Genomic DNA, 106450 nt, shown 5'->3' with positions numbered 1-106450 from the left:
AGGTTTTTGGGCAGGTATCCTGAAGACTGGACTCCCAGCTCCGGCCGCATCCAGCAACAACAACATCTACAAACAGCCTATTTTCTGATCATCATGGCCGGCAGACACTATTGTGATGAGTATCTCTACTTTAATTGTAAATTTCCAGATAAGAAATATTTAACATTACCAATACTGTTACCGGTAATGCTTTTTGAAACATCGGTATGGGGGTATTCAGCTGTTTATGAAAGAGTAATGAAGGGAACCAATGTTATAGCGGTAAACAAAAGAATGTAATCCAGGGACAAAGACCACACATGGAAAACAGACATACACAACAAAGAACATGAAGTAACTAAAATCATACATACAAAGTAACAAAAGCAAATGAGCAACTCGGACTCCACTAAAAACCGGGAGCACGTACCAGGTGCACCGGTAGGGTAAGCGTCCTCTGTACATGCCTTGACAATCAAAGAAGTGTATTAATTTTTGCCGTATTATGTCTTCAAAAATCTGAACTGGAACATCTTATGTTTTCTGGTTTCGCAATATAAACATTTGTCAAATTTGTTCATGTATATAATTCAATTCATTCAACTCCAACTCTTAAATTTTGTTTTTCGTTCTTAAACTTATACCACCCGTAGAACAGGTCATATATGGCAAAACGATAATGATGTATTTTAATACTTTAATTCATTTATAAACAATTGGACCGTTAAAATTGATTTATTACTACCGAGTTGTTTTGGTGTTTGGCTATAAGTAGAATTTGCTATATTGTGTAAGCCTTAAAGGAAATAAAAAGCATTTGATGAAACATTATTACGGAAGCCTGAAAGGGACATACAGAAAAAAAAATATATTGTGCGCACATTATATCTGTATCTTAGAGAGAGAGAGAGTCTAAACGAATCTACAAACTAATGAGCTTAATAGGTATTGTACGTCAACAACAATGTATAAGTCTAAGGATATTTGCAAACAGTACCGATGAAAACATGTTTCAAGGTGATTGACAAATATTTCGACCAACATTTCGCCTTCTTTAGTGTCAAATATCGAGTGTATGGTCATGAAAAAATACTATCACATAGGTCATTATGATCGATGATTGACGCGCTATAATATTGATTTTACAATGTACAAAGTTATGACTATTTAGCTTAGTGAAAATTAGAGAAACTTTGGTTACATTGAAAATACAAATAAGCACAGATAAGCGACATGTTGTAATACGCAGAGTGCAAAAATGATACCATTATAATTTTTTGTTGATTCCATCTTAGTCGTTAACTTTTAAAATTATTTTATCCCAAACTTTACCCGTTCCTCCCGTTGTACAGTGGTCCATTGACCAATAATGATGATCTTTGTATTAAAATCCTCGATATTGTGATCAGTAAGCTTGAAGTGATAGCTATTAGAGAGAACGGGTTACTTACTCAGGTTGCTCCTGTGACCATTTAGTCGTTTCTGATAGGGTTTTACTGATTATCCCACTTACTATAGACCACAGATTTGACCTTCATGAGATATACCACGTTTTAGATCATGCAAGTAGAACACGAACAGATCTTGTATTTTTTGCCTGTGGTTCTACTGGTAAATGATAAAGAGACCTATATGCTGTTTCGCCTGTTTAAAAGTCAGTACTGGAGGCTCGGGAAAGATCTTGGACAGTTTCGGGCTTTTCTCAATTAATTTCCAATGTGTGCGGATAATGCCAGATCTGTTCCTTAGTGTTGAGAACACAAGAGCCTTTCTTCGATTTTCCTATCTTTTTGTAGTATAGTAATCTGCTTCGAGGAATAGACTCTGCTTTCAGAGAGCCATTTTTTATATTTTTTTTCTTTGTTTATCCCTCCTCTTTAAATGGCCTCCGTGCGGGTCCGGGTGTCAAAACAATAAACCCGCTGCAGCGCTGAGCTTGGAAAAAGGAGACTAAATAGTACCCAGAACCCTGGTCGGGGCTGGGGCGCTTTGTCGACTGAGCAACCCTGCTGTGATATTCAATAAAAGTAGGAACCTTCGCGTTCCGCCGCAGGAGGCTAAATTGCCCGACCTTACATACTTTCCATGTTTCTAGTGGCAATCAAAATTTATTATCCGTGTGTCCAATTCTATTTTCATTTCATCATCATATCATGTTCATTCTATCGTCCTTTTCATGTTCATCGCCCGGATATAGCAATGATATTGCTGCTTTGGCGTTAAACACCAATCAATCAATCAATCTCTGTAAATGACCTTCCAGGACACCTAATGGTTGTTTCACGGTGTGTTGTTGGAGCAGATCCTCCTTATACGAAGAGCCTGGCTGTATGGAATGCTTCTGGTGATCATTAGCTTTGTACATTGTCAAATCAATATATCATAATGAAATGTGTAGTGAGTAGTTTTCAGGATCATACATTCACTTGTTATTTGATACTGAAGAAGGTTATATGTTGGTCGAAATATTTGTCAATCATCTTAAAACACCTTTTCAACTGAACTGTTTTGCAAATATTCTTAGACTTATTGCCGATTGCCAATATATATCAATGATTACTTTTTAAAATTGACTCTACAACACTGAACGCTAAACGCTAAATAACACTATAAAAAAAAAGTTGAAAACGATAGCATTTTCCGTATATCCGTTACACCCTTCATTTCATGCATTATAAAACTGGAACATCGTTGCTTCGATTAGATTATTCGACTGTCTTTGTGGATATAACCACTTAAATCTCGAAAAATCTTTCGTAACATAATGTTAGCCAAATCATTTGCACGATATGAGTGACGCTGACCATTAGCTGACTGTTCTTATAATTGGTTTAAATTTTGTTTACGTGCTAACATGTATACTCAATACTGTTAGACCCGGTTTGCTCTTTTATATGGTATGGTATTTATATTGCACGATGGACTGAGGAGTTTCTTAACGCCCTTGGCTGTCATTTGGGTCGCTCATGGACGGTGTAAAGCATCGAAGTGTTTATGTAGTCCCTCGGCATAGTCATATCCTTGAATGTGGGTAATGCACAGGGGCTTGGTGAAATGTTTTTAAGTAACATATATGCTCGCTAGGCAATGGGAACCTCGAAAAAAATCAACCACGTCCATTCATTAAATACATTATCACGTGATTTAATGTTGATCTGTGGCCTAGTGATCCAATTTGTGAACTGCATGATACACATTGTACAGCCTACAGCATTTGCTGAATCTTTGATCCAGCCAAATACTTTTGGGATGAAATCAACGCTTTCCAATGCATGTAAGACATATCTTATCGGTGCGTGCCAGTCAATTGATGAGAAATATCCAAGGTCGAAAAAAAATGTTATGTTTCCGATCACCATTCTAAAATTTTGTAGGGTCGATAGGTAGGGTCTTATTGTCAATTAAAATTTTTGAAATGAAATAAGTCATAGTGACACAAACGATTTATATATATTTAACTCCTTGGTGACACCAAACTCCGAGTACAATGAAAACCAAATATGCAAAGACTAAACATGTAATAGACTTACTTAGTCCAAGGCATAATTCCTTTTTGGGATTCCGCGCTTGAGATATTTTTTTTGTTTTGACAGTGGTGCTCAAAACAAAAATATCTCAAATGCCGAATCGCAAAATGGATTATCCACGATAATAAGCACACTCACGGCATGTGTGTTTGCAATCGATTCTCAGTATTTCTTACTATGATTGATTGATTGATTGTTTGGGTTTAACGTCCGAGCAGCAATATCTCAGCTACATTCAGGCGATGAACATGAAATGGATGATAAAATGAACATGAAATGATGATGAAATGAAAAAGGGATGGGACACAAGGATAATGGGGTCGAGAAATTTTGATTGCCACTGGAAATAGGGAGTGGTGGGTAGGGTCGGGCAATTTAGCCTCCTGTAGCAGAGCCCTATGGTTCCTACTCCGGGAGAATACCACAGTAGGGTTCTTTAACGTGCGAGGAACGTGGCATCTTTCCCAACACGGTGCACCACTATGGTTTGCGGTCAGGTTAGAAAAAAAATCTTAGGCATTTTTTTCCTGAATGACCGTAAACATTTTTTTAGGCATAAACTGATGGTCTATTTATTACTCCAGCGGTGGTAGAGGTTGTCTGGCTTGGGTTGGGTTCAAAAGCGGTTTTGAAATAGATTTTTTTCAAATCGTTAAATATATTTTCAATGAAAAAAATGCTCATAAAGCAGTCTAGGAGATAGGCAGATTCTTCAAACTGCAACTTATTAAGAACACAAGTTGAATTAGGCCGAAATATCTTCACGTTTTGCTGGGGTCCAAGTATAAATATGACCTTTCTTTTACATATATTTTAGGAGTTTATATTCCATACACGTACGTGTATATCATGTTTATGAACTTTTCGACGTTTAGTTGCAAACATATGGCATTGATTTGATGAATCTGTTAAGTAGTAGTTCAATTAGCTGTCCATTACTATAATATGAAGTTTCGGGGAAATAATACATATAGAGGTTTCATTGTGTATGTACATGTAAAAGTACAGTATATATGTAAGTACATTACAGAGGCTCAAATGATTTTTAACTATATATGTATATATCAGACTGCATGTACTGATAACTCTTAATATGATTTTGAATTTAACCATTTTTTATGACTTCGTGCCAATAAACTAAAGTTTGTACATGTACATAAGATATACTTTTATATACAACAATATAATAAAAACAACATTTTTGATAATTTTTGTTAAGTATCGAAATTAATATCTACTATTTTTCTTATATTTGTACATGATATGGATGAATCGCTTCTCTGTTAAAAGTATCAGAGTTTTATTAAGTATCAAGACATTAATACTACACACGTGAAATAACTAAATTTTCTTAAATTGTGAAGAAGATATACAGGATTTAAAGAAATAGAGTTTAAAAAAGTTAATGACAGTGTTGTGAAGTTCTGAATGTACATACATGTTATGTTGGTTCTGAAACCAAATAATACTGGCAATGACTCCGGATTTAGGGAATTGAAAATGGAGCATGTCCAAATCCCGAATTTTCCTATATAAAAAATATTGTATATATTTAATATAATAGTGTCGCAGCAAAAAAAAAATGCGGTTGTATATTGGTTTGGCGATGAAAGCGGCGTCATCGTCGGAGGCTTCCGTGTCGTCGTCCGTATTCACTTGGTGATCCTCCGATGACGTTATAATTATGGTTGATCAATCAATATTATGGTTGATCAACTGTTATGAAATTATGATATCATTTTACTATCTACTACAGGAATGCCCCTATTTACTTTTGAGGTTATGGCCCCTACCATTTTAAAATTAGGGCCATCCATGTAACCGACAGATGGCTTCTGTTAATTCCCCCCCCCCCCCAAAAAAAAAAAGAAAAAAAAGAAACTGAGAGTCCAGAACTTTACCAAGCTAACCTACATAAAGTGAACTGGTTAATTAATAACATAACGTAGCAAGTTGAAGACATCCATACAAGAACACCTTCAAGGTAGAAGCATTGTAATATGTATATCAATTATCTAATTGTTATGGTAAGACATTGTCGAATTAGTTCCATATTTCTTGGTGTCAGTAGATATTTAGTAACATATATGTTAATGGGTATTTATCAACATGTACATAATTCAGTTATTGATATCAATAAATAGAGGAGTTTTCTAGACAATGCAAAAGCGTTCACCTTACCGGTGCACCTGGTCCCTGCTCCCAGTTGCTCATTTATTTTTATTACGTTGTATGTATTGTCGAAGTTACTTTATGGTCTATGTTGTGTTTGTCTATTTTCCATGTTTGGTCTTTGTCCCTGGATTACAATCTTTCGCTAGAATCTTGGTTCCCTTGATTACTCTTTCAAGACAAAACGAATTTATGTTCAAATTTGCTCTCCAGGGAATACCAGTCTGTGTCCACGCTTGTTTTCACATAAGATAAAACATTTGCTTCCTTACATTGTACCTTGCATGTGACTTATGAATATGTTTTACTGATGGTTAACTATTATATAGATAATTTATACAGTTTTGAAGCAATTTTTGTCGATGTCACTCACGCTAGAATACGGTTCCAAGCTTCTTCAGTAAGAACCGTACTGAATTCATACACGTGTCGCGATATCCTTCCAAATCACATCCAGTACTCAAGTCATCACGTAAAAGTAAAAAAAAAAAAAAAAACAGCTTAAATGAGATTGTTTGTTGTAAGAAACCAATAGAAACGTATATTTATTTCCATGTGATGTCAATATATCTTCGTATATAAACGCCGACTTAATCAAATCTCTGATCCGCACGAGATTTGATCACAAATAAATGCTCATGTACACCATGCAAGGGTTACTTTTGTAGATCGGCATAACAAATGAGTACTACATATCGTATATATACTACTCATACATTATGTTACATTTGTTACAGTCTTACCGACCTCGTTTCCGGATTTAAAACAAAATTAAAACATCTGGTAGGTATTTAAAGTACAAATATCGTATTAACTGTGCTCTTTTACTAATATTACAAAGAATCAGACAAAAACAAAAACAATAAAATATTTCTATAGAGTCTAAATTACCAATATTTCTATAGAGTCTAAATTACCAAATGGTAATTTACACTCTATTGTCAAATCTTTTGCTGTGTTGTGCAGTCCGTATTCTACGTGTAGTCAGTGGCGGAGCCAGGGGTTCCAGAGCTTGGACCCCTTTTTGTTAAAAACGTGTTATTTTTTTTTTTGTTTTTTTGTTTTTTTTTTTGTGTGCAAAATTTGGAGAGAAAAAAAAACAACAAATAGCATGGACACTCTGTCTAAAACTGATTTGTTCTACATGTCATAGTTTTCCTTTCCACTTTCGTCTACCCTGGTTTTGACTTTTTATGAGCAACTCGGCGGGTGTTTGTAGAAAAGCTGAGGGCACTTACCCTACCGCTGCTCCTGGTCCATGCTCCCAGTTTTTAGTGGAGTCCGAGTTGCTCATTCACATTTGTTACTTTGTATGCGTTATTTTAGTTACTTTATGTTCTTTGTTGTGTGTGTCTGTTCTCCATGTCTGGTCTTTGTCCCTGGATTATATTATTTTGATTTCCGCTAGAATCTTGGTTACCTTGATTACTCCGTTCTTTTTCTATTAAAGTATTTTAGTATTGTTTTATAAAGAACGAATCACTGTGTGTATTCGCGCATGGAAACTTATGTTTATTTTTTTGTTAATTGCTCCTTCAATTCCAGATCTTTATTTCATTTAATAAAGTCGATGTCACCAAGTCAAACGTGATTTTCTTCATAATGAATAAGATCAATGTTTGTGAATTTGTACAATCATTTCCGAATATGACAACCCAAGGCGCAAATTGATATCACGCCATACATCAACATTTTCTGTTTTATTTACATATCGATAAATTTGATATTGTTTAAATCGTCATGTACTGTTTTCAATATTTAACACTGTTTTCTAACTTGATCAATTATGTTATTTAAAAATCATTTTCAGACCGCACTTATGATTTTTGACACTAAAACAGCTAATACGCTGGCGATTATACTGGTTCTATAGATCTTTAAGTTGACGAAAGAATTTCCACTATTATCTGGCGTCGACGTTTTGGCACTCGAATGAGAGGGTGTTGTATTATTTGTACTAGAAACGTGTGTTCCTGTGATGCCTGGATTTTGGTTCGTTGTCTGACCGTCTGCAGTTACGACACTTGGCTCTGTGGTTTGTGGTTTTAAAGATGATGCTTGTTCCGACGTCTGTTGTGAAGTTTTCGAGCTCGTAGTCGCTTGGTTAGAATGCGACACTAAATAATAAAACATTGATCAGCTAAATATCTCTAAAAATAATGACTGGACAAATATATATAAACATGTCATGTTATTTGAATTTAAAATAAATGATACCAGATTAAGATCTTTGAGATCCGGGTCAAATGCCTACCCCCTTATGTAGTACCAAAAATACACTGAACCTAGACCTATGCATTTTAAGTGCATTATTTGTGTGTATTCTGATCAAAAGTAGCCGAAATAAAGCTGATAATGTGTACTTTAATCTGTAATTTACTACAAAAGTGTATGAATATTATTTACATGTGTGAGTAATTTGCCTCCATGCTGTCAGTTAGCAAATGTAAAAATGTGGATTTTCAGTATTATTTATTCAAGTAAATTTTGTGAAGAATTTCTACAATCATCGTACCATTAGCATAATAATTTTGGAACCTAATTTTCCAAGCTTCGCAATGGTATGCAACTTTAAGATGTCCTTTGTCCTGGGAATTCACAGTGAAACTTAGAAAATTACTTTTTAACATGTAAAGTAATGGAAACGTTAGGAGTGGTTAGCGAGACCTTACGCATTGCATAAACTTGCTTTTCATTTGTTTGTTGAAAAAGTGAAGGTACATGTATGTCAGAGTATCAACTGATGAGGACAATTCAAAACTTAATAACATAGCAAATATTTTTAACAGGATACAGAGACGATTCACTTACACAAATGTCAACTACAAAATAAAATATAATTACAAAGCAAAACTGAAAATCAGGAAAACAAAACAAGACGCTCGAAAGAAAACTAAAAATACGTGAAATGGCATGGGAAAAATTAAGTAGCAGTCCGCCTAAGAATCATGCAAATTTCACTGAAAGTGATTTATCGATGTCAGATAATTTATACAAATTGACTTTAAATCAGTTGGATATATCAGAAAAACAATGAATAAAATGAAAAAAAATGAAAAATGTTTACACCGTTACCATAGCAACAACCACTCCTTAGCAACCACCAATTTAGGGCCTAATAATCACAAAAATGTCACAATTTGTATGTATTTTTTATATCTAATGGTGGAAATTTACCATACTAAATAATTATATTAATGAAGTGTGTATTATGGAAAACAATTTACAATAAAGTACAAAGCAATTAATCTGATTGGTTAAGATCTGGTTACCATAGCAACCAAAATTCTTAATTTCTGACAATTTGAAATATACGAAAATAGGCTATGTTTAGACCCGTTTTGCTAACTAGAGCAAAAAGATATTATCCAAATGTATGCATGGATGTGTAGTAGATGCTCTCCATTGAAACATATCAAAAATAAAAATATGTAGCATATCTTTGTTTTTTGCTCATTTGGGCCTTAAATCACCCCCATAAAGACTTTTCTTCTTTACGCTTTTTATACAAACTTTGTCCAGATCATAACTTTTTTGTCTTTTGACCTAGACTTCAAATATTTGGTATGTTGGTATATCCTCTCCGGGCAGTGTCGCGTACTAGAGTGGGTGACCTTTGACCTTGACCTTTATATCAAGGTCAAATAACATACAAATTTTGGCAAATACAATACACCATTTTTTCTGTGTCATTACATTTTGGTCTTTTTACTTAGATATCTGACCTGTTCGACAATTAAGTAAATCACATCGTGAACGGGCCATACACATTTTACTCTGCGCAACTGCATTGCGTGGGGTATAATTATTTAAGCTCAGAGTTCTCCTTTGAAATTAAGAGAACCCATATTCCATAACAGATGTAAAAGATTAGTACTGCTACTGGAGTTACGCACAATCAGGTGATAAAGGGCAAGTGATTCTTTACAACTTTACAATTATGACATACTGTGAAGTGAAATATTGCATGAAATCAGTCATGAACTTAAGCCAAATTTGTGTATGTCATTTGACCATAAGGTCAAAGGTCATGTTCAAAAGTCACACACCTTAATTGGTACATGACACTCAACCTTGGCGTGAAATACACACATACCAAATGTCAAAAAGGCAAAAAAGTTATGGCACAGGCGAAACTTTGGTGGTATTTGCCAAAATGTGTATCTTATTTGACCATGAGGTTGACAGGTAAAATTCAGGTAAAATTTCATCTATTCTGGTACGCAACACTCCACCTTGAGAGGATATACCAACATACTAAATATTAGAAGTCTAGGTCAAAAAGACAAAAAGCGTTATGGTATGGACAAATTTTGTATGAATGGCGACAAACTTTGGTATGTTATTTGAACATGAGGTCAAAAGTCAAGTTTTAATGTCAACCACCCTAGTATGTGGTGCCTGGCCTTCAGGTTTTATAATCCCATACCAAATATCAGATGTCTAATTGAAAAGACAAAACAATTTTAGCCCAGACAAATTTTTGTCTGGTATTTGGCCAAAATCTTGTATGTCATTTGATCTTGGAGTCGAAGGCCAAGGTCAAAAGTTCCTATCTTGAACACTACACTCTACCTTAATGTGATTTACTTACATACCGAAAATCAGATATCTTGGTAAAAAGACAAAAAACAATATGGCCAAGACAAAGTTTTTATGGTATTTTGCCAAAACTTTTAAGTTATTTGTCCTCGGGGCCAAAGGTCAAGGTCAAAGGTCACCCACCTAAAACATTAATCCCTACCTTGGTGTGATATACTTAAATGCCAAAGATCATGTATATAAGTAAAAAGACCAAATAATAATGGCAGATAAAATTATATATCGTATTTTGCCAAAATTTGTATGTTATTTGACCTTGAGGTTGAAGGTCAAGGTCAAAAGTCTACCACTCTGGTATGCAACAATCTACCCTGAGAGGATATACCAACATACCAAATATTAGAAGTCTAGGTCAAAAGACAAACAAGTTATGGTCTGTACAAAATTTGTATGAAAAACGTTAAGAAGAAAAGTTCTTATAGGGGGTGATTTTGGGTGCAGATGAGCAAAAAACAAAGATATACTACATATATATATTTTTGTTTATATGTTTCAGTGGAGAGCACCTACTACACATCCATGCATACATTTAATTAATATCTTCTTGCTCTTGTTAGCAAAACGGGTCCGAACATAGCCTATTTTCGTACATTTCAAATTGTCAAAAATTAAGAATTTTGGTTGCTATGGTAACCAGATCTAAACCAATCTGATTGCTTTGTACTTTATTGTAAATTGTTGTCTATAAGACATACTTCATTAATATAATTATGTAGTTTGACAAATTTCCACCATTAGATACAAAAAAAATACATTCAAATTGTGATATGTTTGTGTTTTTTAGGCCCAAAACTTGTGGTTGCTAAGGAATGGTCGTTGCTATGGTTACGGTGAAAACATTTTTCATTTTTTTAATATTAATTATTGTTTTTCCATTAAATCCTACATATTGCAAGTCAATTTGGTTCTAATGTCTGACATCGATAAATCACCCAGTGCATGATTCTTAGTTGGACTGCTACTTAACACTAGACAAATCTAACTAATCTGTTAAAACTAATATTTGTGATAGCCGTGGAACATATCTGGAAAAAAATAAATATAGCTGAATTGGCATTTCATTCTTTCTTTATCAGGATCGAATACTCAGATATTAATTGACCTCAAGTAAAGTTTTCAAAGCAACGCATTACCGGTCACCGATTTTTTTTCATAAAAATTCGAGTACGCACCATTATATATTTATTGTTTAAATACATTTTAGATTTTAAGCATTTGGTAGATTGTACCTCATTAAACACTGGAATTGACTTAGTACCACATATATTATAACCTGATTCGATGCTTTTGAATATATTGAAAGAAATGAAAGGTTCATGCTTACACTTTCACAACTGACAAATGCAAGTAATGCTCCAATATCAGCATACAATAAAAAACAACATCTATGTATATATATCATCCAGGCGCCATTTTGAAATAGGTAGGGGCAGAAAATGGCGGGGTTCTAGGCTATTTTATGTTTTTTTTACCAACATTTTGCAAGAAATTAACATAAAAAATCCTAGAAGAGAGGTTCAAATTCCGGACCCCCTGGATCCGCCAATGCCATCGGTGTTTTAGCTAAAAAGAGCAGCCTACTGAAATGCTACTAAGAGTGCCTTATAAATACAGAGCAGCCAGTTTTTTTTAAACGAAAGTGTATGTGAATACATGAACGATTTAACTTTTAGACTTAATGTCGAAAGCATTTAATGTGCTTACCATTTATAAAAATTACAAGTAGAACCAAAATGCCATACTGCTTCATGGCTGATATCTGTCCAGATTGAAGAAGAAGATGTAAAATGCAATGTGAACTTTGTAATGATAGGCGAGCCAGGTTTGTACTTATATGTACAATAGATAGATATTACCCATAAATTGATAAAGATAACATGTAGAAAAGAACGAGCATGTAAAATGTATCTGAAGGTGGATCTACCAAACTGGGGGATACTGAGTATGTCAAGGTGGATCTACCAAACCGGGGTATACTAAGTGTGTCATTAAAAAAACAATGATCAGATTCAAGAGGCTCTGAACACGTCACGTCGACAAAATGTCACTTTTGAAAGATAGCAATCCCAACTAATACATATATGCAGATATATATTTCAAAAATTTCCTTAAAATGTTAGGTACCAGTCTACATAAAATTCAGATACTGCCAATGGTAAAGTATTCATCCTGAAGAAAAACCTACCAAACAAATGATGCATTTTTTAGTATACATATGCTATACTTTCACAAAACTATAATCATTTATGCATTCAGATCTTCAATTATTAGACAGTCATACATTCATCTCCCATTTAAATCAACCAAATGAAACCAAATCAAGGTAGATAACTCTTGCAAAGTGCCACTTTCATGTACAGTCTATTCATTTTTTTTTCTCAAAAGCGCAACTCCCAAATGAAAAACTAAGATTGTTATGTGACCAGTAACTGTTTCTGAACAAGAAATAAAACTGAAATCAGTAGGTTTTTGACATGCATGAATCACCTTCTGTCTAATTTATAAAAAAAAAATGCTACTAAAACCTGAATAAACCGACTTTCTGTCCAATCCAACATTTTCCTACGAAACCATGGGGTGTCGGATTAGACAAATTTCACTGTATACAGTATGTATGTACGGACTAGTGGTAAGGGTGCAATCTGCAATCATAAATCGAGTCATACCAAATGCTTTGACATTAACTATTAATCACTTTGTATATGCCATATTAATCCAGTGGAACCATAAAACAATATCAACATAAATCAGCGCACCGAATAAGCAATACAGTGGGAATCTGTCTTGACCACAAGGAAAATAAGACCTAATAACTACCAGATTCAACAATTTACACATACTTGTAGTCTCGTCACTATTCGATGAACTATTACTTCTTGCTGTTGCCATTAAAGATGTTAGGTGCTCTGTTGACATAATCCGCGTCTGTCTAGTGAGCGATGAGTCTGTTCTTGCAGTTGTGTTCTTCATATTTGTTGTCATTTCTGTAGATACTGTTGAGTCCACTTTTGTTGGACTTATTTCAATGGTCATGGTAGACTCCACTTTTGTTGGGGTTGTTTCAATGGTTATGGTTGACTTTTGCGTTTGATTTTTTTGTTCATTGGATTCACGTGTCGTTGTACATTGACCCAATTCTTCTGACAAATTTTAAAATTTAGACAGAAACAGTCCCGTTTTGTTTTTACGTTCGGTTCATATTAAAATTTTGAAGAAAACCAGAAGTAAGCGATATAAAAGCACCAAAAACTGAATCAGAAATTGCTATAAACAGCCTATTCAAATTTCCATGATACATGTATCTTTCCATTTAAGCAGAATAAATGGTGAATTTATGTTGCAATGTGAATTGCATTTTTTTGGAGATTGAGACGAAATAGAGGAAAATTTGCTGTCGTTTTTTCAATTACAACAAAGAGCTCTACCAATAACAGTTCCATATCTAGTATACCCTAAAGAAAAAAAAATAATTGCCAAGAGAAAATTCTCTTCGCGTGTTGGTGTATAATGTACTCACGAAATATATTTTTACGGAACTTCAAATTCTAGCGATTTATGTATCGGTACCGATTGGTCCACACCCCATAACACAATATTTAAATTGAAAAAGTTAAAAAGATACATTTTTGTAAAGTTTTTGATGCTCGCAAAATCATAGAGAAATGTTATATACAAATTTAGTCATTACGCCGTTCAGTGTTCTCGAAGTTTGACTTCTGTTAAGGTACTTCATTTCCCTGTCTCAAATAGGGGAATGAGTACTTATAATATCAACCGTATGTAAATTGATTGTAAAAGATTGTAAAATTCATAAATTTATATATCTGAATCAATATATAGAAACATAAAAAATCATACCTTGAAGGATAATTAGAATTATCAACAAGAAATAACCCATCTTCATTTTGTCTCTAAGATTTCGTTCTTAATCTTTTATCACAGAACAGTTGAAAACCCCTTTTTAAAAAAAAAAAAAAAAAAAATTCATTTTAAAGAGCATAAATCTTCAGATTAGCCAGGTATATCAGATAAGTTAAATCATCTGTGATACCAACGACGCGCAAACGTCGCAAGCAAATACAGACAACGACAACTGATAACGATCGAAGTGTACTATTATTATCGACATTTAGCTGCGACCTTTTTTCTTCATATTTCCATGGAAACCTATGACTATTACGTTTTTGATTTTTCTATGCGAAAGAGTGTCATCACAGTCAGACCATTTTCTGTTCAGGGGCCTTGGATTTCTGGTTGAGTTAGATTTTTTTTTTCATTTTTTTATCAGCAGCCAGAGTTAATGTTTATTTAGAAAATCTTCATTGTTAAGTAACGGGAAAAACATTGAAAAATTCATTTTTCTGTCCGTGGCTAGATAAAATATTCTTTTTCTAAAATTTTGAATGGTTAAAAAATTCCCAGCCCTCCCCTTTTCTTCACTAATAAAATAGTTGGTACTTTAATGCAAGATCCAAGGTTAAATGAACATAGTTCACATTGAGTTAGTTTGGTAGAATGCTTCTTTGATACCAAGCGGAAACCTAGAACGATATTTATTTAAAAACTACAAAAAGTGAAACATCAATATATGATCAAGCAGTTATCCTATTGAGTTTTTACAGACTATGTTGTGTGATTATTTTAATGCCATGCACCAAAACGTGACTATCGGACAAACTGGAATAAGGATATACCGACGTTGAAGAAGAATATATAAACCCTGTCAAAAGCAAATAAGATCTTCTTTGGGGTTAAATAACAATTGGAATTGAAGGTCTTTTGTTTACTTAGCATCTTTGTTCCTCGCATACAAAAGCTTACAGAAATGTGTCGTTATGTATTTATAATGAAACTTGAACGACTATTCTCTCGTCACAACCTAGACTTACGTTTGTGTTGGGCGTCAGATTTTGTCTAGGAAATTTCATTCAACGTACATTTTGTTAGCATGGTAAATTATATGACGTGAATTTATTTATCTGTATCATTATTTCAAGGCAACACAAAAAGAAAACTTGATATCAGATCTTTTATTCAGTTTTCAAAATATTGATTGACGGTGAAGATAAGTTGTTTGATAGCCTTTCATATGGCTGACTTCTTCTGAAATATACCATCACTAATATTAATGACAACATAGTTGCAATTATACCAACGCAAATGCCTATACCAAACGATACCCCACTAAAACTTGACTCATGTGGATGCGAGTTCTTTGTTGTCGGATTTTCTTGCACAGTTGTGAACGAGTCTGTAATCGTCGTCAATAGGGAAGTAGTTGGTTTTATCGACGACAATGTCATGGTTGTAGCATCAGACGGAATACTTGCTGTTGATGTTGATATTGAATTGTTTTGTTGTTCAGTTGACACAGTTTGATGATGTTCGGTAGTCGTTGAGTCGGATGTTACTGTTGTTTCAGTTGAATTTGTTGTCATTGGTGTTGTTTCAGTTGAATTTTTTGTCATTGGTGTTGTTTCAGTTCCTTCGGTTGTATCTGTTGACATTATTGTTAATTCATTTAAACTTGTCATCGCCATTCCTGTTGATGAATAAAAAGACCCGAGTAATCTGGAGATTTCTTCAAGACATAATACACATTGACGATAAACGCAGAAAAGTTAACACATTTTTTTCTGAGAGCCATTGGGCTGCTTCTATTAATCCTGACACAATAGGAGTGTTAACTGACCTAGTTTATTTAGACAGTCGTTTTTCAGAAAGTAAGTTGATTATATGTATCCTACTTCTGTGTGAAGTGGTTCAAGTAGGAACATAAAAGTATCAAAGGTTTATCAAAACTTCGATAGTGCAAAACAAAATCAGTAGACGCTTCGTAAGATTATACAAAGCTGCATTAGATTGTTTTGAGAAAAAAATACGTCTTTTGTAAATAGTGATTTTTTTAGAGACACCCTTGCTTTGTTTGTAAAAGTTCCAGTATTGCTTTAATTGTTGAAAAAAGTAACAAATTTGAACTGAAAAACTCCTAATTGGTGGTTCACGATCCTTAACGCCATCCACTACTTGACTTATATTATCGATCTATGCACGTTCATTTCTCTGGCTTGACAATGTGACGGGGTAATATAACACGAGGATAAAAAGATTGTTGAAACCCCGTAGCTTGTAGCCAAAGACTGACACGCATCTTATTGCTTTACAGTTTTGTTTTCGGTGCCCCGATAAACCGTATTAGGGAAGCCATGGAGGAACATTTGGATTTGTTATTTAATGAGTATTTGTTACGACTTATTTATTAGGATTATTTGCTATTCAATATCTATGAATATATATATTTTTGGTTATTTGTTAAAAGTTATTGATTGGTTTAGTGAATATTCGATAAAAATGACTACGGACAAGCCATATTTCTTTTGAAATGAATTCGACTTAGGCAATGTTCGATGAGAACATTTCCGTTCAAATAAATAATGAGTAACTAAATACATTCCAAATTTTAAGTATTCAAGAAAAATGTGTTTACTTATCTTATTGCTAAACGGTTTGTTAAACGACTCTTGACATAAAATGACAAATCATTATTCAAGGAGAGATGAAAAAAATATGTATAAAAAGAAAAAGAAAACTGCATGCATACCTGAATAGACAATGTCTGCAAATACTAATGAACCACACAACGTCATTTTGGTTCAATTAAGTGTAATATATGTGTATTTTATCAAAATTTAATTATATTTACACAAATAATGCACGCTTAGTGCGTACGAAGTTTCAATGAACTTTGAAACGCTAATCAACTTAGATTAGCATTGAACCGATAGGTAAGTTAGTTGTCAAGCTTTTCTTGTGATAACGAAGGCTTTATAATCAATTAAGGTTATGTTTAACTTTTGTTTCATTGCACCGAAATAACTACGTAAAAAAACCTGTTATCTTTACCCCTTGACCTTAAAGACGCTCTTCTTAGGCAACGTAAGTCACCTGATCATAATTCTGTTTCCCGATTGGCTAAATACTGATGACTTAGTGGCGTTAAAAAAAATGTATCAAAATTGTTTGCCATGTGTTATGTTTTTGAAAGAAGTGTAGATCCGTCGAAACGGGATCTGTTGCATGAATTTTCATTATCAACTCGGCGGGTGTTTCTAGAAAAGCAGAGGACGCTTATCCTACCGGTGCACCTGGCCCATGCTCCCGGCTTTTAGTGGAGTCAGAGTTTCTCATTTATTTTTGATCCTTTGTGCGTGTTATTTTGGTTATTTCATGTTTATTGTTGCTTGTGTCTGATTTTCCTACTTAGTCTTATCCCTGGATTGCATTTCTTTGATTTCTGCTAGAATCTTGGTTCCCTTAATTACTCTTCAATGATACTTCTACATATCTTGATATTTTGGCCGTAAATAATTTAAATTTCGAAAAAATATGTTCAAGGAAACTTAGTTGACAAAGTCTAACAATAATACATAGCACTCGTGCACTTTTTTCTGGATTCAGATATTAAGTTAGAAACGGCAATTACAATACTAAAATTTATGACAAAAGACATGATTTAGATTTTCCTGTTGTTAATTTCCCATTCCTAGATGGTGATATTTCCGAAGCACCCTCTTATATACATCTACAACTGGCCCGTTTTGCTCGTATCTGTAACGAAGTGTCAGGTTTAATAACACAATAAATTCCTTACAGAAAAGCTTATGCACCAGGGGTATCGATATCACAAACTTCTAAAAAGTAAGTTTTTCCACCTTTACAAAACTTTAATACAAAAATATAATAATATAATAGCACTTGCAGGTTCTTAATTTAAAATGGTATTGCTCGCCCGTTTTTTTTTCAACGGTAATAGTCTATAAAGCACATTCTTTAAATAAAATCCGATTGGTTTATAGACTGTCCTTAATAGATTTATTGGTAAAGGGTACGATTTCAAATTATTGTCATTCTTTGAAAGAGAGATTTTCGACCCCCTAATTGCATCCCTACGTATTGCACTACATCAAATCTTACCCCTTTAGTACTTGACGTTACTACTCCAAATCCAGTACAATGGAATTGTAGTGACCGATTATATCAATTCTGGTAGTTTTTATGATATTCTCATTCTTTCATATGTTCTGGGCTATAGCTTTCAGTAACTGCGCGCATTCTTTAAATGTATATTGCATTTGGTCTATATGTTTTAAGTTGTGGTATTGCTTGTAGATAATTGGATGCATCATTAAAGGAAGTTTGTGATGTGTTTGTTTTCTCAGTCATTTTTTACCTTACATTAAAAGAGTATGGTTAAGGTCTTATAAAACTAGTTTAACACCACCACAGATGTCATGCGCCTGTCCAATGTCAGGAGTTGTTTGTCATTAATATGCCTTTTTGTTGTTATATTACTTTTTAGGAATTGTTATCGTTTTTATTACTTTAGTTGTCGGGTCCTTCCAGAGATTACTAAGGTGTGTTTACACTTCTTGAAGACCTTTTGGTGATCTCTAAAAGTATTGACTATTTTGTATTATGTTATACGCTGGTGAATTTGTAATTTTCACCATATCTGTTCTTTTTCTATATGTGTAGGATTTGTTCCTGAAATACAGAGGAAATTCATATGTGACTATTTTATGATGATAGTATCTCTAGGCACTTGTTTACAAGTTGACTTTAATGAATGAACGTCGCTTTGAAAGAAGTAAGCCGTATGGTATCCTGTGAATGTGATTAATACATGGACCACTTATTGTGGTGTCTTATATGGATGGAAGGTTAAAATGTCTATGCCAATTGACAGTATGTCTTTATTGTAACCCTACCAACCTTCAAAAGTTCGATGGCCACATTTGGTCATATTTGATTCACATGTACTTATATCTTGTTCAGTTGTTTCCATTTTCCCTACTGTTGTGTCATGGCTTTTTTTCTGTTTAACACATTTATAATTGAAAATTTTAACTCCCTCAAATGCTGCATTTCTTTCTTTACACCTTCTAGAAAAAAACAAACGACAAACATACACATAGTGTCTTTATGACACAATGTTCCAACTCCGTTCCATTGATATAAATATGTCTAAGTTTATATACATGTAGGCAGCAAAGAATAATAATCAACAGGAAAGTTCTTATATCAATGTGAAGAAATACGGTCATTAATTAAGTATACAATATTAACTAGATCACTAGTACATAATGACTTTAAAATTAATACTAAAAATCATTTAAGTAGCACTCCGGCTAAGAATCATGCAAAATGTGATTCATGGTTGGAAAGCCTACATATTTTTATTTTTGATATTTTGTTTGAAATGTCATAGTAAACAGAAATATACATGTGGTTTTTCACATAGCCCATGCTCTTAGGAGATAAAAATCATATAGAATGCACTGTAGATTTCTAAATTAAGGGAGAAAACTCTGTGAATGGCGCTCAAATACAATGGAAACTACTGTATTTTCAATGTCGATTATCTCCTAAGAGCAGGTAGATTTGAATGAATAATTACACATTTCATAGTATAGACCCATAAAACAACTTAATTACAAAAATAACAAATATGTAGCCTTTTTTGGGGGTGTATCACATTTTTCAGATATTGCATGATTCTTACAAAGACAGCTACTTAAGTATCGGTCTTTATAAAAACCAGAAAAGACTAGTTGTACGCAAAATTACGGCGAGGGGTCTTGGGGGAGCGGGAGGGGGGGGGGAGTCGCTCAGTGAGTCCGGCAAGGCAAAGCCCTGAGGGAAACTCCTGAATTTTAACGATTTGGAGCCAGTTTTTCAGAGTCTATACTACGTTCATGGTATGCATAAGTGATAAATAACCTTGATTTCATTTTTAAAATGTGTGTTTTTATTTTTGTTACTTTTTTCGAAAGTACGCAACTGCGTATTTCCGTATAGGCAGCTACGCTCCTGCCAGCAGTGCTAATGGTTGTCTGGCTAGGTCGGGGTATAGAGGAACGGAATTCCAACTGCTTACATTGTAAAAGTCACATATCATTACTCCAGCAGTGCTTGTGGTTGTCTGGCTAGGTTAACGTTGGGATATGGAGGAACGGAATTCCAACTGTTTACATTGCAGTAGTAACATAGCATTACTCCAGCAGTGCTAATGGTTGTCTGGCTAGGTTGGGGTATGGAGGAACGGAATTCCAACTGCTTACATTGTAATAGTAACATAGCATATAAAGAATGAAAAAGTAACGTTTGTTCCGTGGTTTTTTTCTGCACCTTGAATCACTTCTACCAAAGGCAATGTTTGAATTTTATATGTACTTGTACTTAAATACATTTCAGGAGATACTTATATTGAACTACCAATGTGCCATAGGCTACATGTGTGTATGCTGTAGCAGCTTTTGTCAAGCATAGTATTTTTCCAATTCATGGCCGTTTCTTTCACGTGTTTGTCTGGAGGCTATTTGTGAATATATATGATCGTTTTGTGAAGTGGGAACCAGCTAGCAAAAATCAAAAGCGCTGTAGGGTTTTAACTTTTGTTTGTATGTAAACAAGGTATTTTTTGTTGCAATAGACATAAATGAAAAGTATTCAAGGTATTTTTGTAGAAAAGAGATAAATGAATGCAATTTGAGTGATCCTTTCTCAATCGCGTTTCAAATCGTATCGGTTTACAACACAGAAATGGATGACTGGAGTTAAGAACTGATGACATCAAGTAAATATATGAAGTATGATGATGAAATAATTCTCACAAGTAACGACAGACAGCAGTAAAATGTAAGAGCATAGAAATAAGTCTAAAACAAAATATTTGTAAGTTTTAATCCCGTATTGAGTAGTGTTGATCTTTCTTTTAGATTTATGACTTAGTCTAATGGTTGTACTTTGAATCATCATTAGTGAGCAAACAAGAAATAACAACAAACAAAACGCATATCCCTACACAAAACACTAACAAGCACACAATATTCAAATAAACAGCCGGTCATTCAAGTATAAGAACAGAAAACAAGCTGTTCAAAACAACAACAAACAAAACAAGCAAAACACAAGCAAAAACACACAAAACATTTTAATTGACTCTTCCATAACTTTTATTTCCTCTCTTTTTCAAATAGTAAATAACGCCAGCAACTATCAGAGTTAAACCTACTCCAAGAACTATTCCACCAACAAAAGTACCACCTTGAAATTTAGATTTTGCTTTTGTTGTTGTTGTTGGTGGTTGAGTTGTTGGTTTTGGAGTGTTTGTTGTTGGTTTGTTGTTAGTTGTCACTGATCCTTGAGTTGTCACTCCACCAGTGGGCATTGTAATATTTTGATTATTTGTATGACTGGAAGTTGTGACTGGAACTTGTGTCATAGTTGAATTTTCTGTTGTCATGTTTGATTCTGTAGTAGATGAATTTGAACCGCTAGTTGACCCTGAAATCATTGTTACCGTTCCCATGGAGACGGAGGATCTACTATTTTCTGTTGTTTCTTGAGCAACGGTTGAAATCATCGTAGTTCCTGAAGCGGTTGTTGCCATGCCCGTTGTTGACTGCATAGTCGTCACAGCTGTTGGTTGCGTACCTGTCATTATTGAATTACTGCTTCCTGTTGATTCCAGTGGTGCATCTATAATAATGCAATAAAATAAGAGGTGGTTAGTAGATTGGTAAGGAACTTTCGATACCAAAAGACCATATAAAATATGTTTAAGAATACGTTATCGTATATAAAGACTTTATAAAGAATGCCATTTTGGGGCGTGAAGTGCGTTTTATTTAGCTAAACTTCTATTAGATATGATAATTCATTTACAACACATTAAAACATTTTGCGCAAGAAACAATTTTGGCCACTTTTGGAACGAAATTAATAGAAAAGGCATAGACTTAACATGGGCAAAAATGAGCAACTGACATAGACAATGCTAAAAGTGTCAGCAATTGACATTGACAATACTAAAAGTGGGGACAATTGACATAGACAATACTAAAGGCTGGGATTGATGACATAGACAATACTATAAGCGTGAACAACTGACAAAGACAATACTAAAAGCGGGAATAACTGACAAAGACAATACTAAAAGCGGGAATAACTGACAAAAACAATACTAAAAGCGGGAATAACTGACAAAGACAATACTATAAGCGTGAACAACTGACATAGACAATACTAAAAGGGGGAATAACTGACAAAGACAATACTAAAAGCGGGAATAACTGACATAGGCAATACAAAAAACGGGAATAACTGACATAGGCAATACTTAAAGCGGGAGCAACTGACATATACAATACTAAAAGCGGGAACAACTGACATAGTGAATATTAAAAGCAGGAACAACTGACATAGACAAAACTAAAAGCGTGAGCAAATGACATAGTCAACACTAAAAGCGGGGACAACTGACATAGACAATACTAAAAGGGAACAACTAACAAGGAAAATACTAAAAGAAAACAACTGACAAAGACAATACTAAATGAGAACAACTGATATTGACAAAAAAACGGCCGTTTTCCCTCTGAAATCTGCGGTAACGAAAACATACATGATATACACGTATGGAATCATCTGATGGGGTTTCAAGATATACCATTGTCCATGAATTTATTATTACTAAGTTCGAAATATTACATTGACTTGGAATCATCACAATTTAAATCCCTCTGAATCAGAGAACTGGGTACTATAAAGAAAAAGAGGATGGATCGAGTTCCAAAAAATATGGCTATTTGACCTTAAAACGTTGGCCATATATAGTAATGCCCAGCCTCACTTGTAAACATAATTGTAAGACTAGTGTGTAACATTTTAAGTCAACAAACATAAATATGATAACCTATAAGTTGTTATCAAAGAATATTTGATAAAAGAATGGAGACTGTTCCATATCACGCATATAGACATGTATGTGACTGTTCACATCATAGCCGAAAATGGGAAATGTTCGTAGAATATTGATTAGTTGTAGTATAACCCCCAAGCAGCAATATTTCAGGCAATGAACATGTAATGGACAATGAAATGAACATAAAATGATGATGAAATGAAAATGGGATGGGACGCAAGAATAATAGGATCGACTAGTTTAGATTGCCGTTTGAAATAGGAAGAGATAGGTTGGGTCGGACAATTTAGCCTCCTGTAACGAACCGAGGTTCCTTCACCTATCCAATACCACAGCAGGGTTCTTTAACGTGCAAGGAACGTGGCAATTTTCCCAACACGGTGCACCACAATGGTTTGCGGTCAGGTTTTTCGTATCCAGAAATGTATAAAATAGGAGCGGGGTTTCCAATTCAGAAGAAATTTAAAAAGAAGGGGGTCCAACTCTATGCTATCATTTTCTCTCTTTTTGTCGAAATTTTTACAAAATTTACCAACAAAATGAGGGAGGGAGGATTCAAGTTATAAGTTAAATCTGTCTTCCTATTATCATGATTTTATATATATAACTAATGAATATATTGCTAAAATGTCCGATATATATCCATTCCACCTGTATTTGTACATATGTTTATTTAAAAAATGTAAAATAAAGAAGGAAATAATTCTATAACTATATAAATATTCCTACCTTGTGTTGGTGCAGAGTATACTAATACCCCCAGCAGTGTTACAAATATACAAATTTTAAGCATGGTTCTGTGTGTCAGATTTTCTACGACCCTCGCTATATATCCGTCGGATTAAAAAGAGACAGAGTGTAGTTTACTATAGGTCAAAGTTAGGGATGTCCTCGTGATTTTGATACAGATCCAATAGATAAATGAGATAAATCTAAATTAATATAGACTTTACATATAGTGATTTTGTAACAGTCCAGAGATATCATACACTTTTATAGGCTTGGGTAAAACCGTATACGGAAAGATGTTGTGAAATGAATTTTAAGCTTATGATTGTTACACGCTCCTATATTGAGACGAAATAAAGAAACTACATGATCATTAGTCTCTTTAAACAATACCAATGTCCATGCTTTTGGATACAGCGTTTTGCATAAAATCCATGATGAACTTGTGTTGCATCAAAAAGGCATTCACTTAATAACTGATCCGCTTAAAAAATATGAGAGGAATTAAGTGCGTTTACTATGATACCCGTCCATATGGGGAATGGCTCTCGTTAACAAAAATAAAGCCCGACAAGTATATGTACAAATGTACATACATGTAGAATGTCTTTTTGTCTGTGCTACTTAATATAATACTAGTTAAAATCTAGAACCACTATTGTCCATTTAGTGTTAATTTCACAAAGTTCAATGTCTTATGGAACTTCCACCTTTAAGTTTAAACCAAAGCAGACTACAACGTACCATAATGCTGTATATACACACTAAATATCTGAAGATAACTTATTAGGCTTACTACTTTTCAGTTTGATCAATATCTTAGAAGTTAATGAGCCAATTTTAAATAGAAATAGAAATAGGGATTCTGCTACATTTCACAATAAAATGCGCAGCTTGATAATACCACACCAGTGAAGTCGAAATTGGAGCAAGTATGGACACCCAATCACGCATGATACAGCTCTGAAATTTGATTGAGGTAATATAATTAAATTATTTGACACAGAATAAGAATTTGACCAGAATCAAAGAGGTCCTTTTTTTACTCTTTATAACCGCGCTGTTCCAGTATGTGGTACAATTTCAAATGCATCCATCCATATAATCTAGACAATAGGAAAGTATTTTTGGTCCCTTATTCTTACAAAGCTCTAGTTACAACCCCTTAAGTTATTCTAGTGTACCATTTGTGTTATGGCTCCTTGTAGTGCAATATCAAAGATATCAATTAAGTCAGGTAATTGTCCGGACATCATGAAAATGTTTATTTCTTGTCGTTTTTTGTCTCTTTTAAATTCCTTAACGGTTTAATTCATAACCCTAGAAATCAATTCCTGGTACTCTTTTGTGATATGGTACCTTGTAGTAAGATTTTAGAAGATCTATTCTTCAGTCAAGTTATTGCCCAGACATCATGTGGTTAATGCTTGTTCTTGGCCACTAAATTGCAAAATGGTTCAGGTCACAACACCAAAATCAAACTCAGCTTTTATGATATGACATCCTGTAGTACAATTTCAAAGAGATCCATGCACTTAAAGTCAAGTAATTGGTCGGACATAAAAAAAATGCTCGTTTATGGCCCCTTATTCCTAAATGGTTCTAGTCACAACTCTCAAAATTCTAGCCTTCATTCTGTGGTATGGCACCTGAGGTACAACTTCATGAAGATTTATGCACTATACTGGAGTTATTTTCCTGACATAAACAACAATGTTGATGTTGATGCCGCTTACAAAAACATGATACCATTTTACAACCATAAATGACATTACAAAGTCTTTAGCTCCCTAATCTTCTACACAGGCCTATAAAAATGCTTCATGATTTATTACATATCACTACACTAGCTTATAGGCTCTGCTATACAGGATGAGAAAAAAGTGTGCTTATAAGCATATAGAGGTAGGGCTTAGTAATGAGTGTGGCAGAGGAATAAAGCTTTGAAATAGCAAATATACCTTCTGTGAAGGAGATTTGAATCTCCCCTGGCAAGGGATAACTTCCTTTAATAACAGCATGATAAGGATATGAAGCGAAATAGTTAAGATTCCATACAATTTATTTCTTAGACAATTACAAAAATAATTAAAACATTATAACTACATTAGTACTTGGGTGACATAACAAATTCATTGCTTTACCCATTTATAATTACAAAAGACAATATCATTTACAAATAACAAAAATGTGTCAGAATTTACACAATGTAAGTAATTGCAATACAATGTGTGAGAAGAGAACAGATACAAATACTTTGTGCTGTCAGGAAAAGTAAGTTTGCTATACATGTATAATGACAATATAATATAAAATTTTGTATAAAGTGCATTTTTTATGAATTCATCACCTACTGTAAATTCAGATATAATTTTAAGCCTCTACATGTAGTCTTGTGATTTGTCAATCAAGACAAAAATTATTTCAAATACTAAGTAGGCTCTTCAATATCACTTAAGCAATATTTTATAATAGCAATAAACCTATTCCAATTATGATAAGTATACCCCTTCAAAAGAATTTCCATGACAACAACATCAATAAGACTAGCAATTCTTGTATATAAGGAATTGTGGCATCTGACTAGATGTCTTCAGTTGTCAAAGATCAGAAAGGGAGATAACTCAATGTTCCCTTTTATATACACTTACTGGATACTGGATAACTTGATATACAATGTATGGAAAATGCAACAATTCAATGTAAAACATGCAAATATAATTAATGCCCTGTGTAAATACTTTATGTGGAGTTGAATCAAGCCTGTACAAATAAATATCTGGAAGGTGCTATTTGACTTCCTAAATACAGTAAGGTTGTTAGTAGCCAATGTAATACACAACAGTTTTTAATGGTTTGCAAACAAAAAAATAGGGATGTACAAGTCCTTTTCAGACACCACCTTCTACATAGCATTTTTACATATGGAAATTACTTTTACATAAAAATCACCTTCACGAGACTGTGTCAATGAAGGAGAATCTCCCACATGGACTGTTCCTAAGGTTAACATGTATGGATGTCACAATGTTACTTTTTGTTATGACTTCCTCACTAAGGATCAATTATGTTTTTTGTTTTTTTACAGATGTATTTCAATTGGAATGTTTATAAAATACACAACCAGATATGTTCCAAGAATATTTGGATAAATATTTCAACAACCAGTAACTTCATTAATGCAAATAAAAAAATGTAACTTATCGAATCAAGTTACAATAATATTTGACAAACTAGAACACACAAAATCTTGTTTACATTGTAATATTACCTTGTTTGAAATCAAAAATATAAAAAAGTATATATAATCTCAAAGTTTTCATATGAAAAATATATAATTTGCATATTTAAAAAAAAAAAAAACCAGATACTTTTATACCAATATATAATGTACAACCATACAATAACAAAAAAGTCTAAATACATTACCATATCTACATGTATTTCATTGACATAAATCACTTAAAAAATAACAACAATTTCTTCTCTTTTTTTTTCAACCTAGACATAATTTGTATAATAAATTGACCACTGCTTCCAAACATGTTATCATTTAATCATGAACATGTTGAACAACAATTATTATTATAAAGATAGTAGTTATTTACTGAATTTTCCAAGTGTAAAATTTTATTTTGATAATTTACACGTAAAATAAATGCTGTAATTTCTCTGTCGAACTTTCTCCCACCAAAACGTCACAACACCAATATCAATCCACCATTCACAAAATTTAAATTTTGTGTTGAAAAAAGCAAGGACTAAAGAGGAAATCAATGTAATAAAAAGGATAACCAAAATATGATCACTCATGTCAAGAACTCAGTAAGATAAAATGTGATCATATCTTGGTTATTCACTATCCCAATTAACTATCCAATTACATGTACTACCTACCAACAGAAACAAAATACTGTGAATTATCAGCCAATGACAAAAAGAAGATGACAAATATAGGTGTGTATGACCATATGTTTGAAATCATTCCAAATACTGTCTGCTCAAAGCAGATCCAAAAACATTCTAATGGAAGTCACATCAGGGACAAACACAAATACATAAGGAACTCTCTTTGAGCTATTTTCAAATCAAAATACATATTGTTATATATAACTGGTACAAGGACCATTTAGACCATATGATTGGTCAGTTTATAATGTATTTGTGTGAACCCTTGATATGACATCCAAAGGGATGTTCTTATAAGGGTTATCCATCTACAAGATGACATAGAGTAAGAGGTAAGAGAGGGGGAGGCCATGTTGAAATTCTAATTTGAAAAAGATTATACTGTCCTTTGACCTAGTGGCTAGAAAGTAGTCCCTCATTTAGTCATGATGGCATGACTAACCCCCTTAGTTAAGGTAAGGTTTAATTTTTTTTTTACTTATTTTCTTAAATTAAAAATAATTCCAAATTCAAATAATACCTTGTTAGTACTAGTCCTACAAAGACAATGCACACATGTATGACATTTAATTGTATAACTCATAAAAATCAGATCTACACAGACTAGAATTCTATCAGGATCAGATCTATAAAGGGTATAAGGAAGGCACTACACAAAATATCAAATATTTACAAAGTATCTAGACATAGAAAATGGAGGTAAAATAGTAGTCTGTAATCTCATAATAGCACCTATAATAATTTCATTATAATCAATACATAACACAATGGAACCTGTTAAATCCAACATACACTGGGGTCAGATTTTTTTTTGAAAATTATTAGAATATAAACAAAGTATCAATTTAAGGATAAAACAAATTATTCCATACTAGGTGAGTGATAAAAAATGTGCACAACTTTTAACAAAAAGGCACTGATTAAAATTTTACAATAGTTTTCCTAGCCCTTTTTCAGATTCTTCTACAAATTTCATGTGAGAAACCAATTTCACATTCAGACTTGATTTAAATAATTTAACCACATTCTCTACGATGAAATTCAAATTTAACATGCTTATAAAAACCACATAGTTAGGCCAGAATCTTAATCTTATAATCTTGAGAGGAAAATTTCAACCACTACTACCAGAGAAAACTGTATGTGTAAGCATCAGATTGAGAGGAAAATTTCAACCACTACTACCAAAGAAAACTGTATGTGTAAGCATCAGATTCTACTGTCTATTTAAGTACCCTGGTGTTGTATTAGAGAGGTTCCATTGTTACATTATAGGCAAGTATATTAGTACATAAACATACAATTAATGCAAAAGATAAAATCTTATTGGCAAAATGACTCCCCTATCATATGGTTTGATGCATATTACTAATTAAGATAATTGTTTTTTACTAATCTAATTTATTTCATCCTTTTCTATCGGTACTTTCTGTTCAGAAGATCTTTTCAGAATTATCTGGTTTTTCCCTCTGAATAATACTTTCATTATGAAGAAACCTGATATCTGATTGGCTGATATAAAAGGCCATTTTAACAAAAACTGAACAGAAAGTAGATTGCAGTTTTGTTAGATCCTACATACAGTGACTGAAAGGAACAATTAGTCTAATTATAATTAGATTTGTTATTGTTTACATAAAAAGTTGAAAGGTTACAACCAAAAGAGTTGTTTTTGATCTTGGAATGTAAATTTAATATTGTTATAACCTATCATAAAAATAAGAGTACCATTATAACATTAAATAAAATAATAGTTTTAATTGATAATTATAAAAATGTTGAAAAAACTGATCTAGTTTGTGAAGTGACTGAACATATAACATCAATTTTTCAATGATTGCTCTAATACAAAAATATTTTAAATCATTTAGTGGAGACCTCTAAAGCAATAAAAGATTTACTCAGACCATCAAATTGTTTGAAAAATTTGCTTTGCACTTAAAATGAAAGCCATAATCCGAAAGCAAAAATAACAGACTTCTTTCAGTTAAAGTACAAAGTATTAAGTAGCATGCCAAAAGAAACAAAAAACAATTATATGATATAATAAAGATTTCATAAATAATCTATGATAAGGTTGCACATGAATGCCTTTCAAATTTGTGTTCTTCCAACAGTCATATACAACTCTTTTATACAAAGGCTTTTTAAAAAAAACATATAGCACATATTCCAATAACTTTCTGAGTACATCTAGTTTCTAATTATGAAGCACTATAGTCGAAAGTGAAGTGACACAACTATGATGTTATCACATTTTTTGCAACACCGACTTTCCCTGATCTCTTTACAATACTATCTAGCAGAAAATCAACCACATCTGAATTCTGGATATTTCCTTAAAAGTTTTCTGTAAGAGAAAAATTTAAAGGCACAATACAATATATCACATAGAACTTAGTGCTGCATCCACTACACAAATACTGGAACACAATATAAGGATTTGTATCTATGGAAACATGGATTGATACATTTGACACATTGGGAGCACAAGATGACTACGTATAGCTTTCATCCACCACGGCTAGTCATGGAACCTCTACATTAATTCCTTCATCATCTGAAAAAAAAAAAAGGAAAAAATGATAAAGAACAAACATCTTCAGTATCAGTATTTTTCTTTAGGAGGTACCATTCGATTCACTATTTGCTGGCATATTTTAACCTTGGGGTCAAAATATAATATGACACAAGTACTCCAATGGTACATCTGGTATGGCATATCAAGTGAATCAAAGGTGGACATAATTAAATTGTCTTTGAACGTATGATGGAAAGCACCAAAAGACAGTATCAAAATATCTTATAATACATCAATTTCATACAAAGGACAAATTTTTTTTGCAACGGTCTACCTTCTACCACTATGTCACCTATAACGTTTGTAAAGAAAAATAACTGTCAAAACATGGGCAATAACTGTAGATAGATCAAATAATCAAGTCACAAAGGTAAGGCAAAGAAAAACAAATAACATTCGGTAACTAAAAACAAAAAAAAACAAAAACAAAAGCCAATTAAATTTTAAGTATGGTTCCGCCTAAAAATCAGGCAGGGGTGATTCATCATATCTTAAGATAATCAATGAAACTGTATAAATACATTGTTAGGTCCTAAAACAACTATTCCTCTGTTCGTGTTCTTGGATCTTCTACTTATTGTGAAATACTTTTTTGACTGGTTATAGTGTACAAATTCTGGTGGGAAGTTTTCCTGTACTTTTTCTGTAGTAGAACATAACCAAAACCTAAGTGTTAATATCCAGTGGGCAACTTTCATATGCACTTTTATTTTTGAATACAGAAGGATTTCCAATAAAAAAAATATTACGGAACTTCTATATATCTTGAAACACATTTTGACAGGCTGTAGTATAAAAAATCTGACAGGAAATTTTCCCATACTTTTTCTGTAGTAGAGCATAACCAAATTTTAAGTTTTAATATCTCTAGTGGACTACTTTTTTACACTTATATATCCTAAATTAGGAATCCTAAAACAGTTTTGATGGAGCCTACAGAAGGATTCAAAATAAAAAAAAATATTTGGGATTAAGAAATGCATGAATAATCCATTATAACCTTCTGCCTGGTTTTTAGGCAGAGCTGTACTAAAATACATGGATTGTGTTGGTTTTGTTAAAAAAGATAAATTTGCAAATGTGCATGACATCTTTCAAAAAGCATATCATACTAAATGTATCATTGCATTCAAATTGATTTTTGGAAACCAAAGAAATGTAATAAGATCCAAACAGCATTGCTTTGATACTTCAATACATGTACCATTTAGTTTAAATCCTATTAATTTTTACTTGGTAGACAAAAAAAGATTTTTTACAAAATTTTGCTAGTGAAAGTTAAAACAGGCAAGCAAGACCATACCACGCTTTAAAAAAACAGTTTAATCTTTTTTTTCTTAATTTTAACTACTTACATAGTTGATGTTTGTCAGATAAGGTTGCATTAACATTTCTGATATTCCTATTTTTTTATAACCACATTCAGATTCAAAAACTAAAATTTAACCCATAAAATAGCCTTCTGAAGCAAAATTTACTATTGCCTGAAAAATTTGAATTGTAATTTTATAACTGTTTCAGAACACAAAAAAACTTTAGAATAAAATTGTATGTCTAATTCATTTCAGTGTACAATGGAGTTGCTTTGCATTTAAGAAGTTGCAGTGAACCAGCATTCAACAATAACATGCCAAAATAGTGTGAAATATAATGCTTTGCAATGCCTTAGGGCATGGGGAATAGATATCATGCAGGCTGCATTAATGCATGCAAAAATTCCAAACTGTATGTAGTAGCATTTTCAAGTTAGTAACAAGACAAATCTCAGTCTATTGTAAAAATTCCAAAATTAAAATAGAAGTTATTCTTTATTGTTTTGTGTATCATTATGCCAATAATATGTTTAGAAATTGATGCATTGCTTGTTTCTGACATCAACATATTAGTTTAATTTGAAATGAATAGAAAAAAGAATAAATATAAAAATTCAAAATAACAATTAAATTGTTAACAAACCTTTTTCACAAACTGAAATCACAATCAAAATTAAACATGAACTTTATCTTGACATATATAACGACCTTAAGTTAAAAATTAGAATCCTTGACACCCACAAGTTTGGACTTATAATTTTTTTGTCTCTTTTTTAAAAACATTCAGTAGCAAAAAAGCATAAATATGTAAAACAATGAATCCTCATCCCACAAATACCTTCCCAGATAAAACCAGTACTCTCAAATTAATGTATTTGACATTTCAGATACATGTTCATCATTCTTATCTATAAAGGATTTTAAAAAGAGAAAATCTAAAAACTAAAATCTAACACTTAAACAACACCAAACCTAATTCTATAAATATACTAAAAAATGACCTTCACAGGTATATCTACTGACCTTCAAATGCCTGGTTGACATTGCCTGTGTTCTCATACACATGTTCTTCTTCTCTACCATCTAACACACACTGTAAACACTGGTGTATACACACATACTGTTGCTAAAAATAGAAAGCAAACATAAATAGTAAAAGTGAAGGGTAAAGGCAATTATTTTTTCAGGAATAAAGTATCAATTATGAACAGGGCATCATTTCCAAAAGCAATCACAAGACTTACATACACTTAAGTACCATTCTGTGTAAGAACCAGGCAATGGGTCGCACATCATATTTCTGCAATTTGGTCTTTTTTGCCTCATTTATATTCAATACATCTAGAAAACAACTGAAAAGCTATTTAAATTTATCTCGAAGCATCTGTGATGTAGATATTATTTTACTGCTTATATAAGGAAGAAGAGTGGGAACATTTTCCAGCCATTTTTCCATAGTGCATTGCAACTAAATTTGACCTATCAATATCTTAAAAAGGCAAATTTTACAAACACTTTGATGGTTATTTCTGGAGGTAATGAGGTAAAAATTCTTAGTTAATGCAATAAAATTCTGCATTTTTATTCTTCATGAGCCACACCTTCTACATATTTTGCCTGATTCTAAAACAGGGAAGTACTTAAATCCTTAACAAACTAAAGGGACTTGCATGCACATAAGTCCTACGTAAGCTTTGTTTAACAATGCTCTGGACATTACAGTACAGCTTTGATAGAAAGAATAAAAAATTATTTATGAATAATATTTGAACAAACTATTAAAAAGTCTCATAGTTTCTTGCACATCATGTATTTGAGGTTATGTTCAGTGATTCTAGTTTTTGAAAATTCATGTTAATATATTAACTTTTACAAATCTGTGCAAGTGCCACATATTGGTGGAAATAAATTTTCCTTCATTAGGAAAAGCAGAAATGTTCATTATACTTGTCAATTCTTGGGAAAGGGCTTTTTCATGGGCTTGTCAAGACAAGGGTAAAATTAGTACTACAAAATACTTGTTAGAATAGAAAAGCATGCAAACAGTCTACCTACCAATACCTCTTTTCCAATTAATGAAAAGCAAATGCTACGTACCTCTGTTTGCACCATCCAAACTCTCTCTCTCCTCATTTCAGCTACTACATTGAATATGTCTATCACATCATGGTCAATAATCTCTTGCAGTAATCTGTCCAGGGCAATAAAAGTTCCTGATCTACCAACTCCCGCACTGAAATATATATAGAAAAGAGCAATGATAAAATACACACATCCAATTTTACTACATTTTACCCCCCTCTTTAACCATTAACAACTCCATCTTAAGAGGTAAACAGTGGTAAAACATTCATTGGAAAAAAGTCATTTCAATCTTCTTGAGAAAAGTGTGAAACCCATTTTATAGCAAAAAAATGTCAAAATACTGTGCTGGGTATCTTAGTGGAATTTGCATAGTTGGGAGAGTTGAAAGAAAACAGACAAAATATACTTTACCTGCAGTGAACAACAGCAGGACCACATTCTCTGAACATCTTCTCTCTGACGATTCGGACAAACCTTATCAAAGTCTGAGGTTTGTCCGGAACACCAAAATCTGGCCAGGCTGTAAAATGGAAATGTCTGACTTGACGAGTCAATTCACCCTGAAATAATCATTCAACATTAGTAACTATTACTTGACAAAGTTCTTAAAGAACCATTTTAAACAGTTTTTGTTTAAATCATTTTTTATTATTATTATCTAAAAAATCTTTTTTTTTACAGTTTTAGCATTAAACACAATAATATATCATGCACACCTGAATATCAGTATCCCTTTTATTTCAATTCATTTAATAACATGGGAGATATAAAGAGACAGGAAGAAAATACATGTTCTCTGTGAAAAAAGTTATCAAACGAAATCTATGCCTAGCACAGATACATACAAGTGCAATTCTAAATTCTGTGATTGTCCAGGATGGGAACTTTGTTTCATTGAGTACTGCTACCTGTATATCTCCATAGAATATGGCATCAGACCCAACTGGCCAATACTGGTCACATTTCTCCTGTAACAGAATATTCAACACTTCACCATTACATGTACTGTATCTTATTACAAGTATTAAAATTGACAAATATTCTAAAAACCTATTTCTAACAGAAATTGGTGTTGAAGATAGGTGAAAAAAAAAACTAAAGTAACAGTCTTAGTAAGAATCATGCAAATTCTGTAATATGCGATACATCACAAAAAAAGGCTATATATTTTTATTTTTTTATAAAGATGTGTTTTAGGTCTATGTGATGAAATGTATAATCATTCATTCCAATCTGTCTGCTCTTAGGAGATAATTCACATTGCAAATCCAACAGTTTCTATTGTATTTCAGGGGCATTTACAGAGTTATCTCCCTTAATTTTGAATTTTATAGTACATTCTATATAATTTATATCTCTTATGAACAAGGGTTATATGGAAAGCCACATGTTACTGTCTGTTGACTTCAGCATTTTAAACAAAATACAAAAATAAAAATATGTAGGCTTTCAAACCATGAATCACATTTTACATGATTCTTAGATGGAGTGTTTCTTAACTTTAAACTCTGGATTTATCAACAATTTATTCAAGCAATATATCCTACAGCAATCATGCATGCATTTCTGACCAAAAATTCCCTCATTATTTTCCCCAAACATTACATAAGATTTTCTGACAGAGTCCTATTTCAAATGTGACGGCTTAAAGAAGCAAAAGTAATAAGACATGACAGCAAAAATCTTAATAAGAAGATGATTTTTATATCTGTGTGCAATACATAATAAATAAGTCATCTTTCACAGGAGCATTATTTAGGGATTAGATTACTGAGACTTACCCTGCCCTTCTCTACACACTTTGTTAACATGACAACATTCCTAGAGTTCTGTTCCCAAATCATTCTCCAGAAATCATCCCTTGTAGAAGGTAAGGGTCCTTGAGTTACAATGTACTCTCTCTTTGAACTAAAACCCTGCCAAAAAAAATCAACATGCATAATAAAATAGACTTCTACTTTGATACTTATCATATTCTTTGGTATCAATTTTCAGGAAAAAAACATAGTAAAGTCTTAGAGCATTCATAATGGGCTCTCAAGTCAACAGATTTAACACAACTATCTTTATTCATTTGGTTTATTGGAGAATCCTTTGTCAGGCTAAAAATGTGTGTACAAAGTTTTAAATAACTTTTATTCAAAATTCAATCCTTTTTTTTAAAACTTGAAACATATTTTTCAGCATTCAATGTCCAAGCAATGATTATTGCAGATACATTTTGTACATTTATAACCCAGTTGCATATTTTTTTTTAAATATTTAAAATATTGCAAAAATATTAATTCACAGATGCTTTCTCGTGGATATTTTCAAATACATTTGCAATGATTTAAAAACATAAGTTTACATTCAGGCATATAACTATTTACGTACAGGCATATAATTTGCATTGATATAATCAGACCCCTCTTCGTCATCAGTGGGCAGTAACTTGACTCGTGAATGGTCGTAGGGTAAGATATTGGTAAACCTATTCTTTCCACGATTGACAGGAAGTTCAGCAGCAGAGCATGCCTGATCTCTCCCTATCTCTTTCAGGTCCTGTCATTACAAAAAAATTATGAATAATTTACCTGTATTAAATACAAATTTTTGATAATGGTAATAATGTATCAAAATACCTGTTGATTGCAACAATAACATTTTAAGTAGTAGTCTTTCTAAAAATCTGACAGAAGGTGATTCATGCATACCAAAAACCCACCGAATTCAGTTTTATTTCTTGTTCTGAAACAGTTACTGATCACATAACCAGTCTAGTTTCATCCCTTCACCATCTGTGTATGGAGTGTTCATATCACAACTCACACGTTATGCCAGAGGTTGCCAAAACTACGCAGACTTTTTGTATCACGCTAGAATTCTAACAAATAGGCTTCTGGAACAGGTGTATGTTGCTACAAGATTGCAGTCATGACTACAAAAGTCTTATGGTCGTCATCATGAACTTGTGGATCGCTATAGTGTATCCATCTGCGCAATGAAAACTGATTTATTCAATGTATCATAATTTTCCTTTCCTCATTTGTCTACCCCGGACTTGACTTTTTATGAGCAACTCGGCAGGCGTCTCTAGAAAAGCAGAGGATGCCTTCCCTACCGGTGCACCTGGTCAATGCTCCCAGTTTTTAGTGGAGTCTGAGTCGCTTATTTGCTTTTGTTACTTTGTATGTATGGTTTTAGTTACTTTATGTTCCTTGTTGTGTATGTCTGTTTTCCATGTCTGGTCTTTGTCCCTGGATTACATTCTTCGGATTACCGCTATAACCTTGGTTCCCTTAATTATTCTTTTATCTCATTGTTTTGCTTTTGAGATAAAAATTACATAGATTGTACATAAAATTGGTACTTTGCAAGAGTTATCGTAATTGATTTGGTTTCATTCAGTTAATTTTAGTGAGAGATGAATGTAAGATTTTCTAAAAATTGAAGATCTGAATGCATAAATGATTGTTGTTATGTGAAGGTACATCATATGTAGACTATTAAAAAAGCATCGTTCGTTTGGTGGGTTTTTCTTCACCATGAATCACTTGACCATTGGCAGTGTCTAAATTTTATATGGACTGGTAATTAATGTCTTGAGAGTATTACTAGTACTTGGGAATTAATGTGTACATTTAAAATTACAGTTGCGCTATAAATTACTGATAATGATTTTAAAATATCGATAAAAATCCTGCTTTAGTAAAACTGAAAATTCCCAATACATGATTATTTTTCAATAGTATCTTATCAAAATGAGTTTTGCTGATGGCTGCTATTAAGAACAATATCAAATCTGACATAAAATGCTTAACTTTTTTTGTAATGTTATTGATATGAAGTATTATTAAAATTCTTATATTCCAGGCACAAATGTAACAAAGAAGCATACACCACCAAATTTAAAGGCCTATACTCACTATACTTGGCCTAATTAACATGTCACACTAAAGATGAGAAAAATACCATTAAACTATCAATAAAAAGGCTTAGTATTGTTGAATGATGACAAATAGACCTACCTCAAATTCTTCAGCATATTTGAAGTCAGAATCTGCTGACATTGACTGTACATGTTCTCTGAAGTTAGCTATATTGACAGTATGTCTGCAATAAAAACAAGATTATATTAAAGCAGAAAAAAATTGCTACATTAATTAACAACCAATGGGCTTTATCAGTTATATAACTTGTTGCATTTAATCTATTTTTAAAGATTTAAAGTAAAGGGAGTACAATTTACTGTATGCATTTAAGAAAATCACATATTTAGACAATGACATAGTGACATAGAGTATATAAGTGGTTAACTTTCAACAATTTTCTACTATAGGAGTTTTCTTTTGAACGATACAAAATTACATCTTGTAATACCCTTTCCATTCTTGTTAAGTAGTTACCTCTTTTTATGACTTCTGAGAGATGACCTTGGGGTCATTCTGTGGTCATGACCCTGTCTGTACATGTTGCTCTTTGACCTGATATTGCGGCGTAGAAATAGGACTCCCAATAAAATTAGAGCTATGATAACCACAGCTGCTATAACCCCACCAATCAATCCTCCATAACTGCTATCTTCTGTCACTGAACCTGATAACATTAAGACATGAGTTATTTCCCTTGAAGTTCTTGATACATAAAAGGTTGGAATGTGTCATCATAAAAATAGGAGTGTTTTAAAATAAGCAGGTTTTATGTAATTAATGGATGGTAAATGATAAGAAGAAATGTTGATGAAATGAACAGAGAGGTTGATATGATAACTGTGAGCTACCTTCGGTCATCATACACTCAGGAATCTAAAATAAATCAAAATAAGAAACAGAATTTTACATTTCATTAAAAATGAATGTTATAGGTCTCATTTATTACATGGTACAAAAATTAGTCAATTAACCATTAAATCTATTAAAGAGATTTGCATTCGTTTCTACCGTTGTTGAATTGAATTTTTATTTTTTATTTCATTATCACATACACCTTAGTTTACTAGGCATGTAATTGTAATCTTTTTCTGAGGGTCCTATTCAGTCTAATCTTGATCTCTATATTTTAGCTTTAACACATGTACACCTTCTGATGCCAGTGACTATCTGGGTAAAGTATTGTTATCTACCACCAACAAATGAAAGGTCATACGAAGGACTCCATTTAACAGACATATGGATGGGTTACAACAGGGCAAATCACACTTACTCTGCATTAAATTAATAAATATAGAAGGTGTGTCAGGCTTCTCTAATCTTTTAATAAAGATGGGTCAAAACAGAAGTGGATCAATTTTGTTAAACAGGAAGGCGATGTGCAACAGTCCTGAAATCTGTTCCCATGATATGGTACATGATATCAAAGGCTGCAAATAGTAGTTGCTGAGAAAAGGGTTACAAAAATAATTTTCCAGCCTGCCATTCACTATACTATAAACCGATTTTCACATGTGAAATTTGGCCAAAAATTAAGTTATTTGATTGAAAAAACTAACTTAAAATTCTAAATTCATGCAAACATTATTTTTGTTTGTTGTTAACCTAAGTGTATAAGCTGGTTACCTGATAATACTAACCTGTTCTGAAAGGCGCTGAGTATTCAGTGTCAGAGTAACCCCCACTTGTATAGGCTCGTAATTTTATAAAATATTCTGTATTCTGCTTTAGTGGCCCATTACAGTAATGCGTATCCTGACATTTTGTCTCGCTACCAATTACAAAAGTCTTAAAGTCAACTTCTCCAGCTGATCTTTTCTGAATTTTCATACGATTACCACATGTTGATTCCAATGAAAAGAAATCAGAACAGTTAGCAATGGCTTGGTAAGCCTTAATTGATGGGTCATTCTTATATGCTTTCCATCCTGGTAGAGTGCTGGTAGTTAGATATTGGTTGTTGTTGCTAGTTGCTACAATGACTGTGTACTGGATTATCTCCCCATAGTCATCTGAGAAAGCATTGACAAATTTAACTGGTATTGTAGATGGTGTGACAGTTGAAGTTTTGTCTTCAGGAGTACTTGGGGCAGCCATGTCTGATGTTACTCCAACTCGTAGTTTGGGGTCTAGATTAGAATATTAGTCATTTAGTAAGAGAACTTAAATTTTCTAAGTCATGCAATTTGAAAAGAAATTATCTTTATTTTTTTTATGAAACCAAGAAATAGATGATGAAACAAATTAAATACAAAGTTTGTATATTAAATGAAGTCATGCAAAAAAAGGTAAATATTATTCAATTAATGAAGTTAATTATAAACTTAAGCTGAGGTTATTTACTAAGAAATAGAACCCTAAATATTCTAACTTCAACTGGGATTATATACTAATTATTTAATTAGAAAAAAAAAACACTTACTGTAGGTCCTCATGGTCAGTTCTATAGAGACAGGGTTACCTTTAGCTATAGTCTTAGCTGACACCTATAATGATAATAACACTTTGTTGTTATGTTGTGCCTCTTGTTTGTATTTACTTTCAAGAATTATGTCAAATAGTAATCAAGAGAACCAAGATTCAAGCCGAAACTAATAGAATGTATTCAGAGGACAAAGACTAAAGAGAGAAAACAGGTACACACAACAAAGAACAGGAAATAATCAAAATATCATGTACAAAGACACAAAAGTAAGTCAGCATCCCGGATGCCACTAAAAAGTGGGAGCATGGACCAGGTGCACCGGTAGGGTAAGCATCCTTCGTTTTTCTAGACATACACACAGAGTTGCTAATAAAATGTCAAATGATGTATTTTGCTGTCTATACTATTGGCTTCCTCAAGGTTACTGTCCTAAATTTTTCCTGAAAGTGACAAGACTTCTGCAGGTATGATTTTTGTATGTTCTTAGAACAAAAACTAATTTCTTTTTTTTTGTTGCTAAAAATAGTGTATATTCAATTGTAATCATATAATTAATCATATATATAGAAGAGAGAAATGGGATTAATTTCACAATAAATTGTGAGTACATGAATAAAATTAGATGTAAGTTATAGTGTCATAATACAATTTTCTATAATCATGATACTATAATTACAATATAACTTATGACTAATTTTATACTTATAACTTATAACTGCCAATGTCATAACTATTGAACTTTAAACGTTATCCTTTATTACCAACAACTCTGACACATATTGAAAATAACATCAGCTTAGGTAGTATATCTTTTATATTCATTATTTATGTGGTCTTTCAATCACCAATCATAGTATAATATTGTGCAGTTTCATGTTAATTGAGTGAACATTAAAATGTCATTACTTACAAGGAAAGTATATTTCAGTCCTGCTGTCAAATCACTGAAGGCATAGTCCATTGGATTTCTTGAGGCTGGGATAGTCTGTACATCAGAGTCAATCACTGGGTCCTATAAACAATTTTACAGAATATAATGTAATAAAACAGCCTAATATGAGCTGAAAACAATGATATACATATACTAGTAGGTACAAATTTTAATACTGAGAAAATATTTGTTTCCCAACAAAAAGGAAATTTTCCATTCGTTTGTATGATAGACTTGTAAAATGAACAAATTCAAGAATCAATGAACTGATAATTTTTCTCTAAACCACCAAATTGGTACCCACAAATAAAAGTACTTTCACAGCATTCTTTTTTATTATTCACATTTTATGAAATGGATAAAAAATGCAGATATTATCCTATTATTTTCCATGATTTTCAACTAATACAAAATTTGAAATAAAAGCATATTGCTTAAATAATTTTTGTTTTGCTAAAGAATTGTACTTGATAGGGTAGAGTACATGTATTTAAAATCATATCATCAGTACACACAGAGTTCACTAGTCATCTTTCAACACTGGTTGTAATTTAACTCTGTATCTTCAATTAATCTATGCTCCTAACCACAGCATAAGCATTCGCAAGTCCATTCAAATTTCAAAATAAACCCAAAACATAAGCATTCGCAAATTCATTCAAATTTCAAAATTAACCCAAAACATAAGCATTCGCAAATTCATTCAAATTTCAAAATTAACACAAAAACCCAAAAACAAAAACACATATCTGAGACTTACCAGATCAGATTTTCTTCCTCTATATTCTATAACGTAGGCAGTAAGGACACCATTGGTTGATTTAGGAACATTCCAGGTCAGATTGACCTTCCTTGGGGATGTCTCTACTACTTGTAAGTTCTGTACTTCAGAGGGAGCTAAAAAGATAAATACATCATTAGTTTTAAAAAAAATCAATACCAGACTAAAACACAGACATTGTCTTCTTTGACAACTAAGTTTTAATTTCTTTTGCCTCTCTACACTATGCCATACCATACCATAGAAATCCTCCTTCAATATATATTTTGAAAATAAAAAAATATGACAGACTTGTTTAATCTATCTAACATTGCAGGTAACAAGAAGTTTCTAGTATATGTACAAACCTGCTTGTGCTGTCTCAATCTCCATGAAAAAAGAAATATTCTTCAGACCAGCTAGAGCAATAATCTGGAATTTATATTTCTGGTAAGGTCTGAGGCTCTTAAACTCGACCTTAGCTGGATTTTTTGCAGCATCTATTGTATGACTTCCACAGGGGGAAGAGTCTAATGCACAGCTGATGAGGTAACTATCAACCCTCCCTATAGGTTTGTTGACTATGAGTTCTATTTCAGTGGCAGTGCTTATCTGTTCTACATGGGGTCTGTTAGGAGCTGGAAATAATAAAAACAAATTGTAAGTTAATACAGAAGATAGTCCTATGAATTCTTTAACAAAACTTACCAGTACATTTCAGAGATGGGTTCGATTACTTTCAATGTAAATGATTAAATTACAATTACTTTGTCATATGAATGAATAAATTAAATTAATGATTACAGCATTTCTGAAAGTAATTGATTAAATTAATGATTACATTGGCAAGTAATCATGATTACATCTGATTACGACGAATTTGTAAATAAATATAAATTAATTGAAAGGTTTGGAAAATTTTGTTTATGTTATTTGTATTTTTCATCAGGCCTTAAATTCTTTGAATTTAACAAGTAATATCATTTTTTGAAGTATAGTAGAACATCAATCTTCACCAATTTATTAAACCACATACATCTTTAAAATATAAACAAATTCGATATAACAATTTGTGACTTTCACTTTTATTTTTAAGAATCATTGCACCTGTTTCATAAACAGTTATGCCCTTAGTGATGTTTGAATATAAAAGAAAATAGCCATAATACCACTGGTTTTTACTTTTGTTCTTCTTATAAAATTCATCAAAGCAATTGTATAGGAGCTTTTGATAGCTCTCGCAACCATTTTTTTTCATTAAAATAATTAGATTTTTTTCACTTGTTGGTATTGAATTAGCATCATAAAAAAAAGAAGAAAAAAAAAACAAATTAAAAATTTACACAAAGAAGCATTGAATAATCAACAATTGTTGTTGACATAATGCATTATCCATAGATACCATTTGAGGCTTTAATATTTCCATTGTAATCATAAAGTAATCAGAATTACAAGTATTTTGAAAAGTAATTCATTAAATTAAATTACAAAGATTTTTGGCTGATTAATGATTACAATGATTACTTGAAGAAATGTAATCAATTACAGCCAATTAATGATTACAATTACAATTACCCCAAATATTCAATCAAACACCTCTATATACATATTGTATTGAGATAATTCCCACCTACCTGTAAAAATAGATATATTTTTAGCTTTACTAATCTGTGTTCCACTGACAGTCACAACTTCAACAACATACAAACTACCGCCTATCAACCTATCAAATGTCACCACTCTGTTAGTGTCACCTCTGCTCTTGATTATAGCTGGTCTGTTAGTATCATTGACAAGAGTAAATCGATACTGATCAAACTGGTTTACTACTTGAGTGTATTTGACTGATACTGTGTCACTGGTAGTTCCAATAGTGTCTTCTAACAGGGCTGTTAAACATTCAGGTCCTGGAGAGACAAAAATCAGTTTATTTCCAATGCTTGTTTATGATACTTCTATTAAAGAGAGGGAAAATATCTAGTGGGTAGAACCTCTGTCAACATTAAATTGACATTTCAAACGAAAAATGTTTCAAGTCAAAATCCTTAAAACTAATCATAGGAGCTGTATGAAGAAGTTTTACTTTCAAACATGTGTATATTAACTTAAAAAGTGTACTTGAACTGTGCCAGGGGTACCCCATTCCACCACCTGGGGCACACATCCCAGTTGCTCTGTGGGCAGAGCGCCCTAGCCCATGGCTAGGGTTCTGAGCACCATTTAGTTGCCTTTTACGACAAGCTTAGCACTGCTGCAGGTCTATTCTTTTGACACCCGGACCTGCAAGGGGCTATCATAATACTACTTACTGACAGTGACATTAAGTTTGGTTTCTTCAGAAGTCATATTGGCAGAACGGCTTTTAATACCAATCTGATATGTCTCCCCAGAGACCAGGTTCTCCAGAGTAATAACTGTTGTTTCATTGCCACCATCAACAATTAATTTATGCTCCCCATTGCTATGGAAATAGTCATAGGAAACTTCAAAGTCTTCAGTGTATGTAGCTGATTTATTGTAAGACCATGATAAAGAGATGGTAGATGTTGAAACTCCAGTCACCCTCAACTGTGATGGTTTCAGTGGAACTAAAAATCAAATTCAATCGGTCAATTTCAAGTTAAAATTTTAACAACATATATATGCAATGTTTTGGTATAAATTAATTAAAAGTTTAAATTAAATAATTTATCCTTTAATCTAAATTCCTACACTTAAAGACTCATTTTTACGGTTCAAGAAACATTGGAAATAATATTGACAACATTTTACATGTAATCACTGGTTTAAATGCTACCCATGCGATTCAAACTGAACATTAATGGTACAAACACATGACAGCATATTTTCCAATCACTTTGTGAATACTCATGGACTTAAGCAGAGGTACTTATGGTACAAACACACATCAGCAAATTCTTATATCACTTCTTTAATACTTACAGACTTCAGCATAAGCACTTTTTGGTATGCTCATCTCTAAAGAACTAACAGCAAACACAATCAGTTCATATCTCTCACCAGCAAACATGTCCTTCAAGGATGTCTGAAGATGAGTAGTAAAGACCTGTTTCCACTGTGATGGGAAGACATTTAGTAGAGGTCTGTACCAAATATAGTAACTATCCTGTGTACTGTTTACATTTGGTTTCCATGACAATGTAATGTGTTGACCTGTCACAGAGGGTGATAGCTGAGTCACAGGCATTGGCTCTGAAACAAAAATGATTATGGATTTCAGATCTCCTAAATAACACATTCTGCATAAAGAAGCAAGCATCTCATATACATGTACATGCTAGTACAATTTTAATTAAGCAATGTTGTGTTTTGTACAATTTACATGTATGATTCTTGTGAGTTGTATTTAACAATGGTAATTTCCATGTTGGAGAATAGTAGGATAATTAATTGGAAAGAGTGAATAACCAAAGTGCCGAAGAACACCTAGATTTAACGAGTGTGCAGAACTTGTTCTGTGCACAAGTTAAATCCTCAAGCGTTTTTGGCACGAGTGATCATATTTTGGTTATTCACGATAATCAACTGATTATCCTATTTATTATATAGATTTTGTTATCAATATTTATCAATATCAATTATAAAATTCTGTGATTGGCGGATTGATATCAAAGTAATGACATTTTGGTGGGGGAAAGTGCGAGAGTGAATTTACCTAATTTATTTCACAGTGTGAATTATCGAAATTTATTACACTGGGAACATTCGATAAAACATTGTTCTCAATATAATAAGAGTGCATAATGATAAAGTTTTAACTGGATCTCCTTACTCAACTTATAAATGTTAACATACTTTATTCAGTTCCCTCCAGTAATTCAAAAACAATAAATCTTTCTATTTAGTATTTCTAAGTTTTTCATTTTCATTAAATATTTCTAAGCTTATTATTTACTTGTAGTTTTATCCATTGAAACCCATTCACTGAAACTCTTTAAATCCTGAAACTGTTGCACAGCTCTTATATGGACAGTATACCGGGAACCAGCTTTTAACTTGGTGATATGGTTATGGTAACGTGTCTGATCATGTAAAGCTAGCACCATTGGTAAAGAGATATTTTCAGATTCACCGAACTCTGTATACATAATCTGAAAAATTGTCAAAAGCTATTGAGTTAATAAGGACCTTTAACAAAACTCATTCACTCAAGTAAATGTGAAAAATGAGAAACAAAAAGAAAAGAAACCTGAAGATGCAGCCTCATGGTCAGTGACTTATGATAAGCTGAAATAAAGTGTTTGAAGTGAATTAATTCAATTCATTTTTCTTTATACTACAGGTACATTGAATGCATTAATTCTGAGTTTTTACAAATGAAGATATACAGTGTATGTGGGTATTATACATGTATCTTCACAGATGAGATATTTCATTGTATACAAAATATATCTTCGCTATAATCACTTTTCAATACACCAGAAAATACATCACATTAATTTTGCTTTTACATTCAAATACTTAGTAATATGAAATAGAGTAAAAAAAAGAATAGGTACCTCAAAATGGTGCTGTTGTAATGGAAATGGAGCTGCCCAGTCTACCAACAGACTGCTAGAATCGTGTGTGGTCACGTTTATGTCTTCAATTGGTTGTGGTTCTGAAAAATTCAAACAAATATGAAACAGGCTCCTAACAAATGTGTATTGTCTGTTGATCCACTTAGTTAAAAACAGAATGAGTACTGCAGGAGTTCCTTGATAACAAAAACTGTCATGGCAGTTTTCTGCTTCTGCTACTACTGCTCATTATTGAAAATGAAAGAAAACATTGCAGAAGTTTTTGGGGACCCATAATATACCAACTCACTAATTTTGAATTTCTAAAACTTTCAGCTCCCTTTATGAGCATGTAGTCTTAGTATTTTTGTCCAAAACTAGAAAAAAAAAAGAATAATCCCTGCTCCCTAAGAAAGTATTTGGTAAAAAATATTAAAAAAAATACCAGGAAGCTGATGTTGCTTCATTCTGAAATAGAATCTCACAATATGGCAAACCTATATAAAGCTTACGTCATAATATCAATTGGTTGTGATGAGTAGTTGCATAGATTACTGACCATTAGGCAGATGGCTATTTTTTACTTTGTCAGGGATATATAAAAGATATAACAAAATGTATATGCCAATCCATCCATTACTATTAGTTTACCTGTTATAGTTGTTCGTTCTGATTTATCTACAATCGAACTCCCAAACAGCAGAAAGATAGACAGGTTATACACAGTGCCTGGGTTTAGTCCAGCAAAACTGTGGAATACAATGCCTGATGATCTGAAATTTTGGAAAAAAGTTCAAATAAAGTATTGAAGAACTATGATGCAGAGTTTAAATTCATTAAAGCAAATTCGAATTCAGAGCTGTTCATATCATTCTTGACTATATTGAACCATTTGCTTATAGTAACATTTTTATTTGAAGTGCACTGTATATCACTTTTTTGGTCAAATAAAAGATAACTAAATACTATAAATGTTTAAACTTTTGCAGTTTTCATTAGTAAATGAACACACATGTATTTGAAAGTTTTTGCTTTTATGTTATTGTTCAGTGATTAGATATCTTTTTTTCTTCATTTCCCATGTAATTTCAAATCATCCTTTTTTAAACACTACAAAACAACACTAATATTTTCATAATTATATTCTTCATAAGGTTGACTGATTGTTGAATTCCAGAAAATTGTATTTCTTTTATGATGGTAACCCTCCTTTTCGCCCCATGCAACTTACTCTTGTATTATTACAGGTGAAGTAGCATCAGGAGGACTGATGGTCAGTTTAAAGGTCTGGAATGTTAAGTTCTCTGGTCTAGACCAGGACACATTTACATAGTCCTGGGAAACTTGGTCCACAAACAGCTCTGATACTGACGAAGGATCTGAAAAAATAAGATTGATTGATTGATTGTGTGTATGTCCTATGACAGATATTTCATGCATTTCAGGACAAAAACATTTAATCATATCTCCCTGTTGTTTTGTATTAGGCCTACCTGCTAAGCCAAAAATTTATTGTGATTGCTCAAAGAAACAATAGCTTGTGTGTAGGCATATCACACCAACTAAGACACTCAGCCATCCAATCATGTCTCTATCTCTTATACAACAGAATGCTCAGTATACCAAGGTACAACAGAAAATACATGTAAAACAAAGTTTCATTTGTAATAAAATACTTAAACTAAAACCGCAGATACATTTGTACATGTAGACTACAGTAATCTAATGGCATATAAGTTACCGATGACCTTTGTATCATCGACAGTCTGTTTTAATTTTAATTTTCTCAGTAAGATTGAAAAAACAGAAAACAGAATACATACTTGTTGTAGCAGTGACCTTCAGTGGCTCACTAAACACATCACCACTTTTGCAAAAAATAGAAATCTCGTAAGTTTCCCCAGGATTGAGTTGAGTGAAGGAGTATGTTGTCCCCGGCAATGTTACTGGTGCTATTGGCAGTGTTGTATTGGTTGATCCATTTATTCCAAGGGAGATAATACTAACAGTATACTCAACAACCTCCCCTACAGAAGGTTTGAACCAGTCCAAATGAATCTCTCGACCACCAATGACATTATGGACTACTTTAGATGGAGGATTAGGTTCTGTAAAAGATCAAAGTACTAATATTATAAATTTGTACTTAATAAATTTTTGGTTAATATAGAAAATTCATTTGTAAATATAACACTTCATGAAGCATTCTAAAATTAACTTTAAGTAGCATTTTTTTAATACTCATAATTAAGAATTTTAAACATAGTAGAAGCCCATGGTAATGATGGCAAAAATTGTAACAACTAACTAGCACATTGATTTTTATTTGGATTTATACAAACATTTTAAAACCATACTGTATTTACAAAAAAAGGTGTCACTGCATCCTTCCCCAACCCCCCCCAAAAAAACAAAAAAACAAAACAAAGATAAAACAGAGATATCTTTCAACTTCTAAAACAATATACTAGACAATAATTATTTTGAAATTTATCAAAAAAAGTTCAACTTACTGGTAAACTGAACTAGTATCTGGGCCTCACTCTTTTTCTGTCCTTTAACAGATATAACAGTGATAGTGTACCGTTTCCCAGGGATGAGCCCATCAAACTGTACAAATCTCTCATTTAAATTGTACTTCAGGCTGAAAACATGCAGTGAACCAAATGTCAAATTATAACAGGCCAAAGGAAACATATTTGGTCATCTGGTAAAGTGAACAGGACAGAGCAATTTGTTAAATTAGATTTGAAAATATTTTTAGTGTTAAAAATCATGATCATGCTCAGGGCCATTTTTGAATCTTAAAGCACCAGGTCCTATATGCAATACTTAAACCAGTAAGACTTATTCTTTATTTCATATTAATACATGAAATTTCAAAAAATAAGGTTGGGGACAATAACATGAAATATACATTATATAAAGGTATGGACACATCACTTTCACCACAAAAATTATCATAACATGACACCAAAAATTTCCAGATGTAGCTAAAACTGCCTGCAGCCTTTGTTTTGTAAACATATTAAGTCCGAAGGTCATCTGATAACATCCTGATTTACCTGCAAAATCCAGGTAACATCTTCTACAGGTGAATTATGATTGATAGATAATTAATACCTGTAATACACATAATATTTCTGAACACGTTTTTTTTACTAGTATGTGGCCAACTTAATTTTTTTTAACTTAGGAATTTACTGTTTTGTTTAAATATTTATCAGCTGGATTTAGGGAGTTTTTAATGCCAAAACTGAGTGAAATCACTAAGATTAAGAAAACTAAGGCACTGACAAAATATGCTTGGTTAATGTGGTAAAAATAGGTAGAGAAGGTTGATGTATTTTAAACAGACTGTACAGAATGCCTGCTCTGTAACCTTGGAGGCAGATTGAAAAGAAATTCCACTCTTAAATGCTAGTAGACTTACATAGGAGACTGTGTCATTTGTTCTTTAGGAGAGATTTCTACTTCATAGTAATCAAGTTTGCCACTCTGTACAGGGTCCCATGAAATACTCAGTGAAGCTGTCTTAATGTCCTCAGGTTTTATACTGATGTTTCCTGGTGTTTCTGGGTCTGATATAAACAATCATATAATGATCTTACAATGTAGCCATGCAGAGGTTGTTAGGTACCATGCAAAATATATGACACATGTATGTACAGTTTTAGGTATGGTTGCAAGTACAATTTACAAATTTAAGCATATGATTCAACAAGTATAAAATAGTGGCAATGAATCACCAGTGGTTAGTTTTATATGTGCTCTACCAGTTAAAAAAAGGTTTTGTCAAACTCCTCAGTAAAATAACAAAAATAAGGTTTAAATATTTACATACAGGCAAGAGCAACTCCTTGACCAATAAATATTAAAGGTAGTGTTATACCATGCTTTATACCTGTAGAGAAAAGTTTGCTGAGCTGGTCCCCACTTTCCTCCCATTCAGACATAGTACCAACAGAAACATTATATTCTATCCCTGCTGATAGGTTTCCAATTGTCAACATAGTCTCGTTAGCTGGATAAGTGTAATTACGGAAATATAAATAGCCATCATCTACACTAAGAGAGTAGCTAACAAACACAGATCCCAGAGGAGGAGTTACAGTAAGTTCCAGTGAGGAAGTGGTGCTTTTCTTCTCTATTATGTTTGTAACTGTTTCTGGCTCTGAAAAGTAATTTACCACAACATACTAAAGATACCAAAAAGAAGGATAGACTGTGAAAATTGCTAGTGTTTGCAGATACTACTTATGGAAGAAATATGCAGATAGTGTTTTGGTTTTGAATAGGAGTGAGGTCTTTTTGTGAACAAAATTTATTTTTTGCTGATTTCTCAATGAATGTATCAAATCAAATAAAATGCCAAAAAGTGTTTACAAATCTACAAAATTACATTCTCTGAGCTTTATGAACTCACTGGTGGAGTGAAATGCCACATCTGGGTCACTTCTCCTATTATTCTGGACTGAGTAAGCTCTGATCTCTATTGGTGTACCAGGTATAACTCCAGGTAATCTTGTCAGGCAGGTCGACACTAGCATGGTACATGTTAGATTTACCTCCCCTAGTAAGCTATAAGTGTTGTTATAAATAGCGGAAAGTTGTACATGATTCTGAAAAATTAAGGTACACATATTTATATCTTACTTCTTCTGACCAACTTCAACACGCTGAAGATCCACGCTTTTCTCTGTGGATGCTATTTACAAATTCCAAACTAAATTATACTAGGGACTTTAAACATTAACAATAGGAGTGAAATTAAAAATAAACAATAAGGGTGAATTTAAAACTATATACATTGGTAGATGTTTAATGACTAAATTACCTATACATCCTCATACAAAAAATTATGCTATAATAGCTAGAACAATTCCTTTCTTACATTAGCTAGATTTAATTATTTTGTGAAAACAACTCTTCACTCAATTTGGCATAACTGAAACATTCAATACACATAAAATATTTGTGCTTTGTTGAATCATAGAAAAAGTATGGAATAAAGAGTTATAAAAATGCAGAAAAAAATTCTTTAATGCCTTAGTGAAAATAAGTACATGTACAAGTGAATCAAAATATCCAATTTATACTGGTAATAAAAAGTGTGCATTTCAGGTTGTAAATTGGCCAAAAAAAAAAAAAAAAATAGAATGCACTTACATATGTGAAGATAAGTTTCTACTATCATATCACATATTACATTATCTAAAACCAATGTCTTGCCTCAGAGAATTTATTACATCATACATTTTTCATGATATTATGTTATACTTCTAATAATCTTCTCTAATCATAACACTGTTTAAATAAAAATATGCAAGAAGTAGGAAATTTTAGTTCAGTAACTGACACTTTTCTTTAAAAAGCCAAACTTAAACATGGTAACATACTCTGCAAGAATCAGGCAGTGGACAAATCATGAGTAGAAATTAAAACATCACTTTTACAGCATAACATACATGTATCTTTTCAAACCACGACATTGCTTCCAACTTCATGAATTCTGCCCGACTCTTACATGTGCACCTAGTTTTCAAAATAAATTGATTCTACCCAAATCATGTACCCCTGATATTATTAATCGGCCTTTATTCTATGTGATTACTGATAAAATTATTACCTGTTGGCTGTAAAAGTCTTCCTTCCAAGACAACATGAGAGTACTCTTATCTATAGCTGTCACCCAATGTATGGCTGGTGGTAAAGGCACTACGATATAATGATTTCCAGTTAAAAATATTGTAACATATGAGAATGGTGATCCTAAGTCACCTAACACCAAATGAACAGGATGGTTGAAGGAAATTATATTTTGATTATTTAAATAAAATACCAAAATAGATACCTGGACAATTAACGTGACTGACAAGGAATTAAATAAAAAAATACCATTTCTAAAGGATATCAAGTTATCCTCAGAAGTATTGGCCCACTGAGCAAAGATATGGCATGGAGAGGACCCTCTCTCAAAATGCTTCCATCTCCAACCTGGTTTAAATGTAGTATTCTTTTAACATATTTTAAAAGTAGTTGTAAGTGTCAGAATATAGTTTAAAAAAATTGGCAGAAATACAAACATACATGGTTGACTCAGCTTTCCAAGAGAAAATTCATTTTTTTAATCAAAATTCAAGCTCTAATTACTTGACTTGAGGTTGTTTTGACAGTGTGATAATTCTGAACTTCTAAATTTAAGTCCTTCTGATATACATTGTAGTAATGCATATATATCTACACATAAAAACTGTGATATCAGGGACTTAAGTATAAAAACAATGTTATTTTTCTGTTAAAAGTTTAGTGAGATTTTCCATATCCAGTGACTGGAAGGTAAATTTTTGCTATTTTCAATGATATTCAGAATTTCAATGGGGCATTCTTTAACATTTATTGTAAACATTTCTAAGGGACATTCTACTTGGAATGTTATAAATGACAGATAATCCCCTCTAATCCCAATCACTGCTATGTCAACAAAAAAGAGGTACAGTTTTAACTGTAAAAACTGAACCTGATGTCATGGTAACACACTGATATTATTTTAGAGACCCAATCCAGTCTATATTAGCAAAACTTACCAGTATTATCCAGAATCCTAACTGTACCATTACTTAGTACTCCATTACTTATACTGTCCAAAGCAATGTTATACTTAGCACCGGGATCTAAGCCAGTCAGGTTGTAATATAAATCCACAATAGATTCAGAGGAGAAGATTTCAGAATTATTGTTGTCAATTTCGGTAACAACGACTTTGTATGAGTCCTGTGTGCTGTGGCTGTCTGTCTGCCATGTAAAGTAGAGGTAGTCTGTTCCTGCGTCAGTGACTGTGAGAGCAACTGGTGGTAAAGGCTCTGAAGAAGATAGAATACTTTATTTCACTGAGACAGAACAGCTAAAGATGGAATTGCACACAAATTTGAAGACAAATGTACCATATACATTTGTAAATGTACATGTACATGTAAATCAGAAAGTGTGTGTATGTCAACGAAATAACTACATAAAAATAACCCTACAAACAATACTTTAGATTACTACAGAAGAAAAACAAACATGAAAACAATGCATGTGAACTTCTTTCACACATCCTTATACATGTAGTTTGAACAATAAAAGAATTTACTATATAAGCATAGACACCTGCAATTCAAAAGTACAATGAATGATATAGTTTATGACAAGTTTAAACAAAATAAATTGATCCATTCCAAGTTTTTTTTTCTGGAAACCATGAATGTGTCTCAAACTATATACCCCTTCACTTTGCAAAGAAGTTTCCAGAGATGTCTTTAACAATTAATGTTATCATATATGGACCAGTACTTACTGGTAGTTTTAGTGGATGTGAAGACCTGTTGACCATCTTTAAAAAGCTCTAGCAGATAGGTGACACCTGGACTTAATTTATCTAGAAGATATGTAGCTGTGTTATCTGGCGAGATACTGTAATCAACATCCTGGTATGTTAGGTTGCCTTGGATACCGTAACCAAGGGAATAATTGACACCAACTTTTGTCTCCTCCCATATTAGTTGTATATGGTCTTCTCCAGATGAGATGTTAACTTTAATTTTTTGAGTAACAGCATGGGTTATCTGAAAAAAATACAAATAAAGATTCATCTAATGTGTATCATATAATAATATCTTAGAGAATATACTATAAACCAATTTACTCTCATGATATAGGATTTTAATCAAATTATGTGGCAATTCATATTTGTGTCCTACACTTTCTTAAAGAAATGCAATACTACATGTATGTTATGGAGATGACCATTTGATTTTGAGGAGGGTGGGCCTGGATGTTTTCGTCAGAGTAAAATATTTATTTTCAAAAATTTGCAAATCAGAAATTTTTTTTCAAATACTGTATGGCTAGATCATATATTTTCATTACAATGTGCAATAGAATATTGAGGCAAAAGATTGAAGCTTTTTTTATTTTTCTAGGTTATGGGGGCCAGAACATTTATCCAAATTTTTCCAGACTAAGATATCTATTTACAAAATTTGTCAGTCCCTCATAATCAAATGTTTGTTTCTAAAGCATTTCATTCAAGGTGATTTATTTTGGCTGTTTTTTTTCCTTGCTTGCAAAATTAGCAAAAATGAATCACTTACAAAACAGTAATCACACAGTAATACATGTAAATTTTAGATCATCTCTAAATTTTTATTTCTGCCATAATTGCTAATAAGGTTTTCAAGGTTAAAGCAAAAAATAATCACATATTTGAAATTTTCCTCTTTTCCTTCATTTTGAAAGTGGCAGTATGCCTAAAATTCATAAGAATGCAAAATTCAAATAAAAATACTCTATGGTCTTCAAATCATTTCTGTACTTTCTTTATATTACATCAGAAAAATCTATGTTTTTATATGAGTAGATTCTTTCTGTTTCTTTCACATCTGCTATTTTTAATAACATGAACAATTTTCACCAATAAAACTGCACTTATTATCTTTTACACAAATTGCTATTATTTCTGCATGCAAGTTCACAATGAGGCACATATAGAATGCATTGAGTGGATGGTTTTTATCACTGAAATAAACGACAGTCATTATCTGTTGTAATATCATACTTGATAACATACAATACAATACTTGTCTATTATATCCTGCCAGTAATTGGCCGTAATATTCTTTGGTAAACCACAGAAGAGAAATTCAAAGGTCTAATATTTACATTGCAAACTAGAAAATCTGATTACATACAGTCATAAAATGAAAAAATCAAAGGCTGTTTTGTTTTATTGAAGAATTAATTAGCATTTTTTATGGTAAAAATGTACTAAATTTATTGTGTACTTCTGAATATCATTAGTACTTTAATTATACTGACTGGAAATATTAACATACTAGTGTTGACCCTACAGATTGTTTTGAGAGGGCATTGGTGTTGGTGCCCTGCCTTTTTTTGAGAGGGCGTTGGTGTTGGTGCCCCTGTCTTTTTTGAGAGGGCGTTGGAGTTGGTGCCCTGCCTTTTTTGAGAGGGTGTTGGTATTGGTGTCCTGCCAGCTGTCTTTCATTTATTTCCAATTTTCCCATTAGATATTCATGTTTGCATGATGTGTCTTTAAATTTGCCTTAAACAAGCTTGATTGCCCTTTTTAACCTGTAATAATCTGCTCCTTTATTAAAAATGCTACAGGGGAAACTACTAATAAGTTTTAGATTCAATTTTTCCCAACCTTTTAGAGGTTTCAAGGTAAAGTTTTCAGAACAATTTTCCCCACATTCAAAAGTCTATCACAATTGATATAGTAAGCAGCAAAATGTTTAGATAATAAGGTAACCAAGCAATTATTTGCTCTTAACTACAATTGTTTTAACATGACATAAGTCAGCAGTGTTTTCTCCAAGACAGTATTCTCCCTAAGATTTACAGATAGCATCCTGGTAACCCCTGAATTTCAGCAAAATTATAGCATCAAATTTGTATTGAAGCCTTACAGAAGTTCTCTTCAGATAGCATCCTTGTAAAAAATATAGCATCAGAGTAATGTGATTCTATATGACCCTGAGTAGATCACTACAAGATAAACTGGTCAAACTTTATTTGGGTGTCTTCATTTACAGAACTGTAGAATACTGTTGAATGAGCAAATTATTTAGTGTAAAATGTACTATCAGTTAGAACTGTGCAACCATTTTCATCTAAACTCAACAATTCATTTGTTGGCAAATCTATATAGTTTGCCAAGAATAGAAAGACTTTACCAATCGATGAATAGTGTAGGGCTGATAAGACAAAACAAACAAAAAATAAGTTTGTTTCCTATTACAACTTGGAATAAAAATCAGGGTAGGTAGGTTAAGTTGCTTATTTTCATTTTAGTATTTTTACATTTAGTTTATGAAGGAAAAATAGTGCTTATTGCAAAATGGCAAAAACATGAAAAATAGGGTGGGTAGGATAATAGGAAACACACATCTGTTTTTGTTCAGCCTCAAAATATAAAGTTTACATAATTACATGCACATTATAAGTCATATAGCTATGCCTAAATTTCCTGACTTCTTCTAATTATGTCCTTTATCTGTATTTCCAAATCATTTAAAAAACATAATTCTTCAGGATTTATCATGACAATTAAATAGACTAACAAAAATTAACTCAAAAAGTACCCCAGACTTTTCTATATGTAAGTTAGAATATTGCACCATTATAAGACATATTGAAAAAATCCAAGGTCTTCAAAACATGTAACAATACCAAAAACTACACTAAAACTAAAAAAGTACTTCACATTCACCTGAAAGGGAAATGACAATATTAGACAACAAAAGGTGAAACCCCAATGCTAAAAAAATAAAGAAGAAAACAAAAGTTACTTACAAACAGATACAATAAAATCCATATTGACATTCTTTTACACTTATCCATACAGTACTAGTGTGCATAAAATGATGATAAACTTTACAAGAAATTGTCGTTGATCATTACGTGAATGACAGGGTCGGCCTCAGGCTGATCAATCAGGAAAATACCATCATGAATTAAGTAATCATTCAATTTATCATAAGTCTAAGTTTTTTTCTATTTGTTTGTGTATTTTATAAGAGGGAGTAAGCCACTAAGGTCAAGTTTATATGAGGTTGTGTTAAATTTAATTAATTAATGCATATTTTTGATTTTGACATCCTTCGATAAGGGTCGTAGGGTAAGAATTACAGGAAGTGGTGACGTGAGAATTCCTCTAAAATCGTCTGGATCTCAATGGGTTTTGGCAACTGTACAACCTATGAATGAGGGAAAGCATAAGTCTGATACATAGGCTGAAGAGGTGGCAACAACAAACACAGTCTGTCAAGTACTGATGGGTTTCTAAATATTTGTAAGGGGGCTTTAGTATAAAAATCAAGAGAATATCGGGAAATTTTTTAAGTAAAAGTGTTATAACTATCAAAATTTTCAAAACTAGAACTGTCTGCCTTCCTCCCCTATTGGCAAGGCATTGGAGTTTAAATTACATGTACATATTACAGCATTTCATTTAATGCTAGGCTATGACCATAAACAATAGGACCTACTGAAGAAAACTTAAGTGTCACAAAAATACTTCCAATGTTTGGTTTTATGTAGGTGAAAAATTCAAAATCAGAAGATATCAAGAGATTCTCTGGAAAAATTGAGAACTGCTCAAAATGAGAACAAATCAGGAGTTCCTTGACAGACTGCAAACAGCTGATGAAGATGAAATCTTTTTTTTTTCACCATATCTTCTTATTTACCGGTAGTATGGAAAGGATCATCCTTGTACACAAAGAAACCTTTACCCAGTCTACCCAAAGTTTATACAAATCAAAGTGTGTACATCAGTGCAAGTTGTTATACATTTCATTATTTCATATATGAAACACACTATGACAAAAGAACTTGTCTATTTTTACAAGAAAATATTGTTAAATGTTTCACCTAAGCTTCACTTTAAGTCATTTTATATGATAAAGACTTCCTCTTTAACCTCTTAACTTTTCTTTTTATTATAGAGGTAAGTGGATTACATGCCATTTTGGTACTCTGAAGAACAAAAAAAGATCTTGTTTTAATTTTACACTTCTTACATTTGTTAAAAAAACGTTTTCATTGAAACATACAATAACTTTTAAAATAAATTAAAATACTAAATTTCATTTTTTTTCTTTTCAAGGACAGGACTCTGGTGTCTAAGCTAAGAATGTTTTCTAAAGGATTTATGAGTAATCCTAAATTTATGAAGGCAAAAGAAAAGTAAAAAGAAGAAAATATCTAGCCACATCCTTGTTAAAAGAAGAGGGTTTAATCATTCATACAACCATTCCTTAACATGGTAACCATGCTCATTGATTCAATGCTGTAAGTGTATATATAAATAGTATCGTTTCCTCTTGCTCCTATTAACTTGTGTCATCTTGTCTCGACAACAATCTTTCAACCCCTCTAGTGTTTAATTCCTGTCAACAATGAAAGAAAATAGCAGTGGGAATAAAAACAATAAATACATGTTTAGCATGTAATGGTGAGACTTTGATGTTTACGTGGACAGGTAAAAAAAGGTTACGCCTTACAGGTGTGAATTATAATAAAGGAAGTGCATAGACCCTACAGTGAGAATGTCATACATGTCTAAAAGTACAGTTGTAGAAAGTTCCCACACATACATGTAATTTCATCTAAGAGGTTGATTCAGAAAATGATTAAAGTACAAGAAGAAATTTGATAGATTAAGGAGAAGCCAACAAGGTTACCTTTCACTTCTTTCCTGTCTTGTACACTAGTACAGTGAAATCTATCTAAATTGAACCACTAATGGACCTTACAATTTATTCTGTCTAGACAGATGTACCATTTACCAAGATTCAAGTACATTTACACTGGTGTATAAAGAGACTTCAAAAACATTACAAAGAATCTGGTTTATATAGGTTTCTAGATTAACAAATGTCTCAGAATGTGACAACTCTATTTGCTACAATGCTTCATTAGATCAAATTGATACAGGGAAGATAAAGTATGCATAAAAAGGTCTGAACAATGCTTTGCAAAATTGACAGTTCTAACATCTCTGGGAATTAAAAACCTAGTGTTCCATGTAGCTCTTGAATGGAGCCAGGTACTCTATGCAAAAACAGCCCTCTAGCACATTAGATGCAAACCTAAAGCCATCACACAAGCATTATCATCTCTTCAGGGAAAATTGTCAGAAAAGGGCAGGGTGTCCTCCCAAAAAAGTTCTGTAGGGAACACTACAACCTCTTCATGTAGATGTAAGGTGATCTAACCAGTCTGTTTTGTACTTATGACCTAGAACTGTACTCTGAGGACTATACAATACATGTACAATATACCTCTACCATTGTACAAGATGATGTTACACATGAAATGATTTACTTCAATCAAAGGGCATTAATTAGAACTAGAAAAGGTGGATTTGTTAATGTAGATACCATGCACTGTAGTTCATTTTTTTAAAGGAAAAAAGGCACAATTCCTTAACAGTACTTACTGTTAAGGTATTGTCAGGTTTGATTACTTATGCACTGTAAGTAATTATTCCTGACCTGCATATCATGAATTGTACTGTATGTTTTTTTTTAATATCAGGAAATTAAAAGTGTAATGGATGGACAGATGAACAGCTGACTGGACAAACACATTGATTGCATTTTACTTCTGCAATGAAATTTGTTGATAGGGACATCAACTTGTACATAAAATGTAATAAAATGTTTTTATACTTGAAGGTTTTTCTGACTCTGATTTCTGATTGAATATAAACTATTTAACCACCTAAACAAATGATTTGTTTTTATACACCCACAAGAAAGTTCACCCCCATTCAATATCAACTTTTTGCTAGGGATGTTGTTAACTTAATAACTCATCTTATAAAGAGATGAATTTATCCCACTTAACAATCAACACACATCCGAAGCTGATGTAATAACAAATTATACCAATAACTAATTTTTAATGCTCATTTCTGTCTACATGTAGCTTCCAATTTTCTCATTTCCTCCCTGGTCTAGGACAATAGAAAAACAGTTCATGTATTCATCATGCTCTTCATCATGACCTGACTTTAGTTTTTCCTATAGTCTACCAGACCAGAACATGACTTAGGCCTTAGATATTTTGATAAATTATGGACAGGATATCATATCCATTCTAAGACACCAGGCCATGTTTTATAATATGATGTTTCATGATGAACAAGACAGTTTCATTGTTTCAAAGGCATAAAACTAAATAATCATTGATGACTGGAATCGATTGAAATTAATAGACATTTTAAGCCCTTATTGTCTTGGGATACAGGCATTAAAACTTATATACCAGTGGGTGGGACTGAACCTGATACTTGAATGCGGCTTACAAAGATAATAGGTTTATAGGAACTTGTTATTAGTTTTAAAGGTATGCACAATAATACAAAATGTAGATACTCATCTTGTCTCAGTAAAGATCAAAGAAGATGGTAAGTGACTAATGCACATCTGTATGTACATGGTACATGTAAAACCCAAACTCCAAAGTGGTATTATTTAGTCGAATGTGGTTACTTCCATTTTTTCTGATAAAAACAAAATGTACCCCTGAGCTAAGGATATATAATTACATTGTGTATATTAGGTCAACCTTGAACTGAGTTACCCAAAGAAATCAACTGAGCTTCAACCACTCAACTTCTTACAGTGAGACCTGTCTTAATTTTATCACATTTTTAACTTGAAAAAAAAGTACAACTACATGTACATGTAAATCACTTCTGAGGCAAAATAGTCATCAAATTAACATTTTAAACTACAGTGACACCAAAAATTGACAACCACTGAAATAAATGTAGAATCCTGACAATATCCCAAACATAATATAATATGTCTTAATGTAGAAAAAGGAGTGTTAATTTGACAAAAAAAGACTGACAGATGGACAGACACTTAAAAAACCTTACACAAGCAATAACCAAAAAGAATTTAAATTAGCACAGTGCACTGCTCTTAAGGCATTGTTCTGTAGTTATACATGTACAAAGAATTATTGAACACTAGCAGTGGATTCTAACTAAATTTAACAAGTGGATTCTCACTAAATTTAACATCAGATAGTACAGTGCTATATTATATAGTCTGTACAGTCATGCAGTGCTGTGAAGTGCAGTGCATCAGCTTAAGAAATATATTCGGCTACAAGCAGTACAGAAAATTATTCTATTAAATAGTTTACATGTATATAGAAAATGTATCTATCTTTAACATGCACAAGTACAATGCACAGATATACATGTATATGTACATTAGTAATTATGATTGAACAGAAAAAAATCTATTGAAAAGCTTCTAATACATGTACACAGCATCATGTAAAAAGGAGAAGTGTGTAATCAAGTTACATTTAAATGCATCATACAATGCATACAAGTTTAGGCCTTCAATCACTACAGCACATAACTTTGAAACATGCTTATTCTGTGTTTTTAAAACTAATTCATCTTCATTCATATAAGTATATTAATGACAAATATTATAAAGCAGCAAAACTGTTCATATTGCAGGGATGATTTTACAAGGTCAACCAACAAAGAGGAAATTAACAAATTTTGAAATATATATACAATAAAAAAAAAGAATTGTGACGGTAAAATCTGGATTTCGAATAGTGAAATTCTGCTAAAAACCATAAAAAAATCATCCCTGATATTGGAAATTGGAAACTACAGTGATGCTTCTTTCATGCCAATTGTAACATGCACCTGTACAATCATTTATGTTACATATTAGGGTGGATCCAGGATTTCAGGTTGGGCATAAATAGAACTGAAGGCCAAGTGAATCCAGACAAGACAATTTTTAAGGTAGACTAAGAGTTTGTAAAAATCCAGATTTCATGCCAAAACAATTCGAATATGTCCAATCCCCCGTATGAATATGTACCTGCATGTCTCAACTATGTGTATCCTGAGAGACTAGCAGATTATCATTCACACAAGGATCACTGATTTTACATTTTTATATACTTAATTGAAAATAACAATCATTTCATTATCAATCTTCTTATGGATGAAAAATTTCTGAATATTAATTAAAACCCAAGGTCATTGCATATGTTTTGTCACACTACACTGTACATTTAATCCCCTTTTAATCTTTTTAATTAAGGAAAAATGCACAGTGTTCCTCTAAACTACAATGCAATCACATTGGTTCAGTGTTTTCTTCATTTTCTGAATTCCACCTTTACATGCAGTTTTCTTGATCTAAAGTCAGTTGAAGATACAGTTGGAACAATAAATCTAATTTTTAATTTGATCGACTAAATACATGTACATATAAAGAAAAAAGAATGTAAAAAATGGTTCCTTTCAGAAAAAAAAACCCTATTCTACATTCTGTTTTATGATTCAGATACAAACTATATTTTGTAATGTTGATATCAGTCTGTATACATCTAATGTATGGAGATGTACATGTATGTTTTACGAATTATGTATTGAATACATCTGCAGAAGCATAATTGGAATCCAGGTTTTTCTGATTTGGTGTATGATATTAAGACCATCGTAAAAGGTGCAGAAAAAATACTTATCACTGTCTCTGGAAACACTCGAGGATAGACAAATTTGCTTTGAACTAATAGAAACTCAAAAATGATTGGCCTTGTCAAAATGACTCTGCCAAACAGGCCCTCATGGTCACCATCTAAAACTTGCAGTCATACTGATATTAGGAAAAATTTCTTCTCTAATCAAGTGATTGCCCATTGGAACAACTTAAGATAGACAAAAGTAAAAGCGTCAACTATGTGGACTTTCAAAAAGAGATTTTATGTTTATCGACAAACCAATAAAATAAAAAAAAATAAAGAACATGTAAATAAAAAAACACAATGTTAACTCATGTACATATTATGTAGCTTGGAAACTGAACCCACAAATTGTTTATATTTGATAAGAAGTGATGGCTCTTAACTCTACTATATTAATAAATACAAACAAAAACAATACATGTGGACTGACAGGTTGTACATGTACAATACATGTGTGAAAATATAAATATTTCACAATATTCTTGCGACGTTAAACAGATACAGATATAAAAAAGATTAAGAATACACTTGATACGATTTATTTGTCTTTCTTACGTTGAAGTTGATATTTTATAGTTATTCCATTCCAATGACATTAGGATACTTACCTGTAAAATTAGAATTGGTAAGGTTGCTATCCATTTCATTTCAGCGACGTTCGCAAACTGTCTGTACACATGCGATTTTCACTATCAAATACTCAGTACATACAACGGCATGAATGAATCTTGGTACACAATGACATCACATCCACAAGTTTGTTGTTACAGTGGAGCATTTAAAATATTTTGGATCCACCTCTTTTTGTTGACATCTGACCTTACTCACCTGTGTTCCGGAAGTGAATACTTCCAAACTTCCGGTGTCTTTTTGTTTTGTGAGAATAATACTCCAATAAAGGAGTACCACGAAAGGGGTAGAACAAAATAATACAACAGTATTTTTAAATTGATAAAAAAAAAAAAAAAAAAACACAAAACAAAACAAAAACAAAAACAAACAAAAACAAAAAACCTGCGTGAAATACGTCCAAGAACTACACATTTGTATCTAGCCGTACCGTCTTTTTTTGAGTAACAATCATGTATTATTGGCAAGAACCTGGTTTTTAAGGATGCAAGTCGTTCCGGCCCCAAACCTGTCCGGCCCAAAGTCGTTCCGGCCCAAGTCGTTCTGGCCCAAAGTCGTTCCGGCCCCAGTTTTTTTTATTGAATCTTCTGTGGCTTCCTCTGCTAATTCAGGTTCAGTATCTTTGCAGGCTTGGCATATAAAGTTGCGTTCTCCCCAGTTGCGGTACTCTGCTATTGTGATACCTGTGCCACATTTTCGCTGTTGCCATCTAGAACAAGAGTCACACGATGCTGTATTGGTCTTACTTCTGTCGTACAAACTACACAAGGATACATCATGAATAAAGTTTTTTTTTTCAAATAATGAAGAACTAAGATTCGGTTGTTATTTATATAGACCTGACATGCGAGTTGTTTTTTTTTTCTCAGCTTGGGCATATGTTTTTTTATAAAAAACTAATTGTAAAAACAAGTGAAATTTACCATCAAAGACATAATCCAATCAAAATGTATCATCAAAAACTATTACCGCCAATCAATTAAATCATCAAAAATTATTACCGCAAATCAATTAAATCATCCAAAATTATTACCGCCAATCAATTTTTAATACATTCTTTAACATCAATTTATTGATTAAATCATTTATAATTAGCAGTGCATAAGTAACTAATTAATTACTACATCTGATTACTCTCTTAATCTTTATTAATGCTCTTAATTATGAAATAATGTGATAAAACATTACAAAAACAATGTCTATGGTTCTTGACGGAAACATTATGAGTACACATTTGTTGACTAATCTTTATAAAAAATATGCGACTTCGGTAAAATCTCAAATAATTTATCTTAATTCATTGACTAATTGGTAAAATTAAATATTTTTATTTTGGGGACGGATCGACTTGGGGCCGGAACGACCGAGGCCGGAACGACTTGGGGACGGAACGACTGGAAAACGTTTTTAATAATGGCGAAACAAGCGTTACACGACTGCTGGTGACTTGTATTTTTCAGTTGGTAAGCATGGGTCCTTCCGAGCTATATCTTATGTCAGTGAAAGCCAACACAGTCTACAAAATCACAAAAAAAGCCCAGAAACCAACACCGTGGACATCAATCTGATCAGCACCATCATCATAGTACATCTAATTGGGACCAACAACTTATGCAAAACTTGGAAAGCACCAACATATTATAAGCTGCACCATGTCACCTGCTACACATTGGATGGAAACCAATCATTCCACAAACCCAAATCAGCCGTAAGCATAACATAATAAAACTATTGATATTACTTGGAGGTGACATAGAAAATAATCCAGGTCCTAAAAGAAAGCGTAATAAAGGGAACCTAGATTCTAGCGGGAATCAAATGAAAGTATTCTAGGGACACAGACCAGACATGGGAAACAGACACACACAGTGAAAAACATAAAACACCAACATATTACATACAAATTAACCAAAGTAAATAAGCAACTCGAATCCACTAAAAACTGGGAGCATAACAAAATAAGAAAATGAGATTGAAAGATCTAGTTAAACGATGTTCCTTCTCTTGGATCTGATCAGCTATAAACTCAGCCTCATAAGAATAAAGGAATGGGTCAGCAATTTGTTCCGATTGTAATTCCGACCGTTTGTTGAAAAAAAAAACGCACCCATCACACTGGACAGATATGTTGTCGATGCAAAATTCCATCATTTTGAAAACATCTTCTACGGTATATTTGGAAGATGATTTGGAATTATTTTTTTACAAAGTATGAGGAATCTCTACCAAGAACAACTACATACTTGTATTTAGGTGTAACGTCTTTTTTAGAGTAACAACGATGCATAATGTTTTTGAGTGGGAATTTTAAATGAGTATGTGGAATCGAAGTATACAATGTTGAAAAATCATAAGTTTTTAACTGAATATATACGGGTAATATAATTATGAAAAGTCGAAAAATCATAGGTTTCAATGCTATTGTTTTCTGATGATAATCTTGAGTTGAGGAAGAAGATCTTTCGAAGTTTTCAGGATCCTCACCGAATTAATACAACTACGGGAGTAGCAAGTGTCGTGGTCGGACTGGAGACCCTCTTTGTCAGCTGTAAGTATAGAAGTTAAAAGCTTTGAAAGCAGCTGTTAGGTCGTACATTTTGCATATCCAGCGATGTAGCGTTGTTTGTATTAATTCTTATGGAATTCAAGAATCCAGTACACAGACGGTAGATCTCTATCATCGTCTTTGGTAGAGAGACCAAAAAAAGGAGAGCACAGATTTATAGTATTCCACTATCTCTGCTTTGGAGAGTATGATGGCAGTGTAGGTCTTATTACAGCTATTATTTTGTACGTCTACCTTTGACAATAAACATTGGATTTAATACTTTTGCAGAAAAAAAAAGTTGTTTTGGGTTTTGTCCGCTGGTATTACAACATACATGTGTATTTCTCATATACGGTAGACAATGTTTTTGCTATATGGACGTCTTGAAAACTGAAGTAGCATTGACACTCATTTACATGTACCTACTTAAAACTTTCATACGAATCAAATGATTCAAACACAAGTCTGGATAAATCAACGTTGATTAACTTTCAGAAAGACTTAGATAAAATTAAATTCTCTCTGAGGGATGTTACAACCAAAAGTGATTTAAGTGAAGAGACAAAAGATCTTGTTAAAATTGTTGATCTTGAAAATGTGATTACAGAGATAGTAAAAAAATATTTAGTAAGTTTGAATCCACTCTTGAAAAGAAAATGAATGACAAAATTACTAAAAATCAGACTGAGAAAGTTAGAACAACTCGAGGCAAATGAAAACCATGTGAGAAAAGATCTGAAAGAAGCATACATGTTTAAAATTGCAAAGGTTGCAAATGTAAACAGTAACTATACAATGAGCAATATTCGGGAAAAGAAATATCAAAGTGTACAATTTGGCGTTAGAAACAAGATCTCCGTCATGATTTCATTGAGATGATAAAATTGTGAAACTTTAAGATCGAGATATTATAGCAATCCAACCCTTCCTGCTGATCTAGTAAGTAGACCGTTAATTGTTAAGTGCTTTAAAGGAAACAGTTGCAGAACAATGTGAAATTTGTTGATGTGACTTCGCGTAACATGGCATTGATATATAGGATGGATAACACAGGCCTTTTGGATCAAACGTTCAAACGATCAACTTCATCTGTGGTATCTATGGCAGAACACATGATGACGTACATGTACACATGAAGTTCGTATCAACCGAAGACCGATGGAAGGGAAGTAACTCTTATTTATTTCATAGTATAAATTGCTATAATTGTGATATCGTAGTATACTGTATTATTAGGAACTTAAGTTTTAGAAATTACATTTTCTCTTTGATTAGATTTTGTAAAAATGAGGGTGAAATTCATACATTCAACTGTTTCACTCCTTAGAAAATATGCTAACCATCTAATTGATGTATGCTTATTTTATTTCTTTCTTTTGTATATTTTATGCAGGTCCTATCTTTCTCATTTCTACTAGAAATTTGTACTTTTTCTAAAAGAGGAATAATGCTCCCAGTTTTTAGTGGAGTCCGAGTTGCTCATTTACTTTTGTTACTTTGTATGTATTATTTTAGTTGCTTTATGTTCTTTGCTGTGTTAGTCTGTTTTCCATGTCTGGTCTTTGTCTTTAGATTACGTTAATTTAATTTCCGCTAGAATCTTGGTTCCCTTGATTACTCTTATAAAGAATAAAATGATTTTTGTCATGACTGTTGACTCAGTAATATCAATTAGTAAAATATCACATGATAGTTTGAGAAAACTCATATGGATACATTGAAAATTCTACACATGGAGCACAAAACTATATTGAAAAAGGCAATAGATTTTCTTTCCTGAAGACGGGTAGCTCTAAAAACTGTAGCGTGGATTCGAACTACAGATCTCAACATTCAGTGATAATTTTAGAACTATAATTTAGTCCGTTTGTTCGTGGCAAGGGACTATGGAAGTTTAATAACTCTTTGTTTTATTATCAAGATTACAATAATTTGGTTAAAAATTAAAAGAAATAAGGTTAAAAGACAATATTGTGCTCTGCTTTACAATTTAGAAAATATTGAACGTGTGTGTAATGAACATTTATAATTGACAGTTAATAAACAATTATTTCTTTAGACTTTGATGATAGTGATAAGAGGGAGAACCATTTCATATGCTACATGTGTAGTTTTATAAAAAAAAAGAAAAGGGGAAGAAGAAATTGAATTACAGAAATAGAAATACCTGAGAAAAAGTTTCGATAATTAAGTTTCAGATTACAGATTTGGAAGCTAAAAAATTAAAACAAGAAAATATCAGAGAAGAGAAAATGAAAGGGAAAGTAATTAGATCAAGGGTTCAGTGGATTTAAGAAGGTGAAAAGCCCACACAATATTTTTTGTGGCTTGGAATCAAGAAACTTTACTAGTAAAAATGTAATCAAGGGAACCAAGGTTCTAGCGGTAATCAAAAGAATGTAACCCAGGGACAAAGACCAGACATGGAAAACAGACATACACAATAAAGAACATGAAGTAACTAAAATCATACATACAAAGTAACAAAAGCAAATGAGGAACTCGGACTCCGCTAACAACTGGGAGCATGGACCAGCTGCACCGGTAGGGTAAATTATACTTACGATTGAAATAGAGAATAGTACTGTTGTCAGGAAACAGTTTGATATAAATAAGGAAACTAAACTTTCCGATGAAATCTTGTATGCAAGTAGAGATAATCTTATGAACAGATGAACCGTAAATACAATAAATCATCATTTAAAAGGTTTAGTATGGAGAAAACTAACCGAGGAAGCAAAAAATGTGTTTAGAAGGGGAGATTAATGTAACTGAAGCTGCTTCAACATTACACAAATTAAAAAATAAATTATCAAGTTTTTGGCTTTTCTACAGAGTTTTTCAAATTTTATTTGAAGGATTTAAGATTTTTTATTGTGGCTTACATACAGGGGAATTATCAGTCGCCCAAACACAAGGAATAATCATTTTCCTTCCCAAAAATAGTAACTCAAGACATTTTATGAAAAATTGACGTCTCATTTCTTTATCAAATACAGTATATACAATAGGCTCTGGAGTTATTGCAAACAGAATTAAACACGTTTAAGATTAATTGAATAATTTGGATAAGGCAGGTTTTATTAGTGGGAAATGTATTGGATATAACATTAGATTTATATATGATATATTGGAATAGATAGAAGATAAAGATATTCCTGGCTTATTGCTATTGATAGACTCAGAGAAGGCATTTGATTCAATATCTTGGGGTTTTCTCATGAGTATTTTGCAGTTTTTTTTATTTTGAAGATTTTATTTTTAGTTGGGTTAAGGTTTTTTTTTAATTAAAATATAAGATCAACTCTCTTACTAGGATATAACCTGTCCGACTTTTCAAATTTGCCGTGGTTGTTGACAAAGAGATCCACTATACCCTAATCTTTTTATTTTATGTGCAAAAGGTTAGCTATTAAGATGATGGAAACTAGAAGGATTCAAGGTAAAGAAGTAACACAATTAGAGCATAAGTTATCACAATTTGACGATGACACTTCCCTTATTTCAGATGGAAGAGAAATTGACGATGACACTTCCCTTATTTCAGATGGAAGAGAAATTTTCTTAGTGAAGCTTTGGGAGAACTGGATTGGTATGCTAAACTATTTGGGCTAAAATTATTTTTTATAAAACACAAGTGGTATGGATTGGGAGCAGGAGGTTCAGTGAAGAAATATGTCGTGACAGGACTTTGTCTTAGGAATCAAATACTTTCAGAATTTTGGGTGTTAACTTTGGTGTAGATCTAAATAATAAAATATCCATTAACTATGAAAATAGACTTCAAATTCTTCAAATCTTCAAAAGAAAAAAAAAAAAAAAAAAAAAAAAAAAAAAAAAAAATTGCCACAACTTCGTCCAATAGAAACTTGAAGTTAAAGGGAAAATTTCTGTAGAACAGGAAACACATATGGTTCCTGTTCTCAACTATTTGTTTTTTAACATTGCGTCATTCTATACTAGTTATTTTTAGGAAAATAAATGATATATTGATATATTTTTTTTGTTGTATATGGATTTCTTCGGTACACAGAATTAAGAAGTTAGTTTTATATGTGGATTATATGCATGGCGGCTGAAAGGTGATAGATGTCAATTATTTTATTACTGCACTTAAATGCTAATGAATAAGAAAGTATCCAATTTAGAATGTAAATGGTTTAAGATTCTTTATACCATGTTAGATAAGAAAGGTTACATAATTTAGGAAATAACAATTCTACAAAAATATTATCAAGTATAAGAAATAAATTTCGGAATGATATATTTATTGCATGGCTATTATTTTTAGAAAGAGAGGACAATACAGGTTAGAACTATTTATTTTCTACACCATTATGAATAAAAATATTCTTGCTGAAAATAAACCTACATTGTATAGAGAATGGTTAACGAAAGGAATGGTTTTTTGTCAATGATATAGTGAATGAGTGTGGAAGATTTCTCCCCACTCAAGAATTACATAATTGATTTAATGTTACAATAAACATTATGAATATAGCAGTGTTATATCAGCGCTATCTAGACTGGCAAGGTCACATTCGTCTGTGGAAAGTAAACTTCAATGCCCCTTGTTTTCTTATTTATTATTACTATTAAAAAGACAAAGGGTGTATGAGATATCTATCAGGTATTCATACAAAATATTATTCCAAATGGACAGAAAAGATGGGGAGACTCTTTATAATTTAGTGATAATAAATAGAGATAGATGTTCAAACTTCCATTTCTAGCCACGAAAAATACAAAATTACAGTAGTTACAGTTTAGAAATAACCATGGAATTATAGCAACAAAAATTTTATGCATGATCAAAACTTTCGACAGCCCAGCTTGTACATTTTATGGTGATGACACAGAAGCTACACAACGTTTTATTGAAGGTATAGACACCTGGTTTTTATCAATGGTATAAGCCATATATTTAATATGAAAATTTTTCGTTTTGGTGATGTGTCAAAGAATTATTAAGGAGAACCAACAAATTATATTAGGCCTGAAAAAGTATATTTATGATATGAGATATTTCAAAATGGTACTTATTATCTGCACTACGAAACAAAAAAAACTATTGAAAGATTTATATTTTCTAGAAAAATGCATTGCTGTCAAAAACAAATTACAAAATTATTACATATTTCAAAATGAGTGGAACAAATTTGATTTCATAACATATATATGATTTGATAGTCAAATGATGGAAACATTGTTTTTAATATACAATTTTCAGTATAGTGCATAACATGAAATATAAATATTTTATCAAACACAAACCATTATTCATATTGTGCTGCTAAAATGATATGCTATCAGACAAAACTATACTGTGTTTTATTCAGTTTCCCTGCGGAAGGGAGGTAGTACATCAATATTTTTTTTCATACTATGCAAATCGAAAACAAACCATTTTTGTATATCTGCACGTTGACTTAAGAGCTTAATTTCACTATTGACAAAATATCTATTTGTCAAATATTGTCTTTTGAAATATTATCATGTTAACTATTGATCGAAAGTCATATCTTAAGATTTATATAGGTTATTTTGTGAAATGTACTAACAAAATCTAGTAACTATATTTATTCAGATAATTGTAGTTTGATACTAATGTTAACGAGGCCTTGATAAGGTACCGGTACTTGATATTTTTAACTAACAAATGTACAGATGCAAATAAAATACTAAAAATCAAAAAGAAAAAAAAACTTTCATAGGTTTCGAAATTAAAGACCTCACAGCCTTTACCCACTCTGATAGAAAATCAATGTCTTCTTATTCTCGTTTTATCCATTTTGTTGCGTAGTTCTCCACGGCATCCGTAAGAGCTTAAGAGTTATAATTCCATTAATGGAGTGTGATTTACGGTGCTTCAGAGAGATTTGTTTCCGATGATGTTTAGATCTCCCGTAATGACTTGACCGGAAGGACCATATTTGAATTGAGAGTTTTTGCAAGAATAGTTAGGCGGTTTAACCTTGAAGTCCTCAATCTCGAGGTTCTGCAATTACCATTCATAATTGGAAATTTTGGATGCAATGGGTGAAGTATAGGAATATGAAATAATCGGTATTGATTTGTCTCTGAAATACGGGGAGGTTTGTTCTTCGCGTTTTTGTGATGGAGGATGCTAGCCAAATTAATTGCATCCATACCTTTGTTAACAAACGGTAGTGGGAGAAATGATCTTAAACAGGAATGCATCGAGCAATTTTGCCTATGTGAATATCCTGTAAATTGGTCAAACTGCGGTGTCTGCTGCAATGATTGTGATATTTTGCATCATATGTTATATTATAGAACTATGTACCAATAACTATGAACTGTAAAAACATACAAACGTACAATGGCTATGCTGCAAAAGCGAAAACTTCAATGTTACAACTGTTACATTCCACAGCTACCGACTACTATCATTCAAACTTCTATGAACCTATACATGATGAACATCCCACCATGGAATCAATTAAATCCAGCTACAGCCCACAGAGTCAGTAGTCCAAGACAAAGACTATCAACATCATCACAAAGAAAAAGTAGCAACATCAAACCACAATCCGACAGCAACGTATTCGATATACCAGATAAACGGCGTCCTATGCAAAAGTTTTATGGCCGCTATCATGAACAGGTGGATCGTTACGATGTGTCAATCTACATCATGAAAACTAATTTGTTCAACGTGTCAAAGTTTTCCTTTCCTCATAATCTCCCTTGACTTGACTATTTATTATCATTTGGCGATTGTCTCTTGCAAAGCAGAGGACGCTTACCTTATCTGTGCACCAGGCCCATGCTGCCAGTTTTTATCGGAGTCCGAGTTTTGTTACTTTGTATTATTTTGGTTATTTTATATTCTTTGCCGTGTGTGTCTGTTTTCTGTGTCTGGTCTTTGTCCCTGGGGTACATTCTTTTGATTTCCGCTAGAATCTTAATTCCCTTTATAAACCATTTAGGACATTTGGGACCCCTTCAGGAACTACATCTTCGACAGCATGAATTAACATATTCCATCGAAAACAGTACGATCTAAAACAAACTACTACGGGTAAATCATAAGATTAGGAAAATGTTAAAGGAAAAAGTACGTCAAGTCGAGAAAATCTGACAACTTTGGAATCTTCCCCCTCAAAGGCAAAGGCAAGCTAATCTGCGATAGCAAGATAAAAACCGAGATACTAGTAAAACAATTCAAATCTGTATTCACTATCGACAACAACCAAACAAATAAATGAACCCATTAAGCCATTAAAATAATAGGGATGTAAAAATCATCTGAATTACTAATCGGTTAATCGTTAGAATTTTTGATAGGTTAACCGGTTAACCGGTAGATTTGTTATCAAGGCAATTACAACCAGGAAATTTCCCTTATCGTTTTCTATTTGATTTGGTTTGATATATAAAATAGGTATATTAGTTAATTAAACTAAACTTTATACTAGTGTATATGTATTAAAATGCTTAATGGAAAATGATCCAGTAGAATCATATCAACTATCGCATTTGTAATGAGTTCAGATTGCGATGATGAAAATGTTTGTGTCTTTGGCGAGTTCACAAATTCGTTGATTGACGCATGTGATGCTTTTTCCAGGGTCTGCGAAAATGCTGATGAGGAATTCAACTTTACATAATTTAGTATGTTGCTTGTAACGCCTATGTATGCTAGTTGAAAGTCATATAGTTAGTATTTAACACTCTTTTCATCTGCACTTCTCTTAACATAAGACCAAACTTTTAATAGACGGCGACATTTTCACTTCTAATTGCTATAGTCATCAAAGAGTGCGAAACAGTGTTGACCACATTTCAGACAACCAAGCACTAAAAATAGATTTTTAAATAGATATTTTGAGAACTATTGAAAAAAAACTTCTAATGTGGTCAAATAACCTTCGCATGTCTTAATTAGATAACAGTTTGATAGTACAATATACTGTTGAAAAAACCGCAATAAAATCAAATAAAAATAATCATAACATGAACGGTTAACCAAGTAGCGTTTTAGGTATTCGATATTCGGTACCTCCGATGGTTTACCGTTTCCACCCCTTGACGACAAACGGACTAGAAAAACTCACAGACAGTAAATCCATCTAAAGCGTCTGGACCCGATGATATACTTAATCGTACACTCAAAGAGTGTATCATTGTCACATACATTGCACCCGGCACCAAGGTTACAAGCCACATTTCAACGTGTAGAGCCAGGCTCGCTTACTAAGGACTTGCGGACTACTAACATCTCCTGTATATTTAAGAAAGGAGACAAACGTGCAGCTGAAAACTTAAAACCTGTTTCACTAACCTCAGTATCAAGCAAATTATTGAATCATATCATCTATAAACATATCTTGAATCACCTGGAAAAACACTACTATACCTGGTGACTGCTTGATGTGTAAAAACAGTGGAAGATCATAATATTCTACAAGCCGACCAGGAAAACCTAAAAAATAGGCTTAAAATTGGGGAATGAGGTTCAACGCCAAGGAGTGTTACACCATTAGCAACCGCCAGAGATTTTACACTCTCAACAATCATATCCTGCAACAGGTACAAACAAAACCCTTACCTACGTTGCATGTATCCGAAGACCTAAAGTGGTCTACTCGCATAATGCATAACAAATGTGACTTAGAAAGCAAAGTCCGTCCTTGGCTTTCTAAGTAAGAATCTCAAGTACTGCTCATTAAAATGCAAAAAACTCGCCGATATCCCACTAGTAAGATCAACGATGGAGTACTGAGCTATCTTGTGGCTAATTTACAATTGGGGATTTAAACAAGGAAGAGCGAGTGCATGATAACGACCATAAAACTTCTGACTTCAATCTTGTAGCAACATAACCTTGTTCCAGAAGCCTATTTGTTAGAGTTCTAGCGCGATACAAAAAGTCTGCGTAGTTTCGGCAAGCTCTGTCATAACGTATGAGTTGCGATATGAACACTCCATACGCAGGAGCCGAAGTGATGTTGCCACAGATGAAAGGAAAGTTGACAATTCTGAATGAAAAGTCATCACGTTTGTCGTAAAGTTTGGTCAACAATTTTCCTTTACCATCGATTTCTAAGTGTAGGTCAAGATATGAGGCTGACTTCACAGTGTCTGTAGTATCCTTTATCTCAAGTTCTTTTGGGTAGATGCGATGTATCAAATCCCCGAAATTAGGATTGTTTAAAGATAATACGTCATCTATATAGCGGAAACTGAGATTGAAGGATCTAGCCAAACGATATTCTTTCTTTCTGATCAGATCAGCTATAAAGTCAGCCTCATAAGAGTGAAAGAATAGGTCAGCAAGTAAAGGAGCATAATTTGTTCCCATTGGAATGCCGACGGCTTGTTGAAAAACATATCCACCACACTGGACAAATATGTTGTCGATTAAAAATTCCAGCATTTTGTAAACATCTTCCTCTGTATATTTGGGAAATGATTTGGAATTATTTCTTACAAAGTATGAGGAATCTCTACCAAGAACTATATATTTGTATCTAGGTGTACCATCTTTTTTTGGAAAAACAACGATGTATAATGTTTTTAAGTCTGGATTTTAACTGAGTATGGGGAATAGAAGTATACAGTGTTGAAAAATTATAGGTTTTAATGCTGTTATATTCAGATAATAGTCTTGAACTGATTGTCTCCAAACGATCTTTCGAATTTTTCAGGATCCACATTGAATTAATACTACTGCGGGAGTAACAAGTATTGTGGTAGGACTGTAGACCCTCTTTGACAGTTGTGAGTATAGAAGTTAAAAGTTTTGAAAGAGGTTTGGTGGTACAAACAAAAACAAAAGCAAACAAACAAACCAATGAACAACCCGCTAATTTATTAACTTTCAGAATTAAGTAGACCTATTTTAGGGAAACTTATAATAAGAAAAACTAACGCCTTTAACATAGCACCAGAGAACAGTGATTATTAAGTAACGTCATTTATTCCTACATGTTCATGTTTCCACCAACGGTATTCGATTTACAAACTAAATTAACATAACAAAGATTCAAAATGATTTGATGTGCTTGAATCATCTACATATTCTGGCATAATTTCTCTATTACTTTCATCTGTTTTACATATTATGCGATATGAAAAAGTAAACTGTAACTGTTGCTAATCCTTCTATACTGATTTTATTTGATCCTCAGTCCTATAGTGAAGCAAAGGAGTTGTGACCTTAAAAAAAACATGCAATTTATAAAACATTGGATGTTGGATTATTCAACGTTTTCTATGTAGCGAACAAAATGTGGATAGGTTTAGTGGGCCTTGTCATGTACATTTCTTCCCTTTTAATCGGATCAGTTACGAAACCTGCCTCATAAGAGTGAAGAAAAAAGCAAAACATTGAAAAGTAAAAAGGATTTTAGGATTTTGACTAAAAGCGGCGAAGCTTGTTTCAAGATCCTAACGATGTTATGTTTTGTAATACTTTGATTGGAATTATCTTAACAACTGGAGGCTTCCAGACGCCCGAATTGTTCACCATTGGTTCATTTTTACCTTTGAAATGCAATAACTCAATTAAGGAATCATCCTACAACTTTGACCGAAAGTTATCACATGGACAATTCCATCAATTGAAAGTTTTGTCCCCTACTGTTGAAGTAGGCTAAAAAAGACAAAAGTGTCATTTCCGCCTTAGTTCAAGTTCAATATAGTGTCACAAAAACTGGTCCTATAATTATTGAGTCACGAAGATTTTTGTAGGCCTTATCAAAATAATTATTTAGAAGTAAGTTTTTGAAAGTTTTTGTTGATATCTATTATAGTTTACAAGATATTGGCTAAAAACTGCTAAAATGTCATTTATCGCCTTTCAAGGGCAGTAATTTTGACAAGGAGTCGTTCTACAACTTCGACTCAGTGGAGAAATGTATAGAGCTCTCCAAGGGAAAAAAAGTTCACATTTACTTTTCAACATCATTTATAGTTTTTGAGATATACTGTATGTAGAAATTAATGATTTGATCCTGTCTAAAAAGCAACATCGGTCATGCTTAACTCTTGATCTATATGATCAACACAACAAAGCAGATACCTAAACGGTGCCCAAATTTGGTTATCATCCACTGAGTGGTTTCAGATGAGAAGCTTTTTTTAAAAAAAAGTTAACGACGACAGACAACGACGGATGCCAAGTGATGGCAATAGCTCAGTAACCCCTACGCCAGGTGAGCCAAAACAAACATAATAACAATAAGATAAAATAGGATAAGATAAATAAACATTTGATAACATTACAAACGATTTTTATTGGAACTCACGAGCAAAGAAGGATAATTCGACTACGTCATAGCTGGAAGAAGCCGAGATTAGAATATCCTGCACAATCGATAAAGCCTGACAATGAAGTAAAGGGAATTGCAAGAAAAAGGAAAACAAAAATACTTTAATGGATTCATTTCCCCAGAAGGAATGAGGATGACTTAATCAAGTTAGATTCTTAATGAATAGTTTTCGTGTAATGTTTTTTTCACTTTATGGTTCATGGCCACGTCATGGTCATTATAATCACTGTAAATTCAATATTCAAAGAGGTAAAATATATTGACGTCCTTGCGGACAAAGCTTCTTTCAACACTGCTTTTGTATGTAAGAGTAATCAAGGGAACCAAGGTTATAGCGGTAATCAAAGGAATGTAATCCAGGTACAAAGACCAGACATGGAAAACAGACAAGTGCATTGTTAAGAACGCTTCATTATTAAGACTACTTAATCAAAGGACCAGAAATGTAAGATAATTGGGATAACCCTTCACACAAACGCAGAACGTACGACAAGGATAAAAGCATAGCTAACCACATAAATAGATTATCAGCATTCCGATGGGCACTTATTGTGCCCCTCTTCTAGCTGATCTGTTTCTTTTTTCGGAGTTTTATCAAAACCTTGTTAAAGACTAGAAGGTAAATGCTAGATCCTTTAAGTTCACATATCGATATATTGACGATGTTCTAAATTTGGAGAATGGCTTTTGTTTTTTTTGTTCAAGAGAACTTTAAATTAAAAGATACTAATGACACTGCTTTCTCTGCATTAATTCAAGACCTTCACATTAAATTTGCCGACAGCAGTCTTTTCAATACAAAACTTTATGACCATTGAGACGATTTTGATTTAAAATTATAAATTTCCCTTTCTGGTACAGTAATACACCAGCTTTCCCTGCATATGGTGTTTATAATCTCATTTGTTATAGAAGCGACTATTATGACTTCTTACTGCACTATAATAATAATAATAATAATAATAAGAAGAAGAAGAATAATAAAACTCATGTCATGTGCCGCCAAAAAAGTTTTATTTTAAATATCCAGATCTTATTGAGAAATATGTTTCTGACATATAAAATTCCTTTTACTTTCACTTGCGTATTGTTCATATCTTCTGTACTGACCACTGATTTTACAGATTTTGAACGGAGGCAATTAAATGCTGCCCGTTTGCATAGAATAAACCGAAAATAATGAACTGTAATGGAGGCTGGGTGTATAGCGCGATTTAAAACCTACCATTATTATCGGAAATGCATGTACCAAATCAGGACTAAGTGGTTTGAACTTTCTGGTTTTTACCGTGATGTTGTCATTTCTGACATTTGTTATAGGGGCTTTCATTTTGAATTTGCCTTTAGACTATTACCTAGATTTTATCTGTTCTGTAAGTTTGTTTTTACCCATCATTCTATACTTTATATAAAGAAAATGTAATAACTCGTTAAAAATCAGGCTTCAAGAGGTACCTGTTACTTGGGAAGTAATGTAAAGTTGATACATATGTATGTACATAAATTAAGAAGCAGTATAAACCATGTTTTTCTAAGTTCGATTTTTGTCCAAGTGTTTAAGCTTTGATACCTTTTTCTATCCATATATCAATTATACGAGTATAATAATGGTTAAAATATCACACATGGTTACCTTGCTTGTGGGCCTGAATAAGTCGTTTTGGTTAATAAATATGTGTTCTTTTTTATTCTACTTTTCTAGACCTATTTATGAGCTTCTCTTGCATTTTAAGATGTTCTCAAATTAAACTTTTTAAAGATCAATAGTGTGTATATATCTTTGATATGTTATATTATCTGTTTATTTTGTTACAAGGAAACAGAGATCAAGAAAAATGAAATATTGTGTATTTAACAAACATGTAAAAATATTTAACAATTGGTTTATTTACTAAGTTCAAGGACACATACATTTCATACCAAACTTCTTGTTTAGAGGAGTATTTCTTACACAAAGTTATTAAAATAAGCCTGATTATAGAAAGAAATAGATAATAAAAAGTAAAATAAAATAAGTATTTTTGATGAGACGGTCGGTACTCTGTTTTGATTTCTGCTTCATAAAATCAATTGGATATGCAACAATGACAACAGGGACATCAGGTAAGCACACTCCCTATAATCAAACATATTAATCTCGTAACAAACAGTCGAAATAAGTAGTGAACAAAATTTTCTGGACGTCCATGGCTGATCTGCATTACTGTTGGATAAGATGATTCAGGCAGCTACAATAGAAAATTAATGTGATGATAAAACGTTAATAGTAATAGCTTATTTACAGTGTTTATCATCCCATTAAAACAGTTTATCCATTTTGTATTGTTCTTGTCTTATATTTCATTTTATATCGGACACGTGGATATTCTTCCATCTATACCAATATCAAAGTCTTTCACTTGTATGGAATGTAACATACTCCAAGTTACTATTATGTAACTAAAATATGTAATAGACCATGAAAATAGGGAATCTGAGGGAAAGTATGTTTCTGAAACTAAATATCTCCTCGGATAAAGCAAGACATTTGTCATTTTTGAGCACATGAGCTTTATCACCCAAATACATAATGTTTATTATCAAGTTATTTATAAGTGATGACAACAGCTGTAAAAGTTGCTATTAGGCACAAAGGAAAAAAGGCATGTCCTGAAGGTGGAGAACAAATATGTTTATATATACATTCAGAACTTACGTCTTTCACAAATTAAGCCTTCCATATCTGCACAAAGTTGGTCTCTCTTTCTGTTGCCGTTGGACAGATATATTAGTAAGCACTCATTTCCCATTGGAAACGAATTGAACTCATCCCAGTCTAATACATCAACGGATATCGTATCACCCGTAGATTCCCATGTAAACGTCATGTCCAAATTTCGATCTCTGCCACCTATCCACACACCTAAACATTCATGATTGGAGAGTTAGTCGTTTTTTTCGAAATCAATTTAAAATGACATACATACAAATAATAGTAGACGTAAAGTATTTTAAGAAGAAAAGCGAAATTCCAAAGATGAAAAGAAATCTGTTTGACAAAAAAGCGTTGTGATAAAAATACATATAATTTTGTACAGAAATGAATATTATGATGTACATAACTAGAACCGAGTTTTTAATTAAATTAGAACGGCTCAGTTTTGTGTACGAAACAGAGAAACTTTACCTGTAGCCTTCTAACTTTGGAAATGACTGAGATTTTCACGTCTTTATTGTTTAAGACTATACCTACATTAACAATATAAACGTTCATAGACCTAACATGTCAATTAGAAAAAAAGTCTACATCTGTGCCAAATGAATTGATAGCCTCTCTACGAATGAGTACGTGGTTGAAATATAAATCATGTATTTAATATTTGCTGTATTCTTTTGATAAACTGGGTCAAAGTTTCATCAAAATGCAATGCAAATTAACGAATGGAACCTATGTCAAAATAAAACTTTAAACAAAACATGCACCCTATTTTACAGTAATATTCTACACAAAGTACGGAGAGCTCAATACTCAACCAAGTTAACTAAACAGTTGAATAGGTACATTCATAATTAAGGGTTATATTTATGATATTGTTGTCAATTCGTTAAGTATCGCAATTTTTGGTATTAACATTGATTTGGTCATAGGGACTTTACTTAGCAATTAAAACAATATATCTGAAAGCGGTTTTTGGCATGACATAGGTTATGTCCTTATTGTATTACTCATGATTTACCATGATTCTCAGTCCCACATGGGAAGAATTGGAATTGATTTGACATACGATGGGCACATAACGTTTTGTAGGTTTAAAATGGTCTGGAGCTTGATAATGCCAGTTAACTGCTAGTAGTCCTTAAATTGTACATTTGTGTAACTTACATTCAGTTCCTTTATTTCCGTTGTGACAAGGGACTCAGACCTTCTTGAACTGATTTTTAGGTTAATTGTGTAATATTTTTTCACAGTGGTAAGATCTTAATGGGAGAATATTGGGATCACGCCTAAGTATTTTAACCCCGAGACATATTTTTGCGCCTGTCCCAAGTCAGGAATTCCTGGCCTCTGTATGTCTTGTTTCGTTTTCATCTTTAGTTTACATTTTATATTTCTTGAGCATATAGAGGCAATTCTTTTGATGTTTTGGGGCCATTTGCACCCTTCTCTGTGGTATGAGGGTTTCTCCGTCGCTTATTAAAGACTAATGGTTGGCCTTGGACTGAAATTTTCATCCTGGTGAGGTTATTGACTCTTTGACATATACACCATACCTATTTTTGTTATATTTTCCTTTATATTTCTTCACTTGTGTTTGGTTGAATACTTGACAATACAAGTATAAAGTATAAGGAATTTCATAAGTACATGTTGGATCAATGGAATTGTGAAAGCCATGGCTGTTTCAGATATTACCCCATACTTGCAGAGATTAGAAAGTAGTTAATTTATAGATAAACTTTCACCCTCTTCCACAAAATGAAGGAAAAATATTGAAATAATGGGTTTTCATCCCAAATGAAACTTCATGTAACGCAATCGACTTTCAGATGGACTGACAAGGTAAATTTAATAATGGTTTGAGAGTACACTAATTGTGCTTAAGAAAAGAAATCACCATAAGAATTATTTCTCAAATGCTTCAAACTAATACTTTAATATATATCTTCCCGTACCATGGATTGCCTTTACCTTTATTGTCAGGACCTATCAGAGCTTGCCTATAGGCTTGTTAAAGGTCTTTTGGTGATTTCTGAAAGTATGTACTATTTTGGATTAAGGTTAAACTCTGATGCATTTGTTGCATTTCGCCTTGTTCGTTGTTATTTCCAATACTTAATACTTTTCAACATGTGAAATCAACTTTTTTTAATAATCGTAGATTGGTGGTATGTGTTAGTCGAATAAATATGTAAAGTATAGAATATCATTGATTCTAGCATTTTCTTTTTACTTCATTTCATTATTTCGATATTTACGAACCACTATTCATTAAGCCTAGTTGAGTCATCGACTCAGTTTTTAAAAAATCGTTCTCAGCTGTTGTTTCTATCTCAGCTAGCGATCCATTACGGTTTTGACAAAAGGTCTGAAAAAGAAGTATAATAAGTTGTATTAAATGATGTTTGTGTAAGTGCCTTGATTTTTTGGGTCACACTTTTAAATTCATACGTTTTGCCCACAAGAATTTGGTTTATGTGGTCGTTTCATTCCTTCAATTTAATAGCGGTCAAAATGTCTCAAAAAGGACAACAATGAACACGATTTTTGGAGCTATATGTATTTATCTTCAAATTCATTAATCTCCCCCAAATATACAAATAGCAATTATCAAAATCATATTTTGAGGCTACATCGTAGATGTAATAGTTCGACCTTGTTAATTGCTATGTACCATATTGTACTATCAGCACATGTTACTGCATCTCAAAAGACAACACAATAAAACAGAACAAACAAACAAACCCCCTATTTACAATATTGATATAAGTGATATTTTGTACTTTGCTCATGGTCATAGCAGAAAATTCAGAAAGCATGACAGAGTTATATCTTAATGAATAAATAAACTAGACAAGAAATGCTTACCTGTGCATCATCCCATGTTCTAGGAGTTGTACTAAAGAAATAACAGGAACCTCCGAATGTGGCCCAACCAGGGTCGTTTACAGGACATGCTAAAATATAATAAAATATCTTCATTTACATAGTTATTCAAGTAGGAAATTTGATAAATGAACATTCTATTAAATTAAGATGAGTTTATGTATTTATTATTGTTATTGGCGAGACAATACCGTGGTATTACAGTATTGCGTGTGAGTTTCGGTATAAGTTTAGTTACTGATCCGAAGCATGCTATATTGGATTCAGTTGCAGCACGAGGAACTCGTAAATATACCTTTGTTGACAAATAAGTCCAATATATCATATTGCATGGTCAAACACAGGATACTGAAAAGGCTTTTGTTGCATGGGTGTACTTTGACATATTGTATTGTATTTATTGACAACATTTACCATACTACACAATATCCTAACATTCCCAGGAGTACTCTGTCCACCGTCTGAAAAACATTATTTTTAAATTCCGTGGCCGATAACAACACTTTTTGTATTGTTAGCAGACAGTCAGAAGTCATTTGTTCAGAAGAATGTCATTCCGTAACTTGAAAAGACACGATGAATGAATATAGATGTTTATTGTTCCTTTAAACATCTAGTAAAATTGAACGCTAATCCTAAGTTAATATAACAGAGTTTTTTTTTCAGTTCTAACTATCGGGCCTTTTCAATGTTAATTTCCATAGAAAATTTTGAATGATTATTTTAAAATTTCTGTTAATTAAACTTTAATATGATTTTAGGCTATGCCTATTATGGACGGAGCTCAAGAAAAACACCTCCGCCTTTGTGCAATCTTCTACCTCTGTCTCGACTCATTTACGTCCGAATAATGTTTAGCTATTTATAGTTCTGGTCTTATATTTTCCAATATAGACATTAACAAATTTTTGTTGCAATGGGTTTAAGGTTAAACTGATGCGTCTTACAATGTCTTTTACTGAATTATATTTTAGACATCACTCCTTGGTTGAGAAATACTCAGGTTCTTTCAAAATAATGAGTAATGATTGTGTTCTTTTTTGGAAATGTTTCTTTAAGCTGATGTTACCACTGATTTACCTATTATGATTCAATAGCATGCAAATGGTATTTACATTCACGGGTATATTCACACCGCAATGAATGAGTGAGGCTTAGCGCGATTTAAAACCTAGATTTAATCCACCATTTGTACAAAGTCAGAACCTTTGCGGTACCAGATGCTCAAGTGGTGAAACATCTCTCTTGTCAGCTTTATATTGGACTATATTATGAACTGGATTATGTTTGGCAATTTTATTGTTACCCTCAATTGATTGGATCAATGTCCATTTTAGGTTATTTGAATTAAAATACTAAATTAACATTAAGTGCTAAGAAGCCCTGGCCAAGCATTATGAAGGTAATCGTATATTATCTTGTAGCACAATGCCAATCTTATTAAAGAAAATATGGTACACAGAATAATGCTAACACTACAGATAAAGAAAAGCTTTAAATTATAAAGAAACTGCTTAAAATGATTCAAGCTCATAGAAAACCAAATATGGTCTAAAGACATCATTTCAAGTCAACAGTCAATAATATAAAATATTTTCGAAAAAGTATGCTAGAAATGAGATTACACAGACTCCAAACATTTCTTTCACTAAACAATATTTGTACTATATTTAGTCCACACCAGACTCACTATTAAAAATAACAAGAATGACTACTCATATATAATACATGTTTGTGTATAACTTAAAAGATAATTTCAAAGTCCACCTACGTTCATTAGGCTCAGGTGTCATTGTTGTGGTTGGCATTGTTAAAATAACCTGAGCGATTGTCGCAGCTGGTATAAGCATCATCGACATTGACATAGGCATTCGTATCGTCGAAACCGCCATACCGTCAACTGCAAGCAACATGTAGAGAGCTAGTATCCTCAGCCGATCAGCTTCAGCTGTTTCAGTTAAAGCTATTAAGGTACTAGAAGTGACTAAAGCTAAAACGGCAGATGACAAAAAACTACTAGAAGTTCCTGTTAAAAGAAAAATGTAGTAGTTGAAAATATTCCCAATTTTTTCTTTCAAATTAATCTTACTTTCATTATTTACAAACGAGAACCCCTATTTCACTTATCATATTAAAAAAAATACATATCAGCTATTGGAAGAGTAATCAAGGGAATCAGGGTTATAGCGGTAATCAAAAGAAAGTAATCCAGGGACAAAGACCAGACATGGAAAACAGACACACACAACAAAGAACATAACGTAATTAAAATCATACATACAAAGTAACAAAAAGCAAATGAGCAACTCGGACTTCACTAAAAACTGAAACTGGGAGCATGGACCAGGTGCACCGGTAGGGTAAGCCTCCTCTGCTTTTCTAGAAACACCCACCGAGTAGCTCATAAAAAGTCAAGTCCGTGCTAGACAAAGGAGGAAAGGAAAACTATGACAAGTTGAACAAATCAGTCTTCATTGCGCAGATGGATACACCGTAACGATCCACGAGTTCATGATGACGACCATAAAATTTTTGTAATGATGACTTCAATCTTGTATCAACATAACCCTGTTCCAGAAACCTATTTGTTAGAGTTCTAGGGCGATACAAAAAGTCTGCGTAGTTTCGGTAAGCTCTGGCATAACGTATGAGTTGTGATATGAACACTCCATACGCAGGTGCTAAGGGGATGTTGCCACAGATGAAAGGAAAGTTGATAATGCTGAATGGGAAGTCATCATGTTTATCGTAAAGGTTGGTCAATAGTTTCCTTTACCATCAATTTCTAACTGTAGCTCAAGATTTGAGGCTGACTTCACAATGTTTGTAGTATCTTTTATATCAAGTCCTATGGGGGTAGATGAAATGTATCAAATCCCCAAAATTAGGATTGTTTAAAGACAATACGTCGTCTATATAGTGGAAACAGAGATTAAAGGATCTAGCTAAACTATATTCTTTCTTTCGGATCATATTAGCTATGAAGTCAGCCTTACAAGAGTGAAGGAATAGGTCAGCAAGTAGAGGAGCAATACTTTTCAATAAAACAAGATTGTCGTAGTAACTGGCAAATAACTGAAAGTTAAAACTTAATTATTGATATACATAGGTCTAAGTAACTAACAAATAAAAAGTCAAAATCTTAAAACTGATTACTAAATCATTATTTTACACCAGTTTTGTTTTACAAAAGGCCAATAAAATATGAAATGAACAATGGTGAGAATAAGGAACAGAATGATTGGCAAAGCATTTAATATGGTATACTTCTGCTCAGTTGTTATGAAAGTAAAAAAAAAACTATAATGAAAAATATAATTAAAGTGGAAGAAATACCAATCCCCAGTTGACATTTCAGGTCTCTTCACTATAAATGTATCTGTACTACACATAAAAAGTGGTTGCATGCTTAATCTAATAACTACTGGCAACATCTTACCACTATCACTGTCTCCTACCGGGACCGCTGCTAAAGTTTGTTGCGGAGAAACAAGATGGCTGTTAAATATTGTTAAAAATGTCACAAAATAAATCTGCCATCTCATCTTTAGTTTAAAATAGGTCCAACCTGAAATTACAGAAATGTTTGTCTGAAGTTGAAAAATACTTCAACTTCAAATTTAGCATTCTCTAAGATGTATCTCTGAGAATACATGTCTGCGCCTTTAGTTTATTATTTTGTTTTTATCCTGACCACGAAAACACAGTTTTCTCAAATGATTTTAACCACATTCTAACAAACGGACTATAAAAATAGAAAATTACATTTTTTTTTAATCAGTAGTTCTCTGAAAGGACATTCATATTAACAAATGGTTATTAGATGGTAAAAAATAACTTTCAATAAGTCTCCTATAATTACCTAGGTTAGGGCCTGTGCGATTTAACCAAATTATAAGAACCGACTGATCATTCCAAACAACGGTCAGAGAACTTACGAAAACCTGTAATAATTTATGATTTATTGGTATGAGGTCCCCTGGCTTCATTGAGCACGACAACATGAAGATGGTAAAAAATGTTGACATATCAAACACTAGCGATATATCAATGCGTTTGCACTCGTACATATAATTTACACAAGAACCACCACTGGGAAGATATTGTACACTTCAACATTTACTATAAAAACAATATAAACACCGTTATGATATTAAAAACAGCAATCTCAAAAAGATATTACCTTAAACGTTAGCGCATATACACACACACACACACACACACACACACGCACACATACACAGAGTGAAACCTGTAGCGACTAGGCAAACATAAATAAAAAACATAAATGAATAAATAAAATAAAATAAGAAAAAGAGGAACAAACAAAGAAAAACATCAAAAACAAACAAAAACAAACAAACAAACAAACAAGACAAAACAGCCTTATATTTGTTTTAAATTTATAAAATATTCATTTAAAATTAAAGACAGCATAAAAATGACTAAAAAGGAAACATCGTATGTAACATAGTACTTTCTTATGAGTTGTTTATCAAAATTTCTTATTTAGTTGTTAATCTTTTCATAAAGTGTAATAAAATTATGTAGTAGTGAAAGGATTAAAAATGTGACAGAAAACTGAAACAATGAAAGGAAGGAATTGTAGATTTAATGTTATACAGCCAGGTAAATATTTGTTTTTAATTCTGAAAAAATAAATTTGGTCCCTGACAGTGACAATTAATCCGTTTGGAAGGATGTCATTGAATAAAAAATAAACAATTTAATAAAAACAAAAGCAGACAATTAAAACAAATCAAAATACAACAAATTTGAATTAAGACAAATTCACTGAACAAAAGAATTGATTTTACTTACTGATTTCTGGCATAGATGACATATACTCTGTGTCTTATTTATCAATATATAGAGGTTTTCATTTACAGAATAATATATACAACATTTAATCATTTTACATTTGTTTAAACAAAATGCAAACTTTCTGAAGAAATGAATATTTGAAACAAGAACAGAAGAACTTTTTCCATCAGCATAATTTTATATATGTATCAGCTCACAGTCCTCAAAATGGCATATAAGTGCTTAGTAGACTTACAATACAACAGTACCTACACAATCTTAAAGTTTATCAATTTAAGAAACAGTTTTCATGTAAGTAATAACATGAGTAAATTTTTTCACGATGAATTAAATGCAATACAGTAATTGGTGCGTAAGTTCCAAGTCCTTATTAGCTGAATTGACAGTATGTTCCATGTACGGGATATCATGGCAAAGAATCGAACACGTACATAAATATTTTGCACACATTGCGTAATAAATAACAGAGTGGGTCGACCTCAATCCATTTGACAAAAAAAAAAAACGGAAGTGTTGTGCGAATTGCACTAGTTCTTTTTATAAAAAAGGACAAGGAAGTGTGCAAAAAGCAAAAAAAAAAAAAAAAAAAAAAAAAAAGAAAAAAAAAAGAAAAAAAGGCGAAACAAAACAAACAAAAACAAACATACAAACAAACAATCCATAAACCAACGAACACTAAAATTTAACTTTATCTTACAACTTAATAAAAAGAAATGAAAACTGATGAAATTGTACATTCAGCAAAAGAATGTGACTATGTTAAAACTGATGATTTTAATATCAATAAAAATCCCACAAATTGTTGATTAGAGAATTTAACGGGAAAAACAAAATACCATTTTCACTTACAAGAACATGAAGCACTCAAACAAACGACATAAATGATATTAAATATGTAAAAAATGAAAAAAGGCAGGACCAGAAAATGATCGATGTTATATAGGTGAGAAATAAGATGTCAAACAAAATCTGATTCAAAGTTCCTGACACTTTCCTTGGGGTTATACTCAAATATAGTCTTAATCAATGCACGAAAAGTTCCGAATTGCAAAGAAATACCATTGTTTGCAATTTTCGTGGGAAAAAAAAAGTAGCTCAAAGCAGACCTTCTTTGAAGGTTGATTTAAAAGAGATATATTTAAAAAAAACTGTAAAGAATTCGAGAATGATTGTTTTTTTTTACTTCGTAGACTTTTTGTATCGCGCTAGAATTCTAACAAATAGGCTTCTGGAACAGGGTTGTGTTGTTACAAGATTGATGTCATCACTACAAAAGTTTTATGGTCGTCATCAGGAATACGTGGATCGTTACGGTTTATCCATCTGCGCAATGAAAACTGATAAGTTCAAATTGTCATAGTTTTCCTTTCCTCTTTCATTACCCGGATTTAACTTTTCATGAGCAACTCGGTGGGTGTGTCTAGAAAAGCAGAGGACGCTTACCCTACCAGCGCTCCTGGTCATTGCTCCCAGTTTTTACTGGAGTCCGAGTTGCTTATTTGCTTTTGTTACTTTGTATGTATGATTTTAATTACGGTATGTTCTTTGTTGTGTATGTTTTCCATGTCTGGTGTTTGTCCCTGGATTACATTCTTTTGATAATCTTATAGCCTTGGTTGATTACTCTTTGAGAAGAAAAAGGTTAAATACAAAGAAGAATTCTGAACATTAAATCCTCTTTAAGATACTTTGGTCAAACCATTTTGAAACTGATACAGAATACCAATAGTCAATCGCTAGCAATTCTAAAAATGTGCATTCAGATATTGATAAAACTGACATTTAGATGTGTGAATTAACGTTTTCGAAATTATAGCGATACACACAAAAAAGAACGAGTTAGAAGTCATTATTCATTGCCTTTTTTTATACCGTATCTTTCTTGGTTTAACTGAATTTTTACATACTTAAGTTCATAAAGAAATGATTTCTTTTTAAACTAGCATACTGCAATATGTGAAAAGTTGTATCTTTACATTGTCTTGACTTTTTCAGAACTCATTTTGTTTTTAGTCTTTACTTAACTAAATAAGAAAACAATATTTCTCCTATATATAGGGGGTACACGATGTTATCGGCAATTTGCCCTTTTTCATTTGATGTTTCTTCCCGATATGTTTATAGATGCACACTGGTTGTATCACAAATATATCAGACAAAAAATAACATGATTGACATGACGTAATGGCACAAGAATCCCATTGACCCAATTGATAAGGGGCGTGGTCTTGATCTTTTCAATACATATCATTATATTTTATCATTAGTATTCATTAGATTTTTTTTCGTCGACAAAAGTAATCTAAAAAATACCTTTAATTCAAGATAAATAAAAATGCCAAAGTCAGTTACCGATAAACAGAATAATTGTTACTTTCAATTTTGACACTGACAGAGATATTTTTCATGATATTATCAGTATCAAAATCGACAGTCGTATTTTGTTTTACTTTTAGTGACTTTTGAAGAAGTGTCATTGTTCTGTTACCATGGAATTTATTACTTTTGTTATCGGGGTCTTTCAGAACTTATTTATAGTTGTGTCTACACTTATTGGAGACCTTTTGGAGATCTCCGTATTTTAATATTTTTAAAAAGGGTATACATATGGTGCATTTGGTGCGTATAAAAACATATTAGTGATTTCCTTTTTGTATCAATAATGTAATAGGACCGAAAGAGGGGAACACGATTTTTATACATAAAGGCTACTTTTTGTCCTGTTATTTAAATCTTTATAACAATATTTCTCTATGTTAAAGAATCACATTGGAAACACTTGTAAAAGAGTTATTCCGTAATAATACCAAAAAAAAAAAGATGTTTCAAATGTAAAATAAGCTGCTTCATATTGTACATCGCACGTTTGATCTACTTTTAGACAAATCTAAACCAAATAGGGTACATTGATGATGAATATGATAACACTGTATAAAATTTTCATGATATCATTTTTATCTTCCCATATGACATAGATTGTACAAAATGTATTACTGTACACATTTAATTCGTGTACCCAAAGAGTAATCAAGGGAACCTATATTCAAGAGGAAATCAAAAGAATGTAATGTAAGGAGAAAAGACTAGACATGCAAAACAGACACACACAACAAAAAAAAGATAGACAAAATGATATGTACAATTCAACATAAGTAAATGAGCAACTCAAACTCCAGAAAAAAACTGAGAGCATGGAACATGGATCATGGACCAGGTGCACCGGTAGGGTAAGTGTCCTCTGCTTTTCGTGAAACATCCGACGACTTGCTCATAAAAAACCAAGTCCGAGGTAGACGAAAGAGGGAAAAAAACTATGACACGTTGAACATGTCAAATATTGTTTAGGGGTATAACTGCCAAAAATGAAAATCATCATATCGAATCATATGATTTCCAACTCTTCTGCACTGACGATAATTGATCGGATGAGATTTATGGTATAATCACTTTCTCTTGGGCGGTAGAAATTCGGGTTCATGATTAATATATAGGACATTATATCTTGTCTTGTTTCGTTATTTTTGGATGTAGTGTTTACTCATTGAAAAGAAAATCTGTGAAAGTAGAATATATAGGTTTTCTAACATGGAAATAAACATTGGTTTGTCTATACAATACTTAATGTTTTAGAAGAAAGGGTAAAATATTAAATTCAAATACATAACATGAAATATAGGGACTATGACACTTCTATCATAATAATTATTTTACAATGGACCACGACAAACATTTAAGTGTAAGTGTTTGTAAGAATCAGATATAATGGGAAAAATCAGAAACATACATGTCAAAATCCCACCGATCTGCCAATGTAGCCTACACTAAGATTATTTCAAATATACATATAAAATTCAATATTTATATGTGTATCTTTTTGTAATTTTAATTCAGTATCAATATTTCGCGAGTAGATCATCAAAAATGTTCATGCCGGCAATGTAGCATAACAAAATTTGACCTTAAAAGGATAGATTTGGATTTCTTGTTCTTTTATAATGAATAAAAAAATTAAAACAGAAATTAAACAGCCAACAAAAAAAAAAAAAAAAAAGAAAAAAAAAAAAAAAAAAACTAAATCCTAGTAGAATAAGAATACCGTATTTTTTTTTTAAAAATCATTGACAATAACTGCCTATTTTGTTTTATAGAAAATTATAGTATAACTGTAGTTTTTAGTATGTACGTATAAGTTATAACATAGAAATAATTGCAGCCAATATGCTATTAATATAAACAAAAACTAATATAAAATCTTTTGACAATCATATTACTGTTAAATATTACAACACTTACAACCATTGAACTTCTGAAATATCCACCAGGTAAAGGTATAAATGTATCAAAGTAGTTTTTCTACATGATCACATGACCAGTGCTTAACTAGTACCACAGAACAGGTGTGCAAGAGTTTTAACATGACCTTTTCGTCTCATAACTAAGGGCAAAACAAATGTAATTTATATAGAAGTTTTCAGTTACTGACTGAAGTTGGTCAGTAAAAGGAAACTATACCTGATTTATGATACCACTATATTGTCAAATAACTAGGCGACAAAGATCTAGAGCTAAATCGTATATTTTCTATATTTTGTAAATGTCATGTTTTTTTCGTAAATGGAAAGAGTTTCCGTGTTACTGCTACGAAACCGCTACCATGCCAGGCTTCGGTTGAGCGGTACGGGGATTTTCCCGTCGGGTAAGGTTATGGCTATTCAGAAAAGGTGAATAAGTCATATAATATCTCAGATTACCCAAACAAAAATAAATCAAAATAAATCGTACAAAATCGTACAAAACTAGAAAATTGCAGAGTCATTGCTATGAGTGCATTATGATTTATTAAGGAACTCCTACCAAGCTCATTATATTTAATACTAGTCTATGTTCAAGCTCATGAGATTTGTAAGACTTAATTTTTCAATAATTTGATTTGAATATGGTTTATTACCAAGGTTATCATATTTTTTATATTTCCGTATAAAATATTTTGGAAATGTGCTATGTTGTTGTTGCATACAATTTATTAACTTGGTACTGAAAGATTCTTAATTTTTATCGCTAGACCTCTAACAAATAGGCTTCTGGAACAGGGTTATGTTGCTACAAGATTGACGTCATCACTGCAAACGTTTTATGGTCGCCATCATGAACTCGTGGATCGTTATAGTGTATCCATCTGCACCATGAAAACTGATTTATTCAACGGATCATAGTTTTCCTTTCCTCGTTCGTCTACCCCGGACTTTTTATGAGCAACTCGGCGGTTGTTTCTAGAAAAGCAGAGGACGCTTACTCTACCGGTGCACCCGGTCCATGCTCCCAGTTTTTAGTGGAGTCCGAGTTGCTCATTTGCTTTTGTTACTTTGTATGTATGATTTTAGTTACTTTTTATTCGTTGTTGTGTATGTCTGTTTTCCATTTCTTGTCTTTGTCCCTGGATTACATTCTTTTGATTACTGCTATAACCTTGGTTCCCTTGATTACTCTTTAGCACAGTTACCAAAAGAGAATATGAAGGATTTATTGTTTTCCACTATCTCTTCTTTGGAAAATACGGTAGCTTGATAGGTATTATTACAGTTATTGTTTTCTACGTCAACCTCCGATAATAAAAACTGGATGTTGTCTTAAGTTTAGGATAATTAACAATTATAATTATTATATATTTCTACACGGATATAAGGCAATGTTTCAAAAAAAAAGACACAGGTTGACCTCTGACGAAATCACTGTACGATTCATTATTTTTATTTTTCATTGTCATACCTAATGTTTTATTATATATGATTGAAACTCTATCGTTTGCTTCTTGAAAATTTCTTTTCCGAAAAAAATTCTCAATTCTATCTGTGGAGTATGCGCAAAGAGTTTTCATATCACAACTCATAAGTTATGCCAGAGCTTGCCGCAACTACGCAGATTGTTTGTACCGCGCTTCTGGAACAGGATTATGTTGATACAAGACTGAAGTCATCATTACAGGAGTATTATGGTCGTCATCATGAACTCATGGATCGTTTCGGTGTATCCATCTGTACCATGAGAACCGATCTGTTCAACGTGTCATAGTTTTTATTTTCGTCTTTGTTTATCCCGGACTTGACTTTTTATGGTTACTCGGCGGGTGTTTCTAGGGAAGCAGAGGACGTTTACCGTACTGGTGCACCTGATTCATTGTTCCATTTTTAGTGGAGTCCGAGTTGCTCATTTAGTTTTGTTGCTTTTTATGTATTATTGTGATTATTTTATGTTGTGAGTGTTTGTTTGCCATCTCTGATCTGTGTCCTTTGATTACATTCTTTTGATCTCCGCTTGAATCTTGGTTTCCCTGATGATTTTTTCTAAAAACAATGATATGAATGCTTTTTCTATCGTTGGCTTAGTTACCCACCGTATGATATAGTTATTTGTATTTTTTCTGGATGCACTTCTGATGAACAACTTCTTTGTATTTTTTGCAGGTGATGTTATTGCTAATATCAGACAATAGATACACAGCATTGCATATACAACAATCTACTACCTACGACTTACTTCTTAATTTTGGTTATTTACTTTGATTTTGTTGTGATGGTAATGAACTCTGCACCAATTTTTGTATAGTCAATTCTACATATTTGATGGAAAGCTTTTCTGTATTTTTGCAGGTGACATTACAGCAATAAATACTGTATTTTTAAGTCCAACCAATATATATTCCAAGAATACGGGAAAATCATATTTTTATTTTATATATTGCTGTATTTTTACTCATTATTTCTTTTTGTGAATTTACACGTTTTTCATGAAATATTTAGAACAAAGTATGCGTATTAACAAAGTCTGATAAATAAATAATTCAAGATGTATTTTTTAATTTTAATTTTATTTTTTTCATTCGTTGGGTATGTTTGGCAATACGCACTGTATAGCATTCCTTGATAGACGAATATGAATCAAACAATTATCAAATATTTTTTCTTCGTACCGAATGCTGGATAAACAAGGTCAAACTGTTTATTTTCCTATATATTTTTATCTTCTATTGTCTATAAGCTGAGTTCTCTATATGAACTCTTTTTGGTGTATTTCCGTCTATAATGTTAATATTTTTACACCTGTTCCATTGCTCAGTTTTTGACCTTCGATTGTCGCATTTCTTAACAATGGTTTACCTCAATTTTACTTTCTGTTTACTTTCGTTCACGTTTTAGTTTTACATTCAGATAAATTTTTTTTAAGTAATTTTAGTATTTTATAACCAAAAGTGCATCTTTTATATTTTTTTTTTATAAAAACAGACATAGGAAAAAATGATATATTTTTAATGATTATTCCCCTTAGATCATATATATTGAATAGGAATTAAACAGCTTGAAGATTCCAATTTTATGTAATAAGACAATGAACAAATTGAGGTAATTGTCGCGAATTACAATTAACCGTAAGGATATATTTTTGATTTCATGTGATGTGAAAAGTGTTTATAAAAAAGATTTTAATATTGTATCAAATGCATCAGACAAACCTTACTATAAAATATCTAAATGCAAAAAAAAAAAAAACAACTATGTTGCCTTCATATGACATAATTGGTAACATTGACATTTGACATGTAAAACAACGAATGATTTAAGATGTTCTCTCTTATCCGACTTTCTTAGTCGTCCTCAAACTGCAGAATCACAGCTTCTATCTCGGATAGCTTGAAGTCTTCACATCCTAAAATAACATATGTAGTATGTCACCGAAGCCGTTTAGCTATAGTTGAAAAAATAAGATAATGATGTACAATTACAATTCTGTAAATATGTAAACGGAATCCGTTAATTTTTCTTCACGAATGTTACTGGATCAGAAGAAAAATATGTCTCGAAAGTAATTAGCAATGGCGGATAAATAATATCTTTTCCAGGATATGGGAAGTATTTAGAAGCTAGTTCATATTAAATAAGATACTGTCTATGGTAGAGGTGATGCATTGTTTAGAAGAATCAAACGAACAATGTTTTGTTGGTCTATATACGGTATATTTTTATGTAACGATAGTCCAATCTGAATTTAAATATTCTTTTCCAACTAAAGTCCAATTCATACACATTTTTTATACTTTGTTTTTATCTCGAAAGTACTTTGGCACACTTTTGCCAATTAAAGTGTATAAGTGTATATTACTACTGTTTATGACTAAGAAATACAAGTAGCTCGCGGGGGGAGGGTGACATGCAAGAATCACATTCGGTCTGATATTTATAAAGCCTCGCATTTAAGTGATCGTTCATAATCATAATGTTTTAGAATGCCAAACCATTTTTAAGGAATGAAAATATCTTAAAAACTGTCATGTTTCCTCTACATTCTGGCATTAATATATTCTTGTTTCTAACAATTCTTATGAGTAATGAGACTAGTGATGCTTTGATGTATAACATATATCAACTGTATTTCAACAATCTATATAATTTATTTTAAATTAAAATTATTTTTTATTTTCTTATACACATGAACATGTAATTGGTAAGGTTTTCTGATGTGTTTCATAGATACATGTTTGATTGATAAGTATTATACATTATAATTTGAGAGTTTTAAATGATTACGTTAGATACCTTGATGTTTGACCAATCAGTTTTGAAAAGGAGGGGATAATCATTACTGACAATTGAACTTTTAATAAAAAACAAATTAATTTCGATGTTATTCTAAAAAATGGACAAGTAAAAATATAGCAATTTTGAACACTAATATCGATTCATACTGGAAGCCAGGGTAGTTTTATCCTGACAGTATCAACGTTGTACTTTTAATTTGTGACCATGCCATTTGGAAACAAGTAAAACAAATAACTCTGACATATTGAGGATAAAGTGGCTATAGTTTTCCCTATAACTAATTACACTAATAACATTACCTTTATTTGCAATGAGATGTTCAACTGCTTTCATGATCAAAGTTCGATTGTATCCTTTCTTGATCAGGCATCTTATCATCGTATCAATTCTATTATCTAATCGGTCATCTACAAAAGAAATGCACGTCACCTTATCTAAACATTATTATTCATTATCGACAAAACGAATCAGGAAATTCAAAATGGAAAAAAATATATATATATTATTTTTAATGTGAAATAATTATGAGTATACGATGCTTTAAACACTTCCTACGATGATTCCGAACAATTTCTGTTACAAGTTTCAAGTAAGCATAAATATTATTTTATATAGCATCAGTATTTAATCCTGACATTTTCTTATTTATCTATGAGAGGAAAAATTTAAATCTTAATGGAAATGTTTGGTCTGTATCTCCCAACTGCTGTTTTTCCCTATTGTTAATGCTTTCCATCTCACACAATGATAACATTTCTTTTAGTGCCGTATATTTATGATGTTAGAATCAATACGTCAATTTATTATTAATTATCACAGTAAATCCAACATCAGAAATCAGTTAATTAAATTTTTGTTTTGTATTTTGTTGAAAAAAATGTTTGTCATTGATGATACGGAAGGACTGCTGTAAACCAATTTGATTGTCAATGATTAAAAACTAAGAAAACCAAGCCAAAAACACGTACAAAAAAATACCAAATTCACTAGAAGTTGGTGAAAACACAAACATACACACAAATATGTTAGTCTATTTATAATATACTATGTACATTGGGCTGTGCAACGTAATGTATTTTTTCCAGTAATCAAATAATACTATGCAAAGCAAATTGTTTTCGATATGGTACCTTGTAAAGGTTCTGGAGGTCGGCTATAGGGAAAATGACTTTCGTCTGATTTAAAATTTTGTTGTTCATCTGTTATCATAAGCCTGTCTGCGGAACCCCCGTACTGAATATCAAATGTACTTCCCAAGGACCCACATAATTGTGGAAAATTTTCATATTCTTCCAATTTTGATTCAACCCTTTTCGATCCAGAATGATATTTTCCAAATGCAGACTCTTGGACAATGTGAGATATAACTCCGCCAACTGCACCGTTAACATCTTCAGAAAATAATCGGCTTTCACCAGATATGTCAACATCACATGAGTTTTCAACGGGACAGGAAAACAATTGTTCTTCGCAGATATTGTCAATATCTACAGGTTGAATCCCATATATTAACTCTACACCGGATCCTTTTGACTCGCCCTCTTGGGTTTTAGTTAGCCCTTGTTTATGTCTTCTCTCTTCACAATCATGATCGTGTACTACCTCAACCTTGCTTGAATTATCAATGAGTTGATAGTGAATAACGTTGTTCTCATCTATTTTGTTTGGACTTGTATTTAGTACATCACTGCTTTGCTGATTTGTACCTGAAGGCGGAATCTCAATGTGTTCATTTAAAACGGCATCATCATTTACTTGAATTGAATGACGCGACTGAATATATATATCATTTACAAAACTTCTAGTCCCGTTTAAACTGATTGGAGTTGAAGGTGCTGTCCCTATACTGCTCGAGGTAAGTTGCCTTTGATTTGGGGAAATTCCAACAAAGTGTGAGTTAGTAGACAATGATGTTTGCCTACTAGAAGTAGATCGAATACTTTGGTACCCAGAGTTAGCATAGTTTGAATATGAACTAAATCTATTTTGAGGTTGACTTCTTTCTTCATTGTTTTCATTTGAAAACTCGTCATAAAAAGAGACTGAACTATTTTCGCTTTCGGCAATACCATGAAGGATCGACGCATACTCTAGAGACGAAGATTGTGCTCGTTGGTTATTAAGGATGTCTTCATCCCAAGGTGAGTAAATCGGAACTGCGAAAACAATGAAAGTCTGAAAATATGTTACGTGCAAGGAATGTGGAATAATGTGCATCGATATTGTAATAGTCCATTTGTCGTCTTGGTTGTATATTTCGACTCTAAAGTAAACTAATATCTGAAAGATTCGAAAAAAAAATAATTGGTAAAGTACAATATTGACAATGAAAATGTTATGAATGTAAAGAATATTATTATACATACCAATTATAATATCTTGTTTCGTTGTTTATCTTACAATAATAATGTAATACTACCACAAATCATTCCATTTGTGAACCGTTTGCATTACTTGAAATTCCGACTCAATCTATACCAGTGACAAATCACAGTCATTCTACACATTTAACACAATTTTTGATTTTCTTTGTTTCACGTGTATGTAGTTTGGAAGTGTCAAATGATTACCTTATATTCTTCAAGATTCTTCATCTCCAAGAAAACTAATGTTTTGTTATCAACTAAAAATCTGCAAATACAAAGATATAAGAGTTTGTTTGGCCCATTGATGAGTTATTTTAATAATACAAAGGGTATAACTTAATAATTATGTTAGCTTATATAGTCAACAAAATACTGCATTGTCCCCTCAGATGAAGAAATAAGTAAAACCTTCTCTTAACTTTTGAAAACACTACATTAGTACATTAAAGAACTAGGACTTGGATTAAACGAGAGAGAGAGAGAGAGAGAGAGAGAGAGAGAGAGAGAGAGAGAGAGAGAATTAAAAATAATCCACTGTACCAAAATATGCACGAAATTCATGTTTTGCTGTTCTGTCATATACAACGAGAAATCTGCCTTTGTTCCAAATGAGTTTAACCAAACAAAAATATGCAACAGTTGGCATCAATGACATTTTCACTTTTTTACATATTTTTTCGAAAAAAAAAATTAGTAGACAAATGGACACGAACTGTATGTCTCGTTTTGCTCTCTTTTTCAACAATTTTGTTAAAAAGACTTCATCAAATATTCCCTCAATAATATCGTAGATTTGGTTATAACTTTAGTCTACATGAAAGAGGTTGAACATAAGGACATTACACACAAATCAAAGTCTGCCTCTTATCTTTTCTTTCATCTAAACCATCCATTCATTCATCCGTCCATCCAAAAAGCTATTGAGTCTATTACATACGGGGTTTGATATTCTCTGTCAATACAACAACAAACTAACCACCTCTATCTGTCATATACATACATATCATTTCATCGCTCCTGACCAAAAAGATATGATTGTAATTTTCGTTATTGCAGTTTTGAATACTCTTATGGGATTCATGTATTAATGTATTCATCAAACTAGTCATGTGCAAGAAACTACATCTACTAATGTAAATATTAAAAATTATAGATTCCATAATGAGTGAAAGTCGAATATCGCAAAATATCAATTCATTTTTAGGCTCGGCGAGTTAGTTAAGATGTTGAAATTATAAATGGAATATTTTTGCTACATAACATACGGCATCTGCCATGGCAGATCTTCTAGCAATCGTTCGTCACCAATGATGACGAGAGAACAAAGTAAGGAACGTCAAAACATTGTTTCGACCAATCATGTTTCATACACAATTACACAAAAACAAATCGCAACGGCAATTTTTTCATGTCATTTGTTTATATCACAACGTCCATAGTGTGATATCACAAATATCTAGCCGTCAAAGACGGAGATTAAACTACCAAACAATAAATAGTAATCATTTTTCACTCTTGGGAGAAAAAAAAAGAAAAGTATGCGATCAATTTTAAAGTGCATGACTTATTTTAATATTTTTTTTTATTGAGGAATGTGTTTACCTTTTACATTTACGTCTGATATCTTCAAATTAATAGTTCCATTGTTTAATTCCTGTCAAAAAAGCATTTCTCCTGAATTCCTCAGGTGATTTTAGATGTAGACAGAAGTATATTTCGCGAATATCGGCAGTATTGAGTTAATGTCTTCTCTATTTAAACGTTTAAAGCAATATTTTTAAAAATAAAACGCAACCTAATTTTCTGTTCTAAAAATAGGGTCGATTTCATTAGGTTAAAAATATCTATCCTTGTTACGCTGAGATGGTCAAGGCACTATATGTCACTATAATTAGTTTCTGAATTCTAAATCATTATTTTTGTCATGTAAGACTTCAATGGAGCTCAATTGATTGCAGTATTTGAATATGGGCTTTGAATTCTTTACTTAGGAAAACGTTCACGGCTAAACAATCAAGCATCCCAACCGATATGCACACAAGTCTTACGACTGCTTTGTGAAACGATGCTCAGTCTTATCAGAAAAAATAATTACTAAAGCAAAACAGGGATTTCCATACATTTCACAAATATCTTTTGTTTGTAGACGTCTAAAGATTTAGTTACATTCTAAATTGTTTGAAGATGAAGTAAACATATGCGATATATATTTATTGATCATGAACCACAAAAATTACTTGCTTTTGATTAATTAGCTCTTGCCAATGGATACATGTACATGTCATTTGTAGTGGAAAAAAGGGGATGGATTTAAACTTGAACATGTAGAAATAAAACACTCTTAGGTTCTTAAAGTAAAGACTTACAATGCAATTTTAATTCCTAATTTAAAACCAGAAAAGCAAAAAAGGAAAAATTTGTAAAAAGATACTAATTGTAGAACGTACAAAAATGTACATTTTTATACTTTATTATTTAAATACATGTATGCATACAAATTTATGTCATTTTGCTTTTTGAGATTTTCGCCTGGTTTATTATTAAAATCTTCACTCATTGGTAAATTTTATTTATTCAAAACAAATGGGTGCGTTGTTTTCTTAATCTACACAAACATTAGTGAAATTGTTTGTGTTTTCCCTTATGAAAGGTTCCTAACTTTCCCCAAAAATGGCTAAAAATGATCACAAATAATTAAAGTAAATCAATTCCCAATTGGTACTCCAAGTGTTGTATGGTGTTTCAGCGTAACATTACATTGTCTATAGCTTGCATTTTTCTTGTTATCTTATACAGGATTAATGAGTTTTACTTCAAATTCAATGTTTGTACCTGGTCAAATGGTGCACCTGGTCCATGTTCCCAGTTTTTAGTGGAGTCCGAGTTGCTCATTTGCTTTTGTTACTTTGTATGTATAATTGTAGTTACTTTATGTTCCCCCAAAACCCGCCCCTTTCACCTATTTACCATCAATTGCACAAGAAAAGTTTTTATTTTGTTTCTTTCCTCCCTGAACGAGAATAGGTTATGGCAAAAATCCTCAAGAACGTCTAAATTTTGCTCCTTGGCGAGGTGGTTTATATGTAAATACAACAGAGGCCTATGGGTAGTATTTGGTATTAATGGAAAGCTCGGCGATTCCCCTTTATAATAAGCACGAATCGGACCAATGGAATGGCTTAGGATAAAAATGAGAGCTGATGCTGTTACAAATCCTAGTGATGGCTAAAAACTGCTCAAAACTACAAAAAAAAACAAAAAAAAAAACTAGTTGGTTTTAGAATCTTAGTTTGTAATATAGGTTGAGTTTAATAGGGTTCACTTATTTAAGGTTTACTCATGATAGAACAATATTCTATATCCATTCAGGTGGTATTTCAAATATGAAGTAACCAAATCCCCTTTAGTGCGTTGTGAGGAGAAAACAACTTGAACATTACTTAAAATTCTAGCAATTTATTTTGATTCTACACAGTCGGTTATTTAAGGTGTCAGTACACATTTTTTATTGGCTCTAAATTATGTTCTGCAGAAAGCCGTATCGGTCCAAGACATTATACACAAAGAAATGTGTGCAAAAAGATATATCTGCTTCACACAGGTCCTGCCTCACCGATCTGATACATATATGATTAAAGTAAACCCAGAAAAAAAATGTCAGTAACGGGCATAAGCACGCAAAATGTTTGCTCGTCTCTATTTCGTCTAGGAAATATAATGCTATAATGCTTTAATTTCACGCTGATCAGTGATCAACATTCACGTCAACAATACAATTCAATATAGATATATAATGCACATCGTTGTGCATATTTATAGAATATATCTTTCTTACCTGTAAGTGATAAACGAATATAAACCAATAATTCCATCAATAGTTTATCATGCCACAACAATGGTCACGACTTTATAATGTTCTGGTGGTCTGATAACATTATCAATGTTTGTGTCCTTTTATGGTTACGAAACATATCAGTTGGTACATATTGCACGCTTACACCTAGTTCAAACATATTTTAGACACAGGTAAAAAACATAGTTATGAAGTCTTCTCCTGAAATAATAATAATTACAATAAAGTATAGGCATACAAATAGTCACTAGTGTTATTTATGTTTTACAGAGTTAAGACGAGACAGTAGAAATATAACATTAGGTTTTGTGGTAAGAAGAGATGTGATGTGTACTAATTCAGCTCAAGCAATAAGGAATCTGCATTTAAAGAAGGAATATTTACGGTCCAACACAACCTGTAAACTAGACAGAACAGTACGGGATCTTTCAGGCATCCAAAAAATTAAATCGTGTTTACTGAGAACCAGTTATAAACTAACTGTTCTTAAACATTTTTTTGATACGACAAAGAAATATATTTATAACTCAACGTGGTAATTCTTCATCCTTTTTAAACTTTGATCTATATAGCGTCAACATTATACAAAGTCCCTCGCGTCATTGTGGTCATACGTACGAGACTGCTCACCATTATTTTTTATATGCCCTCTTTATAACAATGCAAGAACCAAACTAGTGAGCGACCTACACTGGGTTCTTGAATTTTGCAATATAGACCTACATCTACTTATGGCCTTGCAGAAAATCTATCAGAAAAACGCTCTTACACCTGCAGTTTGGCAAATTATCAACATTATCAAAAAATGGGCGTTTAATGAAAAAATTACAGGAAATAAATGCATATGATAATGTCAGTATTATTGATTGAAAAGTCTTACTTAACATACATGGGTATATTAACTGGCATGAGTTACACTTTTAATTTACCGAAATATCAAAACAAAAGGAATTTATAAATAGAAAAGAAAAAAAAAAAAACTACTATAAACATAGCTATTTTATGTCACGGTTGACCTTTAAGAGATAATTGTATTGTATTTCCACATCTGCGGACCTCTATTTGCAATTTTACTGTTGCAAATTAAGTTTACCTTGGAGAGGCGTAGAAGAGTCAGGTAAACGAATATTTTCGACAGTAAAAGTACAGATGGATGTCCGCAAAACTTCAAATACAGAACAGTTATCCTTATTCTAATGATATTATTCTAAATGAGGTGTGAAGCGTAAAATCTTTTCTTAGGGTCACCGTTGACCCATATATTGACTGCTCTACAAAATCCTACCGCAAAGTTCGTTCAATTATATTGACCATAAGGTTTTGTCACCTTGGTTCATAGGGAATTAAAATAGTCCAATTAGTTAGTGGAAAAAATCGTCCAATAACGATAAAACCTTGAAAAATCGTCCTTATATTTGTTAATTAGTAAGTCAATCAATTTTATTGTTATGTAAAAAATCCATGCGCGCATAATTTATGAATCGACTTCCACAGGTATATTGAGAACTTTACGCTTACGTCAAGCATATAAAAAGCCTTAAATATAGTTATTGTATTATAACTATCTATTTACGTTGTCTATAGTAGTTGCATATTTAACTATTTGGCCTTGCACCAAAGCAAACAACAACTGACCAAAACTACAAAACTAGTTTTTAGATGCGTTTTTGAAGCTTCACCTATCATAGTTCTTATTGTTTATAATAGAACAATATTTACAATTCATTCCGATGCTATTCCAAGTTCGATGTGAACAAACCCGCTTAAGTGAGCGGTAAAAAACTTGATGCAAAGTAAACGAAGCGTGCATTTAATTGATATCGTCTTATGCAAAAACTTTGAAATTCTATCAGTTTATATTGCCATGGAGTATGTGCAAAACTCTTGGCTGTTATGTGTTAACCACTGATGACAAGTTACTCACAACTCCAGGCGGGTTCAAAATAAAGAGAATTGTCACTAATCTAGAGTTTATTACGATTATACATAAACTACATGTTACAGGATGAAAAGTTTTTACATCAGAAAATTATGAAAAACTCACATATACGGTGCGATCAATGAAATTATCATCTAAAAGTTCTCAAATTTCTTACTACGGATGGGATCCATATGGTACAGGATACCAACACTACAGACCTCGGACCATTGCCCGGAACACGATTACTTCCTATTAATGCACGTTATATTAACGTCAATAATTCACAATAACCTCGGACCATTGTCCGGAACCTCGGAACATATTGTCCGGAATACAAATACTTCCTGTTCAGGCAATTAGACGTCAAAATGTCAAACAAACATCAACAACAACCAGTTAACTCTCAGTTACGGTAAGTTACAACTCTCAAAAATAATATTCCTCTTGCATCACTTGTCTCGAAAAACACATCCCTTAACCACAAAAAAATAAAAATTCAAATCTTACATGCAGCCTGCAACCGTATATTCCTAAACATAAAAGCTGCAATCATCCTCCTCCTCTCTCTCTCTCTCTCTCTCTCTCTCTCTCTCTCTCTCTCTCTCTCTCTCTCTCTCCTTTTTGGCCACCTATCCCATTTTATTCCACTACTAAATTTCAATCTCCAATCTTTTTTTAAAACTGAAAATCAAAGCCCTTATATACTTTTCATCACCAATTTTACACCAATTATGCACCAACTATTTTAATTATCATAACTTACATAACTGACCTAAATTAAGCACCAATTCAACACCAACTTAGCACCAATTTCCAATAAATCAAAAACTTTGTCAACTACTTAAAACAACATCCTACATGGAAAACACAGTACTGTACTTCATCACCTTTCCTATAGAAAACCGCTTAAAATCATAATAAAGATTAACTGCTGGATACAAGAATGACGGTACAATGACTTAATCAAAATATGCTTATCTAGACATGCAACTAATTATCATGAAAATACACACCTCTACAATATAGAACTAGAAATTATATACCATTAAATCTATCAACAGGTTATCAAGCGACAAAAATGGTCACGACTTGAATTATGCTACCAACCACCACATTTATTAAAGGCATTTAGAGATAAATTAATCGTTCAAATTGGCATAGAAGAGCATACGTTAAACGGGGAGTTTGGTAATAGAGAATAACAACGTTCTCACCTTATTAACGATACTATTCATCCCAATATTGTCAAACATAGGGAGGGAAGTTGAATAATTGGTATTTTGACGTAGTTTTACAAATGTCAGTCATAAATGTTTATTCATCAAAGTTGTATTGCCCCGTGCAGGTCCGGATGTAAAAGGTATAGGCATGCAGCAGCGCTAAGCTTGTCGTAAAAGGCGAGTAAATAGTGCTCAGAAACCTAGCCGGGGGCTAGGCGCTCTGTCCACAGAGCAACTGGGATGTGCGCCCCGGGTGGTGGAATGGGGTACCCTTGGCTTGTTACATGCTGGGGTTGTCAGGCTATAATATGGAAAACCTGACCGCAAACCATAGTGGTGCACCGTGTTGGGAAAAATGCCATGTTCCTCCCACGTTAAAAAACCCTACTGGGGTATTCTCCCGGAGTAGGAACCATAGGGCTCCGCCACAGGAGGCTAAATTGCCCGACCCTACCCATCTCTCCCTTTTTCCAGTGGCAATCAAAATTTGTCGACCCCATTATCCTTGTGTCCCATCCCATTTTTCATTTCATCATCATTTCATGTTCATGTTGTCATCCATTTCATGTTCATCACCTGAATATTGCTGAAATACTGCTGCTCGGGCGTTAGACTCCAACAATCAATCAATCAATCAAAGTTGTATTTCTTGATACAACATATGGTTTCTGATTGAGAATATGTTTTTCTTATTGCAGATAATGAAATTAGAACGAAAAACAATCAAAATTATTGGGTTTGACCATAAATTTATTACAATTGTACGTATTATATGAACAATGTTTAAAATGTTGCAGAATCAAATAAGGGCATTTGTCTTTCTTTAATTGTTGTTGAATAAAACAAAACGATATTGGATGCACATTTATCGACAGGTGAAACCTTTGTTTTTTACTCTATTGTTTATATTCAACCATACTATTATACTGTAAACAATATATATCTTGCTTTGATTATTTTCTAGTTGCTTTTAAAAATGATTTAACTTAAACCAGGAGATATAAAATTAGTAAAACATATCAGAAAGTTTGAATATGATATTTCGGAATAGTTTTAAATTTATTTGAATGTTTGTTTTATTGAATGTGAAGTATTTTCGTTTTAATTATAAGATAATGATGAGGCCTTGACTCACTCTCCAACATAATCCAACTTTTCATTTCGTTATATGGTTTGGGGTTCTCAACAAAGAACATCAATCTGTGACTAGAATTGCCATAGCGAGCAATAGAGAATGTCGCCCCTGGCAACCGTTTAAGTTCCCAATTTTAATATTGTATTTTATGCCTATTCAACCCCCTTGACAGACTTATTTTC

General features: G+C 32.4%; 4 protein-coding genes and 1 long non-coding RNA gene across 11 annotated transcripts; 1 reads left to right on the top strand and 4 right to left on the bottom strand.

The window, feature by feature from the left end:
• Window positions 1-7363: 7363 nt before the first annotated feature.
• On the bottom strand, window positions 7364-17038 carry LOC148614277 (uncharacterized). 5 transcript variants are annotated; one of them, XM_088588299.1, is made up of 4 exons: window positions 16882-16898; window positions 14139-14237; window positions 13121-13420; window positions 7364-7795 (listed from the first exon to the last, which is right to left on the bottom strand). In XM_088588299.1, the coding sequence occupies exons 2-4, from the start codon at window positions 14182-14184 to the stop codon at window positions 7485-7487; spliced, it is 657 nt and encodes a 218-aa protein (XP_088444425.1). In that variant the 5' UTR covers window positions 14185-14237; window positions 16882-16898; the 3' UTR covers window positions 7364-7484. The 5 variants fall into 5 exon arrangements, 4 of the variants coding, with proteins under 4 accessions (XP_088444425.1, XP_088444426.1, XP_088444428.1 ...); XM_088588300.1 differs by lacking the exon at window positions 16882-16898 and having other exon boundaries at window positions 13121-13417; window positions 14139-14243; XM_088588302.1 differs by lacking the exons at window positions 7364-7795; window positions 13121-13420; window positions 14139-14237 and adding exons at window positions 15296-15710; window positions 15741-15822 and having other exon boundaries at window positions 16882-17038.
• A 3966-nt stretch (window positions 17039-21004) lies between these two features.
• On the bottom strand, window positions 21005-63374 carry LOC148614276 (tyrosine-protein phosphatase 10D-like). 2 transcript variants are annotated; one of them, XM_088588293.1, is made up of 31 exons: window positions 62905-63374; window positions 53550-53817; window positions 52798-53073; window positions 51840-51928; window positions 50637-50832; window positions 50115-50384; window positions 49644-49791; window positions 48724-48854; window positions 48034-48318; window positions 47442-47589; window positions 46862-46983; window positions 46211-46311; window positions 45607-45802; window positions 44634-44903; window positions 44000-44278; window positions 43325-43597; window positions 42059-42328; window positions 41691-41827; window positions 40910-41011; window positions 39997-40060; window positions 39215-39703; window positions 38052-38241; window positions 37674-37758; window positions 36040-36207; window positions 35445-35579; window positions 34509-34631; window positions 34075-34223; window positions 33676-33811; window positions 32602-32704; window positions 23776-30244; window positions 21005-21821 (listed from the first exon to the last, which is right to left on the bottom strand). In XM_088588293.1, the coding sequence occupies exons 1-30, from the start codon at window positions 62941-62943 to the stop codon at window positions 30213-30215; spliced, it is 5274 nt and encodes a 1757-aa protein (XP_088444419.1). In that variant the 5' UTR covers window positions 62944-63374; the 3' UTR covers window positions 21005-21821; window positions 23776-30212. The 2 variants fall into 2 exon arrangements, with proteins under 2 accessions (XP_088444419.1, XP_088444418.1); XM_088588292.1 differs by lacking the exon at window positions 62905-63374 and adding an exon at window positions 56567-56719.
• Window positions 63375-64327: 953 nt separating this feature from the next.
• Window positions 64328-67611, top strand: LOC148614275 (uncharacterized). Its single transcript, XR_015923620.1, has 2 exons — window positions 64328-64634; window positions 65395-67611. It is a non-coding gene; the product is annotated as an uncharacterized LOC148614275 (long non-coding RNA).
• Window positions 67612-78641: 11030 nt separating this feature from the next.
• LOC148614274 (snaclec coagulation factor IX-binding protein subunit A-like) lies at window positions 78642-91560 on the bottom strand. Of its 2 annotated transcripts, none has more exons than XM_088586173.1 (7): window positions 91476-91560; window positions 85798-85926; window positions 84130-84384; window positions 82341-82429; window positions 81735-81840; window positions 79470-79676; window positions 78642-79002 (listed from the first exon to the last, which is right to left on the bottom strand). In XM_088586173.1, exons 2-7 carry the CDS (start codon window positions 85901-85903, stop codon window positions 78995-78997), a joined length of 771 nt encoding a protein of 256 aa, XP_088442299.1. In that variant the 5' UTR covers window positions 85904-85926; window positions 91476-91560; the 3' UTR covers window positions 78642-78994. The 2 variants fall into 2 exon arrangements, with proteins under 2 accessions (XP_088442299.1, XP_088442300.1); XM_088586174.1 differs by having other exon boundaries at window positions 84130-84258.
• Window positions 91561-94028: 2468 nt separating this feature from the next.
• On the bottom strand, window positions 94029-102193 carry LOC148614273 (uncharacterized). The gene is made up of 5 exons (XM_088588290.1): window positions 101975-102193; window positions 98344-98404; window positions 96904-98053; window positions 96073-96180; window positions 94029-94883 (listed from the first exon to the last, which is right to left on the bottom strand). Exons 2-5 carry the CDS (start codon window positions 98365-98367, stop codon window positions 94822-94824), a joined length of 1344 nt encoding a protein of 447 aa, XP_088444416.1. The 5' UTR covers window positions 98368-98404; window positions 101975-102193; the 3' UTR covers window positions 94029-94821.
• Window positions 102194-106450: the final 4257 nt, after the last annotated feature.

The sequence above is a fragment of the Perna viridis genome, chromosome 6, assembly GCF_037379345.1.
Source record: "Perna viridis isolate PV_CMFRI_1.1 ecotype Kerala chromosome 6, ASM3737934v1, whole genome shotgun sequence".
NCBI lineage: Eukaryota > Metazoa > Mollusca > Bivalvia > Mytilida > Mytilidae > Perna > Perna viridis.
Note: the sequence above shows the minus strand (reverse complement) of the source record. Positions and strands in the feature narration are given on the sequence as shown.

What these genes read in the sequence shown, in the direction of transcription:
- LOC148614277 (XM_088588299.1), bottom strand. Translation starts at nt 14,184, where the DNA reads ATGAAGATGGGTTATTTCTTGTTGATAATTCTAATTATCCTTCAAG. An exon ending in AATTCTAATTATCCTTCAAG is followed by an intron (nt 13,421 to 14,138) that starts GTATGATTTTTT and finishes AAAATTTGTCAG; the next exon opens with AAGAATTGGGTCAATGTACA. An exon ending in GAATAGTGACGAGACTACAA is followed by an intron (nt 7,796 to 13,120) that starts GTATGTGTAAAT and finishes TTTATTATTTAG; the next exon opens with TGTCGCATTCTAACCAAGCG.
- LOC148614276 (XM_088588292.1), bottom strand. Translation starts at nt 56,614, where the DNA reads ATGGATAAGTGTAAAAGAATGTCAATATGGATTTTATTGTATCTGTTT. An exon ending in CAAACTTAATGTCACTGTCA is followed by an intron (nt 43,598 to 43,999) that starts GTAAGTAGTATT and finishes TTGTCTCTCCAG; the next exon opens with GACCTGAATGTTTAACAGCC. An exon ending in GAGGAAGAAAATCTGATCTG is followed by an intron (nt 41,012 to 41,690) that starts GTAAGTCTCAGA and finishes AATTGTTTATAG; the next exon opens with GACCCAGTGATTGACTCTGA.
- LOC148614274 (XM_088586173.1), bottom strand. Translation starts at nt 85,903, where the DNA reads ATGAGATGGCAGATTTATTTTGTGACATTTTTAACAATATTTAACAGC. An exon ending in GAACATGGGATGATGCACAG is followed by an intron (nt 81,841 to 82,340) that starts GTAAGCATTTCT and finishes CTTCTTTTTCAG; the next exon opens with ACCTTTTGTCAAAACCGTAA. An exon ending in ACTAGGCTTAATGAATAGTG is followed by an intron (nt 79,677 to 81,734) that starts GTTCGTAAATAT and finishes ATGAATGTTTAG; the next exon opens with GTGTGTGGATAGGTGGCAGA.
- LOC148614273 (XM_088588290.1), bottom strand. Translation starts at nt 98,367, where the DNA reads ATGAAGAATCTTGAAGAATATAAG. An exon ending in AGAATCTTGAAGAATATAAG is followed by an intron (nt 98,054 to 98,343) that starts GTAATCATTTGA and finishes CGAATCTTTCAG; the next exon opens with ATATTAGTTTACTTTAGAGT. An exon ending in ACCTCCAGAACCTTTACAAG is followed by an intron (nt 96,181 to 96,903) that starts GTACCATATCGA and finishes TTTCTTTTGTAG; the next exon opens with ATGACCGATTAGATAATAGA.